The sequence below is a fragment of the Caloenas nicobarica genome, chromosome 1 (genome assembly GCF_036013445.1).
Source record: "Caloenas nicobarica isolate bCalNic1 chromosome 1, bCalNic1.hap1, whole genome shotgun sequence".
NCBI lineage: Eukaryota > Metazoa > Chordata > Aves > Columbiformes > Columbidae > Caloenas > Caloenas nicobarica.
The window spans coordinates 130,636,821-130,780,999 of record NC_088245.1 but is presented as its reverse complement, the minus strand read 5'-3'; the positions used below and the strand labels follow the sequence as shown (position 1 = coordinate 130,780,999).

At 46.6% G+C, this 144,179-nt stretch overlaps 2 protein-coding genes across 2 annotated transcripts; both read right to left on the bottom strand.

Annotated features, from left to right (window-relative positions):
* Positions 1-34,377: 34,377 nt before the first annotated feature.
* CD101 (CD101 molecule) lies at positions 34,378-52,507 on the bottom strand. Its single transcript, XM_065655562.1, has 9 exons — positions 52,456-52,507; positions 50,934-51,311; positions 49,645-50,061; positions 46,443-46,826; positions 45,311-45,694; positions 43,929-44,333; positions 38,726-39,133; positions 37,473-37,868; positions 34,378-34,568 (listed from the first exon to the last, which is right to left on the bottom strand). The coding sequence occupies exons 1-9, from the start codon at positions 52,505-52,507 to the stop codon at positions 34,378-34,380; spliced, it is 3,015 nt and encodes a 1,004-aa protein (XP_065511634.1).
* An 11,908-nt stretch (positions 52,508-64,415) lies between these two features.
* PTGFRN (prostaglandin F2 receptor inhibitor) lies at positions 64,416-133,889 on the bottom strand. The gene is made up of 9 exons (XM_065658561.1): positions 133,743-133,889; positions 104,441-104,806; positions 103,146-103,565; positions 99,185-99,568; positions 94,620-95,045; positions 87,114-87,533; positions 76,443-76,550; positions 69,291-69,596; positions 64,416-68,053 (listed from the first exon to the last, which is right to left on the bottom strand). Exons 1-9 carry the CDS (start codon positions 133,798-133,800, stop codon positions 67,887-67,889), a joined length of 2,655 nt encoding a protein of 884 aa, XP_065514633.1. The 5' UTR covers positions 133,801-133,889; the 3' UTR covers positions 64,416-67,886.
* Between the last annotated feature and the right edge of the window lie 10,290 nt (positions 133,890-144,179).

Below are 144,179 nucleotides of genomic sequence, written 5' to 3'. Positions count from 1 at the left end.
CCCTTGGTCCTGTCATAACAGGCTCTGCTAAGGAGTATGTCTCCATCTTTCTTACAGGCTCATTTTAAGTACTGAAAGGCCACAATAAGGTCTCCCCAGAGCCTTCTCTTCTCCAGGCTGAACAATCCCAACTCTCTGTTCCATCCTTCTGATCATCTTGGTGGCCCTTCTCTGGACCCTCTCCAACAGATCCATGACCCATGGCTCATAGCCGGAAGATAGTTTAGGATGTGGATAGCCCCCACCTCTGAGGCTGGAGGAAAGGAAGGCAAGGACAACCCTGTCCTATCACCACTAACCTACATACTGGGTCTGATGTCCCTGGACCCCACTCCTGCACTCTCATCACGAGGGTTAGAAAGCCAGCAGTGAGCAGGGTGTTTGAGAGAATAACCACCTGTCCTGCCCCTCCACCAGCAGCCTGCTCCACACACACATGCAGGGAGCACCCATGTATGTTTGGGGTGTATGGAGAAAGAGCACGTTTCAGGCGCAGGTAGGCTCACATGGATTTTCCTCACAACCCACATGGGCGGGATGTTGCAGCAGACCGGGCTGTGCAACCCTCTCACTGCTGAGCCCTACACAAAAGCACCGACTCTTTCTCTGTGCCTGCAGAGCAGAAATTACAAGGCGGAACTCTCGGCCCCATGCGCTGGAGCAGCTGGAGCGCAGCAGCCCCGGTGCAGCAGCCCCGGTGCTGGCAGGGCCGCCCGGCCGGGGCTGCCCATGGAGCTCCTCCGGCTGGTCCCCAGCCAGCCTCGCCTCCGACGGTGCCTCATCGCCCTCTCTTGGCAGCCGCATTTGCATTTCCACAATTTCAGCTCCTCCACCTGGAGGAACGACCGGCTCTCACTGCAAGAGATGGGCAGGGATGCTTGCCGGGACCGGCGGCGAGGACCACAGAGAAACAAAAACGAAACCAGCCAGCGGGTGGGAAGATGCGGGGCCCTTTTTCTGAGGGCTGATGGCTACAGCTTGCTGATAGCAACAAAGAGAACACGGTCCTGCGTTTTCCCCTGCTTTGGGTGTGAGACAGGATATTTGCACTAGTATCAGCACACAGGGCGTTGGACACACACCAGTATCAGGCAAAGGGGCTGTGGGGTGAGTGCTCGATGGAGAAGGACTGTACCCTCGCAGCTGGCTAGGGAGCCTCTGAGGGAAGTGTTGAGAAAGGGGGAGGACCTTTGTTCGTTCTGGTATCACGCACAGGTTTCATAAGCTGCTTCTCCTGTAAAGCAGAGCTGGTGTACTGCGGTACCGGCTGACACTTACCCCGCTGGAACAGTCTGCATGCTGCAATTAAAACCCCAGGCTGTCCAAGCAAAGCCCGGCTACTGCTCGGGCCAGGCTGTGCCAGCCACTGAATCAAGAGCTGCATGGCAGCTCACTGGTGGCTGGGCTTCATCAGAGATTTTTACATGGGCAGTTCTCCGCAGGAGCTACCCCAGGCTTACAAGGCATACAACAAGTTAAGGTAACTTAGGTCATCAGCTCCCTCTGCCTACTGGTAGGACAACCCCATACTGCCAGCAAACCGAGTTAATCAAGCAATGCTTAGGGGGCCAAACTATTTGCACCACTGTGATTTGTCAGACTGCACGGGATAGGTATGCCATAGATTTGCCCATGGAGGCAGAAAGGAGACAGGCAGAGATGGCTGGAAGAGCCCAAGCACAGAGTGAGTCCAAGAGAGAAAAAGAATGGAGAAAAGACTGAGCGTTGACAGATGAGGGTCTTGGCAATGGGGAAAGCAATCACTGAGTATGCTACATGTACTTCACAGCACTCTTGCAAGGCTTAATTAATTAATAAGGGCCCTGGGAAGTTCAGGTGCTACAGCAGAGCAAGTCAATGGCACTGATCCTGCGACTGCTGCCACCTGCAATGTGAGCTGCCTTGGGGGGAAGGGGTAGAACAAGGTCCATCTTACTTGTATCAGAGTGATGCCAATAGGCTTGACTAATGCCAGAAGAGGTATTGTACCTCTACACCTCTACTTTAGGAATCTTCTTTATCTGTCCGTTTTGGGTACAAATAAGCGTAGACATCATTTTGACAGCAGCAGTGAGATTGCTCAGAAAATAGACCTGTGAAAATTGATTTCTGAGCTCTCTGTTAGGGGCGGGGGAAAAAAAAAATAATTTCGGGTTGTCCAGAAATGCAGATTTTCCAGTTTGCTTGCTGACACCTACCATGGGAAAAATAAACACTGTGGGCTGGCTAAATCCTTGCTTTTGACACAAAAATTCAGTGCCATTTACTGCATTTTCAGGGCTTCTGTTTTGCTTTATGCTTTAAAAAAAAAAATATTTCACAACAGAACATTATTTCAAAATGAAAAAGTGAAGTGTTTTGTTTAGAAACTGTGGGAATAAAACATTTAGATTGAAAAAAAGCCACTCTCCATTATTTAAGCCCAAACTATTTGTTGAACTTGACATGCATTTGCAAATGGATTCAGTTGCCCTGAAAACTGAGGGTTTTTTTCCCTTGCTGATAGCTGCTTCAGGGAGTGGAGGGAAAATAGCCAATTTCTGCCTTGGAGTTCATTTGTTCTTGAAGCTCTTTAACTCAGCTGGAGTCAGAAATGTTCATCTTCACTGTGGGAATGACCAGGCTGCGAAATCAGCCTGGAGGCGAGGGTGACAAAGGTGCATCGCTCCCACACGGCTCCTCTCGCTACGCTCTGGCAGGGGGAGGGCTGCAGCCCTTACTTTTGCTCTGGTGTCATAATGTCCAAATTTGGACAAATCCCTTACAAAATTCGGGACTGCACGTGGAGACCTGTCAGGAAAGCCCCTGGGAGCTGAAGCTCCCTGAAAATGCTCTTTTGCCACAGTGAATGCAAAAGCGTATTGTTTCCCAACAGAATATCTCATCAGAGCTCCCCTCCGCACAGGGACCCTGTGCCACACGATTCGCACTTGGCTGGGTGGATTTTGTTAGTAGAAGCAGCAGCGTGTGTGAAACCCAGCTGCAGGACATGGAGATGCAACGCCCCTGCCCCAACACCCGTTCCTACTGGGGGGGTGGCAGGACAGCATCTCTCTTTATGGTAACAGTCTTCAGCACTTATCCAACATTTCTGCTGTTTATCCTACTTTTGCACTTCTAATTAAGCTCCTTATTAAAGCAATTAATTCTCCAAACACAAAACTGCAGTGAGTGAAAATTATTACCAACCAAAGGCTGTTTGGTGGAGTGTGGTAAATGAGTCGCAGAACACTGTAGCTTAATCCTTGTCCCCATGGATAAGCATTGTTGCAACAAAGCCTTCCCCCACTGCTGGAGGGTTTTTTTGCTGGGGCTCAGCAGAGGACAAGGGCAAAGAGAAGCACAGAGACCCACCTCCCCTGGGAGCAGCACTACAGCAGCCTCCAAACCTCATCCCTGACAACACAGTGTGGGCATTTCTTATTTTGTGAAGTGCTGTGTACATAAGGGTTTAATAATAAGCTCAAGATTTGGGACTGCAAGGCCTCAGGGCTGCTCTTCTGCGCAAGCATAAGAGCCATGCAAAAATAGGACAGGAGGCCATTCCTCCCTCCAGAAGCCATCTCTTCCTCTCCACACCCTTTCTCACCCCAGGCTGACAGTTCCCCTAGACCTCACTCCGGCAATAGCTGGGAAGAACTAAAGCTTCTTCTTGTGATATTTAGATGTGACTACCTTTTACAGCAGAAGGAATCTTCTCCCTACAAATCTACCATTCCCAAAGGCAGCTGTGATAAGGCCTGCTCTTAGTTCTGGTCTCCTCCGAAAGAAAAGAGGTGAAAAAGTAACAGCAACGCAGGACGGATGAGAAGTAGCTGGGGCTGAGAAGCAACCCATCTAGTACAACGAGGAAATTCCCCTGTACTCTAACTGCCCTGCTTAGGGCATCCCATGATTTTCCTGAGCAGTAAGGCATTGAAAAACTATTATAATATGGTAAGTGACAAATGTCAGAAAACTCCTTTTCCCATCCTCACCCTGTCAATATACCCATTGTGAGGAATTCAAAGAGTACCTGCCCTTTTTTTAGGGCAGACCCACTTGACCAGCTAAAGCTTGCTTTCTCTCCCTTGAGCTTCTTTCTTCCCCACTCCAGACCTGCTGGAGTGGGCAAGGCACCTTTCCAGGCACCTTCAGCAAGCATTTGGCAAACACAGTGCCTGTCAACAAAACCAAGAGAGGATGAGCCCCAGCATCGGTGACCCAAAACCAGTGCCAGCAGCCCTGCTGTCCTTTAACTTCATCCATCCCTTCCCCAAACCTTTATTTCTCGGGCTCTTCCGCAGTGTAATCTCCAGTTGGCAAATATCCCTTTCCCACCACGTGGCCCCAGTTCCCAGGAGCACACTCCCTGCTGTGGTTTGGCAGACAAGGCAGTCCCTGAATTGGGAACTGCCTTGGGGACAGTCTGTCGCTAGTCCGGGGCTGGGTTGCCTGTTCCTGTCTCCAAGCCTCCTGCCCAGCTCTACTTTCTCCAACACCTGGACACAAATGGCCTGTAAAGAGACCATTGCCCACATGACTTACCTTGTCGCAGCCGCACTTATGTGACAGCTCCAGCTCAGGTGTTGTCCCGCAGAGAGGGGTGGATGCCATGGAAGATGGCCAGCAAGCAAGCCCTTCCACCAGCTCGGGAGTGTTATTTTAACTATCAGGCACACAGGGAGCCCCCCCAGACCACTGCAGGAGAGCTGTGCCTTCTGCCAGGAGGTAGCCACTGCTCCACCTCCACATGAATAGAATAGCTGGAAGGGACCTACAAAAGATTACCCAGTCCAAGTGGCTGACCACTTCAGGGCTGACCAAAAACTAAAGCATGTTATTAAAGACATTGTTCAAATGCCTCTTAAACACTGGGGCATGAACCACCTTTCTAGGAAGCCTGTTCCAGATTTGACCACCCTTTTGGTAAAGAAATGCTTCCTAATATCCAGTGTCAACCTCCTTTGGCACAGCTTTGTGGCAGGCACATGCTTTCTGCCCAGTCATACTACAAGCCCAAATGCTCTTTAGATTGATTAGAAGGTGCTGGAGAAGTCAGGCTTTTTGATGAGAGGGCCTGGGGTGCTGCCACACCCAGCACCTACAGGTGAAGTAGGGATCCATCTGTCCTACCCACTCAGCCTTGAGCCCTCAGTATTTCACAGGAGTTGGGGTTTTCCCCCTCTCCTGCTTTTACCCCAGAAACAGGCACAAAGATGCTGCCCTTACCCCACATCACAGCCCTACCATGCTGTCACCGTGCCACCAGGACACAGCAAAAGGGGACACGTCTCCAGAGATTAACATGCTCCCTGGCCAGTCAGGAGCAGGTATAGCCCCTAAATCCTGTGTAAAAAGCCTTGGAAAGACTCTGCCAGCAGGTAAAATTCTCCTCTGAATTTCTGCTGTCTGAACACTGCCATTCAGGAGGAAACCAGGCTCATAAGTGACTTTGCGTAGCATGGGGAGACAGCAAGGTGTGACAGACTGTGCCACGTGCTCCCACCTCTTGCCCCAAGCACAGAAACAACTCCTATTTATCCATTTTTGTGTCCATTTCCGGGTGCCAGCTGTGGAGCAGTGGTGCAAGGGAAAGGTTGCAGAGGAGCAGGCTGCAGCAGGACCAAGAGGATGTCCAGCCTCCAGTGTCCCTCACCAGGTGCTTGTCTCCTGCATCAGCTGGAGGACAGCAAGGGGAAGCTAAGCCACAGAGAGGCTGCCTGCTACTAATAGTGTTGCTGCTTTTCATTTGAATTTGGGAGGAAAAAAAAACCTGGTCTGCTGCTTCTGCTAGTCACATGCTTTGGACTCCTCAGGCAAACACCAGATTAGAAAGTCTCTGTGGATCAGTATATGGGAAGCCTGACAGGCAGCTGTGGCTAGAGCACGGCGAAGGGGAGGATTTGCGAGGCATTAAAAACGTGTTGAAACTTGTCCAATCTGTGGTCATTTGGATCAGCTCGTCACACGCTGGTATCATCCTCCAGCCGCTGCAAGCAAAAGCTTGCACACACCGTGCTGTGATGCTGAGGTGACACAAGCCAGCTCACGGGCAGAGTCATTAGTTCAGTTTCTCGCTGGCATCCCGCGCAGCTGCGGGGGGTCCAGCCGAGACCCCTGCTGTCCACCACCAGCAGCTCACAGAGGTGATCGGCTCTTTCATGACTTGCAGAGGCCACTTTTTCCCAGGAGAAGGGTGCGGGGAGGCTTAACAGGGCCAGCGCAGAGGAGCATGACCTGGCCAGTGCTGTAGGAAAAGGGCTTTGCTCTCTTTCCATGACTGCAGGTACCGCAGCCGCTGAACTTGCAGACAGATTAGGATGAAACCTGCCTAAATTGCCCTCAAACCACACAGACATTCTCTCCCGTCTCTTGGGTTTAACTGGAGCAGCCGCAGCTCCAGCTTTCCATACATTGCTCTAGCCAAAGCCAGACCCCTTATCCGTCCCCCAGAGCTTTTCCTTGCACACCACCAAGCAGAGGAACTTCTCAGAAGTGCTTTACAAGTGTTTAGTTCCTCCACCATTGACTCTGGCTTGTCGGGGACCCGTTTTTCACTGAGGTTTGAGTGACCTCCCGGAGACTTGTTTTCTCACACCAGGCAGAGCCCGAGCACTGCAGCAGCAGACCTGCTTGTACTGGGTGCTGCGGAAGTTCTGGGTTCCACCTGGTCTGGCTGCCAGGGGTTCCCCGTTGCCTGCAGGAGACTTCCAGCCCATCTGGAAGAGGTAAAGCACCAAGCCCTCTGTACCACCATGACAGGCCCTCAGCATGTGCCGTATGCATCCTTGAGCAGAAAGGTGGCAGGTCCTGATCTGACATCGGTCCAGGGGCCTGTCTGATTTTGCTGGAATTCAAGAGATTGATGCCAGCCAAGGGACTGCCCTGTTGGGTGTATCAGTGCTAGGAAAGGTGATGCCTTTCTTTCACTGCCAAAGGGATGATCTCTTTCTAAGGCTGCCACCAGAGAGGCTGGTGCTGGCAAAAACCTCTGTCAGCCAAATAATCCCACTTGTCTCTCTGTCAAGAGGGGAGAGAAAGCAGCAAAATGCTTTGGGATGTCAGCCAGGCACTGTTGTACAGCAAACAGCTGGCTGGCTCTCCCCTAGGGACAAAAACACAACAGCCTTGGCACGGGGAGCAGGGAGATGCAGTGTAAGCCGAGTGCTGAGTGTTGCTTCATCCTTGGTGTTTGGGGGGAGGAAGACCTTGCTCTTCCAGGTGCTGCTGCACCCCTGAGCGGGCGATGGATCGGAGCTGTGCCCAGCTGTATCCCCAAGAGCGCAGTCATGTCAATAGCAAGGCAACTCCATCCCTTCTGCCTCCCTGTCAGGGCACTGATAAGCCTTGCAGAGAGGCAGGCAGCCCTTGGGAGAACAGCTAGGAGAGATGCAGGCAGCGCTCCTGGGGGTCAAGCCATTTAATGAGAAAGCGAGCTGCTGAAACCAGCCTGGCCGTTAACGCCTGTATGAAAAAAAGTGGTGGAAGTACCAGTGCAACGCCAGTGCTTCCTGCACCAATGCATTCTGCAAGGTCTTGGGCCTCCAGTTGCATCTGCAGATGTTAAGAAACAAGGAGGCAGTGGGCAAGCACCCATGGGGCAAGCAAGCCCCAGCAACCCACAGGATCATGTCCTCTGGGACATGCTGCTATCTAGGAAATGGGATGGAGGAAAGGTGATCCACCAAACCAGCTGCCATCCTTTTGTCTTCCTTCAGGAGGGGATATCTTGGGAAAGAGGCAGGAGCAGACAAGAGCTCTACATGTGACTCTGAAGTAAGTGCATTACTATAACCCAGAAATCAAAGAATTGCTACTTCAGGAGGCAAGGCAATAGCAAGGCACTCATTTTTCATCAGCCTCTGACCTCCCATAGCTCTAATTGACCTCAGCAGAAAACACAGATGTGTTGCCCTTCTAGGAAAAAGAAAAAATCATGCCTCAGTGTTATCTCAGATATTCCCAGGAGAGGTAATAGCCAGAGAAATCTGGTTGTTCACGTCTATCCACAGGAGGTTTGTGTCCATAAAGACATTTCTATTGGGTTTCTGGCTGGTACCAAATGCATTTTCTTTGATGTGCATTTTTGGGTCAATGCACACAAACGTCCTCCACATCCCCTTTTATCCTGCATGAGTTGGAGAACAATTTCTGATGGGAGAACTCATTTAGAAATTACTCCAGAAAGCCAATCTTTGTCTGTAGACTGTACCCCCTGGGGAAATGCCCCCCAGCAGATATCCCAGAGGGTTTGCTGCTGCCCCACGAGCCTGGAGCTGCAGAGGTACGAGAATGATGCTGGTGAGCACTGAGGAGCTGGGGGACTGGGAGCACTTTGTGGCTCTTGCACGTAGGAGCTGCGTTGGGTCTTCAAGGGCTGCTGCTTGCACAGATGCTGTAGCAGTACCTCCTGGCTTGTACTCCTCACTCAGTATTTCTTACCATTGCCTAAGACTTTTCTTCCCTGTTGCAGCGGAGGTTTGCAAGCCTTTCAGCTTTGAGCAGTGCCAGCTGAATATTGAGGCTGATTTTCTTTATATAGATGCTGTATTTCTCTCTCTATAAGTGGTCGCTGGAAGCTCCCAGGCCAATTGTTTGAGAGCATATTTCATAGCTGCGTGTGACAGTAAGGAGAAAAAATATGCTAATACGCTCCCAGCACGGGAAATGAAACACCAGGTCAGACTGTGGGGATGGCAGCAGCTTCCCAGAGGCAGCAGCCCTGCAAGGAGAAGCAGCTCTGTGCAGGCAAGGTGAGCAGGCCGCCCGCTGTGCTGGTGGCAAGGTGGGCTAGGAAGGGGCCAGGCTTGCTGAGCTTTTCAAGAGAAGCATGGCTTTCCCTTGTGCAAAGAGTGGATTTACTGTGAAACGAGGGAGTGGGGAGATATGGGGGAACCACAGACCATCCTGGTGAGCTTGCTTGGTCTCCATCCCTCACCTCACCAGCTGCAGGCACCAGCATGAGACACCGGAGTGAGGCACAGCCGGCAACAGGACAAAGTGAACACCCCGCATTCACAGCTGGGGATGGTACTTGACAGCGTTTCAGACTCAAAGGGGAGAAATGCTTATTCTCTGCACCTCAGAAAGGCAGCATAGGGTTGGGGTTAGCTGCTGAGGGAGGAAGGCATCAGAGTTTGCTAGTTTGACTGAAAGTGAGTTAATTTTCTCACACAGTTAGAAACATTTCTTTTTTGTAGCTAGCACAGTCATTGTTTGAATTTAGTTTGAGAACAAGAAGATAACACCCCCGGTTAAACCACAACATGGAGGCAACAGGTTTCTGGACAGCTTTGGGCGTCAGATTCCTGTTGGGAGAAGGAAGATCGTAAGCTGAACTTTCTCCACACCTATCAACTCTAGATAACTCAGACAAGCCTGAATCTTTCCACGCTTGCCAAACAGATAACCCATGGGTTACATGCACGGAGGCACACCGACTTCTTCTCAGGTTTCAAGCAAGTCAAAAGGTGAAATTGATTCTGGGTGCATTAGGGAGTACTGAGGGGAGGATGTCATATTTTCAATCACTGCTTACGTCTTGTTTACTGTTCCAGCCCTGGGAAACACAGAGCCTCCTCATTGAAAAGCCTTTTTTCCCTCACATCTTCATTCATTAAACAAGCTGTCGACAGAAACCTGTAAGCACAAAGCCCAAACACCACAGTGGGCTCGGGAGACTGCTTTATTTTTAGAAAGAAAAACCTCAAAACTACCATACTTCTCTGGAGAACTAACTCTAGAACCATTTCTAGTAAAAGCTTCCCTGAAATAAAACCGTTTTTAATGACAATATTTAGCAGCAGTTTCAAGACCCCAACACTCTTGTAATTTTAACAGAGGAGAAGAATGTTTTTTAGCAAAAGACACCCAGGGCCAGTGAAGGACTGTGGGGTAGGCAACATAACTGGTCTTGGCTCGCCCATCACCACTCTGAGCAATCTGTGATGCCTTTGCTTACAGGACCCAGCATTTCCCCTCTGGCTTTGTGTAATGCACCAAGATCTCAGATTCCTAAGTGGTTTGCAGTGCACAGTCTCTCTTTCTCAGTAACTCTCTCATTATAGGCCAATTTCAACTTATAAATTCATTTATAAGCCAGTCCATTTGTGCAGACCGTCTTGCTGGAGGCAGACTTCTGCCTTATTTCATCTCCCTCCCTTCCCCCCCTCGCTCCTGGGCTCGAGCCCCTAATAAGGACAAGTGTGTGTGAATCTGGGACATCTCTTGCCTACTGCTTGCATGAGGCAAGGAGCCAGCGCAGGGCACAGCTTCATCCAGGAGCTGTGGACAAAATCGGAAAGGTGCAGTGTAGCTGCAAGAAGAAGCCACTCTTGCTGCCCAACTACCTCAAGGTAAAGGCAGCAGAGATGGTGGTGGATTCTGCAAACACAGCCATGCCCAGACCCACACTGCCAGATCATACAGGCAGGGATGGGTTCCTCCTGCCTGCAAGTGGTGGGCAGGGGGCTGCTCCCAGGAGCTCCCCAGCAAGGGGCCTCGAAACGTGCTTGCCTTGCTGCTGCTCCTTCTCAGCTCTCCCTGAGGGAGCAATGCAAGCCTCAGCACACCCTGGCAGGGGCTCATCTGGAAGAGGAAGCTCTTGCCTTGGTGCACCACCATCTATCCCAGGATTCTGCTCCCAGCGGCCCTGGGATGATTTCCCATCACTAGCACAGCCTCGGAGCACAGATCAAGAGCTCCTGGGTAGCAAACCAGGTACTAGGACAGGAGCCACCACCACCTTTGCATAAGGAGGGACTGGAGAAAGGGAAACAATACAAGGAACACTTGGTAGCCAGAAAGCTGACCTTTCCAGGCCCGAGAAAAGGCAGGCATCCTTCTCCAAAGCAAAGGGGTTGCGTGTGGCCGGGCCCCAGCCTCTTGGCTAAACCAGTCTAATCATTGATGGATTACTGGGTTGGCCAAAGCTGGCCCTGGGTCTGTAAAGACTGGTCACCTTGGCCACTGTGCTACCAAGAGCACATTGCTTGAAAAGTAGTGACCAGGAGGAGGAGGAGGAGAAGAGGGCAATCTCTCCCTCCCCGGCAGAGCCAGCACGGAGACAAGCCCTGGGGAACCCCTGCCGCCTCGCTGTCCCCAGCTCTCGGACTGCTGTCCCGGGGCACAGCCGCCTCCCCAAAACTCGCTTAATTTCCCGGGAAACCCCAGCAGATGGTGCCAGACTGTCAGAAACCCTCCGGGAGCGCGGCCCCGGCTCAAGCTCCGCTGGGGGTCCCGGGAGCTGCCGCCTGCCTCCCCCATCCTGGCTGGCGGTGGGAGGCAAGGGGGAGCAAGTAGGGGTGCGAGATTTTGGGAAGCCCTGCATTAACGGCTGGTAAAACCCCAGAGGCTGTGAGAAGGTCAGCACCCACCCCTTTTAATCCAGACAACGCTCCTTGGCCAGCATCACGTTGTTTCCAACGTTCTATTTTCCAGTGCGATGTTTTGTCCTCCGAGTGACCAGAGCAAAGGGAGTTCCCCCCGCTCCCTCCTCTTGGCTGAGGTTGCTCTGAGCAATTTATCTTGATCCTCAGTGTAAAATTTTCCTTTGCGCTATTTCATCCTATTATTCCAGAATAAATCAGGATCGTTTCCATGTCGAATGCCAGCAGAGGAGCACTAAACAGAGCAAGGCGGGGAGTTTCAGTGCTGACAGCAGTTCGGCCAGTTAGACTTTCTCCTGCACCCAGGCATGGAGACAACAGGCCCTTCCTGATGACCACAGGGATCCCTGGGCCCTCCATGGGTGTCTGGAGCCCCCACAGCAGCGGTGCTCTCTCCCAAACCTCTCTCCGAGCAGGACTGTGCTCTGAAGGCTGAAGATGCAGGAGTGTGTTACCTCTAGGACCAGCCTCCTGGGAAGCCACACGGAGGAGTTTCAGTGGCAGACTGAGGGGGTAACTCCATAGCCAGCACTGGTGGGCTGGCCCGGAGAAGCAGCATCCCAAGGTGAAGAGGTGGGCAGGCAGGCACAGGAGCAGGCAGCTCAACTGCCCTCCTCCTCCTCCTCCTCCTCGAGGAGTCCGCTTGACTTGGATGAGGTTTCTAAGTAAAAACACATTGCTGCATGACCCAGGGTGATGTGGGGTCCGTCCTGTACTGAGTGTGGGTCTGTGCCGCACAGTAAGTACTACACACTCATCAGGCCAAAGGTTTTCAACCACTTGTGGAGCCCAGAGTACTTTCCAGTGGAGGATACAGGCCCTTGTGTCAGGAGGACTGCTGGCAGAGACCAGGGTCCCATGCCTCAGACCCCAAAGAGCAGGACAGGCGTCTGCAGGGAGCTGCACAGCAAGGACTGAAAACTGCTGACCTAGAAACAACCACACTGGCTTTGGTGCTCCCAGCTGGTGGTGATGCAGTCACGGCTAAACAAAAGTCAGCTTTTAAATTACAGAGCAGAGAGCCCACCCGTTTTTCAACTACGCCCAACAGCTGAGATTACCCACATGTTATTTAAAACCATGACGCCACTGTTCCAGGCATGCTACTGCGACCTGGACCCTGGGAGAGCTGAGTGAGCAGAGCCTCTCTGGAAAGTGGGGCTGGGACCGACAGCCCAGTGCCCTGGGGACTTAACCATTTGAGCCCGACTGTGGGAGATGCCTGACAAAGAGCTGCCTGCTCAGCTTTGCTTTCCCATAGCAAATGCCCTCACCTTTCTTCCAGTCCAGCTGTTCATGCAGGGCCCTGCATCAACAAACCCTTCTCTCTACTCCAAGGGTTTTTCCCAAGCCTGGGATGGTCAGATGGACCAGGTGATCTTGCATGCTGGAGACCTTCCCCAGTCTGACCCCCAAAAGTGCTGCTGCTGCCTAAATGGCCAGGGAGCACACAGCCTGGCCCTCACATACACATACGAGCTGTGCTCCTCTCTCCTCCCTATATGCATTCCCCAAGCAGCGTCACCCCAACCTCCTCCTCCAGCAGGCAGCCCAATTCTGTGTCCCCAGCCTTGTCCTCAGGATGCAGCCACCTTACCTCTCCCCTGCCCCACAGCCTGCAGGCAAGAGCATGCACAACTCTTTCCTGCTTATTTTGGGATTGCAGGTGCTTCAGCCTTGCTTTATAAGCATCTCTGTTGCACTGCTGAGGTTGGGTTGATGGTGCATCTGGCTGCTGGGGCTCTCTGCTCCATGGTGGGAGGTTCTTTTTCCCCTTGGCACTTCTCAGCTGACGCAGCTAATCAAGTGCTCAACAGCTGAAGCATCCTCTCTGCACCACCCCCGGCAGCCTGCATGTGTGTGTGTGTGTCACTGCAACCACTGGCCTGGCTGGCAGGGATCTGGCAGCCCTCAGGGATCTGGCAGCAGGCAGAGAGGCGTTAGCAGCAGCGCTGCAAGGTGTTAGCAGCCGCCCAGCAGCTGCCGGTCTCAAAAGCGCTCACAGATCAAGCCTCACCCCAGTCAAGGTTTATTTCCACCCAGTTTCTGCTGGAAAGGGGCCTAACAAAGCATTTTGGCCATCTCCATTGGTGTGTGCTCACTGCCCTCTCTTCAAGTTGCAATGAAATTTGATGGAGAGGGTAGCAGTTCTAGCCATATTAAGATCTTCTTGATTTATATCCTATACTTCCACAAATGTAGGTGAGTGGATAAAGGATTGAGACCTCATCAGCAGGCTGGCATTTGCTTGGCTGCTACCAGGCAGTTACAGCTCTCTGGGGCATGGTTAGGTATGTCCTCCCCATGGGGGCCTTAGTAATCAGAGGCTTCAGCTTGTTTATTTCTCACTGGATTGCTGCCACCAATGGGACCCTTGGTCACAAACCATGACCTCTGTGTCACAGAGAGAGAGAAGATGAAACATCACCCAGCAGGACATGCTCCAGTCTGAACATCACCACAGTGGAGAATTCAGAAGCAGAAAAAAAAAAAATCAAGGACTTCAGTGTGATTTTGTGTATTTAACCTCCTGATAATTCCCACTGTCAGCTTCCAAATCCTCATTTTTGCTCAGAAAGAGAGAGATTTCTCACAAGACTTTAATTCTTGGGCTTGGACATCTAGGAAACCCCTGTCTGGGACAGACCGATGGGCTGTCTAGCCTAGTCTCCTGCTGTGGCCATGAAAGAGCACACAGGGCTGATCACTTGCAGGGTCCATTCCCCCCGTCCTCCCACAGCACCTGTCATCACACAGCCAAAGGTGTGAGAAGGATCTTCCCATCCCTTCAGCTACCTCACTCCTGAGCCTGCTATCCCTGAAAAGGGGCCTATAAGAAAGATGGGCCAGACATTTTAGCAGGGCCTGTTATGACAGGACAAGGGGTAATGGTTTTAAACTAAAGGAGAGGAGATTCTGGCTAGACATGAAAAAGAAATTTTTTACAATGAGGCTGGTGAAACACTGGCACAGGTTGCCCAGAGAGGTGGTAGATTCCCCATTCCTGGAGACATTCAAGACCGGGCTGAACGGGGCTCTGAGCAACCTGATCTAGTTGCAGATGTCCCTGCTCATTGCAGGGGGTTGGAGTAGATGACCTTTGGAGGTCTCTTCCAACACAAACTATTCTCTGATTCTATAAATGCTGCTCCCCCTGCCCGAGCCTGCCAGTGCAGCCTGCCTCCGTGTCCAGGACCTGCTGCATGAAGATGTAGCTTTTTGTCAAAGAGGTGTAGGAGTTTCAGTGAGTCGCACAGTGGCTGTGCTGCAGGGCTGGGTGAACAACAACTCCCCGTTCACTGCCTCTGTGGTTTTGCAAACCTCATTTGTATTCCCTACCACCCCCCTCTGCAAAAACTGAAGTGTATTTTCGCATCCCTCAGACGTCAAAGGACACAGTTAAGGCTGTGGGACCCTAACCTGCATCCTCGAAAGAGCCAATACAGCCACATCTAATTCCATTGCTTCCTTGCTATTCAGGTAGTTGCCCCAGGCTGAAGTCAAAGACATCTCCAAGGGGATCAGTGAGAGACATCTGGGGAGGCGTGGGGGGACTCAGCCTGAAGATCAGTATATTAACTGGCATAGATCTAGTATGTACCCATCAGCTTTAACCAGGTGACAGCTATAGATCTATCCCATGAGTCTTTGACAGCAGGGACATGGAAGGTTTTAAGAGAAGTGAGAAAAAGCCATTCTGAAAACTGCTGCAGGAGTGGAAGTGTCTCACGAACAGCCTGTGCTGGTGCAGTGTGGTTTCAGTTGCTCACAGTTTGGGTAGAGGTTTCATATCACACAATGGGACTATCATCGTGTGTAGCCTGACGTTTCTAGAGCAGGCAAAGGCGGCAATGAACATCAGTGCATACATAACAAGCACCGGAGATATTATCTGGATCTCCAGATAGGTTGTGTGAGGCAGTTATGAGACTCCAAGCAAGAACAGTGACAAGCAAGAAAAAAAATTCAGCAGCTCATCAGCTTCTCTACATACCTCAGGCTTTTGAAGGGACAGAGGTCACTTCACAATGATCCTTTCCTGGATGCTCTTCAAAAGATATGCGCATCCTTGATGAGTTCAGACCCACTGCAATGGTGTCCTTGATAAGGAAGTCAGCTCCATCACCAGCAAACCTCTCTTTCCAGGCTGATATTTAAACAAAGGTGTTTCAAGCAAATGTTGAAGACAGAGGGAAAAGGAGAGGAGTTTATGCAGGGTTGATATGAGATCTTTACCCTAGTAGAGAAGATATGAGAGATTTACTCTGGCAGTGAAATTAAATGTGCGTGACACAGCTGAAGGCGAGCATGTGTATTAACAGACAAACACCCCCAGGAACACAAAATGAGATGAAAAGGGAGCTAAAGAAAGCAAACACCAAGGAATTCACACCACTCAAAGACGTGATGTGATCCTATTGCAACCACTCCACCAGCTGCACGTCTGTGGCCATGCCGTGTCCTGCTGTGCGCAGCCCTTCCTGCAACTGAATTTCCAAAATGCTGTGGGGTGTGGGTGGAACAAGGGACAGGGTATGGGCCAAACCGTGTTAACTTCTTTACAGGTACCTGGAGCACGACGTTACCACACAGCACAACTCTATCAGCCTCCTGGCCACATGTGATGAGCCCTCCCACCACCCACCCCCAACCACCACATTGAGCCTTCAAGGCTAAATCGTCACATTTCCAGGGGAAGGTCACCGCAGTGAGAGCTGCTGAGCAGCATGAGACATCACTCGACAGGCCAGCCAGGAGGGAGAGAAACAACGTTGTGGCAGCTGCCAACCCCCATCCAAATTATGGATGGGCTAGCCAACCATCCAGGGGGTTTACTGTGGTGGCCTGCAAAAAGGCCTATGAAAAATCCAAGATTCCTGACTCAAATTGTTGCTGCCTCCCTTGCTCTGGTCCTGACCACCTCTTTCTTTACTGCCCAGCCTGAGACACAGAGAAAAACTGTCAGTAGGTTGAAGATAACACCACTGCATCAGTTTAGGCTCAATGTCTGTTTGAGGTACGAGTAGAAATTTTCCTTGTAATGGGAAAGGGAAGCAGAGGCAGCATCAGACAGACAGCACAAATGCATCCTGGAGTATCTACGTGCCTGTGCTCAGCCTCCTTGTCCGCAGCAGGGAAAGCCCACTCAGCACTACCTCTAACATGATATACCCTTGGAAAAGTCCCACGCTCTAGAGCCGTGCCTCCTCCCCTCATGATGCCGTTCCCAGGGTGGTCTCACACTTGGTCACCTTGGCACTCTTGTCGGTGGCCCTTGTGACATTCACCTCCTTCCCCTGTGAAAGTAAAAATGCCAGATCTGGACACAGGCACTGCTGAGAACAGAACAACCTCCTCAAGGTGAGGAGCAAGGTTGGGAACTGGGTTCCCACTCTCCTAGTCCCTGGCAGCCCTGCCTGGACTCTCACGGCACTGTTACCCCATGGGGTAGCGTGGCCCTTCTTCTTCCTCCTCCCATGACATGACATGAAGCAACTCTGGTTATTCCTCTGGGTGGCTCTGCTCCCCAGCACGTATTGGCAAGCAATTGCAGTCCTTTCTGAAGGACAGGCAGCCTTCACAGCAGTAAACACCAGGGTGGAAGACAACAGAAACCTTATTCTTCACCCCAAGATATGTCCACAATGTTGCCGTGGTGTCCCTACCACAGCCAAAACTGATAAACTTCAAGCAACTTGAGAAACTCAGGAGCAGCAGAAAACCCAGGGCCAGAGCGGAAACATTAAATACAGCTAACCTTGCCCGCATGCAGAATGAGCCATAACCCAAGTGTCCCTGCTGAACCCCAGGGGTCCTGATGAGCAGCTCAGGGGAGGGATAACCACTCATTCATGTGCAGATGCAATGCCAATAGAGACAGCAACACCACAGAGGAGGTGGTGAGTATGAGACAGAAAAAACATTTTTCAGGGCCTTGACAGTGACCCAGCGCACTCCCACTGCAAGAGGAATTTCTTTAAAAAGTGCTCTCACTGGGGATTTATGGGTGAACATAACTGTATATTTTACAGTACACTCTTATGGCCTCATCGGTCAATAATCTGCATTTAACTCAGTCCCTTCAGAGTGTGATGGGCCATAACGCTTACGAAGCAGCTGCTACATGCTGAAATAATAATCAAGGAAGCGGAGAGCAGAGCTGATAATTGACTCTGCTAATGTGCGAGTCGGGACTTTGAGTTATTGATCAGATGTGCTTCAGCGGCTCAGCAAGAGCCTGATCCTACATGCCTGGAGGTTATTGATTCGGATATTACCAAGAAGGGGGTCCTCTCTTCTCCCTGCATATTCACTTTTCAGGTTGTCACCTATTTTGGATTTCTTTCAACATTTCCCCTGGGACTGGCCTAACGTAGACCCCTGAAATTGCCCAGAAAAGCAGCTTTTAACCTGAGGGACATCAACATGCAATGCTGAGGAGACAATGACTTTCACCTCTCAGTACCTCTTCCTGGCACCATTCTTGACATGGGTACCCTCTTCCCGCAACCCCTTTTCCTCCTACCCTCCAAGTGAATCCATCGCTTCACCCTTCAGGTCTTCTAGCCACCTCTCTGTCTCCTTCTTGAGTGACTCAAGCTTCATTGCAGCTTTGGCATGTTTGTCGCTGTCCCCATAGCTTACCATGTCATGGCTGATCAAGGCACTGCCCTGGCACCTCAACCCCCACACATCACCCGCTCACCCACCTTCCAGCCTGTGTTGGAGTCGTAGCAAGAAGCTGCTTCCTGCACTGTTAGCTGGATGTCAGCAGCCATGTCTTGAACGTGCCCTTGCAAAAAGCCTGCTGAAAAAGCTAAATAAATAATGTCAGACAGTTCTTCTTTCTCAGCTAATTCACTGGCTCGTTCAAAGACTTGCAGTAGTTCAGGAAACATGGTTTCCTGCTGCAGAATCTCTGCAGGTTGCACCTCCAAGCAGTCTTACCCTTGTAAGCTTCACAGCCAATTCTCCTAATTTGCTAGGTATTGCATTCATTTGCATGGATGTTGAACAGGCCTGTAATTCTCCAGATCATCCCACGAGCTGTTAAAAATATGAGTAGAACATTCTCCATCCTTATCAAACGCTGCTTTTTCTTCTAGGTCTTGGGCGGGGGGAGGGAGGGGCAGGGAGGGGACAGAGCAGGCAGTTCTTCAACAAGAGAAGGAATATTTCTTTTTGAGATGCAGCCCTTCCATCCTCGTCCTCCCTGGGACCTCTCTGGGATGGCTGTATGCCATCATGACCTGGCATCTTACTGACACTTACATAGTCTGGCTGTTCCAGCTCCTCCTTGCTCAATCTCTGATACTATCTCATCTTGGTCCAGAAAAGAGCAAGGTCTGTGTTAGCACCTTCAAAGCCATGTTTTGTAGTGGTAACTGATGTAAAGGAATTCTTCAGCCCTCCAAGCACATATTTAGTTTCTTTAATTGCTCTTTTTTAAGTACAGGAGACTCAATCCTTAAATATTGAAGCAGATCTCCCAGTGTGGGTTGCTTGGGAAATCAATGCTTTTACACCTCTAGGCTTCTACGTGCTTAAGCTCATTTTGATCTTCTAAGACTGGGAAAAATGCTGTCCAGTGAAAGGCATGAAGAACTTAGTTTGGGTTGTCCAAAAACATTTGTGAGATGCTTTAAGCAATACCTTCACAAGAGTCTTTAATAATTCAGTGGAGAAAGGTAAAAGAAGAGTCAGTGGCTGGAATTTAGAGCCAGACAAGCCCTCTCAGGAAAAAAACCCATGTGCTCTTAGCTGGGAAGAGAATTAACCACTGTAGTTCACTCCAACCAAAGGCCTGGAGCCTCTCCATCTTGCTGCCTTCATCACGGCAACATTATTCAGACCTAACACAAGATATCTAGGTGAAAAGCTCTGTCCTGACTGAGGTCAGCCAAAACGTTCTGGCAGCCTTCCTGACTCCAAGTCCCACACATGGCCCCCCTCAATGCACATCACTGCACTTGGCCCCGGCTCCCTCCAAGACGCCAACCAGACCAGCCATGGGAGCGCCCATGCAATGTGATTAGTGGCCGCACAGCCCCAACCTAGGGCTTCTCGCTCTCCTACACCACCCTAGAAGGAGCCGAAGAGGGGTGGATGAGGCACACCCTGCCACCAGCGTGGCGCAAGGATTCCCCAGGGTGCTTCACAGGTCCCCATCAGCGGGGGCCAGATGGCGCGCAGGCCGAGCTAACAGAACCACAAGCCACTGGCCCTCTGTAAAAGCTTTTAAGAGGTGACTAAGAGAGACATGACGTGTGGCCAGGTAACAGGGTGGGGAAACAACCACAGCGCTGAGCTCTCTGTCAGGTGCCAGCTGCAAGTCACATCACCAGCAAGACCGAGCCGGTGGTGGTGGCAACAGCCGGCAGCTCTGCATGGAAGTGGTTAGGTTAGCTGTGTTTCACCTGCTGGCATGCCTCGGCACAGCTGCCAAGGCTGGTCCACCCAGTGGTGGGGTGGCAAGCCCCCCGGGAGCACCAGCTCCTGCTGGGGAAGTGGCCTGAGCAGCACTGCTGGTCTCCAGATACATCTGTGGTAAGAGGTCTCAGATGCTAGCCAGGGGGGGTGGGGGGCACAGGACCTCTGCTTGGTGGTGAAATGACCGTGTGTCTTGCGAATTGAGCCACAGTAAGAGCCAGGGGCTGCCCTATGGGAGACAGCCTTCGTCTCACAGTATCCTCTCCTGACTTAGTATCACCTTCACTGAGCTCAAAGTCGAGCGGATGCTCTGCCAGTCACAGGCAGAGCCCCTCACAAGGTCAGCAAAATACTTCTCTCTTTAGCGATCGCTCATGAGGCTGGAGGTGATACTGATTTTCCGATATGAACATCTTCAGCCTGCAAAGGTTTGGCAGGATCCTGCTGGTAATAATGTTGGTTTTGACCACCAAACCAAAGGCCCATGGTGATTTCTTCCAGATTTGCCATGGTTTGGTGATTCTCAATATTTTAAAACAACAAATCGTAGCTTTAATTTGACTTTCTTGTAGATTGCCCTGTAGCCTTCTTTTCTGTCTCTTAACCAGAAACCCCACAAGGGCCTGCACTTCCTTGGATGACTCTTTACTGCTCTGTGGACCATGGCTCTGGGGCCAGTGTCGTAGCTCTGCAGGCCACCCTTCTTTAAATCATTCTGAACACGATCCAAAAACCAGACTTGTCCTAACCCAGTTAGATTTCAAAGGAAAAGATGGAATTCAGCAGTCAATGGAGCTGATAAAAGCTAATGGGCTTCAGATGGAAGTCTGGTACTCCTCCCTGTCCACCATCATACCTCTTTGTGAGGAAGATGGGACAGGTTGCACTCCCAAAAATCTAGCTGAAGAGTCCATAGGTTGCTTCCAGTAGATGACAGATGTCGGATAGGCTTTGCTCCCCTCCTGTCTGCAGAAGAAAAGGAGAACTGCCAATCCAGCTCCGACTTGCCAGATGCTGTGGGACACATCCATGTTTCGACAGCTCTTTATGTCCCTTCTCATTTTCCAGGCTGTCTTTCCAACCAGATTCATCTACTGCCAGACGTTGCTCACCTTGCTGAGTCTGTAGCTCATGCAGCTGTTAGATTTTCACAGAGGTTTAAAGATTTTACCAAGAGTAGCAAAAATTTGACAAGACACTTAACAGTTCTGCTGTGGCTGACAGAATGCTGAGTTGCAGCAAGAGAAATGGTAAGGTTCTTGTTCAGCTCACTCCCACAATGCATGGAAAGCTAAGAAACAGCCAGGCAGGCAGGGGAGTGATGGCTCCATCTGGAGACTCGGGGTGCTGAAGGTCAACTCTGCAACTCAGAGATGTGAAAGATGGGAATTTTGAAATGAGAAAAATGGCATTTTACAGAAATAGACGTAAGCAGTTTCCAGGCAAGCATCAGGAAAATACTTTCCAAATGCCCATGCCAGCTGGACAGAGCCTCTCCTGGAAGATGTGCACGCACAGAGCCCACAGTGGCGCGCAGCAGATCTGCACGTCAGGAGCCACAGCACGGGCACTGGCAGCCTCCCCGAGCTCCAGGCCTTGGTGCTTCCCACGAGAAAGGAGAAGCTGCTACTCAGCAGGGGTGGGAAAGCCACGTGTCACAGTACTTTGAGGTTCCTGTTGCATCAAAGACTTCCTGACCGATGCTGCAACTACTTTGTCCACCCTCAGCATGCAAATAACCCCTGCCACCCATATCTGGTGGCCAGCTGCCCTTTCCCTGGGGGGATGGCAAGGCACTGCAGCACAGCAGCCAGACAAGTTGAGTAGTACCCCTCACAGCAACCCAAACCCTGCAGACAAACCATCTGCCTCCTAGGGCTCTCCTGACTTTGATTACATGGAGGGACTCAAGGACAAGGGGTTCCTGATGGGCAAGGTGAACAAGAGTCAGCAGTGCACCGCTGCTGCAACAAAGGCAAATCAGATGCTGGGCTGCATCTGCAGGGACATTACTAGCAGAGAGAGAGAGAGACGTGATCATCCCTCTCTACTCAGTGCTTTTTAGATCACTAAGCATTGTGTCTAGTTCTGGTCCCCACAATTCAAAAAAGAAGTGCACAGACTGGAGAGGGTCCAGAGGAGGGTCCGAAAATGATCATAGGGCTGGAGAACCTGCCTTTTAAGGAAAGACAGAAGTTAGATCTTTTCTCCCAGGAGAAGAGAAGACTCTGTGGGGACCTACTCACAGTTTTCCAGTACCTAAAGGGTAGCTACAAGTTAGGCACAGGTTCTCTCCTCATAAGGAGCCACATGGAGAGGACAAGGGGCAACAGGTACAAGTTGCACCAGGAGAGATTTAATCTTGACATAAGAAATAATTTTGTTACAGTGAGAAAAATCAATCACTGGAACAACCTCTCCAGGGATGGGGTGGAGTCCCTGTAGGTTTTCAAGACACAACAGGATAGAGTGCCAGATAATCTCCAGCTAGTCTCCCTTTCCCATGGACCAGACAATCTTTCAAGGTGCCTTCCAACCTGGGCTATTCTACGCTTCTATGAGACTCGTCCTGTCTCCAGATCCTGGGCTGTCTCCAGGCCTTTGCACCTCCTGGACACTGTATAGCCCCATTCCTGGGCATTTCCCCTGCTACCCAGGGACACCGCCTCCAGCCATCCCTCCCAGGGTCCCTGCCCCTGCCTCTTAGGTAGGGGAACCGTGACTGCACTGTCCCCAGACAGCACGTGCCCTTGACGGGAGAAGCGTTGTCTCTGCTTGCAGATCCCTCACTGCTTCTTTTCTTCGGCGGGAAGATTTGTTTCCTTGCACATCCTGCCATGTCCTCCTGAAAAAGCAGAGAATAAAAAGGGAGACAAACCTGCCACTTCGTTACTCCTAATCAGCATGGTGCAGAGAGTGGGAGAGGCTGTATTTAGGAATGTACCTGAAGGATTTTTGATATCCCACCCACATATCCATTCAGCCTGAGAATCCAGACTCCTCTATGTCATTTATACTAATCTGTCCCCTTGCGCTACAGAGCAATCACCCTTCACCATGAGATCACACAACTCCTACACCCACAAGAGCACACACATCACCAGGCACAACCCTGTCCCGAATAAACCATGGCTAATCTACCTATTATAGAGGAACCGGCAACAAATCACCCGTTGACCAAACAGAGCCAAGGAAGTGCTTTAGAAAGCATGCTGCAAACCACGGCCAACATGGAAACATAGGCTCCAGCTACTGGGCAGGTCCCAGCACTGGAGAGACAGTGCTGGTAGTTACCAAAAGGTCTCGCTATACATGCGTGTATGCATCTCTATTGCCCATGCTGTTCTGCCTGAATTCAGAAATAGCTCCCCTCCAGCCCAGTGAGAAAAGTTTCTGCACTGGGCTTTCTAACCTCTGTCACATCAATGGGAACCAGGTCTGAGGATGCTGTCCTGGATCGTACTGTTCTAGATCTTTCATTTTGCTCCGCAGCATCTGCAAATTATATGGAGGTGGAAATGTCTGATCCAAACCTTAACCAACTACCCTGAAGGTTCAGAACGAGGTTTTGGTCCTAATTCATTACTAAATGCTGGGAAGTTCATAGTGCCTTACAAGCCTACTATTGAAGCAAGTGCAATAGGGAGAGAAATAAGAAACCAATTTCAGTGCCAGAAGTGAATTCAATTTTGTAAAGAAACTGCATAGTCGATACCCAGCATCCTGTGATCAAACTGTTCCAGTCTGCTGTTTTCCTTCCCTGACAGGATTTTCCCAGCACTACTTACCTCATCAGCCTTTCATTGCTACTAAGCCAGGATTCCCAGACAATCTGTCCCACTGCCTCAAAACAACTTTCTGTCTATCACTAACAGGTCTGCAGCACCCATATGTCCTGCAGCCTCCACTACTAACAACAGTCTTAATCTTCTTCCTTAACACCGGTTATCAAAGTAACACTCCGAGGCAGGAATAGATGCTAAATTTCAGATCATTAGCAGAAAACAGGACCAATTATAAAAAAAAAAAAAAAGCCAAGAGAAAGAGATCTCACACTGGATTAAAAATAGACTTTTTTTTCTTTTTATTCATTCTCATGATTTCAATTTGGCATGCAAACAGCAAGCTTTGCAAGCTCAGAAGGGAAATGTGCCTGGCTAGGAGGGCGGCAGAGATGGCCCACGCAGGGATGTACCCACCCCACTCGCACCTGCAGCGTGGAGGAAGGTGTGCCCAGCACCAAGGTTTGTTCTGTGGGCCTAGGACACCTCCCAGGGAGATGTAGACAAGACGGACTGAGGAGTGGGCAGAGTTTGCTTCTGCGGTGGGTGGCCATTGCTGCTGGGCATGTGGGATCAGAGGCACCACTTGGACCTGAGGAGACAGCCAAAGCATGACAAAAGTTGCTTTTCCCGTGCAAATCCATTCAACACTTCATATGCTGACATAGGTCACATGCCTCCTCAGTGACTTGAAAGCATCCAAGGAGAAAGAGTGTCCATTAGGCACCTGCATTTCTCCTCATTGGTCTTGCTGGATGGGTGTAATTTCCTTTGACAGCATCCTTTCCTCACACCTTGAAAAGCCTGGAGCTGGAAACCACCACCAAAGGAGAGGCATAACCACTGCTATCACTAGCATGCACTTTTGATGGTAACAGCATGGCAGGTACTGACAAAACAAAAAAATCTGTCCCAAAGTGGGCAGGAGGAGAGAGGGATGCCTGCAAAGTGAGTGTGGCTCTCAGCAAGCACTAAGAAACAATCGAATCTCTGGGAGACAAAGCACATCTCTTCCATCTCCCCACCAGAGAAGATTTTGAGAAAGAATAGTTTCCAGCTGGAAGGGAAAAGTGAAACCCAGCAGAGCCAGGGGACAGTTTCAGCTGCGGCTGCCCCTCTGCTAATTGCCCAAGCTCCAGCAGCAGCCTCACCATCAGTGACCATCACCACCCTGGTGCGTGCCAAAGGACAGCACTGGTGGCCTGATGGGTGATGAGCAGGGGAGATTGTTCACATGGACTCAATGGCAAGTCAATAGCTTCCACATTGAACATTACATTAAGATAGATTATTTAAATGCCTAGAGAATTCGTTTTGGCTGGGGCAGGCGCAGGAACTCAGGAGAGGGAACAAGAAAACTAGATACAATTTCCATGACTATTAGTTGTTCTTCAGTGTCTGAAGGAAACCCCAAAGCGCTTATCACCAGTAGGCTTCAGTTCATTATGTGGGGTTCTATAGTGCTGCTGGGAAATGCTTGGGGGGATCTACAGATGGACGCCTCCCCAAATAAAAAGTTGAAAGCCAATGTGAAATAAAGAGGGAATAAGAACAGGGAATGTTTGTACGAAGAAGAGCAGCCACAGCTCGCCTACAGAAAAACTTTGTCTATTCCAAGTATAGCAAATGGGAATGAAACTCTGAGTCAAACCTTATTTGTCCTATTAATTCGGCTGAGCAAGAAAGTCACAACAGAGGGGGAGGGAAAAGATACACAAAACTGCCTTAAACAGCTTAAACTAAAACCAATCATTTACCAGCACACAGTCACAATAAAAGCAATTAGCATGCAAGATATTAAGAACATATCCCATCTTTAAGATGTCTATGGGCCACAAATAGAGGTGCACAAAAGACAGATTAGGAACAAATCTCAACTTCTTATGCCATCAATTCTCCAGTTAATTATCTGATAATCACCATGGCGTTCATTTACAGAATAAACATCCCATGTAAATTTAAATCTGCATGTAAATAGAAAAAGAGTTAATTAACAAAACAATAAAGTACCCAACAAAGTAAACACTCTGCTGACTCCACTCCCCCATTAGTGGGAAGAGTCTGCTGGAACTTTGTGCTGAACTCCTAGACTAAAGCACTGAGGTCTGTACTTCTAGCAGCAAAGCACCACGAGCTGTCATGAAAAATAAATTGCAAGTTTGTCAGGGGCGAGGAAGCCCAGGAAAACCCAGATCCCAATTCAACACAGCTTATCCTTATTTCTACCTCCATCAAATAAAGAACATAAGCCTCCATGGAAATCACATGCTTGCATCCTGAGCTGAATAGGAATAAGCAAAGAACATGCTTAAATATTTTGCAGAATTAGATCCACAATCTTCATTTCATACTGCAGTAATTCCATAGAAAAAGATTTTTTTTTTTCTGAAAATGAAACTTATTTTGGGTTCAGCAGGGAGATTTTTCCCTTTGATTCTCACTTTTGGAGTCAGTCTTTCCTCCTGTCTCCTTCTCTAGAGATGTTCTAAAAAAACAGATTTCTGATTTCTTTGCATGTTTCACAGCAAACTGCTGTGTCCAAGTTCCCTCATTTGTTACGCAGAGAAAATTCTCAACTACACTATTGTGATACCATGAAGTCCTTAAATGGAAGATACTGTAGAAATAGAAAGGATAATCTAAAAACTTCACCTTGCCTAGTGGCCTACAGATTAACACAATTTACTCTACTGAAAGAGGATTCTAATGCTTTTAGAAGCATTTTCAGAGAAAAAAAAAAACCAAAGAAAGAAAAGTGCCCTGTTGGAGGTATAAAAGGAAGAGAAAATATGAAAATTTGAGTGGGTATGTGCCTTTTTTTTGCATCTTATATGGTTATATGTACATCTACAAAGTAATCATGAAATAACATTAAGAAAGGACTAAATGGTCAGACTATCCACCGCCTCACCTTGTCTGAGCAATGGCCAAAAGCACAGGCCTAAAGCAGAAGCATTCATGTGTAATACTTCCCCACACCCTACCAATTCACAGCTCAAGGACTTACCGGGATGGCTACTTCATGGTTAGCAATGCTCAGTAGCCTGCCTCCCTTCCTGATTGTTTTCTCCTGGAAAACCGAAAATTATAGCACAACAACAAAGAGCTTTCCAACTTCACGTTGCGTGAAAACCCTGGTCCTTTTCATTCGTTTTGTTTTGAGGCTGCTCCCAGCTAGCTTCTTCAGCATCCCGCTGCTCTCACGCAAGGAAAAAAGGAAAGCCCCACCACTGTCGATCTTTTCCATGCCATTTCAGACCTCTTTCATTGCCTGGGGTCATCCCCCCAGACTGACAGGCCCAGGTGGTTCAGCCATTCCCCACCTGAAAGCTGCACCATGGCTCTCATCAGTCACTGCCCCTGCCCTTGACAGGTCAGCTCTGTTCTCTGGACAGACTACAGCAGGGGTGTCAAACTCATTTTCTCCAGGGGCCACATCAGCCTTGCTGTTGCCTTCAAAGGGCCGAATATAATTTTAGGACTGCATAAAGTAAGAGGGCCTATGTGGCCCCCGGTGAAAATGAGCTTGACACCCCTGGACTACAGCTGTAAGATTTTTCTCATCCAGATGCTCACTGACTCCTTCGAAGAACCTAATAGCTTTGTGAGCCATACCTGCCTTTTTCCATAGCCAGACCATTTCTTCCTTGCTTGATGCAGAGGTCAATCTTACCAGCTGCCTGCGGGTCCCTCAGCCTTCCCATGTCTGGCTGGTCTAGCAGAGCAGCTTGCAAAGCTGTCCAAGCCTCTGAATATCTACATGAGATATACAAACTCTGGCCTGCTCCTAGGACCCAAGAGCCTTGTCTTAGTGAAGGATGTCATAAGTATCCCTTTAGACATCCATTCTTCAAAACAGGCCAGGTCTTTGCCCAAAACAGAGCCTCAAGAAGATGGTTGTCCAGTGCGAGCTACCAGGCTCTCTGATCGCTGCTTTTGGCTTGATGACCCCATTCTCAGGAGCCTCAGAATGGCCTTGTCACCCAACTCACAAAAAATTTTGTCCTGCTCAAGTCCGATTAAATGCTCAAATGATAGCACAAAATGAGCTACTTAGCCTTCCATACCTTTGCCTCACTCGGGGAATGCACCAAATTGATGTTCACACTCTGAGAACGAAGAGCAGGACAACCTTGCATTGCCTATACAGGATGTGTGCATTAAAACATTGACAAGTAACAGTAGGACAGTATGTTCATAGGTTTCCCTCTAGGCTCGGAGGGGGCAGGGGTTTAGCCACAGGCGCAGCTTCCCAAGGACATAAAACAGGGGACTTCATGCCACACCGATAGTGGTGAGACTTACCCCGCGATGCCCCCATCTTTCCTCCCCGTCTCTTTAGACCTTCAGTAATTCCTCTCTGAATTGCCTGCCTCTCCTAACATTATCAGGCAGAAGTGTACGTCCCACTTCATTAAGCCTGTAAGCCACTGGCTGGATGATATCTGACTTGCATCCGTTTGCAATTTAAAACGGGCATTTGCTTCAGATCAAAGCAGCAGCGGCAGCAGGAACAGAAATTAGCATCTCACGGTCTCTCTCTCCCCGGTTTCATCACCACAGTGTGTCTCCCTCATTACCAGGGAAATGAAATGTCTTTACAGTTCAGGCTGCCTCTGCCTTTTATCCCGTGGCCACCATGTGAGGCATTACTGCCACATTTAACAGCAATTGGTCATGGCCCTTCTCTTTCAAATGGGACAGTGGGCCTCTCCTCCCTATTAGCATCCTGTGAGGGGGCTGCGAGGAGTCACAGCCCCTCCTGATTTGCCATACTGCTCCCAGCATTCGCCCATTCATTCCGTCACATTTAAAATAATGATAAAAATCAATGTTTTCCCTCCTGCCAGTGAATTTTCACACTTAGTCGGCAGTCCCAGAAACAAATGCTCCTGCCAGCCCTACGAGGATCAGGTAACAGCACACACAAGGCCAGAGACCACCACCCCCACTATGCTTTGCCTGCACAATGGTCCCCAAGGAGGGGGCCGAGCACAGCACCCATGGCGAGGGCAGGCTCCAGGGATGCTGGAGGAGCAGCTCCCTTCACACAGAATCACAGAATGTCAGGGATTGGAAGGGACCTCGAAAGATCATCTAGTCCAATCCCCCTGCCGGAGCAGGAACACCCAGATGAGGTTACACAGGAAGGTGTCCAGGTGCGCTTTGAATGTCTCCAGAGAAGGAGAATCCACAACCTCCCTGGGCAGCCTGTTCCAGTGTTCCGTCACCCTCACTGAGAAGAAGTTTCTTCTCATATTTAAGTGGAACCCCCTGTGTTCCAGATTGCACCCATTACCCTTTGTCTTACCATTGGTTGTCAGCGAGAAGAGCCTGGCTCCATCCTCCTGACACTCACCCTTTACATATTCATGAACATTTATGAGGTCACCCCTCAGTCTCCTCTTCTCCAAACTAAAGAGACCCAGCTCCCTCAGCTTCCCTTTCCTTTCACTTTTGCCCAGCAGCCCAGGCACACAACCTGCACTTGGTCCCTGCAGGGCAAATGAGCACAGTGTCAATTAAAAGACCCTCTACTTGGATTATTCTTTTTAAATAAAGCTGCTGATGGAGGTGAGTGGTTTGCAATGGCACTGGTGAGCTCACACCCACACTCCCCTGGAGAGCTTACTGGCACTGGCTGTACAGGAGGGCTCAGCTCCCTGACAGTGTCACTTATAAACATATAATTCTCCTTAGAAACATACAGGAAAAAAAATGTAATGAATGAATGAAAGCAAGAGAGCCCAGATGAGCACATACTTGAATATGTTGCTTGTGGTATTCTGTTTCCTGTCTGGATTGCAGAAAAAAAGTAGTGCCTGGACCTGGCTTAGCAGTTTGCATTTCTAAATAGGAGCTGCTAGGGAAACACACTTGTGTTTGGTTTAAACAATGTCCATGAAAGGATTTTTTTTTTTTTTTTAAATGCCCAGGCAGGTAGGAGACCATTAATCTTGTCAGTCCCACCCCACCACAACCAGCCTCTTTGCTGGTGAGCGCAGCTGAGCTGGTCTCCCCTGCTTGCTGTGGTAGCAAAGCGAGCCAGATACCACGTCACCCCTCACACATCCTTCCCACCTCTAGCCCCATGGTCTGTACTGCTTCTGCCTTGGAAACTATCACTCTAGGGCAAGGGCTGCCTTTTCTTGCCCTGTGCAACAGGACTGTAATCCCATATTGTCTGCAGGAAGAAGAAAAGGAGGAGGCAGAGGATTGGAGGAGAAGAACCAAAAACCCAGCAGTAGGCAGGTACAATGCAGCAGTTTCTTAGTGGTTAAGGAAGGTTTAGCATCCTAGGAGTGGTTCTGCTTTGTCTTAGTTGCCAAAGACCAAAGGTGAAGGGCATGCAAAACAAGCAGGGGCTGCAAGAACCAGCTAGGATGCAAAATGACATCAAGTGAGACCAAAGCACATACCAGAACTGCATCTTTTATTTCCAGTTTTTAAATATTTTATCACAGGAAAAAAAAAAGTCGTATTTCAAACTCAGAGTTAACAGGAAGGAATGAAGCGGTTGCATTGTTTAATGCTAGAGTTAGGTTATGGTTGGACTCGATGATCCTGAGAGTCTCTTCCAACCGAAACGATTCTATGATTCTATGCTTGAGACAGGACATCCCAGGAGAACTCCGAGTCATTTGTTCGGAGGCATTTCTTGAAAGTTTGGTAACCTGCCTCAACAGCCTTGCCCTGGCAGTACAGGACAGCGTGCTACTACTGTAAGGAAACCCTGAGCCATCAGCTGTCAGAGGTTGCAAAATATCACCTTCCATGTAAGCCACTTCCCACCGCTCCTGCACAGCAACTAAGCCATCACCCACTTCCCTCCTCACAGGACAGAGGAGCCTTGCAGCAAAAGGTCCTCGGTGCACCCATCTCCAGGTGAGAGAGTCACTGGTGCGATCTTGTGTCCCACTGCGTGTTGGGTGAGCTGCCTTGGTGGTGACTGAGCACTGGCCTTGCTCCTGTCCTGCCCCAAGGCAGGTGCCATGAAAACATTCCAGGAAGGTGACACAACACAAGGGTTATATTCCCACCTGTCCCACCCTCACGTCATCCATCTTCTGGAACAGTGAGGGTGTGCCAAGCTGCGGGGTATGCTGTCTTGCTTGGGAGGTCGTGCTGCTCTCCCCTTGCCTTACAGTTTTCGTATCTTCCTATAGAACCACGAGAGCACCACACGGCTCTTGCATTTCTATAGCCCTGTGTGCAGCTGCTTTCCAGGGGGTTAATTCCTCTTGGGCCCAGCTCTGCATTGCCATGGAGCCCCTTCAAACTGCTTTAAAACCTATTAATGGACCCTGGACCTTTCCACCACACGTTGCCCTCACACAGGACGTTCCCTGGGCAAGGGCACATCTGGGGGACAGGGTGTGATGGAGGATCCGCAGGGTCCGCACGGTTGCACTGTTTTTCCCCATGGGACTATAACAGCTTAATATATATTTTCTCAGTTGTTCTAATTTACATCAGAGTCTGGACTCGGAAAAAAGGGTGGTGATGGGGGTGGATGAAGGTGGCCAAGAGCCCCGGCAGCAAAATCAACACCATCCCCTGACCCACCAAGCACACACGTCTCTCTCCCTCTCATACATTTACCTCAGCTGAGTGAAATGTTCTCTTTAAAAATAGGACTGTTTTGGAGCTTTTGCTGTGGTAAGTTACAACTCTTCCCAAGTTCACTCATGGAAAAAACCACATCTTAAAAAATATAGCTGAAAGGTTTGGCAGTGATCCAGCAAAGCCAGAAAATAAAATAAAGAGGAAAAAAACCCCGCCACTGTAAAAACACACATTCTTCTTGCAGATCCTTTCGTCAAGGCCCTGGGCACACTTTACAAACTTAAATTAAAACCTATAAACCTGAGTGAACAGAAAAGCTACTACTTACACAGGCCTCTGCTTAACTGAACAAAAATGGGACGGGAGAAGAAAGTGCCCCATTAATGAAGAAACCTCCCTCTCTCTACTTACCTTCTTCCCCCAGTCCACCAGACACAAAAATCGTGTGTTGCAGTAGAGTCTGCAGCTTTTTACGTGAAGATCAGAAGGCAGCAAAGGTGCCGCCACAGACCTGCAATGAAGTTCTGAGGTGGCTGAGTGAGGGCTTGGGGGATGCACTAATCCCAGCCAGGTCACTCATGGGGCTTGCACGGAGACTGACCCCCACACACAACTGCTGCAGCAGGGCAAGGGGCTGTCCCCTGCCGCCACCTCCCCAGCACTCTGGTAATGAGTAGCAACCTAAGTAAGTTAGATTTTTGAGCAGAAGGCTGGTTTTGATGAGGTTCACCCTAAGACAAATAAAGAATGGGCTGTCAAGCCATCTGTTAGTGGTTTGCTGCAGTCACACCTGAGGAGGTGTGAGACACCAAGTGATAAGAATAGGGCAAAATTCTTTTTAAAAAGAAGGGGAAACTGAACACCTGTATCTTCTTAACTGCAATCCTCAGGGAGGTACAGGGACAAAGCACTTACAAGCATGTAGAAGAATGCGAGAAAAAAGAAAAACACCTTTTTTTTCCTGTTTGTTTTAAGCAATAATAGAGCACGTCGGACCTATCTAATATCTCCTGCAAGAAGGCTTGAAAACCTTGTGGGAAGTGGTAAGCAGTAGGCGTCATATATTCTTGACTTTACCAAAGCTTGCAGAATATGCTCCCAAGGTACACTTGTGGGCAAGCTAAGGAAACAATCCAAATGAAAACACAGAGGGACAGCACAAAATTGGTAGATAAACTATGTGCACAGGTTAATTGGTCATAGTTTATGGTCAAAACTGGTTCCTTCTTTCCTATGCCCTAGCACACCTACATCTCCTTTCTGTATCCTCTAATTAGAAGCTGGGCACGAGGGAGCTGGCATACGGCTGGCTGTCAGGCAACCCATGCTGCAGCCTTCCCTTGGTGGGACAACTTGCCTGCCTCCTCTCCTTCATGCAGCTACCACTTTCATGAAACTTGTAGGAGTTTGATGCCCTGAGAGCATCTGCTTCTCTGTCAAAACAGACTGAAACTGGTCCATGAGTTAGAGCATTATCGAGACAGGACTAAGACAAACAGACAGCAGGATCTTTCGCAAACTGGTGCAGAAAACTGTTCAACAGACCCATGCAAATGGTGCTTCAATTAGATAGGAAAAGTCAACAGCCTGAACACACAGTGGAGAAGCAACTTGCTAGACAGCAAATCTGCAGGAGAGGAGCCTGCTGATTGCGAGCCAAGGGCAAACAGTGCCGTGCTGTCACACGCACACAGAAAATCAAACATCCTACTGGGATGTGTAAACGGGACATAACCCCCGGCTGGGGGGTAAACCTCTGCAGAGAGCCCCACGTCCAGCTCTGAGCACTCACGCTGTGGAGAGAGACAGCTGGGGTCAGGGCAGCAAAGGGAAAAGCTGCACAAGGTCCAGGAAACGTAACCCGCAGGGAAAAGCTGAGCAAACTGGAGCCAGCCAGCACAGAGGTGGCTGAACAGGAAAAAAAGAGCAGCAGTCTTAAAAATTTTGCAAGAAGTGCTTTTTTAATAAAAAAGGGCCTGAAGCACCTCCCAGTTCCTTAGGAAACAGGGCTGGGAGCTTTTCTAATTGTAAGTGGACAACTCAAGCAGATCATCTAAAGCAGCTGTGGTGCCTCCAGCCCTCCCTCTGGTCAAAGGAAGCAGTTCGTAAACACCTGCCATGATTTCCAAACGGGTGCTTTTGTCTGAGGACAGCGCTTTGAGTGTTGTTCTGACACCTGACCTTACAGTTTGCTGGGACCACATCCCACTTTGCACGAGTAGGGGTTGAGTATCCCTTGACTTACAGGGACTGGGTTGAAATCTTGTTTCCTCAAGGCCAGTCAGCCTTGAGCTAGCAGAGCTCCTCAGCCTTGAAAAGGTGAGCCTGAGCTGGATCCCACAGCATAAAGAAGCTGCTCTGCAAGCACAAACATGGCTTTTTTATTACATAGTGTAACCTGGAAGCATCTAATACCAAGTTCCAGCCATGAAACTTCTTGACCCACAGACAGCCCAAGCATCAGGGGCTGGATGCTGTCTTCTCCTACAACAGTTGCAGCAAAGGAAGGAGCTGTGAAGTCTTTGTACACTCATCTCCAAGATGGCTTGGTGTCCACTTCTTCCTTCTGGGATACAAGACTCCATGTGAGTCCCTTATTGAGTCAACAGGATTTTGTTTTGTGGATAGCTGTGGTACTGCTACGGACTTTCTTCAGCCCCAGCCAGCCTTGTGTAGTCCTCATGTTTCTGCAACAGGTTTTGTGATGAAGACCCATTTCCTTTTGGAGAAAGTGCTCTTTGGGTATAGGCACTCTCAGAACAAAGGGACAGCGGTGTCTGAGAGCTTCCTCAGCAAAGGGTGGGCAAGGACAAGTGCAATGCCTTAAATGGGACACCAATACATCATTTCCAGCTCTGCCACTGTTTTTTAGCTTGCACACCACATAGATTTTGTCGAGTTACCTAAAACAAGTAGCAATTTTTTCCCCTTATGCCTGTAGAGGACCATCCTGGTCTCCACAGTGGGAGACACATACTGCAAGGACCTCAAATATACCACAATGCATGAAATGGGTGGGTACCTAACCTAAGAGACAGCCATGCCTGTTAGGAAAACCCTGTTTGCTTAGTAATTCAAAGCCACTTCGTTCCACTGAAAGTATACATGTAATTTCAAGGATTCATTGCAATAGCTACTACAAAACAATAAAAAGCCCTCCCTGCGAGTGCTCTGTCCTCTGCAGCTGTCCAGCTCCACTCCTTCAAATTACATCTGCCATTACAGGCCAGCTAAGTTTTCTTTCCAGCCCCTTCCAGTTCCATCATCTGGTTGCCTGTGACGTTGCCCTTCTTGCTTTTTCTGAATTTGAAGTACCAGCAGAAGATAGCAAGGGCCAAGAGAAGGATCAGAACCAGCGGTAAGTATAGGATGAAGTTCAGCAGTGGTGGGGATGAGCAGATCCTCGACAAAACAGTTGACTCTGGATGAAAAAGAAAGAAAAAAAAGTGAGGCTCCAAGCTAGTTTGAGTTGCTCCTACTGTTTCTACACATTATCTTCTTATCACTTTTCCCTCAGTCTTCAACAGCTACCAATTTTTAAGAATTCATACAGGCTACCTGAGGAGAAGAGGGAGAGAAACCAGGTAATTTACCTCAATTTTTTGTTTTGGGAGGTCAGATAGGGCCCTAGCTCGTTCAGCTGAAACATCTCACCAGAAACAGCACGGCTCTCCAGCTAACCCATTCCAGACTGGGCTCAGAAAGAAAAAGCCACAGACTCTTCACCCCCTGAGTCCCTGCCTGACACCAGTGACAGCAGGGTGAGGTAGATGTCTGTCAGGGGCTGCACCATTGAACAAGGAATGACCAGAGAAAAGCAAAGGACACCAGATCAAGGAGGTCCCTCTCTCCCCCAGACACCTGCCCTTCCTTGCTTCTGCTGCTCTGCTATCCTGTTTCAGCCACGCTGAGCTGCAGGCAGCTGTGAGCCCCATCCCCAGCAGCTCCTGCAGAACAGTTCTCCAGCTGAGGTGGAGGCTGCCTGTACTGCTGTTGAGCCCCCTTGGGTACCTCAAAAAATCACGTTTGATCCATCCCACACTAGCTGAAAAGCTCTCATTTGCAGCCTCTCCATTTTTGTCCTGGGCTCCTTATAGCCACCCATTAATTGGACATCAAAAGCTTTTCACAAGCTACTTGACATGTAGCTTGAGCACCACAGGCTGACCTCAGATGCCACTGTCCTACCGTGAAGGGTCATCCCAACACCTTTGGGTCTGTTATATCCACCTCAAAGTGTCCTTCCTCAATTCTCCTCTTTACCCAAGACGCATATGCAGATGTTTTACACTTGCTCTGCAGAACCATGCTGAGTGTGCGGGTCTGCTGATATGAAGCTGTCCATGGAGGACCCACACAGTCTGGTGGGCTAGGTGTGACCCTGGGCATGAACCAGCCTGGGGGCTACTCCTCACTGTGAAACCGGCTTTTATCTCTCTACATCTGAAGCTCTGTGCCTCATCCATATAGATGGAAGCAGCATTTGCTCTGCCATAGGAAAACAGGTAGAAGTCTCCACTACATGAATGTCTCTGTGGTACCAGGGAGGTATCCTAAAGGGCAGCATCAGGGATTAGAGATGGAGTTACTCCTGGTTAGGAGTATACTTGCACATGGCTGTGTCATTACCCCTCAGAAAACTCCAAAACATTGAAACTCATGAGCCAGAGGGACATTTCAAGACACCTGCGTCACTGAGGAAACACACACACAAAAGATGACCAAAAAAAAAAAAAAAAGAGAGAGAAAGTAAAAACACCCAGCTAATCTTGTGGATTTTGTGAAAACCACTTGGCAAAAACACTTATATAAAAACTGGAGGAGAATTTTCCAGCAGTTACTGAGCAATTTTAGCAATGGTTACCCTACCAGCAATGGGTAACAAGAGACAGAGGGAGCTGACGAAGGAGAAATCTGAGTGCTAGAGGGAGCCATGATGGACAACAGCAGGAACATAACAGCAGAGGGATGAAGCCCTGTCAGTCCCTCCCTCTGCAATTAAATCCAGATTAGCTCTGCTGTAGGCGCAGAGACGTGAGTAGGCTCCATGCCTGCCTGTGCCAGCAGCAGGCACAAGGGAGGGCTCTGGGCTCTCCAGAGTCCCCTGAGCTCTTCCACCTCAGACAGTGTTGGTAATTGCTGCAGGAGCTATAGCCACATGTGGGCACCCAGGCTGGCCTTGGGCATGGTACCTCCAGGGCTGAAGGCACAAGCAAAACTACAGGATCCTCTCAGCTGGTCCGACATGATTGATTTCACTGTTCATATTTTTCACTCTGCAAGGGTCATCTGAGCCTCCGATTTCCCCAAAGAGGCAAAAAGAGAGCACTTTTTTCCCGCCTGTTACCTCCCTAAAAACATTGTGTGTGCCTGACTGAAACCTTTGCTTTTATTTATGTGAAATTCTGTATGCAGAATCCAGCTCAGATAGAGCTGCGCCCAGCCCATCATTGACCCCAACTTACTCCAAGAGGACAGAGGCTGTTTTTAGAGACCTCACTGGAGACAGACTTGCCAGAAAAATCACATCAATAACCTTTTCACCAAAACAGTTAGCTTTCTGGTCCCAATGGCACAGCTGAGAGCAGGGGTTTGTGCCCATGGTACCGCAGAGAGCCCAGAAGCTGCAAAGCACTGCTGACACAAGTACGCTCAATGGTACTCTTTGGACCACATGCCTCACAGTTGAAGTGCTTGGTATCTCATCTGACCACCACCTCCAACATTTACAATGCCAAGCGTCTGGGTTTCAGCCCTGGCAGATCAACAGGACTGGGAATGGGATCTCATTGCCTTCCCCCGCTTCCCGGGTCCATAGCATAGAATCATAGAATAATAGTTTGGGTTGAAAGGGACCTTCAAAGGTCATCTAGTCCAACCTCCTGCAATGAGCAGGGACATCTGCAACTAGATCAGGTTGCTCAGAGCCCCGTCCAGCCTGGCCTGGAATTTCTCCAGGGATGGGGCATCAACCACCTCTCTGGGCAACCTGGGCCAGTGTTTCACCACTCTCATTGTGAAAAATTTCTTCCTTACATCTAGCCTGAATCTCCCCTCCTTTAGCTTAAAACCATTACCCCTTGTCCTGTCATAACAGGCCCTGCTAAAAAGTCTGTCCCCATCTTTCTTATAGGCCCCTTTTAAGTCCCTTGAAGGGCTCCCCTCCCTCCCTCCCTCCCCAGGCTCCAAACACAACTCTGGCAATCTCCTCAGCACTGACCCCCTCTGCAATCCCTTAGCAAGGGTTCCCAGTCCCACTGCACCCTTGCCATTGCAACCAGCATAGCCAGCAGAGAGCTGCCATTATTTCCCCCAGCAGCATTACCTGGCGGGATGGTGGTGAGCTGGGTGTACCCTGAGCGTGCCCAGGCGTGCAGAGCCCAGTCCTGCCCCTCACTTGGCTGCTGCCAGTCCTGCACCTGGCAGTGATACACGCCGGCATCGCCCTCCTCCACACTGCGCAGCGTCAGGCTGAAGTCTCCAGCGGTGGGGCGGCGGAGATGCAGCCTCCTCGCCAGGACCTGCCGGGGGTACTCGATGGAGCCGTCGTGGTGGAGGGTGAGCAGAGGCCTGATGTGGCCACTCTTGTCCTGCCGAAACCAGGTGGCCGAGAGGCGGGTGGCAGGCAGGCGGGTGCCCTGCAGCAGGCAGCGCAGCGTCACCTCCTCGCCCTCCCTCACCGAGATGCTGCTGTTGGTTTTCTCCAGCTGCAGTTCACGCTCTGGGGTGGGATGCAAGCAGTAAGAGACATTGCGGTGTTGCACTGCCATAGAAATGTTCCTGCCTGTGCCCACAGGCTGATGGAAATCTTGTGGAGTAAAGCGTGGGGGACAGGAATGGCCTTTTGGAAGAGTCTCTGCAGGACACCCACAGACCCTTGCTCCTGTGACTCATTCTCCCTGGGGTGTTTTTTCCCCCCTTATCATCTCTGACTACTGTTCACGACCCTCTGCTGTAATATTTTCCACCCCCTCCAAATAAGCGATAAGGCATCCTTTGGACCAGAAGCTATTTAGGAAGCTGGAATTCTCTGATCTACTTTACTTAGGGCTGTAACCCATAAGCCAAGTGAGGCCAAGAGACGGAAGAACTGAGCAAGGGAGACCCACCGTGCATCCCAGCCATGTAGTGCCCAAAGTGGCAGCAGCTGAGCCCTCAGCCTTGTTGTCAGCAGCAAGGTGCCGCACAGTAAGGAGAACTGAGTGCCCTGCTCCAGGATGCTCAGGAGTACCAGGAAAGGGCTTCTTTATTCACAGCACTGTACAACTAACCAAGAGCACCATGTGTTGGAGGGAAAAGAAAATGCCATGATTCACTTTGTTATAAAGTATTAGACATCATCTGCCCATGGCAAAAATACCAGCTTGGTTGGCTTGGGAGGATGTGATAAATCCTCCTAATTCCGTGTTTCCTTTTGAGGGGCACTGACTCCTCCTGCATCCGTAAATCTCAGATCCAAGGCAGGAGCTGCTGCTTCTCCTAAGCCCTGACAGCTTAGGAGAGGCCTGTCAGGGGCCCCATTGTAACTGATCTGACCTTCTCTAGCAGGACCTATACAAGAGATAACCACCTGCTCACCTGGGAGCTTGAGCTGCAGTGTGGTCCTTCCCGATGCTCCCTCTCCGAGTTTGTACCAGCTGTCCACCAGCCAGAGCCATTCCTCTACCACACAGTAGTACCTGCCCTGGTCCCCGGGGTTCACAGAGAGTATCCGCAGCCAGAAAACATTGCTGGACACCCTCTGGCTCAGAAACCGGGACTTTTGTGCAGGAGAGCTGAACTCAGCCCCGTATTCCAGTATGCTGCTGTAGTCGGCCCTTATGATTTGCAGAGGGGTTGCATCTGCTGGAGGAGGAGGTAGGACGTACCAGGTAATGGTGAACTGAGAATTATTTGGGGCAAACACAATCTTGCACTCAATGACTGTGTCAGAACCGCCGGCAATCTCCACAGCACTCTCTTTCGTAGCTACCCGAAGCTTGCTTTCTAAAATGGAGAAAAAAAAAAAAAAATCACGCTGGCTGCACTGCAGCTGCCGACACAGGGCTGTTGGCAAGGAGAGGAATAAGGATGGACTGAGAGACCTGCCAAAAGAGAAGGGAGGAAGAGGGTGTTCAGGGAGGTGGGGAAAGGAGGCAAATCCACACACCCTTATCTGAACTGTGGTTTGGAATCACTGGCTACTACTGGGCACAGGAGTAGTGGAAGAGGCATCTGGGGGACCACAGGGCAGGAATAGGATGTAGGTAGGTGCTGTGTTGGAGCTTGGAGGCAAAGCCTCTGTCTGAAGCAAACGGGTCCGTCTGCCACTGTTTCTGTTGGCAGGCTCACACATAAGTGACAAAACCAGCCCATGGCTTTGGAGGCTGTTAACAAGTGTCTTATCTCAGAGAGACTGCAGAGCCTGTGTGGGTTTCACTGGCAGTCGCTATCTCAGGTGAATCACACCTCAGAAACCACATAACACAGTCCTGGAACATCCACTGTGATTATACCCAGCAGTCCTTCAAATTACTGCTGAGCAGCTCAGGAGAGGAGACCTGCGGTGCTGCCTGCAGCTCTGCCCCCCGCCAGGGTACATGGTTGTTGTGATGCACCCGTGCTGCTCCTGGTTCAAGAGACCCCCTTCCCACCAAACATCACCTGTTGCTGCTGCCTTTCCTTCTCCTCCAGCAGTGGAAAAGAGTTTTGTCTCGGCCCTCCCCTCCACACTGAGACACCACCTCTGTCAGATGGGGCCAGCAGTCAGGTGAAGGAGCACACGCGGATATCTACGTATGGGCTGACAGAAACCACTCGGCACGAGGCACCTTCGGGGTTTTAAGGGACTGTAGGCTGAATTTCCCTTCTATAGCGTTCTCCCTGTGTACGTGCTGAGCAGTGGGATGCCTGGTGCTGCAGAGGCTGGGGGCAACCAAGCTCCCTTAAGCTCAGTCCCTGGGTGCTGTTTCAGGGATGGGCTGCAGAAGACGTGCTGAGATGCCCCCACAGACCTTTTAAGCACCCTGCCCTCAATCGCAGGCTCAGCAGGGTACTCTCCTCCACAGCACATGCCCAAGGAATGAGATGGCAGCAGGTTATAGAGAGAGCCTGTGGACCAGGAGGGAGCTGTGGCTTCTCCTGTAGGGGCTGATGGGGAAGGAGAACACCACAGAAGAGAGCCCACACACTTCCCCTTCTTTCAAACATTTGTTCTCAAAACTCAAGCAATCCACTTCAGAGGCCATCACCGTGTCTCTAGAGGCCAGACAAGGCAAAATATCCCAACTGATGGCCCTTGACATCCCTGCGCGTTGCCTCTGCCTCCATCTCAAATTTACCAACAAAGTCTCCCTGCTCACATCTGCTTATGCTGTTCTTTTCTCTTTGCACCCTATTGCATTTCCTCCTCTCCACACTGCAAACAGGTATGTTTTAACCCAAAAGGTAGACAGTTTCCTCCATAGTAGGACTTGCAATATCCCAATATCTGCTTACTGCCTCACTTCAGTGGTGAGGATTTTGGCAGCGACAGTCACCGGGAGGTGGTTGCTCCCAAGGGATCAACAAAGTGCTGTCCTGCATTTCACAGTGCACATGCCCTGCTCTGAAGGAATGGGTAAGGGCAAGAAGTTGAAGAGACAGGAAGGCAACCACCCTAATTAAGAAGCTGGGCAAATTCATCAGATCTACACATGCAGAGACCAGGTAGACTTCAGTGTACTTAGGAACCAGATCCAAGTTGATGTCTTTCAACTTCAGCAGTTAAAATTGCACCCAGGCCAGAGCCAGCTCTAAGGAAGCACAAATCTTCAGAGTGGGAAAGCCTCTATCCTTGGAGATACTCAAAAGCCATCTGGAAATGGTCCTGGTCAACTGGATCTAATTGGTCCTGCTTGAGCAGAGGGTTGGACCAGATGACCTCCAGAGGTCCCAGCCTCAGCCTCAGCCATCCTGTGTTTCTGTGACAGGTGAAATGATCACACTGGAAAAAATAAGACACTTGGTTCTTAAGTTCAGGTGCTTAGTACATCAGGAATGTCACTCAGCCAACCTGCTCAAGTCCGGGAGCTTTATTCAGGGACCCAGAAGTGAACTCTGCCAAAGGGAAAAAAAAAATACTCCCAAATATTTCAACTGGAGACTTTGCTCCTGTTTCAAAGGCCACAGGAGAGGAGGAGGCAGGACTAGGGGAGGTGGTGGACATTGGGGACGGCCTTCCCATGTCAGACCTACAGATGTCCCTTCCCCAGCTGCAGCTGCCATCACACGCTGCTCTGCCATATCTCCCAGCAAAAAATAACTGCAGAAAAGCTGCACCAAGATGTGTGCCTCCCTCCAAGGGAGCTCCTCCTGGCAGTGCTGCTGTGGTCAGGGGCAGGCAGGTAAAACCCAGGACCTTTCCCCAAAAACAGAGAGGCTGCCAGCACAGGAGACAGCACACTGCCCAGGGGTACCTCTCGCTTGAGTAAGGCCTGGCCTGACACCTGACACTTCCCCAGAGCAGAAAATGCTCTGGGGAAGAAAAGCTACTAGAGCTCAGAGAGGAGCCACAGGAACCACTGCTGTGAGCACTCGATTTTGATGAGAAAAATTGCTGCTACACTCTCAGAAAAGATCACCTCGAGAGGAAGCAGAGCATTTGCTGCAAAGCCCCTTTCTTTCAGCTCCAAGTCTCCTCTTGTTCCCGTTAAAGATCAATTACTGAAAAGGGCAAAGTGGCTGCCTGCCACAGAAAGACGTGGTGCTGTTTTCCCTTTGAATTCCAATTTAATTAACCAAACCGAGCCTCTTGCTACGGGTCTTGCCGTGAACCCTGCCTGCTGATGCCGTGCTTTCTGCCCAGCCCGGGAGCAGCGGAGCAGGCAGGAGGGCACAGCCACTGCAACAACCCGTGTGGCAGCATCCCTGCTATGGCTGGGCAGCATCTGCCTGCCAAGGGCCACTAATTATGGGACCTCACCAAAGGTCAGATGCTCAGCTACCTGAGAAGTTGCAAACGGAAAGGATCTGTCCTCCTTCCCCTCCCTGTTAAGACCTCTCATGCTTATCCCTCTTGTCTGAAGTTATAGGCCAGATTCATGGGGGCATTTAAACACCTAAAGTGCTGACAGACACCGAGTAGTAAATAAAGTGCAGAAGCAGAACTCTAGAACTAGAGTATCTCTGCAGGTTCCAGCCATGAGATTTTATACACAAAGGAACAGGCTGGTGATTTTCATGATTTGCAGCTTCATTTTCAGCAGCTTTGCCTCATTCTCTTGCTGCTAGAGCCAGCTTCCTTCCCAGACTTACTCTCTACCTTCCTAAATATCCTTCACCAGCTCATGCTGCCTTTCTTAGGGAGACCGTACTAGAGCCAGTAGCCACCTCCCACCATGCCTCCCCCACTCCCAGTTCTCACCATCTTTACAGCGTTGCAGTATCCAGTAATGGCTGCAATGCATTTGGGGCCAAATAACTTGCTGCTCCGCTGCTACCATCTCCTCTTAAACAATCTACAATTACACCTGCTCGTCTAAATGCCATTTACACTACTAACGTACACTCACAGCCACTGTCTGTTGTCACCCCCAGCCTCAGTACCACCCCGCAGACCCCATGCCCCGGCTGGCTGTCACTCGGGTAGTAACACAGAGCACCCCAGCACCCAGTTCCGCAGGGGTGAGGAGAGAGCAGCAGTGGAGCAGGAGGGAGAGTGCCATGGAAACGAGCCCGAACAGGGAAGGAAATGTTATCAGCTTACGCTACAGCAAACCCAACAGTTAAAAAACATGAAAAACGCATAATTTCAGTTCACTGGCTTGTGATGGCAAAAACCCAAGGATTAGGGGAAGGAGCGCTTTATGTATGAAAAAAGAGCAAGAACTCTCCACTGCTGGCAGAACAGACACAAGAAAAAATAAACCCCTATTCTCACACCTGCCCCACACGCTCAGAGTTCTTGGTCAGGACAACCCCTTCAGCTCCCCCAGCAGCCGCAGCCGAGAGCCGGGCAAGCTGACACTGTGCCGCTGCCAGGGCTGGCGGGGAGCAGGCGCAGGGCGGGCTGGCCGGGGCTGCGGTGCCTTTGCAACGTCTCTCTTCCATAAGAGGACGAGGCTCCCTGCACAGCGCTGGCAGGCACGGTGGTGGCGCAGACCCTGCCTGCAGAGGTGGCCATAAAAGGGAACCCCAGGCAGGGACTCCATCTGAACAGTCCAGCCATGCCCAGGAGGAGATACCTCTATCCAGAGCGCCTTGAACCCTGGCGGCTCTGTGCTGGCTCCCAGCCCAGCAGAGAGCCCAGGCACTTTTCCCACCTCAAATACACCAGAGGAAGCTCAGGAGGACACACATACCCCAGAACCAGCTTTGGGGGCCAGTCTGTGTCCACCGCCTTCCAGCCCCCCACAAGCCCACACCAAGGGAGGCACCTCGCACTGCCAGCATTCAACTGGGTTCCTTCTGGGTGACTACTTCTTCCCAGAAACAAGGCTTAAAAGCCTAGTGGTAAGGCTGATCCCTATATGCTCCCACCAGAGAGGTGGCTGATGCCCCATCCCTGGAGACATTCCAGGCCAGGCTGGACGGGGCTCTAAGCAACCTGATCTAGTTGAAGATGTCCCTGCTCATTGCAGGAGGATTGGACTAATGAGCTTTGAAGGACACTCCCAACACAAACTGTTCTTTGATTCTATGACATGACTCTGCTGGGGACACCCCAGCTGTCAGTGTTCCTGGTTGCCCCAGTCACGTTTGATGGATTTAAAGTTGCAGAAGGAGAAACTTCTGCTGAAGAAGCGCCTGTGGTGCTGCTTACCTGGCAGCACCACCTTTATGCCCACAGCGTTGGATTTGGTGGTGGCCGCTGGTTGCCCCAACGGCTGGGTGTTCCTCCTCCAGACCTCCACCTCGCACTGGTACGTCCCTTCATCGGCAGCTGCAGCGTTGCGGATGCGTAGCCTGAAGGAAGAGGCAGCCTTCGTCAGCTGGGCTTTCTCCTGGAAGTGTGGCTGTGCTGCTCTCCAGGCCACTGTACCACTGGGAAAAACCTGTACTAGCTCCAGGTAGCGGCCAGTGGGTGGGCTGGGCTGGAAGAGCCACCTCACAGACACTGGCACCTCCTCGAAGGTGTAGTTGGCGCCTGGTTGGCAGACGAGTTCAAAACTCTGCCCATATCTGACACTGGCAATTCGGCTTCTCAGTGTGGCATGCAGACCGAGACCTGCTTGGGAGGAGAGAACCCATGGCACCGGGACAGAAACCCTGCCCTGTGTCACCTCGCCACCACCCTTCCCACACAGCGCCATCCCCACTGCTCCACCACTGCAGCCCCACGTCAGCCACAGTCCTGCTGCTCCTCTGCCGGTGTTGCTCTCCCCCAAGTTGCACCATGTTCTCTTCCAGCCCCAAATGGTCTCTGTCCCTCTCCTACCTCATCCCCACCCTCCCACCCCACAAGGAAACCCTGAGTACCCCCTTCTCTTCCAGGCTCCCGAGTCCCACCCCGCAGCAGGGCACCAGGGATGCTCTGCTGATGCTGCTGCCCCATTTGCTGCTTCTTTCCACCCTCCACAAATGCCTGACAACTCCTGTGGCCTCACTGGTGCTATCAGGCACTCAGCCCGGCAATAAGAAAGTAAAAACACTCTAAATCACAGCTAGAAGCTGTCTCGCCATAAAGGCACCCATTCCAGCAATCAAAAGAAGAAACGGCATGGGCATTGCACGCTGGGGAGGTGAGCGGCTCTGTACTCAGACAGGAGGGCAGAAGAAGTGATCAGATGCCAGCACCAGGGGTGTATCTCTGACAACAGCCATCATACGACCCAGCAAGAGCCTTCATTGAGCTTAATTACTGTAAGTAATTATGCTGCTAGAACAGATATTTTGTATTTCACGTTAAGGAGACAGTCAGAAAGACCTGCTGAGCCAGCCACTGCCTTTCAGGTCTCCAGGCTTTTAGCTGTTGTGTCCCACTTCTCTCTCCCAAAACATCTCATGGAAGACAAACACCCTGCTAGAAATGGGGAAACTGAAGCACTCCAGGACCAAGAGATCAGCTCCAGGTTCCCCTGCAGCAGCAGTGTTGCTCAGGGCACAGCAGACCTCTGTCCAACCCACATGCATACACCCCATTCTCCAGTCTTGCCTCCAGCGCGTCCAGCTTGAAAGCCCAGAAATAGGAGTGGCCCAACTCACCCATGGAGATGACTGTCACTGTTGTCTCCCCCTCCTTTGTCCAGCTCTGGCCTCGGGACCACTCCGTCACTTTGCATCCGTACCGCCCGCCGTCCCCCTCGTCCAACGTGTTGGGGATCACCAGGGTGAACGTGCTGGAGCTCGCTTTCTCCAGTCGGAGGCTCCCCTGAGTCCTGCTGTCCTGGTAGGCACTGCCCAGGCTCAGGGTGCCGTCCTGCTCCATGGTGGCCACCAGCACCCAGGGACCCGGGTGCTGAGGTGGCAGGTGCCACCACTGCACAGACACAGGGCTGGTCGCTCCTTGCACCTCACAAAGGAGGATCAGGGCATCTCCTGCCATGACCTGCGGTGTGCTGGTGGACACGGACAGGTGCATGTGTCTCTCTGCAAACAACAGTTACTGCATGGGAGGGGACCTTGTCGTGCTCCTCAGAGAAAGCCAGAGATACTGTGGCATTAAATTGAGACTAGATAAATCTTGATATTGGAAAAGGATAGGAAGTGTCTGAAATTTTCAACCAGCCTTTTCTTGTAATTTTGGAGAGGGATTTATGGGTTTGTTTTTTCACTGTCTTTCCTGGGACATGGATACATAAAGAAATACTTAAGAAATAGAGTCCCAACAGGCAGCTCCTGCTACATCAGAATAGTCATTGTCTAGCTGTGACAAGGAAACAGAGAGTCTCTGACACATCTTTCTTAGAGTGGCTTCTCACAAGTCATCCCTCTAAAACAGGGAGAGAACCCTGATGGAAATGGCTACGACTCCCCCCAGTCCAGAAGCATCTGTTCTGCTGGGTCATCCTGTGGTCCTCAGGAGTAGCAAGAAACGTTGCTCACAACTTTCTGTAACAAAGACACAGGAGGACCCAGCCTCCCCAGAACTCTACCTACTTGCCCCAAAACGTATAGCGAAGAGACTGAGCTAAAGGTTTACACTTTGTTGACAGCTGCTACATCTCTCATGTTAATGTTTGCCAGAGTAAGCGCTGTTCCCATTATTATCTACCAAAATCTACGGCACGTTTGCATTCTTGCTGCAAACAGCAGGTGTCTTGCCCCTGCCAAGATGGTCCCAGTCAGGGATCACTACAGGCTTTACCCAGAAGAGCAGTCATTAGGATTTACTAACCTATGGGCTTCACGTTGACTTGGATGCCTGATGACAGATTGGTTTGGATGCTGTGAAATTCTCCAGGAGTCTCCACCTCCGAAACAGAGCAGCGGTATGTACCATTGTCCTTCAGCCCCACCTCATAGACAGTGAGGACATAAACCGTGTTGCTTTGCTTGAATGCTCGGAGCTGACCCATCTTGGCTCTCTCTTCATATTCTTTCTCCCAAATCAATACCCCATGGGGGTCAACCCTGGCCACTTCCACACCATTGAGGAGCCAAAGCACTTGGAAGTGCCTGCTGCTGCTCTTCTGGGCTCCCACCATGCAATGTAGCTGCAAGGTATCACCTTCAGAGAGGGAGCTTTTGGCAGCAGTGATGTTCACGGAGAGGTCTTTGCCTGTTGGCAATGAAAAGCAAAGAAGGTCATGGGTGGCCCATGCTTCCCTCCCGCCTGGCAGCACTGATGGCTGTGCAGAGGGAAACAGGAGAGAATTCTCTATTGAAACATTTTCTTCCATTAGAAGTGATGTTTCTAACTCTGCTGTCTTTGATGGGAGAAAGTGCATGGAGGGCTGGCATTCACGTTGCTTGCCTGAATCTGATGCTGCTGGTCCCACATCCTGCATTTCTCACTAGCTGCTGCAGGATGTGGGCAAGAGACACTCTTCCAGTTGGAGGGGTTTTGGGCTAGTTCCTACAGAAAGCAGAGAGCTCAAGACTTGTCACAGCACAGGGAGGTGAGAGGGAAGCAAGAGGAGGTGGAGGTCATCTCCTAGTCCCTGTTCTGCCTCCTATACTATCAGCAGGTGCTGAGCAAAGATGGCAGTGACAGGGGGAGCACAAAGTCATCTTACCCCTGGCAGACCCTCTTGGGCTGTCAGCCACACCTGAGGTAAGGACCCTGCCTCTGGGTCCTATGACATGATTCATCTTCTTCGTGGAGCATTCAATGCCTCTGCCGCTAATGCCCCCTGGTTCCTGGCATCAGCCTGGCTGGAGCGTGGCTGCAGGCAGAGTCAGAGGGTGCCCCGAAACCCTGCGCCGTGACCCCACACAGCAGTGGTACGGTCAAAAAACAGGGGGTAGGGCTGAGCCCCGACTCCCTGGGCAGGCAGCCTGGCTCACAGCACTCCATCTCCTTGGATCATGGTGGTGCCCAGGGTGTCTAACAACGAGGGCAAGGCTACGTGCTGTAGTTTGGAGGTAAAACAGAGCAGCTCCCAGACTGCCACTGGAAGGGCTCGAATAATTTATTGAAAGCAGAGTGCCCCGTGAATTTAAACACTGGTTCATAAACAGTTTGTGAACAGGAATCCCAGCCACTGCAGATACATTTGGCATTCACAAATATTTGCTGGAGAGTTTATAGAAACCACTGTAGCAATGGGCCACGGTCAGAGTGGTCACTGGCTCTTGGTGTGACAGGGTGCTCAGCCCCACAGCCCCAGCTCTCCCATGGGGTGCTGGAGGGACACCCCAGCCCTGCAGATGTGATGGAGGGCTCGTATGCCCATGGCCTCCCCCTGGCAATACCAGCAGCTCTAATACAACCACCATATTGTCTTCTTACCACTGTCACCTCGCTTCTACCCTTAAGAGCTACCACAGGGCAAATATTAAACTCTGACAAGGTTTCTCAGTCTCTAAACAATCCTGTGGCACTGGTACCCAAAGTCACACGCTACCAGTCATGATGAACCCTCTTAAACAAGCAGATGCAGGAAGATGCACGGACTGCCTTTGCTCGCCAGGCAGCAGCAATGGAAAGCCATTGCTGCAAACAGTGCGTGACAAGCGGAACGAAGCTTTGCCTTTCAGCCAGGTTTCAGGAACCAGGCTCTGACAGTAGGAGACCACACTTCCTTCCCCCTCCCCCTGATACCTTGCTCCCACAAGCCGCACGTGGGGTGCTTGGTCCTTACCCATCTGTTTCTTTGGTTTCCTGCTCTGACTCAGCCCCGTCCCATGAGACAGCGGTTCCCTTCACCACCCCAGCTCTGCAGCCTCCTCCACCTGCCCCAAGGCACGAGGACGGGGTACCCCACCTTCCCAGGCAGGTTTGCAGTGAGAGGCTTGCTCCCACTTTACTGCATACTGCTGAGTATGTTAAAGGGCACCAACTAGACAGAGTCTTCTCTTGGCTGCTTTAAGGTAAAACTGGTGGAAAGAGAGATTTTTTTTTTTCCCTTCCTCTAGACACAGCCACCCACATGCAGCTGGGGGAAGAGCAGGGCGAGGGACCACAACCAGCAAAGGGCTTGTGGCAGAAGGGATGGCAGGCAGGGTGCTCAGAGCAGCAGCAGCAAACACACAGCGTTGTAACCATCCCAGGGGAGTGTGGGGAGAGAGGTTTTCCCACTAGCCCTGGGCAAGGGGATGCAGAGCTTGCAGATAGCAGGAGTCATGCAAAGTTGAGCAGAGGGAACAGGAGGTACCTGGCAGAGATAGGGTGGAGTGGGGGAGGATGGGCAGCACTGGCAAGGGGCTAGTTTTCAAACTTTTCTATTTTAATCCGTCTCATACATGGTAACAGCTCTAAGTCTCCTCCTCCTAAATACCCAATATTACGTTTTCCTAGAGCATAAGCCAGCAGCTTGGTGCACCCACTTCAAAGCCCAGTCTGACCCACAGCCCCATTACCGCAATATACAAATGACTAGGAGGAGACACAGGGATGGTTACTCTGGAAATCAGCAGACTGGCAACAGCATGAACAGACAAGCCACCTCCAGCAGACATTAGAGCCATGCAGCACAAGCAGCGCATCCCCATGTCCCTTGGTGCCTGTGGCCGAGGTACCGGGATGGGCAGCTGACTGCTGTGTACTTCAGTTTTTGAAGCCACAAGAGCCCTGAGGCACTCTAACAACGTGGTTTTCTGCACACTGGAGCTTAACACTGCCAAGGATCCAGGCTGCTATGGGCACACGCTGCTCTCCCTGCTAATACCTCACGTGGGCCCGCGAGTTTGCACAATTGCTGTTGGCATTGGAGCGTCAGCTGCATGAACATTCAAAGTGAGAAGCACCAACAGCTCCTGAACTAGAGGCTATCATGGCCCCAAGCACAGCCCACCCCACTTAGTGCCCAGTGGAGACACACCAGTGTGTCCCCAGGCTGCAGAAGAGGGAAGCAAAGGCCACTGATGGCTGCAGTTATGGAGCCTTGAATGCACAAAGGAGTTGGAGCCAACATGGGAGTTTGCAAGGGCCTTACCCTGGCTCGTGACCACCAGCGATGTCGTCTTTGTTTGCTTGCGGGAGATATCCTTCCACATCTCATCAGGATCCTCAATCCACTCCGCTGCCTCGCAATACAGCTGCCCCTGGTCAGACAGCTTCACCCCCCCGATGAAGAGCTTGTACGTGGAGTTCCCAACCTTTGTCAGCCGCACATCCCCCGTCAGAAACCTCTGTGTGTAAGAGGGCCCTGGCCTCAAGATGAAGTCCTTGGAGAGGGTGAGGACCTCCTCAGCATGACTCGCTCCTGCTCCCTGAAGATGGTACCAGCCAACGGAGAGATGCGTGTGCTGGGTGGTGGACTTAGACACCTCACAGGTGAGCTCCACCGCCTCCCCTTCATCACGGGTGAGGACCTGGGGTGCCATGGAAGCTGAGAGGGTGTCTGTGATCACTGAGCATGGTGGAGAAACACAGAGAGCAGCAGGTCACAGGAAAAAAAAAATTCTTGGCCTCAGTGGGCAACCTGCTTGTCACTACAAAACTGAAGCCAGGCCTCAAGGGACCTGACAGTGTACGAGAAATATCTTTTGTAGCTGATTGACAATGCTTCAGCCTACACAAAGTTGTGAAGTGGTTAAAACCTCAGTAGGGAAGAAAGCACAGCAAATCTCTCTGCAGTACCCTCTTCAGACTAACTATGGGCAGGATTAATTTGGCAGTCCCAAGGAGATTAATGAGCAGCTTGGCACACTACCGGGATAAAGGAGGAAACAGGTGGAAACTAGATGTATAGACTCGGTGGGCTCTTTGCCTCTCCACTCCATTGCATTCCCTCTCCCAGTGCTCTCCAGGAACTGCTCCCTCCCTCTTCCTGTGGGTATCCCACTTGGCTTAAGTTCCATACCCTGACCTGGGACGACACCAACAACTAATGCTCAGAGACTGAAAACTCCCATCCTCCTGAGCATTTGTCTGTGAAATGCTATGGCTGTGACAGGAACTGAAGTTAAAGTCAGGCCACGGGAGACCAGAGGCTTCCTCTCCCTTCCCTTGCCCTGGCTGGGAGGCAACAGCCAGAGCAAGCTGCTGAGGGACATCTGGGCACCCCAACCTTGGCCACCCAGGGGCAGGATGGCAGTCTCACAGCGGGGAGAGGATAAGGAAAATTTGTGCCCACCAGTCCTGTTAATCTCCCCTTTCCTCGGCTGCTCCTCTGTCAAGGGCGCAGAAGATGAGCAGTTCTCCCCAACACCAAGAGGGGGACACTGGAAGCCTGCCTGCCCCCCTGCCTGGCAGGGAGTGGGGCGCTCTTTCAGAACTCACCTGAGAGGTTCGTCTTGGCGCTGTAACTCCCAAAGTATCTCTCGTCGGTGTTGGGCGTGTGGCACTCGTACTCCCCGGCATCCCGGTCCTGCAGCTCGGTGATGTGCAGCAGGACGGCGTCCCCCTGCACCCGCTCCACGTAGATCCCCCGGCCGCGCACACGTTGGGTGTAGATGGCGTAGGGGAAGGAGGGGTCGACGGTGCTGACGATCTGCACCTCCCGCTCAGGGGCCGAGGGCAGGTAGATGGACCACTGGAAGTTCTGCTCCGCCGGGCCCTGGTAGCCGCTCACCTTGCACCACAGCGTGATGTGGGACCCCTTCACACGGTAGAGCGGTCCCTTCTGAACCGTCACCACCCGCTGGCCAGTGCTCAAACCTGCCAGCAAACAGTCAGCACAGGCGGTGTTTGCAGGGGTATACGCTACCTGAAGGCTGCGCACCCAAACCGGCAGTGGGTCTAGATGTGCACAGGACCACAACGTAGTACTGAAAAGATTTGCCATGCAGTCTCATTCTTTGAAGCACCAAGTCCAAGGCACTTCAGAGCCCTTGCAATTTTAAGAACAAGCCAGTCCTGTAACAATAGACCTCCAAGCTTTCTTGTCTCCTAGCACACTGGGTCACACGACAGATACCAGAGCCTCATGGCCAGAGGGCTGTCAAGCCTGTTCATAGCTGGAAAGCATCTCTCAGCCAGCTGTTCAGAGGGAGCAGAAACCAGGCTGAGATCACTAGAGGAAGCTTGTGGTGTGTTAAAATTAAGAGGACCAAGCACTCAAGCTCTGCGCAAGCTAGGGGTGAAAAGGAGCTGACCACTGCCGGATGAGAAGTAGCGCAGAAGCCAAGGGACATGGGACAGCAGAGGGAAACAGCAGGCTGGGTGCTGCAGAGGTGTTCCATGGACAGAAACTGGGGAGGGTGTGGGAGAGGCTACCAGAAAGAGCTCTTCCGAAGGCAAGGGGCACTGGGAGGCCTCCATTTCTGCCTGCAGAAGGTTGGGGAGGTAATGGCCACCCATGCACCTTCCCCTCCCCCAGAGATCCCACTGGTGACACTCAGTCTACTATGGTGCCCAACACACACATGAAGCAAAATGGCCACAGGACATGGGCATCAAGTAAATAAACAACCAGGGAGACCGGGCCAGGGAAGAGAGCACAGCCTAAGAAACCCTCAGAAAACTCCTCCCGAAGGAAGGGGAGGGTGAGGTAACCCCCTCTGCACCTCCAACAGCCACACAACAGCGTCATGCATATCCCCTCACTGAAACCCTGCCAAGGTTCGGGCTATTGCTTTGGAGTGAAACCACAGCGCTGAAACGAGAACATATCACCACGCTTCTTCCTTTGGCCATGGAAACACAGCACTGCTGGCCATAGCGGGGCTGTCCTGGCCCCGCAGCCCCAGCAAGGTGCCCCGCTGAGCCATCCACCCACAAACATCCCATCTGCTCCAAGGGGTTGCTTCACTTCCCCCTCATCTGCCCCAGGAAAGCCCCTGCCATGGTACAGGGCACTCACCCGGGAGGAGGAAGAGGAAGGCGGCAGCTGCCAGGCACCGCACCAGCCCCATGGGAAAGGTCTCCACGTGGGTCCTCTCCCCAATGGGTGGTGGAAGGCTCTTTTGGGTGATGGTGACAGCCACCCTGCTATTTTGAAAGCGGCTGGGAGGAAGCTGCCCAGCAGTGGTGGTTTCCTCTGCTTAGTAATGGTGGGGAGGGGTTGGGGAAGGGATTGCAACAGCAAAGTAACACCCCTCTGGGAGGTGACAGGCAGCACCCCAGCCCCACGCTGCCTGGGCAAGGGTGATGCTCAAGGTCCCTCCTGCTGCTGTGTGCTTGCCAGGTGCCTGGCACTACCAGCTGCGGCTTTGCTGTCCCACAGCAGCTCACAGGGTAACCCTCTGCCTGGAGACTCCTGCTTTGTTACGTGGAGTGGCTTGCTCCCTGCTAGCAGAGGGGGCAAGGGGTCAGACCTTCAGGAGTGATGGGGGTGGATTTCTAGGGCTGAAGCTCCCCTCAACTATTTATTTTCTGTAGCTGCAGACAGCAGCATGATGCCTCAGGTACAGGCTGGGTTGGCACAGGGCTCCCCAAGCATGGCTGACAAAGCTCTGCCTTAGGGTGCAGTAGGGCACCCCAAGTGAGGTGTCTCTCCCACAGTGCTCCCACCAGCCACACAGGCAGGAGACCCTCCATCATAACAGCCAGCCCAGGTGGTTCATCGGCTCTTGGAGGATCACCACGCAGCCAGAAATCGGCCAGGAACGCTCTCCTGTGAGCACATCCCATGGGCAGGCACCTGGCTGCGGGGCATCCCGAACCAGCACGGCTCACAGGGGCAGTGAGACTGCAGGGAGCTGCACCGGGAGGGCCCATGCCAGGAGGCTGCTGCCCACAGCCCCAGAGCCGAGCGCGGCGGTGGCATCGCAGCGTCGGCACCACGTGGCCCGGGCCACACTGCTGCTCCTCCAGCAGGGACAGGTGGGAGGCTGACGGGGGCCACATGTTGGGGAGGGGAAACCCAGCCTCTGGGGCACGCAGCCAAACACTAGCGAGGGGCTCAAACCAGAGACAATCTCTGAAAGGATTTTTTTAGGGGGAAGAGAGTGTTTGTTCTTTTGTTCTGGGGTTGTTTGTTTGTTTTGGTTTATTTTTTTTTCTTTCCCCAGGAAGGATGGTGGCACAAAGCACTTACCCCTGAGCCATGCTGCTCCCGCTGTGCTGCCAAGGCATCGACTGAACAGCTAAATTAGCTCAGGGATTCACAAGCAAAAACCAACTGTAAAACAAGTCCTTTTGCTTGATCCCGCGGGACTCCTAGAGGGAATGAGATTCACGTAATGAATGAAAACAAACATGAGGTCCCTCCTTCCCCCATTTAATAAACTGATTCATATGATAGCCTGCAGGGCCAGGAGATGGAGGCAGAGGATCCTCGCTGCAAGGCTCATGCCTCCATTAACTGGCTCCCCGTCATCCTACATGCACAACTTCTGTGGCATCACACAGCTCCAGAAAGTCAAATGCAGGATCGGGGACAGGCTATTGCAGCAGGCAGAGAGGTCACTGCAGGATCCCACCTGTCCCCTTCCACCCACCCTTGTTGCAATGGAACAGGGCAGAGGGGCAGCACCCATTTTGCGGGTAGGAGGAGGGTGCAAGGCAGGGCTGAAACCCTCACACTGCCTCCACAGAGGAGGTGAGCAGATAAGGCAGAGGTTGACAAGTGGTGAGGTAGCCCAGCACACCTGTTGGGAGGAAGGACCCATGTCCCATGGCAGATGGATACAACCATGCACGTAGCCATGGCTGCACGGTAGGCTTCTATTCCCTGCTGCAGGATGAAACCCTCCCATCTCGAAGAAAAAGGATGAAGCGGTTTGCTTTCCAAGAGCAACCTGCTGCCAGCAGTGCCCATGGGATGATCCTACTGAAAGTGAGCCAACCCACTTACCAGTTTGGAGGAGGCAAAAGCATCTCGGTTACAGTGACAGAGTAAATGGAAAGGAAACTTGGAGTTCAACCTCAGTGAGTTTCCAACAGTCAGTGTGCAGATAAACACACCCACCGGGACAATTTAACTCCAAGCTTGCAACTCTAATGATGCATGAGTCGCTGTTTACATTTGCAATAGAGAAACTGGGGAGAATAGGATTGCCTGGCCCAGCCCTATCACCAGCAATGATGATGCTCCGTGGACAAAACCAACAGCTCCCTCTTCCTAGGATTGTGCAGTCAAAAACTTACTCTCTTCCTCCCTGGGAAATTAGTGCAACCAGACATATGGCAGGGCTATTAACCACGCAAAACAGGGTAAAGGAAGAAGATCAGAGAATCCTTTACAAAGACAATGCTGTTAGAAACCACATCAGGGAAGCCAAATCCATGGCGAGAAAGATCTCCTTACCCCATTTTCCTGGGGATGGTACCAGATTGGAAGTCAGAGGGAAATATCTTTCTTGGATAGCACAGGGGGTCCCTGCCTGTACCTACAAGGAGCAGAGGATTTGCCTCCTGCAAGCCAGCCAGTGCATGTGCCCATGCACCTCACCTGGTGAGCTAAAGGGCTGCACCAGGGCCATGGGGATTGAACACTATCAACCCATAGCCCTTGGCAGGTCTTGAGCAGCAAGGCCACCTCTCAGCACATCCCAGCAGCGTACCACCGTCCCCCTCCAGAGCACAAGGCTGGAGATCAGGTTGCCCACAGGACTGGCTTTGGCTTTCACGCAGGTGATGACCATCTTTAGTTGCATACCTCCATACCCATTCTCCTTCCTCTTGCCTCCCTGGATCCCTTTGCAGGCACCCTTTTTCGATGCTGCTCAACCACTCTGGGCCAAAGCTTTCCAGAAGAACACCATCAAAAATGCAGCATGGAAAGTTCTACCAAACCCAGTACAGCCAGGATGAAGTTAGACTCTATCTAAAAGAGCACAGCAGCAACATCCATGGTGACCTGGAAACCTCTCAGACAGAAAAGTGCTGACCAGACACTTTCCTTACACACTGCAAGGAGCCTGGGGAGGGATAGGGATAAGGCAGAATTACTCCCACGGCAGGGTAGAAATGCTATGGAGGAAGCTGTTGAGGATGAAGGAGGAGACCCCATGGTCAGTGTTGGTTTTTAGGGGGAACAGATTGCTGAGACCCAAAAGCAATTAAGCAAGTATAGGAGAAAGGCTGCAGACCAGATTCCCTGTCTGGCTATATGGCCCTCATGAGCTCCTTCACCCCATTTGGGTGCCTGGGGTTAGGGCAGCTGTAGTTTCCTCTGCCTGCAGCCATCACATTCATTTCTGGCTTCCATCCATCACAGCAGAGGGCACAGCCTACCCCACCTTCTGAAAAGTTAGCAATGAACCTCACCTTCCAAAGCAAACCAGAACTCAAACCATGTCTTAGACAAATCCAGCTTTGCACAGGATGGGTTTTCAACCACTGCCAAGGTTGCTTGCTCTGGGAGAAAAAAAATCCCTAAGTAAAGGGAGGGTTCCTAAAGGGAGGGTTCCCCCACGAGCTTTTGGCATTGCTATGCAAAATCTCAGGTGAAAGCAAACTGCTCTGTGAGGAGCACAAGCTCGTGGGACTCTGCTCAGCCCCATGACTCTACCATCCCATCACTCCACATCCACGCCAGCCCTCAGCAATGACCTGCCCTCTGCCTCTCTGCTCACACGGACAAGCACCCTGGGGCTCCCCGAGCACTGAAGCACAGGTGGCAAAGGAGCTAGAGACTAATTTGAGGCAGCAGGGTCCCAGCAGAGATGCTGAAGGGAGCAAAGACAACACAGGGGCCCTCCTTCAGCTTGCACAACCTGCCCTGGAGCAGTGTGAATGGAAGCCCTGCTCCCCAAAGGTTTTTTGAAGGCGAAAGGCACACAGTGCCTGCTTGGCTGTAAACACCAGTCAAGGTGCTGCCAAAGGCAGCCACAAAAAGCTCCTGCATTTCAGCCTGCTCTTGTGACCAAACAGGGAGGGGGAATACAGCCCAGGGGCGCAAGCTATAAGCAAGCTCTCAAAAAATGCCTCCTCTGCCTTTGCTTCCTAGATCTCAGGAGGCACATCCCCCTGCCCAGAAATGCCATTGTCACATACCCACAGTAACCGGGGAGAGGCAGAAGACAAGGAGGGATGGAGGTTGCAGCTCCAAAAGTGAGGAGCTGGCGCCAGGGAGGGTAGGGGGATGCGGGGAACAGCGCAGCATTAGCTGGGATAATCTGGCAGTCTTGGGGGACGCGCCAGAAGCCTACGGATAATCAGGGGAGCTGGCGCAACAGACTTTGAAGTCTGCCGTCAGGTTTTCTCAGCCCGGCTCAGACATCAAAGGCAGCTGGCTACTTCCCCCAATTACAGAGCAGGAGCGGGCCGGCTGCCTGGCTTCCCCAAGGCCGGCCGGCTCAGCCGCGATCCCTCGGGCACACACTCGTGGGCAGAAGCCTCCTGACAGAGCACAAATGCCCAAATCCTCCAGCTCCTGCTGGAGCCAGGCTCGCTTCGCTGGGAGTTTGCCTCACAGCCACGTGGGCTTTCACCTTGGGCTGTTGGAGCAGAACGAGATTTCGGTGGATAAGGATCTCCCCACTGACGTGCTGCTGAACCAAACCACCCGCCAGTTCCTGGGAAACCAGACAGCCACAAAAACTGGGGGAAGCCTAGCAAAGGTGAAGAAAATAGCGACCTTTTCTCATGGTGGTGAGAAGGACTGCCTCTGTTACTCAGATCCTGTGTGCCCTGGGCCCTCGTGGGACATGGCTCCAATGTACAGCAAGGACAGAGTCTTCATGAGCAAAACCCACAGCAAGGACAGAATCATGAGCAAAACCCACAGCAGCACAGAATCATGAGCAAAACCCACAGCAGCACAGAATCATGAGCAAAACCCACAGCAGCACAGAAAGGCTGTTGTGATTGTTTTGCACCGAAAGGAACTGTCATCGACACAGGAACTGAAACATATAATTAATAACAATAATTAAAAAAAAAAAAGAATGGAAATCTAAGAGTAGAATGGGCTGGGAAGCAGAGAAACGCCTGTCCTGTGCAACTGCAGCTTTCTAGGACTGTGGCCGCTTGCAGTAGTGAGCAACCAGGTCTGGCCTAGGAAGAGAATACCCACGGCTCTTTTTTGGTGAACTGGTGCTTGCTCGCATTTGCACCATCATTTCTACTGCAAAAAGTCAAAGAACAAAATTGGCCATGGCACTACAGAGACATCAAAGTCCTTTAGGAAAGTAAGATGGGTTATTCCTGCTTCCCTGCCACATCAGCCGGCAAACACAGTTGTTCCAAATCTGCTCAGCCACAACCACGTTTCATTTCTCATCCTACTAAAAAGTGCTCTTCAGTCTGCCCCTTCTCTCTTCACCCCCCGTATTTTTTCCCAAATCTTCTACCCTCATGAAGGGCTGAAAAGCCACACTCCTCTATAGCCATAGCTCCACCAGCCTCTCTAGTTTGGGCCAACAGTGCATTTCTGACATAAATCTATTGGACATCTCACCTTTGCTGCAGGCAGCAGAAAGCTCAGGGGGACAACACGCTGCTGGGGACCAGGAAGGATGCTGCACCAAGGGAGCTAATTCACCTCCTCCCTGCCAGCTCCTCACAGCACCCCAGGATGGAGCCAGCAGCGCAGCCCCTCAGCAAAGAGGCATTGCTCAGCAGCTGCCCTTGCTCCTCTAGCCTGCGGGGCTTGGCTCCCAGGTGGCACAGTCTGTCCCCTGCAAATCCCGGCAATCCCCCGCCACAGCACACGCAGGGCCTGATCAGGCCACTGTGCAGTCTGTAATCGCAGCCCCCTGCCCAGCTCGGCTCCTGCATGGCACCAGGAGCTGCTATGCGCCCTCCCCAGACCCCTCTGTGCTGGCGTTTGAAGCGGGATCAGCATCTTTTAAGCACGCAGCCTCATGAAAGACTGTTTGAAGCAGAGCAGCAAAGGATTGCGCCTGCTAGTTTTGGTTCCCGATGGACACGGCGAGGGCAGAGGCCGGGGAAGAGAGGAGGGAGGTTAAGAGAGGGAAAGAGGGAGAGCAATCGCAGCGAGCTGCTGTTCAGTAGGACTTGCTGTTGGGGAATACAGAACAGTATCACATGTTGGGAGAGAAACTAGGTTTTAATATTAAGCTGCTTATTTAGGTCTCTAAGTTATGGAGATGCTGCACTTCAAAACTAATTAGATTGACAGAGCTTGGATTCGATTACAGGATTTCCAGAAGCAAGAGGGTTTAAAAAAAAAATTAAATAGCTGCCCTGGAAATGTTAGCAAGGGAATTAAACAGCCATTGCTGCAGCCAATTGTGAAATACATCTAGCTGGGAAAAATGACAACTCCAGCTGCCAAAACCCATTGCACCAGTGGATGAAGTAGGGAGGTGCTCTCCTAATAGGCCTAAGTGGAAGATGCACAAGATTTGTGCCTCCCAGTCCTTGAGGTAGGCAGAAGGTCTCTCCAAGGCCCTTCAGGAAGTACATGCCTCCCTCTGATGGCAGCGTGTGAATCTGAAAGTACGTGGATTTTTCCCAACCCTGAACTCGCTGCAGTGAGCAAAGCATCCAGGAGCTGTAGGCAGGCAACTGTGGGGCTGGGGCTGAAGAGGGAGAGGCTGTAGATCCCACAGAGAAACGCAAGGGCTGCCCGGGGAAACCCCACCACCTACACAGACAGAAAGTCCCATCCTTACCAGCCAGGACACCCAAGTGCTGTCTGCAGCAGCAGTATGGCCAGCGCAGCGCTACGAACAATGTGGGAATAATACACAGCTATGCTCCTGAAGTGATAAAGCAAGGTAGCAATGGCAGAAGTACACTCACAGCTCACCTAGCATCGAAGCCTTCACTCATCTACCTGAAATAACTCCCTTTCCCACTCCTCTGAGATCATGGGAAAAGCAACGGTTTCACAAGGCTCAAAAGCAGAGCCAGAGTAGCCCTTTTTAAAATCCCAGAACTGCCAGCTTCAGTTCCTCTTGAAGCTCCTAAAGCATCCTTTATCTGTGAATATGAAGCTTCTCTTCAAGTACACATACACAGGTGTCCTAAGAAACTCAGCTTGGGGCCTGAGAGGTTGCTAGGAGGGCCTTGACTCAAAATGTAGTATTAACGTGTTGTTTAGTGGTCTGGGTATGTTTATAGCTATCAGACAGCTGTAGCTGGCCATGCAGCATATACTGTTCCTATATGCCACCTTTTCACCTTCCTCAGCACTGGTTTGGGTAGAGCACTCTGGACAACACCACCCCATGTTGCCCTTGTTGCTGCACAAGCATCTCGAGAGCAGAACACAGTGCAGGCAATACTGATGCTGTTGCTGCTGGTATCCTCCATTTGCACTAAAGTGGGATTTCTTTGCTATAGTCACAGAAACACTAAGATAGACCTACAATAAGCCAAGCAAATTTCCTTCAAACAAAAAGCAGGAGCTGCAGTGAACTCCAGGGAAAGCCTGCAGGGTGCACAGCTTTGATTAAATGGAGATGTCAGAAAGAGTTGCAAATGTACAAACTAGATCTCGTTTCTTTGAGCTTGGACTGTCAGTCTTGGTGTGAAAGCAACTCCTTCAGTATTGCCACTGAAGGGCTTGATAAAGTATGCACCCACTACTGCAACACAGCAGCAGTTATCTTACTTTTGCCTGGCACTTTCCACCTAAGAGAGCCTGCAGCACCCTCCCTGCTACTCCCAGACACTTGGAGAACATCTCTCACCACTGAAGGTCTTGGTCAAGTTGGGAAGAGATGACACTCAGATGACACAGTGCTGCCACCACTGGCACAAGGTAAGGGAGGGTTTAAACACAGCAATGCCATGCCCAAGGCTCCTGAGAGCCATCTTGTTAACACTCTACATACGGTCAGGTCGAGGAGGGGGAATTAAGCGAATAGCAACTTACAAATGACTTTTCCGGATGAATGCAGGATACTGCGGGAAATGGAAGCAAGAGAGAAAAAAAAAATATAATAGTATCAGGCAAGGACATCTCAGCATGCACTTGAAAGGCTGCAGGAAAAGCCATCAGCTTCAAAAGGACCTTAACATCTCATTTCTAAAGAAAATGTAGACTTCTGCCAGGCCAGGCACTCAGAGCTGAAGGGGCTGTCCCTGAAACGTCCACAATAGACATTTCTGAGCCAGAGGAAGAGGCTGTGCTTGTCAGCCCACAGCAGTGGGGTGGTGAGGGGAAGAGAGTGGGCAGTGACAGAAAACAGCTGGTAAGGTCTGTCCATGTGGAAGAAGGCCAAACACCCAATAAAGCAGAAAGACATACAAATCCTTTTCATTGCTAGAAGACTCACCTTATGGCAATGATTTTGCTCTAAGTACTTCAAGAAGACTGGGCACTCACTATTGGTACAGCTACTAGAAGAGATACCTTCAGAGGGACTGGACACTGTGGATAACACACCAGGGACCTCCGTGTGAGACTTGGTTGACTCCAGTAGTCACACGGCAGAAAAGCTGCACAGCTGAAGACTAGGAGCCTGCGCAAGGATAAAAACTACAATTAGAATGGATTGGATCCATCCTGGTAACTTTCATCCAAGGACTATTCTTATGCAAAGGCAGAGATGTTATACAAGTAAAAAAAAATATATCAAAATCCATCCTGGAACTGTTTTTACAAAAACATAAATTATGTGAGAATGGTTGTTAACATTTATCTTGCCTAATTCTCATGTCTTAGGTGAGCAACACGTTCTTTTACAGCCAATGGTGAGAAATGGGTACCTTCATGTTCATATTCTAAAATGCATGTCTCAAGTAGGTCAGATAGATTGCATTCTTTAATCATCTGTTTCTCAAGTCCAGGGTGGCTAGCCTGGGTATTGAAGATGAATCCCGCCATTGTTATGTTGAGAAATGACTTTGTTTCATACTAGCTACAATGTTCGGCACAGTTGTCACTTGTCTGGAACTCATAGGCACTGAGCAGCATTTCTGTTACAATAGCAAGCAGCCACTCAGGAGAAAGACGAGCAAAACCATCTTCTTTACAAAGAAAATCTGTCCCTTCAGCTTTGGCAAAGGGAATGTGAACGTCTCTTCAGAGTCACCTCCCCATCAGAGATGCTTGGTTTCCTTGCATGTTGTCTGAGATCCTCATGAGGAAAGAGACAGCAAAACATTTGTGTGCATGTATGTGTCATGCCAGCCTTGCAGATGATTTGCAGTGGGTGCTGGGCTGGAATTCTGCAGCTTGAGCTCTCAGCAGACGATTCAAGGATGCACCACAACAACATAACCCCAGTTTCCCCCAGAGAGATGAGCACAAAAGAGCCTGGTCCTTTAGAGACACAGAGAGACAAAGGCAAGAAGAGACTCCTAAAGGGAAGGACGGGAAATGAAACAGGGGAGACAGAGCGAACAAAACATGGAAGAAATGAGCAAGCAAGGCTGCGGACAGAGAAAGAGGATGAACCTGAACACCAAAGGGAAGGTTAGTACTACTGTACTTGCATTCAGAACCTGCATTGGGCGGTAGCCACACACAGCTTTCATAAACCCTGGCAGATGCTCAGCAGCGCAGATATTTTCCCTGTTTACCATACCCCTAGCATCCCAGCCACTGCACACTGTGCTCAGGGCGTTTGTGGAGCTGAAGTCAGCACAGAGACAAGAGCCACAAAGGCAACACCAGTCCCATCCTCTCAGACATCTCTGTGGGTTCTCAGATGCCCAGTAACTGGCAGGTTCATACTGCTGGCTCTGCTGGAGGAGCTCTGGATGCAACCTCCCTTCTCTGTAGCTCTACCCTTTAAGAAACTTTTGGGAACTTCGTAGCTTTGAGACTTCCTGATGCCTGTTGAATATGCCAAATCATTGGCAAGATCATACAAAGGAACCAGAGGGCATGAGCCAAGTGAAGTTGCAAACAAGAAACGGAACTTCATGTCCATCTATCTGTAGCTCCATTATTAACTTCTGAAGCCAGTGGAGGTGCACTCAGACTATGTCTGTGGGCTAGTCTAAGGCCCAGTACTTGCCGGAGTTTATAAAATCCCACGTGGACAAAGCATGATATAATACTAACTTGCTTTCACAAAGTCTGCTTTGGAAAGTCCTGCCTTTCTACCCCCTTGGCAGAGGTGGAAGCAGACGTGCACTTACACTTCTGGCACTTTGTGGAATGCAACTCAGCTGCCAGGGAGAGGGAACAGCCTGTCTTTGTGGCAGCTCTTCTGAGGGACCTGGAAATCCGCAGAACCTGGCTTCCTCAATAACACAGGCATCCCTCTGGAGCTCTCAATCATCTGCTGGCTACGGCCTAATGCTGTTTCCCTCTGTAATGGGAGGAGAACCATGGCAAAGGGCTGTCTGATAGAAAGCTACATGCTGTATTTAAGGTGTATTTACCTCGCTCAAGACTGAACAGTGGCTTTTTCTCCAGTTGTCACGTTCCACAGCTTCAATCATTTGCTAAAGGCTCTTTTCTTGAAACATCTGCTGTGCAGACCTCAGCCCCCTGCAATCACAGAAGTATAGAACATCCCATTGGAAAGACAAAAGCCACACATTCCCTTGGAAGGTTTGCATGACCAGGCTTCATCTCCACATGACAAAGAGGCAGGTCTTCTCATGCATCCTGCTCAACAGCAGTCAGCTTCAGCCCAGCAGAGGTTTTAGGACTGGCCCTGACCTGAGCAGGGCAGGTAGCCAGAGCCAGTCCGCACAACGGGGCTCTCTCATAGACGAGCACAGCCATGCATGTTGCTCGAGCCTGGTGCTATAGAAGTAACTGAACTCCCAGGCTCTGGCACAAAAGTGTTTTTCAGACCGCCTCTGTGACAGTAGCCAGCTAGATCCCTCTATTGGCAGGTAGCTGAGCTGAACCTGTGGCAGATACAAGGTGATGCTGGAGACTCGGTGACTCCCATCATTCACCGCAACACTCAGGCATTTACTTGCAAGTATTCCCCTCATCTCCAGACTTCAAGTTTCGGCTTTCTTTTTTGTGATAAAATCCTAGCATGCTTACAAGAACAGTATTAAGATCCAGGTCATCCTAGGGGGTGGAGGAGGCAAGAGAATTTCATAAAGCTAATCCAAATTTACCAGTAAGCTGTAACCTGCACAACTAGAGGCCAACGACTGCTGTCCCACAAGCGTGCCACTCATTGCTCGTGTACGTGTTAAACATCTGCAGCTGCCAAAGGTTCTGCTGGGGGACCAGAGACCTTTTATGATATTTCTCTATCTCAGCTGATGGTCCCTGTCACCCCTGACAGCTTAGTGCCACACACTCTACAGAGGACATCTTTCCATGCCAGCTGCAACTCCACCATCTGGAATGAAGCCAGAGGGCGGACAGTTGACACTTTCCTGTCAACTGGCCTGCACTGCAGCCATCTTGGACAGAGCATGCACTGGTCTGGACACAAACCCACCTTGCCAAAGCCTGTCTTGGCTTCCCAACCTCACTTCTGCCTCAAGCAACTTCTTGCTGGAAAGCAAGTCACCTCCTTGCTGTGCTATCATGGTGTCCTCACATGGTTTCTGGAGTAGGGGGTTAGAAATCCTCAATTCAGCCATTGGCAAGGTAAGCAGGAAGTTGACTTCCAACTACTGTTTTTCCTCGTGGTACCTTGGAAACGAGAAGCCTCAGGAAGGCTTCAAGGAAGACTCAACATCTAATGTCCATGTTTTACAGCAGATCTTAAACACACACTCCCAAATGCAACTCCTGGTCCCAGGTAATCAGAAGGAAACTGGCCCAACAGAAAGATTGACTTACAATGGTGCAGAAACAGGACAGACTCAGAAAACAATTATGTTCCCCAGTTTGTGACACAAATGTAGGCAAATATTTAAAACTTACTGTTAAAAAGGGCTGATGCTTATTTTACAGAGTAAGCAGTGCTGGAAACAGGACTGCAAAGTTTACATTTGGTACCTTTGCCTCAAACAATAGTGCCTGTATACACTCAAGGTACATGGGAAGAACTGCCCATAGCTCAAACATCCAGACTCACAGTACGGACATAATCAAAAAGGCTCGCTCTTTATTTTAAACATAAAAAGAAATATTTTACACAGCCTTGTTAGAACTATTCGGTACCTGCATTCCAGAGTTGTGCCAAACACTTTATTTTATAACTTTGAAATTAAAACAAAAGAAAGAAAATAACTTGCCCTTCTGCTACATGATTTTCAAGCTTGTCCTAGATCGAAATTCCGAGTGCCTGCAGGAATTTATCAGCTTAACCAGGAGATGTGGCAAAGCGAACACAGGAAGATCAATGTGAGCCCTTAGGATACTTTGACAATACCACAGGTTGCAGCTGGGAGGATACAGATGCTTGCACTGCATCTCGGGCAGCTTACTCTCCTGATACTGTGCAGGTTTAATACATGACCAGATGCACACACACTTCCACTCACACAAACCCCGGTCACACAGGAAATAATGATAATAAAAAACATGAAAAGTGACCTAGATTTTTTTTTCATTAGAGATAAGATTCCCACTCTATTTTTTTAAAAAAAGGAGATAATACAAAATTGGCACAAGTAGAAGGAAACCTGGGGGTTAAGTGTAGCCCCTCAGCTTCTAGCCTTCCAACTACAGCAAACACAGGGTGGATGGGGATGCAGCACTGCCTTCCAAGGGGCTGGCAGCAGTACAAGCTAGCAGCAAACTTGCTTCACTGGGAATGACAAAGATGGTTTGTTACAGGCCATGAAGGAAGGTCAGCATTAGCTAAGGACATGGGGACCTTTCACTAGAGGAGCAGGGAGCCCTGACCAAAATAACCCTGAGTTTTTTCCAGCAGGGAGAAAGTGTGCTATGTTGTGTGCTTGGGAAGAGCTGGCAGTTCCCTGCTCATTCATTCCCTAATTATTGCGTTACAGTCATGATCCTCTCTCTCCAAAACTTAACCAAGAGCACATAAACAAGGAGTCAGTCTGCAAGGACAGAAAGTGACTGATGCTGTGCTTCGAACTTCACCACCACTACCACCCCTACCCAAGATGCCCCCATGCCACAGGCCTTCTGTGAAGAAAGCGGATGTTAATGCAGGAAAGAAGCTGCTAGATCAGTATGGGAAGGAGAGCCAGCATCCCAAACATCAGAATGGTGTTTCTTAACATCCAAGGAAAAAGCAAGGTTTCACTACAGCAGACAGACATGAGAGGAAGAAAAAATCCTTGCTGCAAAAGTAATATCTGAGTGAATCCTTTCCTCAACTCTCTTCCTTTGGAAAGCATCGCTACAGATTTCTGGGCTTTCACAGCAGAAACTAGAGACTTCTTCTGCCCTGCTCCTCAGCAGAGACGGCTACATCTGCCTGCAACACAGGCCTTTTCAGAGCTCTTCCAGGAAAGAAAACATCAGGCCAGGAAGAAAAGTTGCTATGAATGTTCAAGCCAAAGTCTTCCACAGGTTTATATAGGTTTTGGGTGTCCCAGTTTAGGAACAATACATGAAATCTCTTAAAGAGTCAAATAAAAAGTTGCAAGCCCTGACTCTACAAATCAAACCAATTTTGAAGATGTCTCACATTCGGCTTCCAAAAAAATCATCTGACACCTCTACGCATTCATACATATACATTTGTGACTGCACGCGTGCTTGCATGCAAGAAGCAGAACAACCTTCTAGAAAAGCCCTCACATCAGTCAAATGTCACAATATAAGATAGGAGAAAAGAAAAAACAAAACCAAACCAAAACAACCCACATGTAGAAAACTTACCACAAAAAAACCCTGATTTTGGAATAGCTGCAGTGTTGAGTTGAAGATTCCACAAACACTAATACGAAATGAAGCCTTTATAGCACAGATACTACACCTGCACCTCCCCTGGAATGTGAAGTGGGATGAGCTATTAGTGAAGCAGATCATCTAGCACTTAACTAATGTCTAGACTGGCAACAGCACACCACAGCCAGTACCTTTCATGTATGCTCTCCTTTAGTGTCTTTTATCTTAAAAAACTCTGAAAAGAATTGAGCCCTGGCCTCAACTCCACATTTCTCACCCTTCTTGATGCAAGACAAACCCTGGCTGTGATGTCAGATTGTGGTATAGTCCTACTTCCTTGTTTTTTTATACACAGTATCTTTATTCTGACTTTTATTGCTTAAAACACCAGCTGTGCTGGGAAGACGGAAGTCGGAAAAGGAGCTGCTCCTACTCAGGAGCCAGGTCAGTGTATGTGGAAGACCAAAGCAGGACTTCTATACTATAGCACCTAGGAACAGGTCTCAAACCCTTGGGGAAAGCCCTGCTGCAGGCCCATGCACAAGACCAGGACCATTGGAACCTGAAGGATTCTTGCAGCCTTCTTGGGCTTGATCCTATTCCCACCCTGAGCTGCACTTCAGCTGCTGCAGAACTCAGACTGCTCACAGGTTCAAGGTTTAACCACTGAGTGACTGGAAGAAGCAGCACTGGAGTCTGGTCTGTGCATTTGGTAATACATAGTTTACAAGTCTTCTCTAAATATGATTAATTGGACAACTGCACACAAAGATCCATCTCATTTTTTTTTTCTCTCGTAAGTGGGGCAAGGTCTCTGCTGAGGCCAAGCAGAAGGCTGGCCCTTGTCCTTAGACACGATGTGCTCTCCCCTGCCAGAAGCAAAACAGGGTCTTAGGCACAACGTGAGCAGCTGTAGTGGGGAGAAAAGAAAGTGGGTGGGGAGCAGGTGGCCACAGGCAGACATCCAACAAATGCTTGTCTGAGGACTGACTCTTCAGGGTTGCCAAGTTAGCCCCAATTCACCGCAGCTAAGAGCTTTGAGCACCGAAAATAAAATTTTTAAAAGTATTTAAAAAGTGTCTCAAAGACCTCCAGGCAAAGTATGTTTTGTGGTTAACTGCAAACCCTTCAAAAGCCAGGGAAGGGAAGGCATGCTGACAACCATAAACCAATCATTTATTGGAACAGCCTCAGCCTTCTGAGGCAGCAGCAGAGGAACCTTCTCCAGCCTTCAACTCAACACAGAAGTCTGAGAGATACCAAGGTGGACAAAGGGAACTGGATGGTGTGATGGGGGTAGAGGGGAAAAGTAGATTGCTTAATACAATGATAGTCTAACACTTCTACCAGCCCCTTTCACACCCATCAGCCCTGCCCATCATGCTTTCATACAGGGACATCTTTGCAAAACCAAGGCGGGGGAAACACCAAACGAGAAAAACAAAACAAAACAAAACACAAACAAAAAAACTTAGTGAATTTTGTCACAGGGCCCTGCTGAAAGAAGGCTCAACAGTTTGCACATTAAAAGGACATGATCCCTACGCAGAAAGTGCTGCTGGAAAAGGAGAACTAAATACGGCCTGAATGGTCTCAGGACATCACGTGTAACAAGGAGAAGCTTGAGGTCCAGCCTGAAATCAGAGAGGAAACGCACTGTCTTGTCTGGGCCTGTGAGCGAGTGTCTCAGCACAGTCCAAGAGCCCTGTGAGTCTCTCCTGAAATGCAAGTGTGTCCAGCTCTCATGCTCAGTCCATCTCCATCGACATCAGCCGGCGACGCTCTCGTCTTGTTTCCTGCACTTCCTTCTTGCAGCACCAACGAGAGGTGCAGTAGCCAATGAGGCAGGATAAGAGTCCAATGACAGTGGCCAGGCCGATGCCAATCAACAGGGGATACTTGAAAGCATTCAGAACTGAAAGAGGAAGGCAAAGTCATTAGATATCACTCAGAAAGTCAGAGATACCCTTTACTTGTTCTTGTGTAAAAAAGGAGAGAATCTCACGTTATTTCGTCATGGCCAGATTAATTATTTCAGAAGGAAATTACACTGATTTTCCTTCCTGATTTCTGTTTTTTGAGGTTTGGAAAACTGGTCTCTTACTGGAGTCCCTTACCTCCTCACCCTAATTCTTCCTCCACCATTTCAAAGCCTCAGGGAGGAACCTTGGAGCGAGAGAGGAAAGTAGAGGTAGTTCCAAGAGATATCCCATTACCCATTCCTCCAAACAAAAGCCTTGCTAAGTTTCCCTGTCAGAGGCAGCCTGTGGCTGCGCTCTTTGTAATATGTTTCCAAATGGCAAGGAGTAGACTCCTTTACACTTTGTTTAATTAGAACTACTCATACAGTGTATTAACTGCCACTCAGCAACCCTGTCTAATCAACCTCTAAAGTTGGTACCTAAACAAGAAATTTGATATGTAGGCACCTACTGCTCAGTTAAAATGCAGGGTCAAAAACTCTAAGGAGTTTGGAAAGTACAGTTATAATAGTTATCTGCACAGTAGGGAGAACAAAAACTTTAATTCCTTTTAAGTTCATGGAACTTCCCAACATGACCTTTCCTGGAAATACTGAGAAGAAAGCAACTAGTTCAAAACCCCTCCTGCATTAATTTTCCTCCTTAGCTACGTGCTGAATGCAGCATCTAGTGTGCAACTTGCTTCTCACGAAGCCTAGCAATACTTGCAACTCAGGTTGGAAAGCAGACAAGGCATTCAGTGCAGGAAACAGCACGTCTTGTGGTTAGGAGAGGGAGGAAGGAGTCAGAGCTCTGACCTTCTGTTCTCAGCTTTGATATTAACCACAACATGACTCTACTTCAGCATGCCCCATCTGCAAACTGAAGGTTCCTCCTGCAGGCAGCAGATGGGTTAATACTTGGAGAGAATACTATGTCTTGACTGAAAGATGCCCCAGCTATGCAAAACATCACAGAGATGATCAGGAAAGAAAACACTCCAGTCTTATGACTATGATCTGTTCAGGCCTAACTAGTCTACAGAATCTGGAATTAGAAGTTGTAAACAACAGAAAAGGATAACAAAATCTAATAAGATTATCACAGGCACCTTTAAAAGTAGTAATGAGGAATATTTGTCACAGAAAGACATAATAGGGTGTTAAAAAAATACATAATGCAATCTCTTACCATCCATTTTCACAGACAAAAAGATAGGTTTGGCTTTGATGTCAGGTTCCCGCTGCCATACACCAGTGGCAGATCGCACCCACGGGGTCACTACACAGTAGTGGTTCCCGAAGTCGTGGTCCTCACAGCCATGCACGCGGAGCCGGAATTCCAGGGGGCTGATTCTCTCCAGGCTGAGATCACTGCTCCCGTTTCTCCTGCTCTGCGTCACGATCCCTTTCCGGTCCAGTGAGGCCAGCAAGACGGGCTCTCTGTCCAACGCAAAGGAGCGCACAGCAAACCAGGAGACATCAAAGGACATATCATCTGCGTTTGTGGACAAAGAAGAATTTAGACATGTCGGTGAGCTCTGAAAAGTATTCAAAGTGCCACTTCTCAGCAGAAAGGTTAATCTGAAAGCAGCATACCCAGCACTGGTCTGACAGCAGAAGAAAAAAGAAAAGAAAGAAAAAAAGAAAAAGAACGTGCCCTGAACATGTCCTTTCTAGGAGGATTCAAGCAGCAAACTGCAATGAAATGCCCTGGCAAAAAGCACACAGCTGCACAGAAAGGGTGACTTCCTACAGGGATGACAAAAAGGAGATAACCTTGCTTTCCTGTCTATCCTAAAAATTATATTTCATCGCTGATCTGAGTTTTCACCAAGCAGGTCTCATGTCATAAGAAGTTCTATAACTATGCTGAACCTATGGTAAAAAGGTATAGAAGTGCTAGGCGTTTGCTAGCAGAGAGTGATTTGCAATCACTACCTTTGTGCAGGGCCTACTCAACCACAAAGTCAGAAGGCTCTTTCCTGAGGGCCTCTTCCTTACACTGAAGTCTGCCTAAATAAATACAGAGATTCTACACAGAGCGCAAAAAATTACCTACAAAAGTACAAAGCATTCAGGAGCAAAGCCTGACCACGATGCTTTTATACATCTTTTCCAGAGTTGTGGGTTACTGTCATGCATCACCAGGAATCACACCTTGTACAAGTTTTACCACCCAAGGAGATTGTCTATAAAACGCATTTGCAACACCTTGCACATTTTAACATAGCTGACAGGTAGCCAGAGTTCGTCAGCACATCCAGCTCTTTCTACGTTGATGCAAGATCCTATGGATCCCACTAGCAGACCTCAGTCTTAACCCTATTAGGCTGATGTAGCTGAGTATCTACTTTAAAAGTTACTGCTATTCCTTGCTAATGTGAGCCCAGCAACACCTGTCATAGTCTGAAACCTGGCATGACCCAGCACACAGACAGGAAAGCCTGCTCACTTCTTTCATCAGCAGGTCTTCCTCCCTGGCACGTTCACAAAGTGACGGGTCCAAACTGGAAACAGAGGTCACTATTTCTGTCCTGAGTTTTGGGTACTGGTAGAATGTGTGCACAGGGCTTAACCTTTTCACACCTAAGGCAGCTCCAATGATTTTGGTGATTTATCAAACCTCCATTTGCTAGTATTGAGATGTCTGAAAAACAGAGCGTTAGCAAACTGAAATTTAAAACTGAACTTTCAGCTAATTGAGTTTGCTCTTCTCTAAACTTGCACATTTGATCTCCAGGCTAATGGCAAAATGAAAGCCCTAAACCTGCTGCTGTACACAAATTCTTTGTAGATATAAGTGAAGATTATTTTTAAGCCTCTATCGGGCAAGCTAACACTTTGGGAAGAAAGGGAACCTTAAAATAATATTTCAAAGTAAAGGGACATCCTCAGTTCTGCTACTTGAAGTATAGTATCAGCTGGCCAGGTAGAACATTTCCCCTTACTGCAGACAAAAAAAACACCCACTCTTTGGGGTATAACTAGCTCACCTGTAAGGTGCAGTGCTTTTACACACATCTTCAAAAATGAAACTAAAAGATGAGAAAGCAGACATTCCTAGCAGAGACACTGGCTGACCAAACTGGTATGGGACACCAGTCAATTTCCTGCCCTGCCTGCCATGGCCGGCTGCTCCAGGTGACAGCACAGAACCCCAAGAGAGCACCTGGCCTGTAGTAGTAGGTCTCCTATGTGGGGGTCAGCATAAGGCATATAGACCAGCACCCTTCATAGCAATCACTCTTGCCTATCATACTACAAATCCTACTATTAGTTATTTGGCATAGCACTCAGACCACTTCTCTTGAAAGCAAAATTAATAAAAATTACCATAAACACATGTTCAGTTAACAGGACCAAACTCTAGCCATTGCTTTGTGTACTCATCCAACTGTCTGTGGGAAGCAGGGCCTCTGCTGGAGAGAGCTCTGTTTCTATAAACTACTCTTTGTCTCTGCTCCGTGTTTATGCCAAATAGGGTAATAGCACCAGTTCACAGGCAGTCACGTTGGGAACAACCAATTCCTTCCAATTCCAAATCAAGACTGCCATTAGGTACCGTAGAAGCATATGGACACCTTCCAGGCTAAGTCAAACTACCCCAAACAAACCATTGCACTTGCTAAAAAAGGTTTAAACAATAAATCTAGATATTAAAAAAAAAAAAAAAATCTAGCCCTCAGATTGCCAGGCAGCTTGCTACCTTCGAAGAATCCCTTCTTTTCAGTCTCAGTTAATTTGAGATTCCCTCTCTTCCACATGCAAAGATGAGTGCAGGCACTTGCTATCATTTTGAAACAGCTGAATCTATCTTCAGTAATTACAACATGGGACAACAGTATTATGCCAACATATTTTATTAGTCAGTATACACAGTGTGCAATTAGTGACTCACTACAGACAGTCAAAGGGAGGATTTGGCTCTGAGTGCTCTTTGTCACCATCCTCCTTGAAATAGCTTCATACAGCAAAGTCATTCGATTCATTTCTATATATCTCTGGTTTTCATTCAACAAAACCACAGGAAAATTTAGCAAAACCAGGATATAAATCAGGTGCTGCCTAAAGATCATGCCTAGCAGCTCCCAAGTGCTAATAAATACGTAGTCTTACTGGCAAAAAAAAAACAGGTCACATGCTAGGCTGCCCAAAAGCATCTGTACCATTCCATATACATCTTGCAATAGCGTTGAAAAGTCACTCTCACCACTTCTGTCCCCCATCTACAAAAAACAAATGCAACCACAAGAACCATGCTCACACTTAACACTAGAAAGATTTCTTTCACTGGTTCCTTACGTGCTCCACAATGCTGCAAGTGGTGTTGGACACCTTTACAAGATGTCCCACATTACAGGAAATCATAACGTCCCACTGCCAAGCTTGAAAGGCCATCAAGGACCTCAGTTCCCCCAGCTCAGGCAACTCAGCTGCTTCCACAAAGGAACACAAAGCACTGGGAGCTGGATGCTTCAGAGCTCTGTGAGTAACAGTGGTGCTAGGCTTCCTCTCCTCCTCAGTTAGTGAGGATCATCAACATGTAAAGCACATCTTTATGCACATTTCAATTTGACACGCAGGACTAAGCTGTCTGGGTCTTAGCTGCTTCCCCAGCCAATCACTCCTCAAAACAGGGAATCCTATTTCTAGACCAGCTCTTAGGAACCATGCACTTCCACTGCTTAGAATAGAGCTCTCTCAGCATCTTGTTACAGTGCTGAATCACAATTTTGAGACCCTTTTTGTTTACTACATTTAAATGAGGTTGAATAGAGCTTCCTAGAGAGCTGAGCAAACCACTTTGAGCCATACAAGAGGTAAACAAGCTGGTTTTGTTAAATTCTCCAGAGTGCCCACTGGGTCTGTCTGGAGTAGATAAAAAACCATCTCCTTTCAGGCACAGTAAGTAATACTTTTAAATCCCTAAGCACATAGCCCAAGAAGGGGTGATCTGGGAAGTCTAGAGAGATCATTTGTGAAAATGTGTATTCAACAGAAATATCAGAAGCAGCTTTTATATCTTCAGGGCACAGAAGAACTACTATTCTCCCTTGACGCACACATACTCCCCTCATATCAATTCAAAACACCAACCACAGCTGCCAAGCCAAAGGAGCACTTCTTTAGATGGAGCACTTGCTGCCATGTACTAAGCTTAGTAATACACACTCCATTTCAGCAGGGTCTCAAAGAAGCAGAGGAAATTAAAGCATGCAGTCATGCCAAAACCCTTTCCACTCTTTTGAAAATTTCCCACAGGGTGGGTACACACGAACACACACACACAGAGTACTATGAATCGCCTCTACCAGACAAGGGGCCAAGCCATAAGAACTGCTTCTAGAAATAAAGGGATCAATCTAACTGTAACAAAGAAGGGCACTGACAAAGATCATCGGTCATTTAACTTCTCTGCTCCTTGGAAGTACTTTATTCTTCTGACTGGGCATACAAAGAGAGAGAAGAGGTGGTGACACCTCAACTTGCTATAGGAAGCATACATACTAATCCACATGCATGCTTGCGAAGTCGCTGCCTATGTGTACAAGAGCAGAGTTGGCTAGCATACCAAGTGTGTTGCCACCAGAAGAGTAGATGGCCTTTGAAAGCCAGTATGCCCCTGAGAAGAGGGTCAAATGCAATTGCTCTGCTCTCCTTTCTCATCACATTCCCAAATGGAAACACCATGCCTGTACTGCTGCCATCTGTTTTCTTCTAGGAGATGCTGGCAACTCTTGCTGTGTTTATCTGACTACCTGGTGTAGGCTTTCCCTAACAATGCGCTTCATTTCCCCACTGAGATGAGACAGCCCGACTATTTTCACACTCTGTCTAATGTTTTGGCAACTCATTTAAAAAGCAAGTTCTCCATTCCAATTGTGAATTAAACTGTGGTACTGACTGAGCATAGAAACAGAACAAAGATGGGATACAGGGAAAACGAGGATACGAGGAACTACATCTGTTTGTTATCATATGAGCCCTTAAGGCCCTTCTTCACCTAACCTGCTCCGGTATCCCACAGCTCTAGTCCCCTCCACCTCTCAAGGCCAAGAAGGCAGACTGACAAGGGAAGTCTGCACACCCTACATCTGTTGCATAGATTCCAGCAGTTCCCTGTAGCTCTTCTGCTGGTCTCATCCAGAGGACTAGCAAAGACTGGAGAAGGGCCAGCTTCTCAGGCCCAGATGGAATACCTCCACACAGCACGGCTGGTTAGGCCCCAAATCCTGCTCATTCAGCAACTGGAGGCTCAGAGGATGGACTGAAAAGTTCCCTCAAAACCTGCCACAATGCCACTGGATGGGGCTCTTAGCAACCTAATCTAGTTGCAGATGTCCCTGCTCATTGCAGGGGCGTTGGACTAGATGACCTTTGAAGGTCCCTTCCAACCCAAACTATTCTATGATTTTATGGCCACACTTTACTCCTTTCTATGTGTATCTGTTGCCTGTGCCTCACCTGCCGTGTTACAGACACACACACAAAAAGAACCCACTTCTCTCCTCATCAAAAAAAAAAAAAAAAAACCACCACAAAAAAACCCCAAAACACTGAAGGTCTGGCATGTTCAAGATGACATTACCCAGCTATGGAACAGATTATGGTGCTGACATTTAAAACTCTGCACTTGCTCATGACTGCTGGGAACAGTCTCATTTCCAATTCCAGGCATCATCTATCAATTCAACAAACATCCATGAGCCCTTATGAAGTTGCCCAGTTAAAACTTAATTGTGCTGATAAGCAGCTCCTCAAAGAGGACACCTTTTTACTTCGATCCCTTTGATTATCCTTATCAGTGCTTCTCCCAGTCTTGAGCTACACAAATCCATCACAAACCCAACTGCAGCGGAGCACTGCCAGGAGAGCCCCACTGTACTAAGCAGCCTCTTTTCAAGTTTTAAGTGGGTCAGGGATGCTGAGACCTCTTTCACAAGGCAACCCCAAGCTTATTTTAGCTGTCGAACACCAGCAGAAGCAGCAGCTGCTCCCTGCCAGCAATTATTGCTTCGCAAAGGAAGCCAGCTGCTCTGGGAACTGCCTTGCAACAATACCTGCAAGAGCTTGAGCACACCTCAACAAAGAGGCTTCCAGCTGAGTAGGAACCACAGGACAGGCTGAGGTATACACGCAGACATACGTCACTGCTTAATGTGTCCAATATGCCAGGCTATGAATCTTTTGACAGCAATAAAGTTTACTCAGCTTTTCCTCCTTCCCAAGCATTTCAATAATACAACCTACAGACTTCTATCATTTTTTCATGGGCAGCACACAACTGTAATCTAGCAAATTGCTTCCCTGCTACATTCTGATTTAATGGAGAACAGACATCCTGGAATTTCAAAGTGATGGGCCTTTACTAAGCTTGATACTTCATCTCATCAGCTACTACATTATGAGTAGTATTTTCTGCACAGCACCTCTTTTGTAGTGGCTTATGCATAGATTTCTAAGTTTTGCATGAATCATGACATCTTTATATTTAGGTATATACATTTATATATATTTACATACATGTTTACAGATTTATTTAAAATACATTTTTATATTCATATACATGTATATAGAGAGAACAACTTCAAAAAACTAAACTCACTCCAAACCCACATTTTCGGTACAATAACCAGTTCTTCTCACAGCATTTTGACGAAAAGCAGCCCAGGCAATGCTTGGCAAGCGGTTAGGTTTTGAGCAATTCTCTGAACTTCTCAGCCCTTCATAAAAATTTGCCTTTAAAGTGTCCGCTATCCTTTTTACAGCAATTAAGTACCATGTTTCTTTCTTCTTCCACACAAAAAAGGAGCCTCACCCCGGAAGGCATCAGTAATAAATATTCATTTTTGGCATTTAGGCTGCAGTAGTCAATTATTGTGATTTTTAGATTTATATTAATCCTTAAATTCACTCTGAAGTGTGAAGCTGACTGGCAGGTGACTTTAAGAATTTTTTACAGATGACCATTGTCTCCTAAAAGATTTTGCCAATAGACATCCTTTCTAATTAAAGGTAACAGGAACAGTTTTCATGGCCAATCTAGTGGCTGTAGGCTGAGATTGCCAGCAGTGGGGTCAGCTGGTACAGACAGCATAGCGGGGTTTATCAGTAAGAATTCTTTTTCCCCCTTCCTTCAGAATATTAAACAAAAAAACTTGCTTTAAATTGTGCTGTGAAAAGCAAATATGGTCTCCTGTATTTATCTAGTTCTACAGGATTTTCAATGCTGGCTCTCAATTCTCCAGCCTCTCTCAAAGGACATATGGTTGTAACTGCTGGTATTATTCTGCCCGGTGAAGACAAATGAGTTACAATTTCAATCATTTTGCTAAAATACCTGGCTCAAGTGCCATTCCTTCTGTTGTGACGATACACAGCAAATCCGCCAGTTCACCCTGGTAAATCGTCGGGTTGTCAGAATGCACCGAGACATTAAAAACAGGACCTAGAAAAGAGTAACCACAATTATCCATGACAGGCTTTTCTTCAGTGTCCAAAACCTTTCTTGCATGTTTTTGAAGTATTCTCTGCTAGTTTGTAGAGACAGAGCACTGAAGAAGGGATGAGCAATCATGTAAGTTTTTGCAAAAGTTACCATTTTTGGCCATTAATTCATGCACTAAGACAAGTACCCAAACTGCCAGACCTGTCACCCAACACAGAGGCAGCTGCCTGAGTCCGCCTTCTACCATCCTACACGAAAGAAGCCGATGTTCCACTGGTGACTCCTCCAAAAACACGAGAGTTCAGGTCTTCAGGCTAATCTAGCACAGATCTTTTTGGCTGAGGCTGTCAACAGGAATTCAAGTTAGAGCAAACCAGTATTTTAACAACACAGATGGTTCTGCTATGGAACTGAAACACAGACAATACAAGAAATGCATCTGATAACACCTTCCTGGGGGTTTTCCTTCAGGCTCTGACACAGATAGCTTCTTTTGTAGATGATGTCTCAACACCCAAGGGTACAATAACTCCTCCAGCTGCAAAGTGGTGATGACATTGATGAAAACCATGAGGCTGTTATGAAATGCTCAGACACCATGACAACATGTGGTGTTTGACTTCTGAGATGCATGAGTTAAAAACCAAAACTTCTGCAAATATTGATAACAAATACATCTCTGGTGCAAAATTAACAAAACCACAACTTCTCAGACATGCCAACATTGCTAGTACTCTTTGTTTCACGGGGCAGAAACTGAAGAATGTGTCAAAATACCCTTAGAGATTTCTCTAATAAACAAGGCAAAGGAGATGAGTAGAAGGAAAGCTGATGCTAATGGTGGCCTCCAGGATCGCTTTGAGGGAAGAGACCAGAGAATCCAAGAAGGAACTTGGGACTCAGATTAAAAACTAACCCTTTTTACCCTCCCTGGACTTCACTAGCTGCTATTATTATCTGCCTCAGCTGTCTCTCAGACAGCAGCAGCAACAACAAGCACAGAAAAGTGGCTTAGGAGAAAGGAAGAGCTATTGGAAGGTTTGCCATCCTCCACTCTTACACACTACTGTTTAAGTACAGGAACTTTAAATTTCAAATCCACTGAAGATCAGTGGCAAACAATGCTTTTGATGGAGAACATTTAAGGAAATCATCCAAGACAACCCACTTGTCCCTTGCCCTCCCAATAGGCTTCTGTGGAAAGCTATGCTGATAACTCATCACACTGCACACACTTATCACATCACCTCCAAACTGAGGTTCTGGAAAGAAATTTGGATGTGCAGTGAAGCTAGAGCTGGCATTTTTGGTGAAAGTATTCTAGACTACATGGGCCTGGCTTGTTTTGGTCAGAAGAGATCACACAGCACACTAAGAAATGAATTCCAATTATAATGCAATAATTACTTCTGTGGCTTCCAAAATTCCCCCCACGAGTTCCACTGGGCACAATGTGCTGCTCTTTTTTATACCATAAATCTCTTACAGCCCTCTTCTCTGTCCCAGCAGCAGTTGTACTTTGTACACAAGGGCAGTATGTAGACATATAATCCCAGAGGTTTGTACTTATTTTGACACTCTATCCCCTCTGTTAAAAAATAAGACTCCAAGTTACCCCACCAAGCAAGGATAAAAGGGTGGTAGAGATGCAATAGAGGTTATGTGTGGACTAGCAGCCAAGACTCCTACATGCTTGTGCTAGAACATATTTAAGGAAATAAGAGACCCAGAATGCTTTGAAGTTCAGCTGTTCAGGTAGCGACTTCACAAGCAGGCTTCAGCCCTAACTTGAGCTCGACATGATGGGATTCTTTTCTGGGGAAATGGAGAAAGATTAATCTGATTGCTTCCTCAGTCTCCATCCAAACTCTACGTGAATTCAATTTGTTTTCTGACATTCGCACACACACACCCCCCAACCATATCCCCTTTGCAGCCTATTTGATTATTCATCTTCAGATAAAACAAGACATTCTCCATCATTTTCTTTGGAGTTGTGCAGATAAAAGTCCAAGGTCCTAGAGGACTAAATGTAGCACAGACCAGGGCACTCCAGCCAACTGTAAGCACAAAAGTCTCAAGCTGTGTGTGAACTGTCACAGCAACAGAAACAAAGAGACTGTCAAAATCTGCCAGGAACATCCCTGCATTCCCAGGACACACCCTCTGCTGCACTGATCAAAAGCAAAACGGCACCATGATAATCCTGGTACTGTCTATAGCTTGCAGTCTATCCTAAGTCTCAGTAGTGAGTGAAATGACATCATGTCAGGAACCTGGGACATGCTCTACTCCTGCAAACAGGCTTTGTCCTGACAGGGATCAAGCAAGGGAGATGAACTGCATGATCCCAACTTTGTCGGGCTAAGAATGGCGGCCTTACCCCTGCCCTGGCAGGGTAAACAAGGAAATACAGTGGGTACATACAGACAGGACTTTTCAGGCTTTACTTCTAGGCTGAAGGTTCAGGCATCTACTGCATTCAAGAGACAACAGCTTCAAACCACGGCATGCCAACAAGCCAGTAATGCAGAGTGGAGTCTGCACATTCCTGGCTGTTGAATGTCACAAGGTAAAAAGCGAAGTCTGTTTGGTCACCCAGCCAGGAAAGGCCATGATCATGGTAATGCAGCATCCCCTACGTACTCTTCAGTTCTGGGTCACCAAGCGCATCTCTAGCCTGCCTCCCACATGAAGAGTCAAAGCTTCCTGGGCAGTAAGAAAGCTGCTAGGCAGCAGCTGCTCTGTCATTTCATGATCATACTTCCCCTTGGTAAGCCACAAACAGTTATCTCCCCTTGCTTATTTTCCTACTAGGCTACATCTTCTGCAAATTACCATCTGTACCTCCAGGGAGAAATCACTGTCCTGTGTTAGAAGAACTGGATTTCAACAGAGCGCCTAGAGATGTGTCAGTGGTTGTGCTCCTCCCTCTCCAGCTGCAGACAGAAAACAACTGGTTTTTGGTTTGGTTTGGTTTTTAAACCTAAGCAAGCTTCATTACAGCAAAAGCTTATTAGTTCTGTCTTGAAAACTGTATAGCTGCAACTTCCTAGGAGGAGCATCTTTCTTCTTTGGCAGTATCTCAGGCCTTTTGCTTACATGCCTCATGCCCTGGGCCTCAGGCTGCCTTCAGGCATAAAAGGACAGAATAAAACATCTTCATAGATGTTTCCCCCCCCATTACAAAACCTGAAAAGGCAGGAGGGCTGTTTGCAACAGAGACCTGTTAGCCCTGAGCTGGACCACAAAGACCATTTAATCCCCTACCCTCCACCCTAAGCTACGCTTGAGTCAGAGTTGTAGTCACTACACGGCCTGGGAAAGATGCACAGAAGCTGACAACATGGCTCTAATCCCTCATTAAAAGTTACCTGCACGATATCCTTCTCTATAGAATGGTTCTGGTCTTGTTCTGGTTTTGTTCAGTTTTATTCTAAAAAGCACAATGGACCAGTGCTTTTAACCTGATTAAAGCTCAACTGATTTATTTCCCCAGCTTAAACAATTTACTCTGGCTTCAGTTGAACCTGTCTGGCAACAGCATGAGAGAAGCAGGAATAAGCTGCATGCCAATATCAAACAAAAGTAGCAGCAAACTAGTGTGTGTTAGTGGGTTACAAGCCAAACCATCACCTTCTGTAACTGGACATCCAGCTTTACTGCAGGCTCAAGAAAAGCATCTGGGCAAAAAGCAGCACCAGGGCAAACACATTTTCAAGGCTGCTGAGGACCTCTCAAGAGGTCACAAATGTGCCACAAAAAAACCTTCTGCAAGGTGTTGATCCTCTTGTGGGTTTTTTGGGGATTTGGGTTTTGGTTTTTCCCCCATAAGCATCACACTGCAGTATTCAAGAGGCCCTGGATCTAGACTCCACCAAGCAGGGCTTGGCACATAAAACCCATGTGAAGTTTTCACCCTGCAAGACAAAAAAAACCCACAAACTTCAATCCCAAAGCTTACAGATGCAGGGATGTGGTAACAGGCATCTCCCCGTAGACACTGATGACACTATCAGGGTATCAGCATTGCTACGCTCAAGCACTTGCAGTGTTACGGGAAGGGCTGGGGTGGTAACATGAACTTCTTCGATGAGATCTGAGTTCATGCTACATTAACACTGAGAATAGTAGAACTCTACGAATGACAGATGATGTGGCTTTGCTCACCTGGCCACCTGTATTTAACAGTTTGAAATACTGTTGTTGGCACCTACTGGTCACTTGGGAGAATAAACAAACCAGAATTTAGTTTCAGTTGCAGGGTTGACAGATCAAGCATGACCTGCACAGCTCATCAAGAACAAAGCAGAATTAAATTTAGGAAAGCTGCTCAGTAATTTGAAAACTGAGAAATAATTAGATTTGAATAACTTCAGGTATGAAGATAAGTGTCATGCCTGCAGCTGATTTGGAAACTAAAAAGCACAGATTTACAAAACAATTCAGCATTCCCATTTCTAAGAGCTAAGCATCAGCCTCCCCTTAGATTGCCATCTTCTGCTGAGACCTTTGATTTAAACTAAGCCAAAATCTCTGTTCCTCACTACAGTAAGGCCATATGGAAACTTAGATACAACCTCTAAAATAAATTTTCTTCTTTATTAAAGGAATAACAATTTTATATTAAAAAGCATCTGCAGTCAAGATAGGAATTAAAGAGAGGTTTCAGAGAATTTCTTGACTTCTGAATGCCTGAAGAACACTATATAATTATAAACAGAAAGCAGAAGAAACTGGGGTTAAAAGTCTCCTTGTACAAATCTAAAATTGCTTAAAGAGTGATCACGTTCTAGGATCAGGACCTGTTTGGTGTCATTTCTTCTGAATATCCCCTTTTATGGCAGATCTCACTGCTCAAACCATTGATTTCATGCAACCCAGGAAGGAAACTCCAGGATCTAAAATCTATAGTGATACAGTTTTCTGCTAAAAAGTGTATTGGAAATTCTTCCACAAATGGAAATGAAAAGAAAAAGTGTTAAAATGCTGCACCCAATTTGGCTTATTACTTTGTGCTCAGTCAGATTCACACTGAACAAGGCTGCAGGGTGGAAAGGAGGAGTTCGAGTTTATGGAGTTAATTTAATTTACTCAACTTAAAGATTTACATATTGGAGAAAAACAAAAAGCCCTGAGCCCTATTTACCTGATGTCACCCCATTCTCCCTGCTTTCCTTCACTGCTCAGTAATCCAAACACCTTAAATCTGCAAGGAAAAGAAGGCAAAAAAGAGGGAGAATAACCAAAGGCCAGTTAACATCTAGATTTACAACAGAAGAGATCCTAATTACCTAGGTCCTGGGTGACATTTTGGCCTTTTCTGTATTATTTTAGCCAGTACATCTCTGCAAAAATAAGGTATAGTCTCCCCACAGACGTGAGTTACCTTTATTTTCAGACAAGTAAAGCAAAGCAGAGAAAGGTCAAATAACCTGACTGACAGCTGAGACCCAGAGCAGGCTGTTCCACCCCAGCAGCCCATTACCCAGCAGGGAGATCACAACCACTGCATGCAGCTTCCCTGCTTGCAATCGGCCAGCACCATGAACCACAACGTGGAAAAAAACTGAAGCAACCCACAAGTTCTCAGTCTTCCAAAATATTACTCATGTCTGCCCTGGCACTAAATCATCCACTCTTGAAACAGGAATCCCATGACCTGCCTCTCTCCAGATAACAAGCTAGTTCACCCACACTATTCCAGCCCCCTGCCCTCTCCCTGCTTCTTCATGGAGTTGTTCCCTAACAAATGTTACCCCAAGCCTCATAATAGCTGTTACTGGAAGAAGCCCCAGTAGTTCAGTCTGTGGTTTCTACTTCCAGCTACAATTTAATGCACACAGGCACAAAGGCACACAATGACAAAGCATGTTCCTGCCCATTAACAGTGGCCGGAAAATACCAGCCTTTCTTGCCAAAGAGTTTCTGCTGTATTGCGATTCATTCATTTCCATGATTAAGGTTTCTTTCCTTTAAGAACTTTCTATTCTCCTTTCTTTAAACTGAGTATCTCTCAGGGTCATTGCAGGTCATAATTTCATTTTAATTGCAAGTTTAACATCAATACTCAGCTCATATTTCAGCAGCTCTTAGTTTATCTCAGCTTCTTCCAAAGTGAATGATAATACATTGCTGTGCAATGAGCTCACATGCAGATGTAATCCAGAGTTCAAGATTTCATCGAGATGCTTCCCTTAAAGTTTTCTTTTATTTTTGCCTCTCCAAAGCTTTCTGCCCACTGCTGAATGGCACAAGGAGAAGCCAGCTGAGAGCACAGCCAAATTCCAGATGGTTCTCTCTCATAACATACTTCTCAATATGAGATTAAAAGCTTCCTTCTCTCTGCTTCCCTCAAGGAAAACGAAAATAAGTCACTTCTGTGGAAATCTCTCTGAGCGTATGGTGGGCAAAGACACTCTAAACACCAACCTGGGTTGCCAGGTTCAGGGTAAAAGGGATAGAAAATGAATACTGAAGAAGAATTTATGATGCCAGGATAAACCAGGTGGATTTCACAGAGACCAGGTGCGTCAGCATTGGGAAAAAAAAACCAAAACCAAACCAAAACAGCTGCAGGCCACCTGGAGCCATTTGAACCAGATATCTGTACACATACCTGCATCAGATAAGCACTCTGATCTCAAGCAGGTTCCCAACCATTTGACTCCCACCTTTGCTGGCCAGCTCAGCTAAGGCTGAGGGCAAAGAGAAACACAAAAAAACAGAGACAGTCTCTCTCATTCGCTGCTCAGCCCTTCCTGTGCAAAGGCATTGCCACTGGAGCAACACCTCCAGGTGAGCAGAAGACAAGTCAGAGATTTCAGTGTGTGTGGGTAGGATCGCAAGCCTTACACAAGAAGCCGTCTTGATGCACTGGCTTCAGAACAGCAAGGAACAGAAGACAGGTGTGTTCCAAGCTGAAGGCTACGTACACATATATCATCCAATAGCTCAGGAGGAAGAGAAGACACATTTGAGTTTCAGCAGAAATGATGCAATGAAATTAAGAGAAAATTTCAAGACAAGCACTGGCAGCTGCTCTTGTCCCTCACATTGCTGGGCAACCTTCTAAAAAAAAAAAAAAAAAAAAAAAAAGAGAGATGGCAGGACCTTTGTTCTAGACTGGCAAAACCAAAAAGAATCAGTGAAGAATACAGTCTTCATGTGGGAGAGCTTCCTCCTGCCCCCAGATAAGCTTTGTTTGCTTATAGCTATGGGACATAGAGCAGGCATTCATTTTATGAAATTAGTCTAGTGATCCATGTTATTCATAAGGCCGGACCAGAGGATTCACGAGATCCTCTCTGGTCTTAAAATACATCCAGAAGAGAACAATCTGCCATTGACTAAATTTTTGAAAACTAATGACCTACTAGATTCCTCCTCACCATCACCACCACCACCCCCTGACTTCCAGTTTATATAATTCAGTGGACAAAATCCATATTTCATGTTTTAGTTCAGGAAGTTTCAAACAAATGCCTTTACATTAGCATTTCATATCGTTAACCAAATGGAATAAATATGTCTCTCTGCAACAGCAAGCGGAGACAGAAGAGAGAAGGTTTCTGCTTGCAGCCAGCAAGTTCTGCCTTGAATGGAAAGAATCTGAGCAAGACATTTTCCACAGATGTTAATGGCAAAACATTTCAGAGCACTGCCACATTTCAAGCCTATTGTGGCAGGAAACACTGAAGTTTCATGTGTGCAGTCCCCAGCCCATATATAAAAAGCTTACAGGCCTCCTGCTGTTCTGATAGATCATATTGCACAATGTGTATCCACACTAAAAACCCCTCCTTGAAACATCACTCAACTTTCATGTGGGAGGGAGTCAAACTGGAAGAAAGGATTTCCAATCCTAGCAAGCCTCCCCACCCCTATCAAAAAGAAATCAATAAAAACAACCAAGAAAGAAATTCCTCCTATTACTAAAAGCTTCATGTAAAACCCTTTAAGGGCTTCCTTCTGCTGAAAATGCTGTTTCCGTATTGATCACCTCCCTGCTTCATCCCTCTTGGTGCAAGCTGAAAAATGCTGTCAAAGTCCAAGCCTTCAAAGCAGAGAGGAGACTGGAACACCTTCTGTTTTGGAGTTGTACTGTCTTAATATATCCTTCGCCATGAACACTTAAAGTGCTTTTCTGCTACGCTTTGAGAACCCCAAGTCAGGAAAACTGTTACCAAGTCAATTGCACTAGCACGGACAAACACACTCAAAAGCTACCCATCACTCAGGATTTAGCAGAGCTAAAAAGTAGAGTAAAAGCAGAGTAAAAGGTCTCCAGCTTTTACAGTTACCTGGAAAGCTGCATGACCCTCTGATTTTTCTGACCTTTTCCTGTTGGTATCTTCCCTCCAATTTTGGGGAGCCTCTCATTCTCTCTAGAAATGACTAGCTACCTCAGGACTGCTGCCTTTCACTGTTCACATTAGGGAAAATCTGGCACCAACTTCTTTTACTGAAAAAAAAGTTTGAGAGCTGCCCATACCACAGGATGCAAGACCAGGGCATGATATCTGAGCTGTACTTTTATAGCTGCTCCACAACTTCACCATTTACCTCCAGCTCCCTGATTCACTCTCAGTTTGCATCAAAAACAGTATACCTCAGCACACAAAGTAACACATCCACAAAACATCTTCTGTCTCAGATACTCAATTCCAAAGAATTTTCCAAATAATAACTCTGCAGTTAGTCCATTCTAACTGTGCTCATCACATGTCCTCATCATGCCCAGAGATGAATATCCAGCAAGGATATCCAAGTAACAACTGAAGGACACAAAGTACATCCACCAGTTGAAGAAGGGAAGGTATTTCAAGAGCGATTTTGCTACATGCCGAGATTATTTTGGGAAATAGCTCTCTAGTAAATTGTGCCTGGGATCTCATTTCTCTCTTCGTTCTTTTGTAAAGAATGAAAGACTGACAGGGCTTCAGGACCATTCCTCCCTCTGCTCCTGGAATTCACACATTCCCAGGGCAGTGCACCAGGCTGCCTCCCTTTCTTCACTCCACACTCCAGAAATCCTATCTGGGTGAAGAGGCTGGGAGTAGAGAGTGACAGCAAAAAGAAGGCAAGACTGCAACATGCACGCTTCCCTCCACTGCATAGCTCACAGGCTTCTCTCTGAACCATCAATATTAATAGCATCCTGCCAAACTTCTTGGATGGGAGTTCAAAGTGACATAACACAAGCAATGTTGAGAGAGTCACCAACCACCACTTTTGTGCAAGAAAGCCTCCACATAAGAGCTTGGAGGGGAGGGGTTTGGGACAGGTATCATTCTTGCTGATTCCTTGCATCACCCTTTTGCAAATGCTGCTCTCCCACTGCATCTGACCCACATATCAATGGTAATAAGCCTAAAACTGTAGCCCATTAAACCATACTGAGAAGACAACAAATCTACAGCAATATTAATCTGTGATAGTGCTGCTCTAAGAGGCATTTGGAACACAGACAACTAACAGATTACTTTCAGAATAGTAACTTACCATAAAACTGAAAAAAGAAAAAAAGCCAACCAGATATTACCTGGTACTGAGGTGAGACCTTCTCCCAAGCTGTGCTTGCGAATAGGAATGGAGGAGTGAAGAAGATTCGAGATAAAACAGCTAACTAGAGAGCTCCAACATAGGATACAACTTTGGGCAACACTGAGAGCTCTCGAAAACTGGTCAAGTTGTCACCAGCTTGGGTTATCAAATCATAAGATGAGCGCAGTCCTAAGTGCACTACCATTACAAAAACAACTCCTGCAGCACTTCCCATCCACATAGCATGATAGAAAGTCAGTGTTAAGATCCATCTCCGATGATCCAAACCAATGCTATTGCGCTCTCCTTCCCTCCAAAAATACACAACAACAGGCACGCTTCCCTAAAAAAAATCTCAACAGGCAGGCTATGTTACAGCTGAAGGTAAGGGCTTCAGCAAGGATATGAAGAATAGGATGCACTTTTCTGGGTACTGACATTCATCCCAATTTGTGGAGCTTTGTAGTCCAGCCACAAGGGGCATCTAAGGTCTTCCACTGGCAGGATACACTAGCAGAGATGGCTGAAATGTTACCATTGCCTCAACCTGACCATTTTCTGCAATTACATCCACAGGAAGGTGTGCTCAGGCAATTTAACACTATGCTAATCAAGTCTGTTTGGGAACAGAAATCCAGTTTATATCAATATTCTTCCAGAGCAGCCGCTACCTAACAGCAATCTAGTGATAAAGCTGGCAAATGTGGCAGCAGTTATTCCATACTGAGAACCAGCTCTGAGCCTGCAGGACAATAAAAGCTGCATTAGTAAAGAAAAAACAAGGGGTTATGATTACAGCCAATTCACTATACATCTTTCTGTAAAGAATCAATAGCACAAAGGACACAAGTACCAACAAAGGAGACAAGCAAAGCTCTTAGCCATCATACCATCTGGAGACCCCTTCCATGTTCCAAAGCGTAGGTATTTCCCTGAGACAAGGAAACCAGTGAGAGAGCATCACAGAACTCGCTCCCTTTCTGGCTTAGACACACAGTTGCCAGCTTCTATACCAACCTGAAGTCTGGAAGTCTATCTGGATAGGGTTGGATAAGCCATTCACTGCTTCACGCCACATGCCACCACCACCTGGAGACCAGGCAGTCACCACGCAGCGATACAGCCCAGCATCAGAAATCTGGGTCTGATACATCCTGTAGCGGAACTCGTTCTCCTGGACCTTCTCCAGAACCACGCCATCCACACGAGTCTGGTCCGTCCAGTCTTCCAGCCGCACTACTGAATCCTGGTTCAAGGAGATTATGCGAGTGGTTCCATTGGGATTAGACTGATCTGTTAGTGGCTTCTCAGCTGTAATGAGGACAGAATAGCGTGGCGTCTTGATGTTTTTTGAAGACACTTTGCATGTCATCTCAAAGGTGTGGCCTGCTACAAAGAATGGCTTCAATTTCACCGCCTCCACTGTAAGTGTGTAATCTGAAGAGGGAAGGAAATAAGCAGCAAGAGAGGGGTTAATAAATAGGTGCAGATATTTCTGCAACATCTTTCAATCTAGAAGATTACAAATAAGCAAAGTACCTTTTTTGGAGAGAGAAATCCCAGCACATTTATTTAAACACACATGGACTTCTCGGAATGCGACTCAACAGCACATACATACAAGTACACAACAGTTTGGGTCAAGATGCAAGAATTTAAATGAACACTAAATAGTGAACAGATAATGCAACATACAGGTCACAGCATGACAGGACCTTCCAGGATTTTTTTTATTCAGGAGTAATGATATTAATCAGACAAGACTCAGAGGCCCAGTTTTACACTGGATGTGGAAGAACACCCTCAGCAACAGGGTACAAGGACACTGAAGTACCCATGACGAGCAACAAAAGTTGCCACTAACTGAATCAGCAGCACTTAGTGTAGCTCTTTTATTTCCCTTTAAAATCCACTCTAACAGCAATCCAGACAATTCAGTTGAACTCCCAAGATCAGTTGAAACTTCACGACAAAAATTTGGTGGTAACACAAGATGTCTCCATCCCCAGCATCCCCACATACACACCTCTGTGTTGAAAGAGTTCAGTACACCTCTGCCTCCACATGTTCTTTTCCTCTGCTTCTCATGCATTCACCTGAGTACAAGCCTACCAGAAGCCTTTATATTTCCCAACAGCCTGTTTGGCAGCGAGACTGCCAGCAACACTTACTGTTCAGTTTCCTTCCCTTTCTTCAGCATTCTCCAAGTCTGCCAGCTCCTCATTCCCAAGAATCCTTTAATTACAGGGTTTGGGAAAATTATACATCTAGGAGCACAGCCTCAAGACACGAAAAACTCAAGCTCACAGTGAGAAATTGAGAAAATGAGGAGTGATTGAAATCAGATCCAGATAAAAGGAAAGGGAGTTGCTAGTTTCCTGGCACTGTGATGAAGAAACATCCCACACACTCAGGTTCTTCCTAAGGAAAGGGTGCTAGGGCAGAACACACAGCTTACAGCTACTTCCCAAATAAGCGGTATTGCAAAAATTTGGCCAGTCTGACTTTCTGGATTTACTTTGCTGCAGCATACTCTCCCTTCCCCCTGTTTTGTTTTTTGTTGGTTTGTTTGTTTTTGTTTTGTTTTGTTTAAAAAAAAATAAAGATGTAGACATGTTAAACGAACTACACAGATCACCTCTATGCAAGGTGAAACTTCTCAGGAAAAGGGAAATAAGCAATGGTGAAATTGTAACATATACTCCAAAACTTAACTAAATGCAGTAATATTTATGCCCTCCCCACAAGAGCAACAAGATACTTGTCAAGATTCCATTTTGCAGTGTTTTGCCTTCAAGCAGCAGTTTTCACAATGAGTAAACACAGCCCACAAGATGAGAAAGCCAGTATGACAACTTTAAATCAGTACTGTACAAAGCAGATCACAGTACAAAGCTATATAAAGAAACAGCAGGAACAGAACGGCTGAGCTGCTTCTAGTGGTCTAGCTGAGCACAGAATTACTTGATACTCCACACCAAACCCCCCTCACACTTCCACCTGCTAAGCAAGTGGGAATACAAGAGATGCACATTCAGATACTCAGGATACGATCACAATTGAAGTTGCACACACAGAATCATTCTCTGCTCCACTGTGCAAATACTCATCATGCATCTGATTCTAGACTTCAAATCCATTTTTTCCTCATTTTGCATCCAGGAGATTCTGATATCACCAACTTCATAAGGTTGCAGCATTTAGGAGCCCAGCGCAGATCAGCTTGCTGAATATTTTAGGAATACAGTAGACAATTATATTTTGCGCCAGAAGCAGAAGCACAAAGAGCTCAGGGTACTTCTCTGCCACATATTGCTGCTTTCTAGGCCTTGTGAGGAGGCTCTGGGCAAAAATCCTTCCTGAGGCAAACCTTCTTTACACTGTTGATCTTCATGTTGGAAATAGGGTCCTATACACCAAAAAAATAAATCTTGCATTTGGTGTCTCATACATGTGCTTAAGACAAATACCTTCACTTGATCAGAGCAGTACAGATGTAGCTGAGAAGAGAGAACTCTCCCCACTATCTGGGCTCCAAATGCCTTACTTCACCTACTACCTGAGCCGCAGGTCAGGCAGCAGTACACAGAGGAGTGTCTTGTCCCCTGCAAGGACAGAACAAACTTTGTTCCTAGACATCCTGTCTTGACTTTCTATTTGAGGGCGATAGAAAATTCTGATTTTACCAATTATTTTTTCTAAAGAAAAAGGAGAAAGGAGTGGTGGTAACATGGGACAGCAGCAGAAATGCCATCTGTACAGTTTGGGGAGGAGAACACCTGAGGTCCAGAGATACAGCTGGAGAACAGGGGTAGAATTTGAAAGGGTTAGAAATTAGGATGCTGAACAGAGAGCAGGCAGATATATTCTTATCAAAGTCCTTTCAAAGGCTTTTCCTACCACTTAAAACCCAAAGCTCCTTAGGTTAGATAAATACAGAAGGCAGAGGCAACTCCTCTTACATGATACCATAAGAAAAGCAGACAAGAACAGAGAAGGGGACACAAAAACCAGCACATACAGGTGCTGAATGTTTCTTGTTGTAAGAAAGCCAAAAAAAAGATCAAAGAAACATTTCTGAACCTGCAATAATATTAGAGACCTGCATAAGTAGTTCAGTAAAACAACCAAAAAAAAAAAATCCATATCCTTTCAACTAGAAAAGCCTAGATTGCTGTCCTTAACAGCATGGTTCTGTGCCAAAATTGTTCTCCTTCAGTAGCAGCAGATGAAATGTAATTAGCACTCCATCACCCCCACCTAGAAAAGCACATAGTTGTCTCTACATGTGACAGTCAACATTATGGGAAAGAGACCAAAGATTTGGCACTTACGTTAGAAATAACAGTAATCTGCAAGGAAAGTTAAGTGGGAAAGGGAAGTTTCTTCATGTTTCCTATGTTAACAGAAACTGCTCATCAGATCTTACAGCACAGGATGGGCCAGAAAGGTCAAAGAACACTTTCTTCCAAAAACTACAGCCTAAGATCTCATTTCTACTCTTCTGAGAACTGCCAAGGAAGAAATTTCTGTGCCTTGACCACTACCTGCCTGCTTGCCCCTCTGCATACACACCTGCAATCCCATGCAGAGTCTCATGTCTTTTTTGTAAGCTCCATCAATGAAAAGCATGATAAAAGACAGCCCAGTCAGTCATATACAGGCAGCTGCAATTTGCAGAGTTTACATTGGAAAGTTGCAGGGGAAGAGATCCTAAGCAAACCATACCCAAAGCTTAAAATCAGTTTGGGCACTACTCCAAGACAGAGGACTAGTAGCAGAAGAAATTCTAGCCAAACAATTCAGATAAAATGTGAGTAATAAACTGTATTTTGGAGCCTGGCAGTGCACGCTTCTGCCTTCCACAGCTGGCCAGTCCAAGTGGTTAAGCCACACTGTAATTCTCCTGTTGCTCTCAACCACAAAGTGCATGCTCAACTTCAAGAGTACTTCCTGGGCAGTGACTAAAGAGAATTTTCACTTAATCTAAGCTAGTCAAATTTCTAGAAAAGCCTAACAGCTCCAAGGGCAAGGAGACTTTAGGAAACAGCAAACACCTTCCCTGCACTCCACTGTCTCTGGTCAGAGAAGCAGCATGATGGCCATGGCTAGCTAACCTGAGTTTAACATCAGCAGCCTCAAGTAACACCATCCCAATATTCATAAAAGCTTCTTCATCCCTTGGTGCACTAGCTTGACTGCAAGTACAGGGAATGCAACAGACATTAAAGTAATGACAGTTTTGCCTTCGTAGAAGGAAGAGGCCATACAACACCCTGAGGTACAATTGTAGCCCCAGCAGCTCTGATACCAAGAGCTCTGCAAACACAGCAAGCACACTAAGGCCTGAACCACGGCCTGATACACATACGTACAATGCAATGGCTGTCCCCACTGCTGTACACACACAACTAGACCACACTCCCTGGCCTACTCCCCTGCCAGGCGAAGAGCATAAAACCCTCACCCTCACACAGCCACGGGCATGAGAACCCCAGCCACCCCCGACTGGGGCTTGTACACTAACTCAACGCACTTTCTTGTTCCTACACCCAAACTGGCACATGCACCTGGCACCCTGGTGCCACGGTATGGCAATTTCTTTGCTCAGGAGGAACTGCAGGTCTGTACTACGCAGTGCCTATTATACAGCAGCATCGGTAAAAACAAGTGGGTGGTAGAACTATCACCTGTTCTCTATTTGCAGGACTTTCTGAAAGATTAAGACGCCCTTGCTCCCAGTTAAATACGATGAGAGGGTCTGGGCAAACATTTAGGACAAGTAACATTACGTTAAATAGAATTATTTTGTAAATTAAAGACAGAAGTATTAACAAAACCTGAAGTAATAGTACCTTTGAGATTTGGAATTTCACTTAAGAGATAATGTTCTCTTTTGCAAAGAATTCCATGCAGTTCCAAAGCTGACAACACTTTTTTTAGGAAACAAGAACCAGTCCTGCATTCCACTGCAAACAGCAACTGTGTTTTAAATATAAGCAGTACTCACACTCAAATTAATAAATAAATTTATCTTTTAAATGACCAAACTTTTTTTCTGTGTTAAAAATCATCTACAGAGCCAGTCAAAAAAGGTTTCCTCCCTTTCTTTATCCCTTTTTACTGATTGGAACTTTTATTCTAAATAAATAGCTACAATATAACTGATGTTTCTTCACTTTTAAGGTGAGATAAAGATGCTTTCTTTGTCATCTTGGCAGGGGAGAGGGTAGAAGAAAGACAGGAAGAAACAAATCAGGCAGACCATGTCAAAAACAACAGTGATCTATGATAGCGATTGGCTGCATTTGCAAAGCTGAGTAAGCAGAAAGACATGTGAGCATTATTGGTCCCAAAAGAACAAAACAGAAAAAGAACGTTAAAAAACCTTAAGTTAAAATGGGCAAAAATACAACTTACTATATGACGCACAAAAAAAGACTTTGACATTTCACATGTTTACATTTCAAGCAAAGGCTTCCTTATCCTGAACACCCCTGTGTGCTGACTGACTCACAGACACAACACAAAACCATTTCTCCTTTCCCAAAAACTCAGAACAGCCTTTTCCAAAGTGGTATTCCTCCGAAGTCCTTCCCCACCCCCCTCGAGAACTGCTCTAAAGTTAAACACAGATGATGCAAGTAATGAAATAGTTGGAAGAAAAGTCTCTATGCACGCACAGGCTACCCAAGGAAGAGGCAAATTTCTGTTCTCTCCTTAGGCAAACACGTGGGAGCCTGGTTGCTGGCTTTTATAAGCAGTGGGAGCAGTTAGGGACTCAAATCACCAGAGATACTTGTCAAAACAACAGTAAGAGAGCAGAGGCAGCAGCAGATTAACTCTTTCAGAGTTGCTGGCTACAGCACGGGGCTCACAGCTGGGTCTGGAGCTCACAAGAATAGGTTATGGCAGGGGACATGGCACACAGAGAAAGGCATCTGGGGCATGACTGCGGAAAGAGCAGGGGGTGCGTGAGGGTTGGAAGGGAAGAAGGGGAAATCAAACCTATATATTGCCCTCCCTTCCCCACTTATATACATATAACATGCTTTTTCTGGAGGAAAAGGTGTTTGTAGGAGAGCTCTCTCTCACATCATAAATCCCCCACTAAGTTTTGCCAACAAAATGTACTTTTCAGCATGGGGACTATAACATTTACATTTGCTTTGCAAAATTAGCAGAGTTTTTGGAATAAAACCAGAAACGAGGGAATGTTCACACCTGTCATGGTTTGTTTTCCCTCAGAAATGTCAACACAGGCTGAGACTTTTCAACTCCAGCTGGTCTCTCTAGCTGCTCCGAGGGTGACGATCCATTATGCGTGCATGCACATACACACACACTCTGTGTTGCAGCATAACTGAACTGATTGTGACCAGCACTCAGCATTAATGAGAGATCTCATTCCTGCTGGAGAAACCAGCTTCAGGAGAAAAAAAAAAAAAAAAAAAAAAAAAAAGACCTTTTCATGGACCACACTTGGTCTGGGGATGAAGGGAGTACTGAGCAAGCGGCCCGCTATTTCTCTCTCCACTGAAGCAGAATCAGAGCAGTACCTCTCCAATTTGCTGTTTAGAGATTATCCCTAAACAACTTTAAACTGATTTCAAACTACTTGTCTCTGAAATATAGTTCTCTGCCTGTGGCTGCTTGAGCTAGACTGTTAAACAAATCTATCGGGATAAATGCAGCTTAGCTAAGCACAGATTTTTGCCAAAGATGTTACAACCCACAATAGTACTGCTATTCCTTCTGCCCCTATGCCACGGACCCTCTTGCATGACCTCGCACCCAAGCCAAAAGGGTATCACTCTACAGGACATCCAAAATACAAACATCTATTTTAAACTAGCATTAAGCAACTCAGGTAACTCTTCTAAGAAATGCTCCCACAGTCAGTTTAAATACCAGAGTTAGTTCACTTCTGCCTAAAAAAGGCTTAGAACCAAGCAAATCACCAGATGACTTTGCTCCGCCACTCAGTTACTGATCCTGTGGTACTATTATGCCCATGAACTTCCTCAGAAGCACTCTCTCAACATGGGCTTGTAGGAGAGAGGAAAAAAAAAAAAAAACAACACTTCTCAAACTGGCAAGACAGAGAAGACTTGAAGTGAGTGACACTCTTCTTTTCACCCCAAGACAACCCTGTTCCTAGCAGCAAGATGTATCCTAGAGAGACTGAAACACTCAGAGTCATGAAAGGGGGCACTGACCCCAACATCACTGCTGGATGCCACCCCTGCCACAATGACAGCCCGACTCCTGGAAGTCTTAGCACAGTATCTCTGCTTTGCATTTCCACTCCAAACTGTTGCATAAAACTGGTGAGTGCTGTTAAGTAGTTACTTTCCTTCACAAATAAAAGGCGTTTACACAAGGTAACAGTGTTTTTCCCTCTTCCTAACACAGAATCCCGTTTCCAAAGCCCATTAGCAGGCCTTCTGGCTGACAGCCATACTCAAGAGAAAGCTATCTGAGCTATCCAGGTCTTTCAGTGAATAAGTGCAACGTTCCTACCTTGTGTAGCCCAGGAAATGCTAACAGATGCAGAAGTCACATCTTTGCTTTTCACCCAGGTGTTGTTGCGGTGCCTACTCCATGCAGAGATGACACAGAAATAATCCCCTCTGTCACTTTCTGAAGTCCACTGGATTCGTAAACTGAAGGTGTCAACAGCCTTTTTAAAGAAGATTATTTCCCCGTTCTGAGTCCGCTCTCTGCTCCTGTCCCCAGGCAGCAGAGTCCAGTCTGCATCCATTGTGGCCAGGAGTTCCTCTGTCACCACATCATCACTGTGCAGGCGCTGCCTGTAGTACCACGAAACGGTGAAGCGGATGTTTGCTTCGGTGTCCTGTGAGTTTATGATCCTGCAGTTGAGCTCTGTGGGGTCATCTGAAAACTTGGGTGTTTTAGAGGCATTCAGAAACACTTCATAGTCTGGCTCTGCAGGAGAGGAAGCCCAGAAGAAGGAGGTTAGGAGCTACAAGCAGAAGGAAGAAAGTGTCAGGGCTTTTTAAGAGATAATGCTAACTTCTAACATCCAGTCTGTGAAAGCACCTGAGCTAGAAGCCAAGTGACAGCATATGCGTTTTTCTTACAAAACCTGGAGACTAGGAACTTGGACCCCAGCTCTCAGACTTCCATCAGTCTGAGACAAGTACCCCTTGTCCTGCATTTCCAAACAAGACCTTTTGTTTCATGTCTAGTCAGACCACTTCAGAAAAATCAGGACTAAGATCTTGTCATGCAAAATAATTCCCTTCTCTAGGCCTGGCCCTAAGAACCCACCATGTGGGTTCAGTTCTAGCCCAGCCAGTCACCTTTTGTACCTGTTCAAATGCCTGGGGCTGCCTGCAGCAATAGTAGACTGGTTATTCTCTAGCTTTGAACTGACCAGAGACATCCCATTTCCCCAACTCCCCTCCAGGATAAGAGGCCATTTCCCATCCTGAAGTGCCTTTTCCACACTGAACCATCCCATCAGATCTCTACAATACGGTTTAAGAACACTACAAAACAACTCAAAAAAAAAAAACCAAACACCTTATCCACACAGAGACAAAAAAAAGGGGGGGGGGGGGGGCGCACAGGTACTACCATTGGCAGTGGCCACAGGCAGCACCGTAAATTTCAGCAGGCAGCATAATAAATACTAAGCAGGTTAAGAGTCGAAGATGCATAGATCAGAAGAGCTCCACAGTCTGTACAAAGAAGTACATGTTGTACAGCTATGAGGCTGGAACACCTCAAGCCTGAAAGAATGCCTGAAATTTATGGGTTAACAACAGTGCTGTAGTATTGAAATCTGAAATAGCTTGCTGTCCAAAGCCTAAAAGCGATAAGGCAGCCACATGACTATTTTCTCTCAGACTACAGAGATAGTAAAGCAAAAAGATTACAGCAAGAACCTCATACCACAAAGGAAATACATATTTATTTACTAGTGTTAGAATATTTTTCTGCCTTGCTGTCTACTATAATTCAGAAAAAAGACTAGCTTTCCAACTGTTCGGACAATACTCATCACGTGGCTTTTACATCGTAAGTATATTCAGCACTCTATATTTATTTCTTGCTTTATGTTTTATTTGGCATTTTGCCCTCCTAGAAACAATTAACCAAAGCTATAATTGGGATAGAGAAGGCAATCCAAGGCTAAAATACTTAGGCTTAGCTCACCAACGAGCCAAGATAATAAAGCATCTTAATAGAACTGCTGCGCAAACTGTGTGTACACATGCACTTTTGGACTTCAGATGCAAAGGATAAAAACAATTGTATCAAGCGAGCTGACTGCTGCTACGTCAGCTTGCGGCACGTCTCTCTCACCATTAAGTGTTATGCACGCAGTGTCCTTGCATCTAGCAAGGACAAGGGCATTAATACACACCAGATACTAGAGCATTTAGTGATAGTGATGGTAAGTTTCTGCAGTGTTAGGTAACGCACAAGCATAAAAGCACTGTTTATATAAGTCCGTAGTACCAACGTGAACGTAAGTGCAGATTTCTGTGCTTTTTCAGTACAAGGCAAAATAAAAATGCACATAATTCCTCTGCTGCAACCAAGGCACAGTTTGTTTATTAAACGTGGCCAAAATCCACTTTTGGTGCCAGTCCCCATAGATCCTACAATTACGTGACTCTTCCTGTCTCATTCTCAAAAGACTAGTCTTCTCCGGGGCCTCATGATATATTTCTCATGCTCTGCAACTTCCTTATAATTCTCCCTTGCTTCCCATTCCACCCAAAAAAAGAAGGCATTCAAGACCAATTAATATTTTCACAGCAACAAAGACTATGAAAGCAGAAACGTACTCTAGACAAGAACACTAAAAGGAAAAAGCTGCAAGAAACTGGAGTTCTTAGAAAATCACTTCAGGTTTGTTTTATTTGCGGGCAGAGGAAGGACAGCTAAGAAGAGTTTTGGCTTTGACAGCACCACTCCAGATAGGCGCTTCACCCTGACAGACACTCAAACAGAGGATTTAGAAAGAATAAAAGGCTGGCTGGATAAACCTCATTCCTCCACTCTGTCAGCTGTCAAAGAACAGTTTCACTGACAGTTCAATGACTTAATACTCCAGCAGCTCTTAACTTCCCTTAAGGAGGAGGAGTTAGTGAATTCTGGATGCAGTTGAATACCTCAGATGCTGAAAATTTATTCTTTCCCTTGCCCTAGCAACCAAGCATCTGCTCAAGAGCAGATTTTATTCTCTCCTGTTCCCAAATTATGCCAAATTGGAATGGAAAGAGGCCTACAGGTACAGGCACTATGAAAGTACATGAGCATGCAGTACACCTGTGCATGTATGAACGTGTGTGCCCGCGTGCACACGCACACACACAACTGGGGGAAGCAGGGAACACTCACAAGATGCATGTGCAATCTGAATGGCTGAATGAGGACAGGAAAGGAAGACATTCATCACTTGCGTGCTTCTAGCACACATTACAAGTATACTTGGAAACGGCCACGGCTCAACTGCTCTGTACAATGCTAAAATGCAAAATTTAAAGTCATTGTCGCTGAGATTTAACCCTGTGACACAGTTATTTATTTCTGAGAACCAGGCTTCAGTGTGGGCTCTCTATATGCTGGCATCATTCAGTACTTTTATGGTGGAGGAGCAATACCTCTGTAACGGGACAGTGCCACCAGTTTCGGATGACAAAAGGCTCTGAATGAGTACATTGCGAGGTTTTAGGCCCAGAGACTTGTATCCAGTCAAAGCTGGAACAAACATCAAATACTATAGCTCTGTCAGTTCTCCCTCAGCTCACATGTAGGTTCATCCATTCTTCCAGCACAACCAACATTTTACGAATTTTAGCAGATGCAGATACCTTACCTACAGCATCCTGCAACACTACCCTGAGGTTCATTGCTTCTAAATTTAAGCTCTTCTCTTCCCAAGATTAAACTAGGAGACAGGATGAGTAGACTGACACATCTAGACTTATCACAGAATCACAGAATGTTAGGGATTGGAAGGGACCTCGAAAGATCATCTAGTCCAATCCCCCTGCCAGAGCAGGAACCCCTAGGTGAGGTTACACAGGAAGGAATCCACAAAACAACAGGTTTTTTCGAACTTTTGCTGGAGTTTCATTTTTAGTATTTCTCCCAAGTAATTTTATTTCTAAGGGTATTTGCATAAAGAGAGATCTCCAGAGCTTAAAGAATTCAGCTGGGATAATGCAAAGCAAAAGCTTTACAATCTGTAGGGTGCACGTGAGACAGTGGATTTCCAAAACAGATTTGTCTTGGGAAAGGCATGTAGGGAAAGATACTGTCAGTCTGCTCTTGTAGATCAGGTAGATCAGATAAGCCTGTTGAATCTTCTAGCAACATCATCTGTTCCTCATTCAGGCAACAAGTCTTAAATGAACAACTGTTAAACACAGCTGCTTCTAACCAGCTTCTTGCAAAAAAAAAAAAAAAAGTGCATATTGATGGTAGTAGAACTGTAAGAAAGGAAAACCACCAAGAATAACCGGTGGAAAAAAAGAAGGAGAGAACAAAAAGATCACCAAGTTTCTGTAGACTTCCCCCCCGCCCCCAGCTGGTGAATTAAAAGAACTGTTGCAGAAATGCTGAAATAACATATGGAAGCCATAACTTAGAGTGCACAAATCGTCCATTGCTTGTCCAAAAGGCTAAAAATCCACTCATCTCTAGGACTGAACGATGAAAAATGCATCACACTGAGTGGGATGTTAAATACTGCAGTAAAATCTGCATTAGTGGCCACTATGCTAATCCACATTGCTGGCATTAAGTTCGCCACAAGCCAGGTGTCTCTCAGTCATACTACTCAACAGCTATGTGACATGGTCTCATAAAATGGACATGTGTGTTGAGGGAGGAGAATAAAGCAGTATAAAGTCATGTTCCATTCTAAATGCATCAGTAGGATGTAGTGTCTAGTGATTGAACCCAGATACTCTACATACAGATGACAGATGCAAACAAGAAAGAAACTTGCACAGAAGAGATTCTGCAAGGTCCACTCCTTTTTCTGAAGGGACCAAGGAATGAGTGGTACATTACCCGTGAAGTCTGAAAGTAGAATCACTCACCTAATGCTGTCACCACCACACTGACTGGTGCAGATGTCCTCTCCACCACCTTATGCCAGCTCCCATTGTGCAGTGGTACCCAGACAGCTGCTTGGCAGAAGTAGTAGCCAGAGTCTTCTATATCCACATCACGTACCAACAGGCGATAGGAGTTCCTATCTACGTGGCTCAGACTGATGAGAGTTGAATCGCTGACAACAGAATCATGGTCCATGCTCAGCAAAACCTGAGCATCTGACAAGGTGTCATCAGGTGATGCAGAAAAATACCATATCACCTCTGCTTGGAAAATACCACTCCTGTCTGTTGTGATGTTGCATGTAAGATCCAGGGAGTCTCTTTCGGTCACAGACACATTGCTTGTTGAGATGACCACATCTAGAGCTTAGAAATGAAGAGACAAAAATTCAAACAAAAAATATATTTAAAAAAAAAAAGAAAAGAAAAAGAGAGTCCACTCTAGGTTATGCAGGACTTCACATTCTATTACAGAAGTTTCTGAAGGAGCTCAGTAGCCCTACCTTCATATGCCTGTTGGTTATTGAGCTGCATTATCTATTACAAGGGAAGTATACATCAGTCAAGCAAGAGATGTGTGCTGAGGGTGTTGGGAAGAAGGGAGGGAGAACGGGGTTTTTATAACTCAGCATCAACTGGTCCACAAAGGCTTTGTACCAACCACAGACCACACATCAGCTTTGCACAGTAGGAAAATGCGTTCCATTCTCCCAGGAAGGTCAAGGTGTTTCAGTACTATCTCTTAGAAGAGAAAGTGTCCACCGAAATCACTAGGAGCTACATGAGAACTCAACTTGGTTTCTGCTGAAGTGGTTTTGAGCTCCTCTAACAAAGCACATTTAGATGAGAAGCAGCCACAGCCACATGTTGGAGTCCTGAATGACCTCAGGTGTGTTGCAGAAACATGAAATGGAAGCAAACAGAAGGCAGCAATAACTCCTTATACTGCTGACGACTCCACTTACTGCTTTGACCAACACACACCGGGGACTTCAAAGCAATGCCAATAGCCATATAAACCACATTTAACAAACTCCTCCACTGGCCAGTGAACATTTTAATATACATAGCACATATGGTCATAGCCAGCATTCAAACAAGACCTTCTGCATTCTGTAGGTTATAAGGCTGGCCATGGCTTTGTTAAAAGAAAGCCATGAGATTAAAGTGTCAAGACCAGTAGAAAAGCTGGCCTTAGTTACTGGTGAGCAGTGAACCAGGCGTGCTGTGTGTGTTGCTTGTAAACCTCAGTGCAAATCATTCACCAAGTTACCTGGCCACCATGTCTCCACTTGCTCATTCCCTCATTCTACATTGCCTACAAATTAGATTTGGATCTCAGTGCAGCACTGTTCCCACAGTGTGTAATGCAGCTGCTCTTAAAGTCTCAGCTTAGGCCAGGGCTGCTACAGCAGTGGATCTTCTCAGCAGATTTACAACCGAGACCATGCGCAAAAATACAGATTCCTGCCTTAAACAGGCAGCCATGTCTGTGGTGCAGATTAATGACTTAGAGGTAAAACCATACTCTACTATATAATAGGTACCCACCTGTAAAAGCTTTCCAGGATTATCATGAGGAATGAGAGACAACATATAACAGACAAAACCAAACTCAGCCGCCACAACTATTGCTATCGATAAAACCAAGCAATATTCACCTCACCGTTCATCACCTGATAGCGCAGAGCAGTCAAACTGAACAGAGGGCAGCAAGCCCCACCCAAGTGGTAAAGCAAAGTCCACAGTCTGATGAGTATCTCACTTGGACTTTCCTCACTGTCTTATCATGGGAGTGGATTCAGTAGGAAAACCTAGTCAATTTAACAGACTAATACCAGAACACAAAATAGGACTCATCTGCAAGGTTAAAAGCAGCATTTCTCCAAGGAATATTTCTGTCTTCATGAAATAGTGATGGGCATTCAGAATCTGGCAGTATATGTGCACAGAGAATTTACCCATATGTATATCCTCGATACTCCTTTTTTCAGTTACCGATACGTCTCAAAGCCTCACTTAGGGTTATATATCTGTTGTGCAAGGCACTATTAAAAAAAGACATACAAGAACAAAGTCCAGTCCAAAGATGTCATGATTTTAGGAGATGAAAGTGATGGGCAAGTAGACAGAAGAGCAACGACAGGAGAAAACAAACAAACCAACAAACAACACAATTACACAAGTAATCTGTGCATGACTTTTTTCATTGGATTTGTTAATTCATCTTTTGTGGGAGGTGGTGGTAGCGTTGTTTTCTTTGTTTTTTGTTTGGGTTTGGTTTGGTTTTTTGTTGTTGGTTTGTTTTTGTTGTATTTTTGTTCTTTGTTTGGTTCGGGTTTGTGTGGGGTTGTTTGTTTGTTTTTATTTAGTTTCCACAAATTCAACCTCAGAGTTTACAGCAGGTAAGAATAAGGGAAGTGCAGGAACCAGGCATACCATTTGCAATTCAAGTTCATTTTAGTATGCAAGTGCAACGGTTTCAGATATCAGCACAAGATGCTATTGAAGTCCTACTACAGGATGTGTGGGGAAAAAAATTCCCAAACATTTTGCTGGAGAATAACCTATCCCATTTAGCATAACTTTTAAAAAGCCTTCATGCCTCGGCTGAAGTGCCTGCTGAGCTAAAAATGATGGCAAAAATCCCTAAACAAAAATAAAAAAAACACAACCAAAAAACCCACACAAACAAAAACCCACAAACAAAACCACACATCCGAACTGCATTAAAAACCTGCACCACTACAGGTCCTGGCCATCCTTACCCTGTTTTCAGCCACTGATGAAACCCCACCTACTTAAACCAAACTCTCCGGAAGTATGACAAAATAGAGAATCACAGCTCTTAATTAAGTGAGCCCTGCCTCAGCAGAGAGCACCTGCAAGCTTCACTGTGTAACAGACACCCTGAAAAAGGGAGGGCAGATTAATCCTGTCAAATTTCACAGGCTAAGTACCACCAGGATACTAAAACTACATCCAAATGAACTAGCCAAAAAACTGCAGCATTTCTAAGTTCTCCATATAGTGATTAAAGGATTACAAAAATGAAAATATACTCTTTACTGTCTGAATACCTCTAAAATATTATCATAATCTCACATTTCCGAGGGACCATCATTGACTGTTTTTCTACCTATTGAGTGACAAGATGCATCACACCCCACTTTCCCTCCTCCAACTAGCAGTGGTAATGGTAATGCAATTAACTGCTTAGTGCATCTACTCCTGAAATCTATATGGGCTGGGATATCCGGATATCCTCAGAACAGCACTATATGTATTTTTGTCTCCTTAGTCAAACATCTCATGATATGTTTAACAGAACCATTACTGTCCTAGACTGCTGCCAACAAGGTGGAGCAATCAGACCAGTGATCCAGTGTCAGTGATAAAAATCACTGGATCATTTGTCCCAATAAATTATCATTGCCTTCTTTCTTTCTCTTGTTCTTTCTGTGCTATTTTAATAAACAACATACAGAAAAGCTTCACATCTGTGACTGAATCATAAGCCACTTTTACAGGGCAAGTGCAGCTTTTTGGTGCTATGGGACAATTCCATGTTAATGAGAGAGCAGAGGGAAGGTTTGGGGTGTTAATGGGTTAAATACAATGTTTATTTAAGAAATACAAAACCCAGAAGAAATCTGAACTAAGGATGAAACCAAATCTAGGTCTAGGCATCTAAGAGGTTCCGGTCAATCCTTTGATACCATCATACCCCTTGTCCCCAAAATAAAAGCTAGAAAAATTGCACCAAGCATTTTCTATTGACTCAGATGTAAACAGATGAGCTAACCAAACAGCACCCTAGGCTCTCCTGGAAAATATCCTCATTTAGTTCAGCTTACCCAATTTCAGCTCTCAAAGTATCAGAGTCTGGACACAGCAGTGCTGTAGCTACAAGCTGTGACCCCAGCCCACCAGTAACACTCACCAGTCCGTTGGATTGCCACACTTGCGATCTCCACACTCTTCTCCTGAATCTTCTGCCATGAGCTATCTGCTCCTCTCACCCACTCACTCACAAGACACCTGTAGGCACCCCCATCCACCGATGAGGCCTGGGATACAGATAACTGATACGTGTCATTTGCTCCTGTGTCCAAGCGGATATCTCCATTACGGTAGCGCTCCTCATAGCCAGGACCTGGCTGGAATTTGCCTTCGTGAGTCAAAGATAGGATGTCCCGCCAAGTTGATCCACTTTTGATCTGCCAAGTCACATGCAGGTGAGTGTGCTCTGGTGAGGTGGTAATTGCTGAGCAGCGCAACTTGAAGGAGTCACCCTCAGACAGCCTGAGAGACATTGAGGAACGTGCTTTGGAACCACTCACCGATAAGCCATCGGAAATCACTGGTTAAAAAAAAAAAAAAAAAAAAGACCAAAAGACACAAACATCGTAAAATGGAACCAAGAAGAGAACATCCACACTGACTTGTTCAGAGATGAGGCAGTAAAAAAATACCACAGAGCAACACCTGGCCAATCATTCCTCCTTCCACATGTCAGTATATTCCAGGAACAAGGAAATTCAGCTGAAAATCCATTAAAGGAAGTGCTCCACTTTAAACAATCCAAGACAAGCATTCAAATTCATTTATCCTTCCCCTGATTTTAGTTTCTCATCCAAATGTCGTCATTCTGACTATTCACATCCAGAACCATCTTGATTTTCATGGGAATGAAAGATAAGACACTTGAAAAATATAGTCTCCAAAGTTACTACTGAAGAACCCTAAATGAGAGAGCAAAGCTAGGACATGACTGTTGTATCAACATGCTAAAGTGGAAAAGGAAGATTACCTCCTTCATATGGAAAAATCCCTAAATGACACTATAAATAAGAGAGAAAAGACAGGGTGTGTTTTTTACCTGAAGTTAGCCTCTCTACCCAGAGGCTTAGGGACATTAAATATTTGCAGACATCTTCAGAAAACTCACTGCTTAGTTTTCCCATTTTTATTTACTAGACAGAAAAAAAGGGAAAAAGTGTTTATAGTAAACAGCCTTTCTTTGCTTCTTCACCTCACTTGCCTTTGCTGTTATACTTCCCAAATTTCGATTTTGGCTTTAGGAGAATTAAACAGAAACAGGGAGGAGAAGAAGAATAATTAAAAAAAAAAAAAAATCACAATGCTCATAAGTAACAGAAATTCAACATTCTTAAGGGTACATCTATAATTAATATCAAAACCAAATTTAGAGCACACCTCACTCTTCAGAAATACCTTTCACTTGGACCTCTGCATCATAATTTCCCTGAACGGTGGCATCAGTGCTGGGCGTGGAGCATTTGTATCTCCCTTGGTCAGTTGGCTGGATGTTTCTAATCACAAGTTCCACAGCATCGTTGCTGCTCCGTCTCAGTTTGATATCCCCGTGGCCCACGCGTTTTTGGTACTCCTCAGAGGTGAATGTAGAATCCCAGGTACTCACTATCCGCACGAAGTCAGTCTCCCGGGAGAACTCCCAGTCAAAGTTCTGTTCGCTGGGTCCATCGTAGTCGCTAACGCTGCAAGGGATCACCACCTCTGTGCCCACGACTCGTATAAGAGGACCTTTGGGCACCCTCACAACACGCCCTCTGCAGAAACCTAGGCAGGAGAATAAAGAGAGAGAGAAAGAACGAACACACAGTCAACAAAGGAATTGCCAGGACAGGCCCCATACAAAAAAAAAAAAAAAAAAAAAAAAGAGGCAGGGCACCCCACTCAGCAAAAAGACAGAAATAGAAAGAACAATATTTCCCATTAATATTTAATCTCACGGGAGCAGGAGCCCCTAAACACACTGTTTTACTGTGGGCAATCTTTGTTTCATTGTTTATTTAGTAACACTAGGTAACAAAATACTGAGGGACAGAAAACTGTAGGCAGGAAAAAAAAAAGGAGAGAACTAGCCATTGCTTCAACAGGTACCAGTTTCTCTACTACAAACCAAGTGCTATGTGAGACACTTAAACAACATTAATAAGTGATTTTCATTACTACAGTGAGGGCATAATCTAATAAGGCATTTTTGTAACTCTTCTGCTAACATCAGGAGGGGGTTCAAAGTAGGAAACTAACTCTCCCCTGGCTTGCAGGCCCTAAGAATGGTAAGTTGACTTTCTCCAAAAATGAGCATAGTCACTCCTACCCTGAAGGGTTATGGCTTCTCTAACACAGGTGAGCTTCCCTGCTTTCCTAATTGATTTAAAAGGAAGAACTCATTTCAGACACAGTTTGCTTGAACAGATTTCTGCAGTCATACCTGTTTCTAGCACACATTTCCTCTTTGGTGGGAGTCCCAGAACATGGGAGCATAAGCAGAGCAGGCTCCCTTCAGAGCAGAGGAATACACAGTGTTCAGACCATGTTTTCTGGGACTGTCTCACTATAAGGGCAGAACAACAACAGCAGATCTCTGCAGAGGGCTGGCAAAGCAGTTATGTTATGCTCCAGGCAAGAGTGTGAACCACTTAAGCTAGCCAGAGGACCTGGCAAAGATGCAGCAAGACACTTTTCTGGTTGATTTGGCTCTGTAGCCCAAAGAATAACCCCAGCAGCTGCACATGGATTTCGGCAAGTTACTTCCCAAAAGAGCAAGGTGCTTTGCTTCATAGTTCCAACCAAAGAAATCTTTTCAGAAAGAGAGGAGAACTACCTAAAGTCAGTCTCCAAGCATGAACAACCTACTGCATCCCACCAGCTCCACATCCGTAGCAAAATATCTAAGCAGCCAGGTAGAACAGAAGTCAGAACACTGAAGGACAGACCTTGCTAAAACCAAGTAGACGGCCGTAACATTATCAAAAACAGTTGGCCCAAAAGTTTGATGTGAGATACCACAGAGGCAAAGCCAAATTTAAACAAACAACCCCCCAACACACAAAGTCCTGCATCCCACAACTGCTCTAATTCACCAGCTACATTGGGAAAAACACCAGCTAATGATATGAACACCAATATACTTGCTGAGCCTTTCTCTCCTATCACTCTGTATGTCATCTTGCTGTAAATTAAGACGCCCCCCTCGCTGGCTCAGAACCACCATGTCAATAGGTATCCAGGTGTGGGCAAAGAAGCCAGTCCCATGGAGAGAAACCGCCCACTGGGGAACCTGTTAAAGTGCAGCTTGTCTCCTCCAGAGCAGCCTGGAAAAGGATGGGTTAAAGAATCAAGATTTCTGTGAGCACTTAAAACTACAGAAGCAGCTGTAAACACTGAGTATAACTACAAGAGAAAAAACGATATTTTTCTCCCTAGTTACAGTTCAGCAAACCAAGGACTGACACTGTCTTCACCTCCCCAGTTCATAACTCCCAGCATGCTCTCTGCTTTGCAGGCTGCTCACGTGTACAGGCTCTGTCATAATGGTCCAATTTCTTCATTGCTGTGACCTTCTGTATTCAACATTAGTACTTCATTAAACTTACTTGTAATACAGACTGGGGTTAATCTCTTACCTCTTATATCCCTCCCAGAAGACGATTATGTACCTGATCAAGTGATTGACTAGTTCTAATAAGGCAGCTGGACTTCTCTGCACCATTCACACATAAAGTGGAGAGAAAAACCTCCACTGCCAATGTATTGTTCCACAACCAGATGTCTCTAAGGACACTTCTCTAAATACAAGCACCATATAGTAAAATCATTGCTACAGAAAAATAACCAACAAAAAAATAAAGCAAGCTGCAGGGTTCTGATACATTTCCTCACTAGGTCTTAAGTTGCAGCCCCATTCAATCCTTCAACTTATCCTCTTACAGAAAGCGGTAACAGCAGCAGGTAAGCTTTGAAGTACTGCCTGACACCCAAAGCAGCTTCAAGCAGACCAGTGTGAGAAGTCAACTCAGGATCCTGACTGAGGGCACTCCTCAAACGCTGACACCTCTCTAGAAAATACTCTCCCGTGACACTAAAACAAGCAGACACCACTGTTCTGCATGTCTTCAGCCGTAGACCCACATACCGTGCACTGCACTAATCCAATCTAGAGGTGACAAAGGCATGACTAATGTGGCAAGGGCTGCACATTTGTGTTTGAGATTAGCACCGACAGCTCAGTTTCTCTTCTTCCAAGGTCACTAAAGACCCTTTGACACTAAATGAAGGTAGGGGGTGATTAGCACCTTCATAAGAGAAGGCAGGCCAAAGGGAAAGATAGGGGCACAGGGACCCCTCAACAGATCTGTTCAGAGTCCATACCCTATAGCTGTGAAGCAAGGACAATTCCCCTCCTCACAGCACAGCCTCACAAGCAATCCCAGTTTAACACAAAGTTGGAAGGAAAGCAGTGGGACAGGCTTCAGCAGAGAAGAGAGACAGCCTGTAACAGTTTTAATTTTATACTTTATAAACAGTAAGATTTGTTACTGCTCAGATAAAGTGGGATTCTCGTAAGGCAGAAGCACACAGAAAGAGCATCACATGATAAGAGAATGAGAACTTAGTGCAGAGTACCTGCTGTGCCCTGCCCACAGGTAAGGAGGAACGTGCACAGGGCAGACATTCTAAGCATGAGCTGCATTTCTTGGAGACCCAGGAGGGGGGTACCCAGCAAGCTGCAAATTTAGGGTTCTGCCTTTTGTTCTGCAGCAGTCAATAGGAAGAATAGCCCTAGTTACTAAACAAGGTGTTATGTTCTTTGTTGTGCATCAGGGATTAACATTTCATGTTGCTGTAGCAGAAGGCACAGAGCTACAGACACTGATCTTGGCAAGAGTCAAGCTCCATTTTACTCTGGCAGATAAAGGAGGAGCTTTTACAAATATTTTATTCTTACAGTGCCTTATGTTACTAACGCACATTCCTTCCATCTTCCCAGAGCAATCAAAGTTCAGCTTTTATGATAGGAGAGCTTCAAACTCTGTAAATGTTTTGGAAACATTTACTTTTCATGACACCTAATATATTTCACTGTTAATATAAGGTGACATGTTCTAATGAATTCACTTGAATCCCATTTAACTGTAGAGACAGATGGAGCAGGACAGGACAGTGTATACGCTAGTGACAGAAAACAACAGAACTTTGACAATTCAGTATTTTTCAGTATCACTATGACCACCACAGATGTGTATTTAGTACGAAGTAAAAAACTGGCTCTGCATCATAAACTGATGCTGGACATCAAACCTGCCTGAGCACAAGATTAATTGCCTAAATACAAATCTTTATTTTTACAGAGTTACCAGACCACCAGATGAAATTGCAAGGAACTATTTTCCACAACAAAAGGTAATGAAGCCCCTGTAAGGAGGCCTGCACACAAACACAAGGGATGGGACTTGTTTCTTGGGCTCACTGGACAGGCGATAGGACTACCGGGTAACACTGGTGCTTTTGCAGGGCTGGGCTAGAAACACCCAAAAAGTACAGCAACCACAGAGCCTTCATGGCTGTTTGTCAAGCCCCTGATTAGAGAATTCTCCCAAGGGAACACATGAAATACTCCACCAGGAACATGGGCAAAGTGTGGCTCAAGGTAGAATAATAAACTGAGGCCTGCCATATTAATAATACAGAGGCAAGATAGCCCAGACATAGCCTAGGCAGTTTTGAGCTAGTGTTTATTCCCTAGTAATGGTCCATGAAGTACTTAAATTAATTTGTCCTATCACCTAGATGCACCGTCTCATTGCTGTCACTACATGAAATCCTTTCAAAGCGGAGAACAAGGAAAGCAGATGACTGAATAGATAGGTTGTGAAGTCAATCCAAGTACATTAAATAGCAACCTGTCATTTTCAGGATAACCAAGAAAACAAGGCAGCAAAATTGTGCAGGATCTACAGAACGGATGGTCTGTTTAAACTCAACAAGCTACACGACTCCCCAGGGAAAGAGCTGGTGAAGATTTACATCAGGGACATTGGTATAGATGAGGAAATTCTTCTAGGAGCTTCATATTCAGACAGGTTTTGCACCTACGTATCATTTACAAAAGAACAATATGAGAAGTAATCTGTGGAGTCATCTACAAGGCTCAGAAGGTATTCTCATTGCAAAGAAAACACTTCTGCTTCAGCACTCTCTTGCACAGGGTGCTTTCTCCAGCCCATGCTGAACAGCTCTATCTAATAAGAAAACATGTTCTCTTAGCAGCCCAGAGAAGGAGGTCAACTCTCTACGTCCGCCAGCCAAAGGAAAATGCAATGTGACGTGCAGTAGGAAGCCAATTAAAGCCAAAAAAGTAAGAGCTGAAGAATGAGTAAATTGGCTCAGACTAAGCACTCGAGCCTCTGCATCAGAAAGAACACACAGTCCATCTCTTCAACCAAGGCAGTCACGGGAGACACAGTGACAACTTTGCTGATGCCTTTCATCTCAAAAGAGCTTTCATAACAAAAGGTTGTTTGATTTGCCAACTAAATCTTACCATGTCTGGGAAGGAAATACAGCAGTCCTTTCAAATTCACAACAGTTTATGACAAGAAAAAAAATACTGCAGCCAATTTTACAAATGGTGGTAACGATTTTCCCGCCCTGAACTCTTCCATGTACTTTCAATCTAGGCACCACTTTGCTGCAGCACTACGTAAATGCGGGGGTTGAGCAGGGACAACCCTTCTTGTGCCACACTGGAGAATAATCAACAGATTCCCCACCATTAAAGCTGTGCACTCTGCCTCCTATTTCTAGCAAAATCCCAAATCTCCCATTTCTGTACTACATTGCTTAACTACAGTGCTTCTGATGCATGAAGTCATTTTACAAAATGAAGGAATTTAAAAAAAAAAAAAAAAAAAATCTGATTTTTGCATCTTTTTTTTGTCCCACCAAAGAGAAATATCCACACAGATCCTCTTCCTCCATTTGGAGAGAGAACTGACCAGGCTCCTGCTGGGAGTCATTCAGCCGCTTTTCCCAGCAGCAGGCAGGTGAAGGGACAGACAGCACATCACACATTCACAGGCTCTTCTCTGGGGAAGGAAAACCAAAGCATATCAACATGGGAGATTATAATCTTTATCTCCAATCTTCCCCTTTTCCCCTTGCCTCTCCTCCCAGCTCCAATTATCATCAGGCAGCTACACATCAAGAATGTCATCTGCAACTATCAGGGAGAGAAAGAACAAGTTATAACAAACATGGCTACAATGTTTGAAAACCCTTCAATGTTGTTAAAGCTTTTTTTTTTTCCCCTAAATATATAACACAATTTTCCTAGAAGTGGCACATTTACACAAACAGTATGTTGCTTCGGGACTTCCTCCCTTTTTAAATGCAGTAAATTACATTTTCTATCCTACACTGTATATATAGCAGAGGAAAAGTCAGAGAGATTAAGCAGAATAAAAGCAATTTCTTTAAGTACCAGAAATTCAGCTAACTATTGAATTTTCTTTACTGGCCTTAAAAAGAAAAAAAAAAAATCTAAATATGTGAGATCTCTCACCATTTCTGCTTAATACACGATAACATCACACTCTTCTTTCCAGCGCAGACAAACACCAGGGGTTGGGATTTATGCTAAATGAAGTGGTATGCTCTTGCTGCTCTTTCCAAATTACAAAATTTAGATAGCCCTGATTGTCAGAAGCAACCCATACCTTACAATCAGACAGCCTGCGCAGGGAGGGAACAAGGGGCTCCTTTAAAAGAGACCGAATTTGATTCCTCAGGTCAAAGCTGTAATCACCATAGTAGCCCAGAATCATCTGAAGCGCACAGGGCTCCCTCCATGCCTTCTAAGCCAACAGTACTGTCACACCTCCCTGACTGCAATACTCCCTACCTAAAAAAAGACTGATAGATTTTTACGGCTTGAAAGATCTGCAGCATATCATCTGAAGATATCACAGAAGAGTGAATGAAAGAGTCCATGAGAGAGACATTTACATTGTTCTTTCCCAGGCGGCTAGGATTCTTTTTTTAGATAATGTAGAGCTCTTATCAAAAGGAATTAGCCTGGGTGTAATTGCTTAAAACCCATTATCTCTATCAGGATGAAGAAATGCATACTGCATCTTAAGTGAAGCTTCAGAAATGCTATCAAACTGCAAGGCAGCTGGATTGCTCTAATCTCCATGCCATCTGAAATATCTCAGAAAATCCACATCAAAAGCACTGGGTGAAAAAGCAAGTACCCTCCCAGCTGGACTCCACCTGTATACCACGTGGATTAAGATTCATATGAAAGGATTAAAACAGCATATTTCGCACCACAGTTACAAACTGCTGTCTTCCCCATTCACCCCCCTCATCCAACATCCCCCAGAAAAGCAAATGCACCTAAGCACAAGGCTTTCACTAGCACACAATTCTTAGTTATCATAGAACCACAAAATGGTTTGGGTTGGAAGAGACCTTAAAGATCACCTAGTTCCAACCCCCCTGCCATGGGCAGGGACACCTTCCACTAGATCAGGTTGATCAAAGCCCCATCCAACCTGGCTTTGAACACTTCCAGGGATGGGACATCTACAACTTCTCTGGGAAACCTGTTCCAGTGTCTCACCACCCTCATCATAAAGAGTTTCTTTCTTAATGCCCAATATAAACCCACTCTGTTCCAGTTTAAAACCACTGTCCCTTGTCCTGTCACTACAGACTTGGTAAAAAGTCTCTGTCTTTCTTATAAGCCCCCTTTAAGTATTGAAAGCCCACAACAGGATCTCCCTGCAGCCTTCTCTTCTCCAGGCTGAACAACCCCAACTTTTGTAGCCTCTCTCCATATGAGAGGTGTTCCAGTCCTCCTCTGGACCTGCTATAACAGGTCCATGTCTTTCTAGTGCTGAGGACTCCAGAGTTGGACACAGAACACCAGGTAGGAGGCCTCATGAGAGCAGAGGGGGAGAATTGCCTCCCTCGACCTGCTGGCCACATTTTTGATGCAGCCCAGGATACAGCTGGCCTTCTGGGCTGTGAGTGCATATTGCTGCCTCACGTCCAATTTTCCATCCATCACTATCCCCAGTCCTTCTCTGCAGGGCTGCTCTCCATCCATTCGTCCCCCAGCCTGTACTGATATTGGACATTGCCTCAATCCATGTGCAGGACCTTGCACTTTGCCTCATGAGGTTCTCATGGGCCCACTCCTCAAGCCTGTCAGGGTCCCTCTGGATGGCATTCTGTCCCACCAGCAAATCAACTGCACCACTCAGCCTGGTGCTGCCCACAAACTTGCTGATGGTGCACTCAGTCCGACTGTCTGTTATTAACGAAGATATTGAACAGCACTAGTCTTAATAAAGACTCTTGAGGGACATCACTTTTACACACCTCCATTTGGACACTGAGCCTCTGCAACTCTAGATGTGGCCATCCAGCCAATTCCTAATCCATCCATCAAACCCATATCTCTTATCAAAACTTCTTTTGACAAGTCTCCAAAATGTAGCTGGGAACGAAAGGGGAAGGAGAGAACATGGAGAAGGGAAAAAAGAAAACAAACAAACAAAAACACACCAACAAAAAAAAAACCCACAAAAACACAACACACCACAAACCACATACCACAAACAAAACCCAATGGAATGCAAGAGTCGACATGCTGCTTCTTCTTGGGTCCCACCTGAAATACCTGTTCCTGCTAACGACTTCCATTTACTTTCCTCCAAATAGTCTCGCAGAACTCCATTTTTACCCAACTCCGCTTGAGCAGCCCATTTAGGTTACCTGGTCACATCTGACCCAAAAAGTCCAGGGACTCTGTAAGTGGTATTTAGACTGTCATGCAAGAGAGGTGATTTTCTGTTGTTCTGCCTCAGAAGCGATTTGTGTTGCCAGGAGAGGTTCAATATGTTACATTCTAAGGAAAACAGTTGACAAAGCAGTAAAGCCCACAACTCAAAGCTGAAGAGCTAGCACAGTTGGAAACAGGGCTGCAAATATTCACAGAAATGCTGTATTTAAAGTGTCTTCACATTTTCTTTAGTGGAGAGGAAGAATGTAGGTTTAAAACTGTAGTACAAATTCCCACTCAAGAGAAGTGCATACATTTAGCAATATTTTTTAAAAGTCCTCAAACTGGAATATACAGAATTAAAATCAGTGCTGTTCTGCAACATCATTAACTTGCACTTTTCTGTTATCTTACATCTTTCTCAAGGCAGTTGGAACTGAGCAGAGCAGTCCAAATCTATTTGCTCTATACTGCAATTTCCTCTGGGCAGAGACCAACCATTTTCTTTGCTCTATGAGGAATGCAGCACACTACTAGGATTAAACTGAGCTTTCTTTGGATTTAACTGGAGAAAACAATCAGACTAGGACAGATCTACATTAACTGAAATCATACACTGACTGTGAATATTCAAAACAAGACAATCCAAATCCCAGACAAGATCATGTTAAACTATAAAAGCTAATACATGTTTCAACCAGTATTATTTTAAACAGGATATAGCAGAGATGAGAAAGCTGGAAAGCTAGGAAGAAGTATTTTTGTCGATAGATTTCTTTAAAAGATGCACATAAAGCAATATCCATGTGTTTCACAAATCTATAATTTCACAACTTACACATTTAAAAAAGGAAATCCTGGGGCCCTCCCTTCTCCCCAAAATAATTCCCATTTATACTAAATTTTAGTATAATTTTCAATTACATGAAAAACAAAACAAAAAAACCCACAAAACAAAAACAAACAAACAAAACCCCCCCACACACACACAAACAAAACCACACCACACATCCACCAATAGCTGTTTGGGGTTGTGTGTGTGTGTGGTGTTGGTTCTTTGGATGTTTGTTGGTTTGTGGGTTTTTTCTTCGTTTTTTTTTTGTTTGTGTTTTTGGTTGTTTGTTTTGGGGTTTTTTGGTGAGGATTTTTTTGGGGGTTGAAGGGCTTTTTTGTTTGTGTTTTTTGTTTTTGGTGTTTGGGTTTGAGAGGGGCTTTGAGGGTTTTTTTTTTGTCGGTGGTGCGTTTTTGGGGGTGTTCTTACTGCTTAAATTTGGTGGCACTCATCCACTGCAATTTAACCCAAAACCCCATCCATACCAGACAAAGTCCTGTCTAAAGCCAAGTTAAATCTAAAGGCGATTAGAAAATGACACTAAAAAAGCCACATGCTTTCATAATCCAGATATTATTAAACTTAACCTCCACTTCCCCAAAAATTATTTTTGAGGATCATTTCAAATCTCAGTATATAGAGACTACTTTCCCAACAAACTTTCCACTGAATAAGAAAAGGCATCACAGTGGCTTTGGCAACACCAGTAACAGAGCAAAGCCCAATTAGAAAAGTCACAACACAAAACAACCCAACACACACACGCGGCTCGCAGACTCTCTGGTTGGGATCCTGAAGGGCAGCTTTGCTCTGTTTGCATCTGCTGTTGTGAGAGGTGATGGAAGGAGGTGGCCGGGCAGCAAGGCTGCTGGAACTGCTGAACAGGGCAGCATATGGCACTGGCCCACCCTGGCTCCACGCTTCACAAATGATTTGCAGCCATAGGTGCCAATGGAGGAATGGATCTTAGTGATTATGGACTAATCCTTTTCATCTGTAATTTAATTATCTAACAGTCCCATCTTCACCATAAATAATCTCCAAGAAAGCAGCCACATTAAAAATGCCAACAACAGATGCACACAGCATTGGTGTTACGGCATGGGAAAGAGTGCCTGTGCCTCAGCGGTACACGCACGTTAAGTGCAGTAGCATAGCTATTGCCAGCTCTTTCGCTGCAGATGTACTTGGACAGATTAACCGACCAGTCTAAACTCATGCAGTAGAACAGAAGCAGTTGTGAACAGGTTACAGGCATTCCTGGTTTCAGGCTTAGTGCTCATTTCATTGTATCACACTGTTTCTTTACGTAAAGATGAGAACAGTACGATATGTAGAGCTAGGAAAAGAAGACATAAGCAAATGCAAAGAAGACACAGCTTGTGCTCTATCGACTGGTGCCCCCGTAGCTCAGAAACCACCCCGAAGACTTCATTGGGGCACCTACACCACCACCATATCCATACTGCTGTCTGCAACCTGGAAAACCAGAGACCAATGTTTTCCAATCCCTTCTCTCAAAGCCCATAGATCCAATTAGCACTCGAAAGCAAATTTCAGGTCATGCAGTGCAATACTGTTTAGTATGCTAATCTCTATGCAGCCTGCATGTTAGGAGCACAGATATTTTTCTCCTAGACAAGAAGGAATTGTATGCATGTGTGCACACACAGATGATTTAAAAGACATCAGGGCTCTTCCTCCTTTAATACAAGATTTACATAACTAAATCTGCAATTGAGAACAGGACTGCAAGGTATTTACATACTTGTTGCTGCTGAGCTTATTATTTGCTGGGGCACTGACTATGAGAAACTCTCTTGCCCCAGAAAAGGCAGCTAGTCTGGCCTCTTGCATAAAAAAAGTGGACACATGAAATTACCCTTCTTTCAGCAAGAGACATTTTTCATTACAGTATTGTTTGCCTCTTGCAAAGAGGGGGTCAGTGGTTCAGAAGGGGCAAGAGGAGGAAAGAGGTCCGGATAAGAAAAACATGAGAGGTCAGGGATATAAAACAATACCTAGAAGGCACACAGGGATTCTGGTCAAGGTCTTCAAGAGGGTCTGTGTAACCTCTATGCAGACCGCTAAATAAAATTACCCCCACACGGGTCTGCAAAACAACTGTCTTTAAAAACGGGCATGCCATAACACTCTTCATTATTTGAAAGAAAGAAATACCAAAACAGGCAGTCCTGGAAACACAGGAAAAAGCTTCACCAACAACATGCAAATCAATCTGGTTGGTTGCATTAAGACTCCTGAAAATTGAGGATCAGGTATTAGATCGGTAGATGGAACTCAAGACAGCCTGCTTATTTACTTCTCTAATATTTAAAAAGCAAAAAACCTTATCCCTCATCACATAGAAATGTAAGACTACCACAACTGTCCACTTTAGCAGCTGGCACAGTCCAAAAGGAGAAAAGGCTGGAGGGGGCAGTCTGTGCTGAGACCCCACGAATCACACAATGCATGTTTGGAGGTTTGCATTGGACCAGGTTTGGTGTCAGAGGCCAAACACCCAATACGCTCCTAGAGTGACACTTCTGGTTCAGTTACATCCAAAGGAATCCTAATTGCACACTCAAGATTGCTTCCCTGTGAAAAGCAACATGCAGAAAGTGGGACAGTGAGGAGATTCACCTCAGAAATTCAATCCTCGCCCCAACTAAAACGGTAACGAAGATGCAGCCTGCATGCTCCTAAAGGACACTTAAAAGGCTGTTCGCATTTAACTTGAACCTCAGTGCAGAAATGGGAACTCTTCCCTAAATCACAAATGTGAGCGACACCACGAACAAACGTATGGCTAGGATATGAAATCCACCTACACTTTGCAGTGTTCCTTATCCCTGCCCAACAAATTTAACAGTCCAAATTTTCAAAAAAGCATGCAAGAGTCAAAAATGTGCTGGCATTCACTGCCTCTGAGAGCTTGAAGGCAAATAAGCTGTGTAATTAGCAGTCCACGCCTCTGAATTAAACCTCTAGAAAGCTGTTCTCACACATGAAAGCAAATGGTAGTATATGTGGCTGCTGTTTAATTTACTGGAAGATTAATTTTACTGGACAAAAAGAAGAGACTTTCTGGAACAGGTGGGCAGGTATATGCATGTAGGCAACACGCGAGAGATTCAGAAACCAGCAGAGAGCTGAACTACCTCATGCAAGAGAGGCACCTTGCACAACTCCACTCCCAACTACCCCAGTCCTGGAGAGAAACAAACTCCTCTGTACTTGCACCTTCTAAAGCAATCAGGAAAAAAAGAACCACTCCAGTCTTTGTGACCAAAGTTAGATAGTTCAAGAAATGAAGAGGTTCCATTTTCAAAAAAACCCTGAGTATTAACATTCTGGGAAACCAAGTCTCTTTGTCAAGTTTCAGGCTTACAGCCTCAAGCCTTCCATCACCTCCAAAAACCTTGCCCTGTATTCAGTGCAGCTATTTTATCTCCAGTAGCATAATAGCAAGGTTCATCAATTCAATACCTCGCTAAAGAAGTCCAGCATTCTCATGTTCCCCATCACAAATTCAAAGCCTTCTCTCGCTTTAGGTTATACACCAGCAAGTTTTCACTGTTACCTGTTTTGATTAACTTGCAGCATTTGCAGTAGTACCTACTCTTACCTCTCCAACCAATACTGAATAGGCTCCCTGGTATGCACAGTAACACACAGCACTACAGAACGTCACACACATTTAAGCTTTTGGGGAGAATTTTATGCCCTCAGACATTTGAGAAAACCCACGCGTATCCATGTAACAAAAGACTACATCACAACATATTACTGCTTGGAGTCATAGTAAAGTTTGGCATTCAGCCATTACCTACTAATTTTCAGATAAGCATGCCTAAATACACATCTTTAAATGTTTCCTGTTATTCCTATTTTCAAGAAATGTATCCCAGAAGTATTTACTTTGCTGGTGTCACTGTCATGGGACAGGTCATAGGAAGGTCAACACCACAGGTGATAAAAGAGAGAGGCAAAGTTAACACAGTCAGAGATGAGCTAGTATGCACCATCACCCAGAACACTTCAGAAAATGAAACTTCAGAGGTGCCAAATGCAACACCTATGAGCCAGCAGACTTTGGAGGAAACATCTAAGGTTAAACATGAGACTGCAAGTTCTAACTTAGGAAGTCTCCAAGCTACAGATGGTCATGAGACAATACACTAGGATAGTAAGAGGATGTGCTCACTCTTCACTAGGCACTGCCAGAGACAAGACATGAGGCTCAATGAATCTTTAGCGTCAGCCTTCCCTCTCTTTCTGCAGCATTAGGAAGCAGGAGCTTGGAGGAAACACCTTTTACCACTGCTGCTCCTCAGTGGCACCCAGGCTGGTGACTAGGCTGTGCCCAGCAGTGAGAAGACACACAAAAAAAAGGAAGGAAAGAACACAGAATTTTCAAGTAACTCTTCAAAATCAGAAGAGAGTGAGCCCTTTTGAGCATGAAACAAGAAAGACAAGTGGGTAGAGAACCAACATAACATTAAAATGGCAGGAGGAGGAGAATACAGTTTTTGAAAGATGCCCAAAGGGAAAACACTTAATTGTTTCTTTTCTGCTCCAGACTCCTTGCAGAGCTGTTCTAGGTTACACTATTTAATAAGACAACCTACATACAAAATAAGTAGCTATTAATATTTGGGTGAAACTTGGATATCCTGAAGTAATTCAGTAACTAACACTTAAAATCAGCTTACATTGAAACAGACAGCAAACTGTATTCACCGCAGGCAGCCTCACATTTTGCTATGTTGGGAAGAACAGTTATGTCCCACAGTACATTGTTCAATAGAATAAAAGACTCTACAGCCAAACTTCATCTCAACAGAGAGCACTCCAGCCATTTTCTGGATCCTGAGCTGGTACAGGTATGTAGCATAAGAACCAAAGACAACATTGCAAGTTCCAAATACCCATTGCAAAAGCTATTGCAGACTAAGTCTCAGAAGTTTCTACCAGCCACTGTATTAATCCAAGGAAACAATTTTAACATCAACTGAAAAGAAATTATGTCTGGTGCAAACACAGCAGCTGTCTATCAGCATACAATATAGAACAGCGTAAGAACAGAAATTGAAAGTACATACCCAATTCAGAAAGTCAAGGGTGTCAAAATTCACCTGGAAAGCTGTAGATGGATTTGGCCACAGACACTAGAATTAGCAGTTCACACTTTTAAAATGCAAGAGAATATTCTTAATAGTAACTTTTAAGCACCTTTGAGATTTCTAGGTAACAGATGTCTTCCTGAACTGCCCCCTTCACTTGAGGGCAAATGCCCCTCAAGTAGCAAAGGGGATGTTCTTAATGCACAGGGAGAGCTAATATGCCCCAAAGGTACTTCTAATTAGGCCCAGAAAGCCGGAGCACGAAATATCGCTCTCCAATGTGCAGAGCAAGCCCTGATGCCCTTATCAGAACATATCCTGGAAGCCATATCAAGGAGACATATTCACCCAGCCTTAGCACCAGAGATCATATTAACTGAGATATCCTTCAGAATGCAAACACAACATGTGGATGCATTCATAAGAAACCAGGAAGAAAACAGAACTGTGAAATAAAACAGAACTGTGAAATACATTTGTACCACACCAACCTATGCCCAAGAGGTGTTCATTTGGCACTTAGACATTGAACTCAGGCTGAAAAAAACCTGAACTGAAAGCCTGATCTCACAAATATTAACAAAAAAACCAATAAGCAAGAAAGGCACTGGATGCTGTGCGATATCGGAACATTCCCCTTGCTCTCATGTTCATGATAACATCTGAAAAGATAACATTCCTTGAAAAAAGTCAGTGTTACATCTAACCCTCAGTGGGCAAAAAAAAAGTCTTATGCCTTCATTAAGACTCAGAGATGCAGTACACATGTAGTCAGACTTTTCAATGGATGGTTTCAAAATAAACTATCCTCCTCCCAGCTGTGCATCTAGTCACCTCCAATGTCAGCAATACATCACAATTTAAGAACCATAAGAAAAACTGAAAAGCCCTTCATACATAAATACAACAAAACTTTTCCCCTTTTAATTTCTTCATTGTTTATAAATTTGTACTTCAAAGTTTCAAAGTATTATTTATACTCCCTGCTCACTTTTTATTTTACTATATCACCAAATCAACTGGCTTTAGCTCTCTTCTTGGTATGGTAGTCATAAATCATGTTAACAGCACTATCCTATAACAATGTTTACTTATTATTAGAGAGCAATCAGTATTTTTACTGTTATAAGAAAGTAACAAAGTACCTAGAAAGCATTTCTGCTGTGAGTGAAGACTTAAATAGAGGATGGTACATACAGCATTTACAGAGCTCTAGTTAACTACATAACTTTCCTCTCACCTCGCCCTCTGCCTCCCCACTTTAGTTTTCAGAAATAAGAACAGGTTTTCAGAGATTAATGATCTAAAGAGCATTTCCCAGGAGCTTAAACCAGTTACAATCCACAACATCAAATTAAGACATTTCAAAGAATTCAAGCAGAAGAGCACCCGCCGTAATGCAATGCAAGAGCAGCCTACAAATGCCTCCACTGTTTGTAGTTTTATAGCCTAAGCCTATGAAGAGTCAAAATGCAGGATACAAAGCACAGAAATAGATCAGGTTTTGCCTTTCCCCAGACAAAACACAGATTATTTCAAGATCTTTGTCCCTTTCACAAGGAATAAATAAGCCTTGGATAAGGGATTGCTAGGAAGTCTTAAAGTACAGAAGTCTAGTCTGTCCCTAGATTGAAAAGAAGCACTCTTTGCCTTTATCATAAAAGGAGAGCCTCTTTGCCAAAGAGAACTGGTGTTTTTTTTAAAAAATTAAATCAGTTTAACACTTGAGTAATTATCTTCCCTGGGCAGTTTTGTTGAAGGTATTTGTATTTTTGCTTCCCCTGTTCACACTACTGTACTTTCATCTATTAGCAGTTCAATGAAAGAAATTCCCTACCTGTCCATCACCCACAGCTGCTCAGTACAATCAGTGAGATCTCCTAGAATTCTCTGAGATCCTATAGAAAAAAAACTCTCTACTGATGAAAAGAACCATCTTCATTAATCCACTTGGCACACATATTCTTCCCTTCTAATCATTATGGGGGTTTACAATTCTAATAAAGCTGTACTTGCATCACATTGTTCAGATTACAAAATCTCTGGTAAAAGGAAGCTCTCAGGCATGATGCTGTAAATCAAAAAAACTTCTTATTCATAGCTGATAAGCGCTTTAAAAAAGGGTATGGGCATAGCTGACTGCTAGGGAAGAGTCACAGGCATGGTCAGTCAACTGGTTAGCACTGAAACAATCATATGTTAAGCAGCAGAACTCAGTTGAGATTATAATCAGAACCCTGCTTTCTACAGGAAGGATACATATTTATATACTGCTTAGCCGAAACTTTGAGTGAAACCCACCCAAATAGATCTATTGTAAGCCAAGGCTGTAAGTTATCTGCAGAAAGCCTGAAACAACAGCAGAGGTAAAAGCTGCATCCTTGAACCTTGACACTGGAAGTCACTACTGTGGACTGTTTCAGCATTTATATATTTTTGTGGAAATGCACCACAGTTGCATGTTGAATTGGAGACATCAAAGCCAGACTAAGACCACGAGGTAGTACTGGAGTTACCAGAAACATCCCGCAGCAAAAGTTTAAAATGAGTCTCCTTAACTTCTGTCTGTAAAAGGGAAGAAAAAAGGACAGACTTCCTCAGCCTAACTTCACAAGCTCTTACTAAGCCTGGATGTCACTCAAATGTTTGTCCCCGTTTCCTCCTTAAACACCAGAAATGTCAAAGGACATGGAAAGGAAACACTAACTCATTCCAATTAGTTTGTCTCAACACTAAAAATCTTGTACAACAATCTGAGCATTAGATGATGCTGAGGGGAGGTAGGATCCAGAAATGGACAGTGGAATTTCTATAGACCATCACCATAAATTCAAAGAATGTTCTCCCAACTATTTAATTTCATTTTTAAATGAATCTTACTTCATTTTAAACTCCAGGAATAACTGTATAATCTAGTAGCAGTATTTACGTAACCACAGTGGACTAAGGCAATGTTCTTTAGAAATCTTTCATCAGTCCAGCTGATACAGCCAGAAGAGACGGCATAAAGGTCCATCTTCTGAGACAGATTCAGTGAGGAATCTCTGTAAATTTTCACACGCACAGTATTACCTTTGCTATCATCCTGCATCAACAAGCTTAAACTCAGCTCAAGTCCCACAGCCTCTCATGGTCCTGCCCTATCAGCAGTACACACTCCAGTGCTTCTACGCATAGTGACTTCCATGCAGAGCAAAACATCCAAGATGACCTGACAAAAATCCTTGCTGGCATTCATACTTCTGATGCTGCAGAGGAGACTATTTAGGTACAAGTGGATTCAAACAGAGGAAAAAAGGCAGGCAAGAGATTACTTCATGCACAGAAACAGATGTTCTGAAAGAGAGCAACAGAGAGATTCCACTCTTCTAAAAATGCCAACAATATATACCACCAGATAAGCAGAATTCTGTATAAATGAGTGCTATTCACATTCCCCAGGAGATATTCTCTGCCTTTTATCTATTTCCACGCAAAGCATGCATGCCATCTTTTTCAAGACAAAGGAGAGCCACCTCAGTACAGGCAGGCTAGTTAGGAGACAGTCTTAGGTCCCTGCGGCAGAGGCTACCAAAGCAGAGCCGCAGATCCTTGCAAGCTCCCACCAGCCGTCCAAGCTACACTCAGTGTATGAACCTGCCATCTCCAAAGAATGCCACAGCAGAACAAGAACACAGTTAGCCATACTTGCTCCATTTTACACTTCTTTAGAGAGTAAGTGTCCAAATCCAGCATGACTAACCCATACATGCTACTGCCTCTGAGGAAGTACTAGAGATCTGTTTAAAACAGGGTAAATATAATACTCAGGAGCAAATTTTACATCAAATTGCAAGACAGTGGGTACATGCAATTGCCTGTGAGGATTCTGAGAGTTTTGCTAAACAGACAGGAACAATCACCAGGATATTTCCAGTCATCATCTAGTGGCATACATCCAGGACTATGCGGAGGTCTTAAAGGTAGGCATTAATTACCACAAGTTAAATATCTCTGTGGCTGTATGTATTGAAAGCAATCACCAATTCACGAGCCTTTCAAATTTATAATGCGTGTAAAAACAACAATTGATGGGGAGGTGCAGAGGAAAGTGGTGATGTTAAATAGTACTGAGAAGTACTCGAATAACTTCAAAGGCCAAAGTTCTTCACTCAGCCATGTAAACAAAACAGTCAAGAACAGGGCAAACAAGGCTGTCCCCTTGATGTCCTCCATGTGCGAGCCACAGGTGATCCGCATCTGGCTGTTCTGTATCAGAAATTGGGTACTGAGTTCACTCAGCCTTTTTCAGGGAGCAACCTTGTTGACTAGAACACCACCCAGTACCTGCCTGCTATTTTGCTCATGCCAGTGACATACATTCACTCAACTGAAGTAAAACCAGTAACTCATTTTACACGAGACCAGCAGAAAGGTAGGCACAAGGCTGGATTCATATGCACACACGCAAAGCAGAAAGCTCTGGCTTCACGCTACCAAACTCCCTGAGACCAGCTATCCTCCACCACCAGTTCACAACATGAGCCCTTAAATCAGGTCTCTTTGTCCTCTGACAATCAGTACAAAGCTTCAAGCCCAAAGCTGTCCATCACATTAATCGTGTCAACGTGAGTTTGACAGCTAAGCAAGGAGGTAGGGGTAAAAGAATACCTAACCTAAATCAGTCTTCTCAACAGGCCTTCAATACATTTAATGCACACAGCTCCAAAGAAAATGGTCCTAAGGAAGTTCTGCATTTGTCATTGCTAGATCTTCTATGAGACCATTGCCCCCTCTCCTCACACCCAGGTACCTCAAGGCACCATTTTTTTTTTACTCCCCCTCCTGTGTGCCCGAGGTCAAAAAAGATCTTACGCTACTAGGCCAAGATTAAATAGTCATCAGCGTGAATGTAAACGCTCTTCATCACTATGCCATTCATAGAATCTGCACCTTGTGCCCTTGCCTCCTCCCTGCCAAAACCTCCAAACATCTTCCCACCCCCAAGCACAGCCCACTCTTCTTCCAGGCTCACCTTGTAGCTCCGTGACTGATCATCTCCCCAGCAAACACCTACCTCAAACACATTGTTTCAGCCCAAGTGGTATCACAAGATGTCCCATGTTAGCAGCCTCCTTTGAGGTGGAAACCTCAGTTGCGGGGCTTTAATTCCAAGAAACGTTTGTGTACATATGACAGTCACTTGACGAAAGTCCCGCTTTGGACTGCAGGCAAGATCCTACAGCAACAACGCAACTCTGACACTGGAGAATTACTGCTGACCCCAAAGCATCACTCATGTGAAAATAGTATTCACACTGGACTTTGGCCAAACTCACATGCACCAATACCGGAAGTGCCAAAAAAAAGAAATACAGAAGAAAGAGAAGCCACCAAGTTACTTTGACGGCATACATATCGTCCATAAAATCACTGTGAGAGGACTAGTTTCTTATTCTGGGCAGGAAATGTTAAAAAAAGGGAAGGACCACCTTACAAGTCTTTGTACAGAAGTGCCTAGTGCATCTGCCCTGCATCCATCTGCAAGTCACTTGCCTTTGCCCAGATGCACAAAGAGGTGTCTCTACAGCTTCAGAGAGGGGGAAAAAAAAAATCATCTCTCTATATGCATACAAACCAAAAGCTGACTGCTCACACCAAGAGAAGGATCAGTGAGAAATACTTTAGATCACCTTTAACAGCTCCTTTCTAAGTAGCTTTGGCCTATGTCCATTGATCCTTATAGGTTTTTATCAGGCAAAGTCTGGAACTGGCACACTCCCTGCACCCTCTGGTCATGAGCAGGAACAACGGTACCAGCTGAAGTCTCACTTGTTCTTTTGCTATTTCAGAAGGACATCCCCACCCAGTAACGCTGTTCACGGTACTGCAGCCTCTGTCTTACCCCTCCCTTTCAGACTCAAAAGGCAGACAGCAGCATCAATTCAGATGCCACAGCATACCCTGCAGCCACACACATCACAAATCAGTCTTGTTTTAAACTCTGCAGGAGTCTACAATTAGATATTCCATCTACCTGCCAGTGGTGAGCAGAAAACTTTGCTTAGAAAACTAGGGTACTTCTAGATTTGATCACAGAGCTTTGAGAAACTTGTGGTTTTTACCAAGGCTGGTTTTTTTGGTGATAACTGCCCCAACACCACCATCTCACACAGACACACCTTTAACTCATTCTTCCATTTTAAGCAAGCTCTTCCCTCACTTCTCTTTCTCTCTGGGAAATGTGTCCTGCTCCAGTACTCTCTCCTCACCTTCCTTTCCCCACCTCTAATTTCTAGTAACAACCACACTTCTGTGCCCATTGACTCCTGGCTATATATGCTATTTTCTGAACCTTTTTTTTTTTTTTAAACTAAGTAAACAAACCCACAAACATAGGGATGTCAACAGCTTTGCAAATATTGACAGGTGCCTATCAATACAGCTGCCAGCAACCAGGGCTTAGTCAATAGCTTTAGTGTCCATTCAGCCCTGCTTTGTGACAGACACTAAAGACTCAGGCTTACCTTGCTACCTCCCACCTCTAGACAATCACAGAGCAATTTTGTCTCCGGGAAGCTGTCATGCTCTTTATTTTCTCACTAATGAAGACTGCTCCAAGCACTTAAAACTCTCTAAGGCAAAAGGTACAGCATGCCTTGTCTAGAACCAAACCCTGAGATCAAAGGGAAACAAGGTTGATGCAATACTTACTACCCCACGTTAATTTAAGTCTCCATATGAACAAGCATGCTCTACATACAACATAAAAGCTCTTTACATAGACAAATTCCATCCACTGACATCACCTCCCAATACACAGTATGTAACTGGGCTTCTAGAGAACATAATGCTTCTTTTGGGAGATGGTGAAGGTTGTAACATCTGGGTAAATATTACGGGTGGTGCTCTGAAAGCACAAAATAGTTTGTGGAATGGTAAAAGGCGAAAGAAGATGCATCACCTCTCCCACTCAGAAGAGAATTAGAGCACAGACGGAAAGACTAACACTTCGCTGCTTATCCTAACAGTTTCCATTAACAAATAATTGCCTATTTTCACCTCAGCATTACTGGCAGTATTCAAGCACAAATGAATACATGTACTGATTAGACATACATTTCTGGAAAAAAAGGGTATTGAAACTTAAATGGTTATTCACAAATTATGTGAACTATGAATTTTTCTCAAAATTATTACAGCTGGTACCCTGAAAATTTAGGAAGCATCCTCTATTAGTTCAGCATCTGTTTTGTATTTAGAAGCTATTCTTTGCAAACGCAGGGGTCAGGCTGCTTTTAAAGCAGCTCCTGCCAACTCTCTTTTGCAGGGCAGATTTAATAGCAAATTCCACTGCCACAGGATTCACTGTGTAATAATGAAGGCTAGTGTGTCAATAGATGAAACCGAACACATCAATAAGAAGCTGGCAGAGGTCCCTGCGGATGCCTCTCTTGCAACAAAAATTTTAATGCGTGTAGGAGAACAATGACGTTACAGCCTGCTCAAAGATTCCCCACAGCCACATTGCATCAAAGACCCACTGAAACACGATGCTAAATTTCTGCAGTTGGAGCTGACAGTGGAACATGTAAGGAAGTAAAGTCCTTTATATTGGCAATTATTCTTTTTAAGAGTGGCAAACCTAAGAGCTAGCTTTTGTCAGAACTGGACTCTTGCTAACCAACACGAGCCCCAGTAACGGTTCCACTATTTTTAATGGCTACTGATATGACAAAAAAAAAAAGTGACTCAAAAAGCATGAAAGCATGCAAATTACAGCCATGAAGCAAGCCCTAAGCAGCATAACTAAACCACATCTTAAAGAAAGTCAGCAGAAAGGCAAGTCCAGACTAATCAAGCCTGTTAAACAGAAAGAGTACAAAGGGGTTTTTTCGTTTGTTTGGTGGGGTTTTTTTTGAGAGCAACTGTAGCAGCAGGGGTTATTTTACAACCAGCATGAAGTATGGGACAATGGGGGACACCTGGGAAAAAGCCCAAGCAAAGAACTGAAGCCAAAGAACAAAAGTTAAAAACCGCACATAAAGTTTACATTGATTTTTTTAAAAGCCACATATAAGAAATATGATTTATACACTTTGTGTGCTACAAGCAGCAGACTCTCACAGCAGATATGATCAGTGATCCACATAGACAAGCAAGTTGCTCCAGCATTGGCCAATTTGGCAGAAGCGGGAGAGAGAGGAAGAAAAAAAAAATTAAAAAAGACTTTACAACACATTTACAGAAGTCTGAAACCAGAATAAAAAAGGAAGCTTCCATTTTTCCACTTCTCTGCCCCCAATTCCAGCTATAAGCCTTTGACACCTTAAAAGCAAAGACACACTGTTTTCTCTAGGGACCTGACACTAATTCCCTACCAAGCATTTACAAACTGATGCTCTTCCAAGTCTTATGATGTGGCCAAATTTGGAGATTTTTCCTAAGAACAGCAAAAGCCACATTCTTGATGCAAAGTTAACTCTCCAGCCAAATTTCTAGCTCTTCCTCTAAAGCATGGAAGTGCTAGAACTTCTCAGTTTAGATTATTATTTGTTTAAGAGTAAGGAGGGAGATTTGGCCAGAACACGCAAGAATTAAAAAAAAGGCAAAAAAAAAAAGGCAAAAAACCGAAAAGCTGTTTCTCTCTACTCCCTCCTGAAGTGTAACATTTGGAAATAATGGAGCTTGGGGGCGGAAGGGGGAAGTGGAAATGTATTCCCTAGGAAAAAAAGGTCAACCTACGGTAGATACCCAGCCTAGAAAAATTTCAGCATGAATGCCTGAAGTCTTGCAGAATAATAAACAATTTAAGATATAGCCCTCATAACAAAAAGTACCATGCAGATATACTACAGGCATTGCTGGCAGCCCTGCCTATCAGCAGCTGTGACAGCTTGCCTAGGAGCTCCAGTCTTAATTAGTTCTCATTCCTGAAGTTCACAAGTTAATTAATTCCAAAAACCATCCTCAGATCCTTTTTTAAAGGAAATCCTGTCCAGGACTCACTCTCTTAGTCACCTATTCTTGCCACAGCTCAGCTAACAGTTCAGATCCTTTAGAGCAGGGGTGTCAAACTCATTTTCATCAGGGGCCACACCAGCCTCGCAGTTACCTTCAAAGGGCCCAATGTAATTTTAGGACTGTATAAATGTAGAAGTAGTTACATTTAAACAGTCCTAAAATTGCATTCGGCCCTTTGAAGGCAACTGTGAGGCGGATTTTGCCCCCTGTGAAAATGAGTTCGACACCCCTGCTTTAGGGCATCCATGTAAATTCCATCTGGCCACAGAGATTATCACTAGTCAAATACTTCAGCTTGCTTCAGCAATTCTTCATATTTCTGCAGCAGTGCTTTGCCACTGCTGCATACAAAATATGTTGTTCTCCAGGCTGCTTCTTCAGACCCTGTCACATAAGACTTTGCCTGCAACTTGCCTCATCTGGAGTAATGAAAAGGAGCACCCACTGCAACACTCTACCACAAGTTTCACGCAGTCCCCACAGCAATTACATCCACTCACATCTACCAGCATTACCATACTGCTTTATAACTTTACAAGACTCAAAGGCATTTAGCAACACTGGTTCTACCTCACTTTAAACTTAGAATGCCATAAATTTGACAATGGTTTCCACTGGAAACCCAGTTTTGAAACTTTTTCCAACTTCAGAGGAGGGAGGAAAAAAAAACCAAAACCACACAACCCACAACACACACATCCTTTTTTCTGTCTCAGACTTCGGTTAGAAGAAATCAGTTACGCTTTACAATTATGAAAGCTTATATGCAAACAAATAAGCCAGTTTCTGACACAAAACTCAAAAAACTAAAACTTTCAAAAGGTTCATAACTTCTGTCCTGCTTCTTATTTAAAATATGCTGATGATCAGGGAAGACATTATTTTGGTATCCGATCAGCTATTTTTCAGATCATCTTATTCCAAAAGCAGTATAGTCTTAAACTGATTTTATACCTTTGCCCTTTGCAAAACGTATCACATAAGGTATATTAAAAGTTTCTCATTATTTTTAAAGCCCTTCCCAGCAGGTATTCAAGCCTTGGAAGAAAGCTACAATTTGAGGTTTTCTAAAGAATCAACTGACAGAAAAAATGGGCAAATGGAGAACTGAGTATCGCACTGATACAAGCTCATTCCTTCTTTAGGGCAGGATACACTAACAACTCAGACAAAACCTACTCATGTTACAGTCTCTGTCTTATTAGATCCAGTTTCAGGGCACCTTGTCCAGGTTATGGACAAAGGTCATGCAGGAAACATTCTTGGAGAGATATTGAAACATTGGTATCCCTGGACAATTTTGCCTTAGATGTCTCTGGAAAACAGATTTTATCACTTACTACTGCAGATCTCCTAAGAAAGCAGGACATCTAGCAGAGGCCTAGGAAGTAACTGCAACAACTCCAATAAAAGTCAAAGGCAAAGTATTATAAGGATAATTTTCTTTGCATTATGATGTAGATTCTTAGTTTATAGTCCACCTAAAAAATCTTTCTTTTGAAACTACTAGAGACCTTGGTAGACACTGATACAACCCCTATTTTGACCTAATTCATCTTAGTAATATTTTCTTCAAGTTCTTTCCAACTTAACTTTCAAGGGATTGATTTCTACACATAATCTGAAAGAATTCACATTTTCAGATGATGTGTCCATTTCCCTTCCTCCTAAAACAGAGAACTCCACCCCCAAAAAATATATCAGTGCAAAGCGTATAAAACCAGACAACTGAAATGTTAACTCTCTCTAAGTATCTTATCGAGATATGTAACCATTTCTCTACTAAGAAAATATACACATCTGTTTGACAAGAATTATGGAGAATGGAGAGAATGAACGAAAAAGAAAAGCCAACACACACACGAAACCAAATCAACCCATACATTTATTAGATGTGAAGGCTGAAATCTCAAATGTTCCTGAATGTTTATATAGCTAGACGGATGGATACATACTATTTCTTAAGTACATTTCCCTCTAATCGAGCATGTGGCTGCATTTTTAAATGACCCCTACTGCTTGCCTCAAATCTTGTTCAGGCAGGTTTATACCCCAGTTCAGGGATTAGAGCCAAATACAACAGAGGCTACCTAAAGAGAGCAAGCTGTTGCTATGTTGAAATGTAGCAATCGAGAAACCTGGAGGACAAGGTCAAAGAATCCCAAAAAAAGCACCCAGGCTACCTAAAAAGGAGCCTTGGACAGGAACATACAAAGACGCAAGAGAGCCAGAAAAGGTGACTAAGCTATCATTTGCCAGCCCAAAAGAACACAGGATGTAAAGAAAAAAAACAACTCACTACACTGCTCGCCCTTTGATTCCCACACCTTCCCACAGCCTACACACTAACAAAATACATCAGCATGGCAAAACCACAAGGAATGCGCTTCCTCCTCAGCAACAGCACCTGCCCTTCAGTGCCTCACCAACCCAGTTCCAACACTTAACTACGTGCTTTTACCATCACAGCAGTCTTGCAACTGCTATGACCAGGACAGGCTCGTCGGCATTTTCCCTTTGGGAGCCTTTTTGACCACCTCTAAAGCTACAGAGACAGGCAGGCCCAGCTGTCAGCTCCTTTTCTGAGTACCAAGCGAGGATCTGAGCCTGCCTCCTTCCAACAGCAGGCAGGCAAAGGCCACCAGCATCAGCGCTGGGCTCACCAGCCAGCAAGCAGGGACCAGCAAGGGAACAGGAAGCACGTTCCACTCTAGCATACCTTGGACGCTCCGTGGGCAATCATCCTTACATCACTTCCCTGCCCTAAACCTTGAGGCTCTCCCATTTTCTAATGCTTTCACTTTAGCTGCAAATGCAGGGAAAGATTAAAGTACACTTTTCCTTGAAGTTCACGATCACAATAACTTATATTAATTACCAAAAGCTTTCTATTGCAGAGCTGGAATTAAACCCTGATTCAAATGACTGTTGTAGCTTCTGGGGAAAAAGAAATAATAAGAATTTCAGATATGAGCTGTAAGAAGCAACCCTATTCATGTATACACAAGGCTCCTGGGGATCTGGCATGCTGGAACTGACTTTCATCATAGCGGACAGCGAGTGTCACACAGGTCTAAACGGTAGTAAGAAAAAGGCCATCTCTGGGAAACCCAGCATCAATGGATTTCCCCCAGGATCTGCTGAGTGCCTGCTCTCCTCAAGCCCCATAGCACTTAAACAAAGAACAGCTTTTTTCAGATACACTGAAATTCTTATCTTCAATCTCAAACAAGAACCAGGGGAATAAAAAAAAATCCAGGAGCTGCAAGGCTTACTGTTTACTTCACAGTGTGAACCTTGGTAACCACCAGATACCTGTTTTGTTTTTTGGATGTTTTGGTTTCCAGATCATTTCACAGGTCGATTAGGCAGACTGACTGCAGAATGAAATCACATATAAACCAGGCAATAGAAGTGCAAAATGCCCTCATGTCACCCTCTCTTCTCAGGATCTAACCACATCAGAGGAAGGAAGAAAAGAGACTAGATCAAGCCTTAATCTCAGGATCCACAATCTCTTTACCAAACAGTTTATAACCATACTGGATCCAGGAGAAAGGATGAGAAAACATGATTATTTGTCACAGCCAAATACTTCAGCTATTTATATCCTTTTGCTGGGTTATTTCATAAAGATCTGAACAAAACAGTCAAGTGTAAGTACACGCAAGGGATGAACTCTTCTATGCTTGAACTCCTTCCCTCCACCTTCCTTATACAAGAATTCCTCAACACTTGCAGCACCTTAGTTAACAAAAAGCTCCAACATGTCTGTTAGAGAGCTGCTAGAAAACACATGTTCACCAAAGCACATTTTCCCATCCAAAGCGAGAGGAACAGCACCTTCCCAACCTTTTCACATTTGGAATATCTCATAGAAGCTACCAAGTAATGGTATCAGAAGACAACCACACCTCAAGTAAGACTGAAAAGTTCAGGGGTTTTTGTTTGTTTGTTTGTGGTTTTTTCTGCATACAAAAGAAGTTTCAATTTTAATAGCACCATTCCAATTAAGAAATAAATCCCCAAAAGACAACTCAGAACATCCAGACAAACCATACCATGAGCAGTGGACAGATATATACTCATGAACATTTTAAGTTCTTCTCAGTATTTGATCCAAAATTAAGAAGGAAACAACTTTCCTGTTGCACATCATCCTTAATATTTTTTTAGTTTTTGCTTCATGATCTTGAATATCTGAGAATTCCGATTTTCTGCTTGTCCTACTAAACCACTCTCTTGAAAAATTTTATTCCCTTTCTGTTTGTAAATAAAAACACTAAAGGTGTTGTCCCAAATTCTTCGCTGTTTCCCCAGCTGGAAGAATGCTTATACAGTAAAGATTAACAAGATGACTCATTCCAGCTGCAAGTAAGAGAAAGCACAGTAGACACCTTTGTGTGGTAGGATCTTGACTTGTAGATAGACACCTCTCTGCCCCGATTGCCTCACTGCCTGCAAGCAGCCTCAGGAAAGAGACTGGGACGAGCCCAGGTTCAGGAAACTGACTTTTCAACTGTAACTACCTGCTTTACAGACCTGGCTATGAAAGCTTCAGCAGCCAAACTATGAGGAAAGCGCTCTGGCAGACTTTAAAAAAAAGAATTAGTCATAGAAACGTCAAAAGTACAAGCACAAACTAAGTCAGCAAATAGAGTTTTGTTTAAAGAAGAGCATTGCAGCATGGGGTTGGGGCACTGTTTAGTTACTCACTCCTTCCACCCCAAATCTGGAAAACGCTCCCACTTACTACCTGCAATTAGTCATGTGTCCTGAATCAAGAACTGCATATAGCAATTTGTGGGGCACGCTTGCTCTCCAGCACCTAAAGTACTGCACAGAGCAAAGAGCTGACACATAATACTACACATAACTATCTTACCTGAACAATCTTCTTGTTCTCTAGTTAAACTCACTGCTACTTCGGTAACACTGCTAGCAACAATGCTACAAGTCCAGTGTTGAAGAAAAAAAAAAAAAAAGAAAAAAGGGAAAAAAAAAAACCACACCAAAAAAAAATCAAGCCCCCACTCTTTTGTGTAGTTCTTACTACAGTCTTTATTTCTGCACACTGCCTGCCTGTCATTGACACCGGCGAGGAACAACGCCACATGCTAAGCAAACGACAGTTACACAGTTACGTGAACAAGGCATAAAACATCACCTACACAATTATCTGTTATGTCTTGGCAGGAGAACTTCACGGCAGAAGCAGCAAACCCCGACAGCCAGGAGGGGAGGGCGCAGGAGAAGTATCGCTTCTGCAGAGCACCTGTGCGCCCGGACAGCCCGGGCTCCTGCTGCCGGCATGCGGGGTGTGGGGACCCCTTCCCGCAGCCTCCCCCGCGGAACGGGCAGGAGAAGGATCCCCCCTCGGCGCTGACACGAGTCACTTCAGGCTCCGCGAAGTGAAATTTCACTGCCCTCACCTTACAGCAGCCACAGCCCAGGCACCAGGTCGTGCAAGAGCAACTACGGCTGCACGGCCGCCCGTGCGAATCCCTCGCACCGGGGAACCACGCCAAGCAGCACCCCCCAAGTCCCAACCCTGTTCTCAGGAAGCCCCTCAAAGTTGCGGGGAGACACCCGGCAGCAACCCGCGCCCCGGCCCTTAGAGGGAGCAGCGAGGGCCGGCGGGGCTGCGAAGCCGTTAGGTCTGCGCCGGCCGTTAACGCCCGCGGGCGGGCCGGGAGAGCGCGAAGGCGGCGACGACCCGGCCAGCCGGGGGACGGCACAACCCGGCGGGCAGGCGGCGCGGCAGCGCCCCGGCTGAGCTCCGCCGCGCCTCAGGCGGGCACGGCACGGCGGGCGCTTCCTCCCCGCCGCGGGGCCCGCGTCCGTGGGCCTGGCTCTCCCTCGCTACCTGCGGGCGAGGTGTCCGAGCCCGGCCCAGCCTCTCCGCCCGCCCGCCCTCCCCGCTGCCCCCGGTCGCGCACCCCCCGGGCTCACCGAGCAGCAGAAGGAGGAGGAGAGACAGGCAGAACGCCCTCTCCCCGCGGTGCCCCATGCTGGCAGGGCTGCGCGGGTACCTCTGCCTTCGCGAGGGGGAGTCGCCGCTGCACACGCTCGGCTCGCCCGGAGACCGGCGGCAGCGCGCTCTTCGGCCGGCCGCTCGCCTCCCCGCTGCCCTGCGAGCGCAACGGAGCCGCCCGCCCGCCCCGACCAGCCGCGCCGCGCGGCGCAGCCAACCACAGAGACAAACTTTCCCCAGCGCCCGCCCCCGCGCGTCCCCGCCCGCAGGTAGCGGGGGCGGTGCGGGGGTCCGGCCCGGCCCGGCCCCCAACCCCATAAAGGGCAGGAGAGCGGCCGCCGCCGGCCCGCCAGCCGCGGGGCGGGGAGCACCCGGCCCAGTGGGGTGGGGAGGGGTTGTCCCGCGCTTTCGGCCTTCCGGGGCAGCTTCGCACACGTGGCCCGGGGAGCCCCGGTGCCCGGCGTGGGGAGGGCTCGCCGGGGGGTCCTGCTGCGGGGCGCCCCGCTGCCGGCAGCGGGCGGGCCCTGGGGAACGGCCGCTGGGCCCTGCGGGGGCGTGGGGCCGCCACGGCGCCGCTCCCGCCCCGTCTGTGGGGCGGCCCCGGCAGTGTGAGGGGGGTCCGGCCGTGTCCGCGCCCCTCGCACACGCGTGAATTTCCAGCGTGGGGGGTGGTTCATGTCCCGTTAGAGGCACGGCCACAGCGTGGGGTGCCCTTTGGCCTCTGCCTGTACACGCGGGCACGGAAACACCCCACAGACGGGGGGGGGCATCGCTCCCACCCTTGTCTCCGTACACAAACCCCAACTGGGGGCTGTCGGCAGGTTCACACACCCGCCCCAGCGCTGGGGGCTCACTCGCACCCAGCCACGCAGCCCTAACCGCAGGGTTCCACTCAACGTACCACTTCCATGCACTCACAGTTTCCAAAAACAACGGCTGGGCGGGCCCACTCGTGTCACTGCCCCCCCGCCCCGGGCACGCGCACCAGCGGTGGGCCTGCCCGTGCTTCTGCCCGCTTCCCAGAGCCTTCCGCTGACCCTCACGGCCCGGGTCAGGAGGGGGAGAGCAGGGGCAGCGCTCAGCCAGGGGAGCACGGCCGCCCTCTGCCCCGAGTGGGCCGCTCCTCCCCACCGACGTGGGGCAGCTGCCCCACACCCAGCAGTACTGCCGTATTTTGGGACTGGGTTTCTTTTCCCCTGCCCGCACTCGTGCTAAACTCAATAAGAGGCTGCTGCCGTATGGCATTTGTGCCACTGCTCGCCGCCTTTCCTCCTGGCCTGCTCACAGAGATTTTTGTTTGCTCGGGGATTTAATTTCCTGCATGTTTGTAAAAACAAAGAACTGAGGTGCCGGCCTGCTCTCTACTAACTCGGACAGTTATCTGCTCTTTCAGTCCCCTTGCCACATTAGCTGCAAAATCAGTGCTCTCCTTGTGTGCGTTTTGCTGTTTGCTGCCCAGGTACCCTTCAGGCTACCAGATTTTCTGTTGTTTGGTAGAGCCAGATCTGTGTTATGCATTTCTCTGTGTGAGGAACCTCCAGACCCTGTGCATGGTTTTGGGCTGCCCCTCCTGCACAAAATGGCTGTTTTGGCTTTATTCTAGAGTCTCCAGCGCACCTTGGTCTTGAGTATGCGTTTGCTTGGGTGAGGTTGTTTGCTCCCGCTAACAGGAAGTGCATATTGTGTTCATAACCAAGCATGGTTATCAGACTGGATTTTAGGTTGGACTTTGTTATTAATTCTGTAATGCTTTACAGGAGAGAGAGTGTTGCCTGATAGGCATGAAACAAGACCCTTCTAAAACTGATGAGGAGAACTTTCACCCTCCAAACACAATTACCTGAGCTCCTGCGCACAGCAGATCTCTTTGCAAAGCTGCAGCCATGAGGCACCTGTGGGATACTTAGTCCTGTCCACACTGAAGTTCTCTGAGCTCCCAAACTGCAAATGAGGCTGAATCCACAAATGTGACTGAGAAAGGGCAGCCCAAACTAAACAAGACTGTCTTAATCTCTGTTTACAATACCATCATTTGCCTGTTTGTTCTTGCTGCCTGTTTCTGATCATTCATATCTCTTCCTCTGGCCAGCAGTCAAACACTTTTTTTCCTCACTGGAAAACATCACTTCTGTAAACCAAGACATGCCCCTTACATCAAATTAAAAAAACAGGTTGGAAGATCTCTCACCCTTACTGGTCAGCTTCCATCATGTGGTTAAACTGCTGATCCTTCATCAAACTCTAGTCCTGAAAATGTATCCCATTGTGCCTCTTGAGGCTTGCAGCAGCCACCCTGAGACGTCCACAGGGATGCAGTCATGGATGGAAAGCTCACAGTATGCACAAGGCCACTGATTCTGCAGAAGCCCCAGTCCCCATTTGCTCTGTGCTTCCTATTGCCTGTGCTATGTTGATAGTTGAGGATCACTGATCCAGGACTTGAATTACAGTGCTGAAAAGTTACAGCAGTGACTTGATGATTCTTATTATGTCTCTGGAAAGATTTTATTTATGACTGCCCAATTTGGAACTTCCTATTGCTTTTACTGTAACTGCCAGGTACCAGCATCTACTTCATCACTGCTACATGCTTTTAGTTACACTGGTGAAAAGAACAGGTAAACCCCTGCTGTCCTGACCTGTGCTGTGTGGTGTTCTCAACAAGTGTCATCTAACTCTTTTACTTTGTATTTAGTAAGAACCGCTTTCCCTCCCATGTAGTCAGACTTCCAGATAGAATGGGCCACCATAACCCATTAATCTGACCCATATACACAAGCCATAGATTTTTTTCGCAGCAGCTGGATCAAAGTGAGTTTTGAAAGATAACACATCTTGTCTTAAAGACTCCAAATAATGGCAGGTGTCTTAATCCACCTACTACTTTATTCCAGTGTTTAATTATCCTTGCTGCTAGGAAATTGCTTCTTTCAAGGTTGAATTTGTCTAACTTCAGCTTTGAGACAACAGAACTTGTTATGCCTTTGTCTACAAAACTGCACACCCATCTCATTTTCATGGATAAGTAACTATACACGGTGCTCCTATCACCTCTCCTCACTAAACTGAATAGATCGTTTTACCTGAAGTCTCACATTGTAAGATTCAGTTTAAGCCACTGCAGCATTTTTCGGACTCTCCAATGTTTCCAAGCGCATTTTGGCCTGCCAGAACCCACCCTGGATACAATGTCATTGTTGTCTATATACACATGCTGTGCACAGAGTAAATATCACTTCTTGGTTGTTGTTCAGTTTTCCCCTTCTCACATACCTAAAAATGGAATCAGACCATCAACTGCCCACACTGCACAAAAAGCTCGTGGACTCCATTACCCGTGTTGAATCCCCAAGTCTCTTTCTGCATTTGTGTTTTCCAAGAAAGCATCTCTATCCTGCCATTCATCACCGATGTTCTTTCTTGCTCCCTGCATGGCCTTGCAGCAGGGTGCGTCAAAATACATTTTGTAATGTTGTGACAATTTAAGCAGGTGTTTGAGGTCCCTCATTCAATTCGAGAACCATTTCTCTGAGGCTGATAAATCACCAGCATGGATGACAGAAAGAGCAGGCCTGCAGCTGGCCGCTGTGTTAGTCTACCTTCTCCTTCAAAGCCTGTTTTCTTCTCTTTTTTTGTGTGTCCTACTTTCGATGGATTGTTACATGTATGTGATTATGTCATTTTTCCTCCTTGCCAATTCCATTTTGTATAGTTAAGCTATGAGAGCCAGACTGAGTCAAAAGCTCTCTCCGAGTATAAAGACAAATATCTTCCTCTGTTTTTGTGCTTTGTCCATGTTTATTTATGAGATGCAGAGTAAATATGTGGTCAGTTGTTTGTTTCTCAGGAAGGCATCCCATTTGACTTTCAGTGTTTAGCATGTTGTTGTTGTTGAGTAGATACCACATATAATTCAATTATTGATGATGCTGCAGAAATGTTTGCCTACATTTTTTCATACCTTGATCTCTGCATAATGCATAGGCTGAAGGCATCTCTCGTTTGGGGGTAACTAGATTAGCCAGCAAAATCTTAGGGAAGGATCGAGATGGAGTGTTATATTAAACACATTATTATGCATGCACATATGTGCATAAGCATGAACACACACTGATCCTAAAGAAAGCCACACGCCACCACTCCCTACTTGCACCACTCCTCCAACACACGCTTGCGAGCTTTTGCCAAGTTTCTCTCTGGACAAATGTGGATAAACAACTCTCATTCTCCCCACCTTGTTGCCTGAGCAGCGGAGGACAAAAGTGAGATGACTGCATAGCAGGCCCACATATAGTATGGAGTGCAAGGGTAAACAGCATTCACAAGTCCCACACATCTCCGACCAACGGCAGAAGGACCTGCCCTGGCAGGGACCCAACACCTTGCTTAGGGGCAGAGGCTACAAAGTGCTGCTCACGTGCAGTGCAGATTGCTGGCTGCAAACCTTAAGCAGGGGGGAAATCTGGTCCCATCGCCTTAGCTCCATGAGGCCCCTTGCTGCTGGTGTGTGGCAGCCTGAAGTTCTCCACAACAAAAGAGAGGCACAGGCAGATAAGGCCATGCTCAACTGCTCCATCAGCAATATGACAGCCACTAAGGGCAGGAAAGGGACTGTCAGTGGCTTCCAAACTGTTTGCACGAGAACCCTGGGGAAAGGGAACTGCAGCACGAACGTTGTCCTGGGGATATCTACATGGGGATCTGCCGTCTAGTGTCTTGGCTGCTCATTAAAAACCATTTTCTCAAGAGCTAGGGACATTATCCCCATCGTGCTGGCCAAATTCCACATTGCTTGATTTCATTCTGCCTCTAGGTTCCCTTTGTGTTTTGGAGCAGGCACAACACTCATCTCCATTTCCTCAACTCTTGTTAAATTTCACCTTGCTCTATTAAACAGTTTCCATATTCCAGCCAAGGGGCTGCCCCATCATGGTTGTGACTGACGTGAGCCCTATGCCCTCAAAGGTGTACAGTAGGTTTTGTGAAATGCTTCTGAGCGTACCTGGATGGAAAATATATGCCCCCCTGTCATTATTCTCTTAGTAGTTGAACAGAAATATGGGCAACAGCAGAGTGCTCACAAAGAACTGTGAAAAACTGAGCTTACCCATTATGTATTATGCATTAAAACCTGTCTCTATTGAGCTGTCCAAGATAAAGTCCTACTGGCATTTGATCAAAAGAGTAGGAAATTACCTTGATTTGTCCTGGCTAGAGCTGGCTGCCTCATGTAAAAAAGTATTTGTGAATAAATTATTTGCAGACTGATGGGCAAAAAGTGAGTAATTTATTTGATGAATATTGTTCGGCTGGCTATTGAGCTAACCAAATCATGAGGAAATAATATTGGTGAATGATTTACTTGAAAATCTAGTAGAAGTTTGACAGGAGAAAATGGTCAAACAAACTATTTGCCACTATTATTCAAATGCCAGCAGACCCAGATACTGTTCATGCACTACTTAAGCACATCCCAATGCTTCAAGCCATGGCCCTAAGAAAGATATTGAAATATGAATTCAAATGTTCAAATCTACCCTTCACCTTCTTAAAGGAGATTGTCCTCAACCACAGCCCAAAAGATACCTATTAATGAGCACAGAACAAATTCTACATTTGCAGTTATTTATTCTTATTTATTATGGAGACACTCTGGAAACTATCTTGCCTGATATAATAGCTATGAAAATGGAGTACCTTCTCCACTGCCTCTCTTCAGTGGATCTCTAAACACTTTACAAATTTCAATGGGTTTAATGTTACAGCTGTTCTGTGAGGCAGGAAGGCATAATGAAATCCAGGAAAAGTAAGAAGCACATACCTCATGCTACATGTTTCTTTACATCATAAACTCTCAAACTTCATGAAAGTTTCTAGAGTAGAGCCCTTTCAATAGAGCGTATCATTTGAAGACTGACTACAGTTTTCAAATCTGGCTGCCTGAAGTTTGGTTCCTAACTAGTTAAGCACTCATATACAGCTGCTTTATATTACATCCTGAGCTCATGTTGAATTTGATGGAATTATTGAGCACTGAACACATGAGGAGAAAACTCCATGTATCGTGATATTTCTGTGCATACGTATAGATTTAGCAGCATATCCCTAAATGCCTGCCTGCATGTTGGTCTACAGGTTAGAGCTATAATAATGAGGAAACAGGCGAGTTGCAGAAGTCTGTGCGTGGCTGTGGGTTGCATGTCCATGTCACTGACGCCACATGAGCAAACCACATACAAAAAAGTTATCCAACCTGCTATGCAATAAATGAGACATTCTCCTACTTCATGCCTCTCTTTTGCACTGCCAGTAGCAAGGCTGCAGTCCCTCTGCTGCTTTTTAGTTGAAATTGTGAATGCTTACTATCCAATATGAGGGGCTGCACTTCAAAGCACTAGATAGGTGTTAAGGATTTGGCATTAGATGTTATGGCAGCTCCCACTATGACATGAACAGTAAGGATAAAATCAACACCCTATTCAAATTATTGGTCATTTTCTTGTCAACTTCAGTGCAAACAGGATTTGATCTCTAGTACCAAAGTGAGCATCAGCTACTGAAGAATTAGTGAACAGAAAGTACATGCTAAGGCAGTATATGATAAAATTATCCCCCAACAACTTGCTGTCTAAGCTCCTACAGAAGTGAATAATTAAAGAAACAATCTAAAAGATACATATTTTTATGTAAGGAAGACTGAATATCAAATTAAAGATCCGCTATCAGCTTAAACACAGATAAACTATAAAACCAGACATAAATATTTGTATGATTGCTGTTGATCATTAGAGGCAGTTTAAAATCGGAATGATTTTTGTTCTCTTTCCCACTGGCATGTCTCCTCTCTTGAACTAGGAAAAATCAAAAAGAGTCAATTTTGCTTTCAGGTTTTCTCTCTTTTTGCGTTGTGACTGCAAAAATCATAGGGGAGGATATTGCTCTGTTTTAAAGGAACAGTTTTCATTAGAAACAGAGAAGGAAAAGAAAAAGAAACATTTCTGTTGGCATTTGTTTGTTTTTATACGGATTCTCCTAGGCAAAATTGAAGTCACAAAGGAGAGGGGAGTCTCTGCTTGTAACATGAGCAGATACAATTCTTGCCTTGCTCCAGATTCACTCTGTTGATACAGTCCAGTCACACTCCATTTGGGGAGCTTGCTTTTTTTCACCAAAGTCAATCTCAGATTAGCTCTTCTTTCTGTTTTTTACCTGTGGGACTGCTGTCTTCCCACATCAGAAACAGGCTCAAATCCTTTTCTGACCTTGATTGCGATGAGTAGGACATCTACGCGATGAGGACAAATCAGATTAAATCAGAAGCAGTAATAGTGCGTTTCTCTGGCTGGTCCCAGAACCTCACATATTGTTACCTTCTTCTACACAAGGTGTGTAACTCAACCTTGACTTCAGGCTATTCTGAGACATGGAAATTACAGAAAAAAGAAGCCAGGAGGCCTATGCCTGTGCAAGACTGAAATGCTACACATAGCATACACTAAGCTGTCACCTATTATCCTGAGTTGATTTAATATAATCTATAATCCAGGGATGAGAAGTGAGCACCATAGGATGTGGCAAATCCTTCTCATACAGCAAGACAGCGTTGTCACTGTACCGAACCATGAAAGAAGAAACTCACTGTCTCTTCAAGAGAGGACTTCTAATTTCTTGAAAGCTGCGACTAAAAGAACCTTTTCAAGTGCATTTATATTAACCGGAGTTAATTAAGAGATTAGGCTGGGGCTGGTGATCATGACCCCATCTGACAATCTGGGCACAGTCTTTATTAGTGAGAGCCTGGCAACAGGAAAAAGGCATGATAGGAGCCAGTGCAGACACTGCATCCCAAGGAACAGAGATCTCCGTCCAAAGGATGATCCAGAAGTCAGTCTTCTGGGGGGTCTTCCCTCCCCCAAATGGGACTGGAGGAGATGATATGAAGAAAGCTTTGTGTTCTCAGACAAAGATCAGGCAAAGTCAGTGAAGTCTCAATGTGTGTTTTTCAGGTTCATTTCTAACTCTCAGTGCCAAGTGAAGAGATTAGAGATGCAAAATACATGCAAAATAAAACCAACATAAAAGTTCAATGACAACTGGCAAACTGAAACCTCTGCTTTTAATAGAGTTCCAGAAACAAACTGAGAGCTTGATGCACAAATAATACAGGAGAGCAAAGCAACGCATATACTTATTTTACTTCCAGTGCTTTTGGCATCCTAATTGTCCAGCATCTCCCGCCTATTGCAATTTGCTGTCTTGTTCCCTCTGTTTTGTTTTCGCATCGGATGACCAGCTAACTAGCTATTGAGCCAGCAGAGAAAAAAAAAATGGGTCAAAAACTGCAGATGTCTCAGTGTTTGTGCCCGGGGGACATCAGATAACAAGCTGTTACAGACTGCCTGGAAATCCACTGGTTGGCTTGTTATTCTTGAGTGTCTACATAAGGCCTCATTGATTCTAGTTTGGCACTTTGCTCTTGACCCTGCAGCGTTTTGGGGACATGTGCAGTACAAAAGGCTCATCAGCTCATCCAGCAGTTCATCTCTGAGTCTTGGATAATGGTCAGGGAAGCAACTCAGATGCTATCTTTCTCAGAGAAGCTGTATCTCATCCCAGACCTTCAGATGAACCATCAGCTGGGGGCTCCTGCAGTCTGCTAGGACATTACTCCACACAACTGTGCCTTTGCAAATCTTGCATCCTTGAGGATGTTCACTTTTACAAGGTGGCAACACAGGGAATGTGCCTGCTGATCACGTGGTTCACCAGGACAGCTGAAAAAAAAACATCACAAGGTAAACTACAGTACGAAGTCTCTTTGCCTGCTCTGTAAATGCAGGGACTGCAAGCAAGGAAACACATTCAGATTCAAATCACAATACATAAAATTCTCACTAATTTAGACCCAAGAGACTTCAGAAGAGGGCAGATTTTGGCACTTTGTGAGAAAGCAGTGTGCATATAAAGTCACTGGAAAATGTCCAATAAGGCTACATATACTGTGTCCTTCAAAATATACTTCTGTGACTGGGGATAGTTGCTGTTATTCATGTCTTATAGCAGAATAAGAAGGTTTGGTAAAAACAGTACGAATAAATACTATTAGCATTGTTTCAAAGAGACCTCATCCAGCCTCTGCACAGATGAGTGAGCACAACTGGGCAGGCGTGCATTGGGGCTCTGGCTACTTTCTTGTATCCCCAAGGAAATCAGCCTTTCTCCGTTGGTGGAAGGGATGAGAGCCTGTGCATTCCCCACCACTCAGACTTCCCATGGGCTTTCACACCAGCTCTTCACCCACCAGCATGGCAGCAACGCTGTGAAGAGATGTCTCATGCAAGCAAGACGACCCAAGAGCAAGGGGGATTGAAGAGCAGGGAAGGACTGGTGTGAAAGGGAAATATCACGGCATTTCCAGAGCTTGTCATGGAGGATCAGGGCAGCTGGGTAGCCTTGGAGACAGAAATCGAAGGTGTGTTACGGGGATTTACATGCTGGTTTTGGAAGCCCTGTTTCAATTTAAGATGATTAGCAATATCTGTGAAAGCCCTCAGGAAACTGACTCCTGTTTTTATAAAGGCATCAGGCGAAGCATAGGTCCTTTCTTTTAGCAGGAATTCCCTAACCAGTGGCTGGAGAAATGTGTTGCTTTTCTCCTTGCTGAGACTAGGCAGCTGCTGTGCTTGCTAGATTATCACCCAGGCTGCATGGGAAGATTTGATTTAAGGCAAGCCTGGCTGATGACTCTCTGCATGTAAAACTTCCAAACAAGGAGGAGAGAGCAGCTGCAATTACAGTTTTCAATTGGGAAGTGAGAAAATAGAGATAATTTCCGTTTCTACAGCAATGTGAATAATTATCAGAAAGAAAATGGTTGACTGGCAGCTAGAAGCCTTGCTCCTGCTACCTAGAGCAATGGGCCAGTAACAGCAGCACAGATTAAATCCCTAGATGGAGGGGTCAACTTCTGAATGTTAAATCTCCTTTTCTCATTCTCATGTCGGTTTGTTTTTCATTCTCACTTGGAATTTACATTTCTTCCCCCAGAAAACATTGTGGTTTACAAAGTTTGCACATGGATATCTCTTCTGTGATTCCATGTTGTCTCTGCTTACATCTCAACAGCCGATTGAACAAGACTGGAACCCATTCAGGCATTAAGCCTCTATAAAACCCTGCATCCGTTGCTAGATTAAAAGCAATAATATTCATTCTCAAGAACATTTGAAATTCAGCCATATTTAGCAGGTGATGGGAACTCCCCATGAAGTTGCTTTTCATACAGAGCTGGTTTTCTGTTGCTGTCACAGACAGAGACTCCTAGCAAATTTTGTATGTCCGGAGAGTGACAAATTCATGGCAATAGCCTTCTGATGTGTTAATAAAATGCCAAGCCAATCATGTTCTGGCATACG

Bases quoted from the DNA above. Each gene is read 5' to 3' on its own strand.
- CD101 (XM_065655562.1), bottom strand. From the start codon at position 52,507: ATGGGGCTGGTGCGGTGCCTGGCAGCTGCCGCCTTCCTCTTCCTCCTC. The intron at 46,827-49,644 runs GTAAGGCCCTTG...CATTGCCAACAG, and splicing joins GCTGGTGGTCACGAGCCAGG to GCAAAGACCTCTCCGTGAAC. The intron at 39,134-43,928 runs GTAAGCAGCACC...TCTCCATTTTAG, and splicing joins CATAAAGGTGGTGCTGCCAG to AAAGCAAGCTTCGGGTAGCT.
- PTGFRN (XM_065658561.1), bottom strand. From the start codon at position 133,800: ATGGGGCACCGCGGGGAGAGGGCGTTCTGCCTGTCTCTCCTCCTCCTT. The intron at 104,807-133,742 runs GTGAGCCCGGGG...TCTCCTGCCTAG, and splicing joins CCTCCTCCTTCTGCTGCTCG to GTTTCTGCAGAGGGCGTGTT. The intron at 76,551-87,113 runs GTTGGTATAGAA...ACTCTTTTCTAG, and splicing joins GATAGACTTCCAGACTTCAG to GTCCTGTTTTTAATGTCTCG.